The sequence below is a fragment of the Brachycentrus maculatus genome, unplaced genomic scaffold (genome assembly GCF_059751285.1).
Source record: "Brachycentrus maculatus isolate JH-2025_06_01 unplaced genomic scaffold, ASM5975128v1 h1tg000276l, whole genome shotgun sequence".
NCBI lineage: Eukaryota > Metazoa > Arthropoda > Insecta > Trichoptera > Brachycentridae > Brachycentrus > Brachycentrus maculatus.
Window position 1 is genome coordinate 19,219 of NW_028281027.1, and position 123,282 is coordinate 142,500.

The 123,282-nt window shown below is 29.3% G+C and overlaps 1 pseudogene across 1 annotated transcript; it reads right to left on the reverse strand.

Moving 5' to 3' along the window:
- Positions 1–39,904: 39,904 nt before the first annotated feature.
- On the reverse strand, positions 39,905–121,577 carry LOC148305213 (tetraspanin-2A pseudogene; annotated as a pseudogene). Its single transcript, XR_015838223.1, has 2 exons — positions 121,303–121,577; positions 39,905–40,102 (listed from the first exon to the last, which is right to left on the reverse strand). The product of XR_015838223.1 is annotated as a tetraspanin-2A pseudogene (transcript).
- Positions 121,578–123,282: the final 1,705 nt, after the last annotated feature.

A 123,282-nucleotide genomic window follows, 5' to 3' on the forward strand; every position in this document is an offset into this window, starting at 1 on the left:
TGCATTGTGGTTATGAATAGTTTCTCTGTTTTTCTGAGAAAGTAGAATGATATACTATAATATGTAAATATTATTGCCAAAACGGGGTGGAAACATAAGCACTTTTCAATACGGTGAAACATTGAATGGGAGGAAAGTACGACAAGTAAAACGATCGAGTCCAGAAATAAAACGAAAGAGTTTTCAAACTTTCACAAGCCGTGTGAAAGAAAAGCAAATGAAAATACATATAAAACCCGTCTCAAGATTAACACAAACACAGAAAAAGTTATTTCAAAAATTTACATTTACTCAAGGAGTTCAATATTTCAACAAGTTGCACAAACTGATTTGTAGAAGCGTATACAAGCCTGGAGTTTCAAGTTATTACTGTTCTAGAATAGTCTCGCTATGCTAATTTGCTAGCTTTTAGTCCGGAATCCAGGAACTTGAGATATTCTCACAGCTTTTATGGAAATGTATTTATTCTGCGGTCCAAATGGGCTACGTAGACGAAAATGTCAAATACGAAAACATCAACGTTCCAGAACATTTTCGGCTTAGGATAAAACGGACTCTGCTATCTCAAACTGTAAAGTTATATGATATGATATTACATGACTTTAATATGAGAATTTTGTACCGAGTCTTGTCAACAGTGATAGCGATCAAATAAAAAAAACGATTTAAATAACATCTCCTTCAAAAGAAGCGAGTCATGCCATTCAGTCCACAAATTTGGCCGCTCATACTTGTATTATATTACTAGCTCCTTTAAAATAATCTTATTCTTCAAACTCTTATCCGCACCCCAATGGTGCATAGGGCACTGAATTATGTGAATGCAGTGTTATCTCGATCGTTAACACATGAAGGAAAGGTGATCATCCCCCTCGCTTCAGGGTAATTGAATAAATCACTGATATTTATTTGACCCCCCCCCCTATTAGTACATTGGAAGGTATTATTTCTCAGTACTAAGCCCCTTAATGTATATTCAGTGTAATATGTTTCATAAATAAATAAATAAAAATTATCACTTTTAATATCGGATACTATTTAGAGATAAAATAAAATACTCATCCTATGTTTATTCAATAAACGTTTCTGTTTTGGTAACAATTATGATTTTGTTTTCATATAATATTTTAACGTACAGACCGCTACATAAAGTTTGTTTATCAGTCGTAACGGATGTTCAATAAAACGAGATATAAGGATCATAGTATGGCGGCCGCCATGTCTACTTGTTTACGACTTCCGATAGATTTGAGATCAGGTACTTCTTCCGGTTCCCGTTTATATATTATGTACCTTATATATTTACGATCATGTAAAAGTACGTATCAGTCAACAGAACCCCATAAAAATGAAACACCAATTTCATTTAATACGATAGCCAGGGATAACTAAAATACTCGGTAGAAAAAGTATAACCGAGATTCTTGCGCGGTAAATGATAAAATAAATAACGAAATTTTATGAAAGCATAAAATGTTTAGTAAAAAATCTTTGGCACAACATACAATAAACTAAAAACGTAATGTCCTTCTCATGACATATAAAGTTTTAAGAAATATCACGAAACATAAATTTGGAACACCGTTAAATGTATAGAGGAAAATATCAGTCGATCAAGCGGGCTAGTACGGAAAACATAAAAAACCAAAATTAGTATTTTATTTTGGACAAAGAAAAATATAAAAACCAAGTTTAAAATCCAATGAATCGTTATTTCGAACGATCCCTTCTTATTAATAATAAATTTTGTACTAAAATGCTCATATGTACTAAAGTACATATGAGCTTTTACTGCGTTGAAGCAATATCTTCCAAGTAGCCGAAAGTTCATCATTACATTTTATAAAATTTTGTATGAAAATGGAGTTTATTCGACCAAAATAAACAATGTCTTATTTATTTATTTATTTTACGGCCATAAAAAAAACGCTTGATTTTTCATAGAAATTTCCGGTATCGAAAATTTGTATTCTTTGAACAATTTTTTATTATTTTTAATGAATATTTACATTTTAAGAATTTCAATAAAAATGGTACCAAATACATATTTGAATTACAAATTTTATAACAATTTAGCAATTGAGCGAAAATTACAAAGGTACATATTTGCGAATATTTTATTCTCTCAAGAATATTCGATTACATAACCAGTTTTTAGATGAACAATTTAATTAGAAATATAAGTTGGAGCCCTCTAAGATTTGTAAATTTACTTTGATTTGAGTTTTATTAAAAGTTATTTCGCAAACAGAGTTCCTGAGTTCATCTTAACCCCTCGCACCCGATTTTAATAAGAGCGCTCAAAGGATTTGAGAAACATTTAAATACCTTTGAGTAGAGTCATTCTACTGATTGCGTAATAATAATATAGGTGCGTAACTTCAAACGCTACACACTTTGAATCGAAAGTATCAATGCTATACATTTCCTTTGTTCCCGTTACCAACACACGCAAAGCTCTCTTGGATGTTTCCGAGGGAATATTTGTTTGTCAAATACTTAGTAATAAGAAGACAGTTCATCGGGGAATATTGCTCAAAACCTTGAATGTGTTAACTTAGTAGGGTGACTTGAATCCCGGGAGGTGCCAAATGTAATTTGAATTTCATTACAATATTATGGTTCAAGTATCGAATAACGTCAGAATTGATGGATCATTTTTTTGCCCGCTTCACTTGAAAGTATAATTTTTAAATGCCTCCAGCGTTAAAGTACTTTTAAAACAAAGATTTTTCTTGTGTAAAAGGTTCCATACTTATTTTTAAACGTATGCTGATGCATTTTTATGAATAATTATATAAATATTTATCCTCGCAACTTATTCGTAATATAATCTTAGATGTATTTAATTGAAAGTGATTTTTTTCTTTATATTTTATATGTGTATGTATGAGGTTCTTTGGTTATTTACCAGCTGAATTATCAGCATGATGAATATTAATACAGAATTTTTAATAATTTTCCAAAGTAAAAAAATACGCTGCATTAACCTAAAAACAAGACTAAATTTAGTTAAAACAAATTGTGAATAATAATGATTATTAATTCATTTGCTGTTGTTAACACAAAACATGAACAAAAGGTAAATGTTTATGTTTTAAAAATGGTAAAAAAAAACTTTACTAAAAAGTTTTAATTTTAAGTAATTTTAATCCGTAATTACGATTTACCTTTTTGGTGTGTACAGATTAAAGTTGAAATGATAAAACGATTTTAAAATAAAAATGAGCTTTGCTCTATTAAAGTGACTGCTAGCAGTTCCAAATTGCTTAATTGAATTTAGTATGGAAAATGACGTCAGTTTTAAATAATGAAATTATTTTTAAACTTCTGAATTTGATAGATTTAAAGCGAGACTATTTTTTTATGATTTTAGAGTTGAGTTGCTCTACTAACGTGCTAAAAATATATTTAAGTTTTGTTATTTAATTTTCAAATTTTTAGACTGGTCTGTTATGTCGGTTGATGTCGGTTACCACCAGTCTGATGATGTCGGTTACGACAAAACCTGGCTGCTGGTCTAATAAAATTAATGTGGGAAAAATTACATAGTATTTATTCTATTATATAAGTGTTAAATATAAATTAATATGTTTAAATGATGAACTAGTATCTAATAAATAAATAATGATTTTATGGAATTTATTTCAGATACAAATACAATAAATGTATTAATTTTAAATCAAACACAGATTTTTGACTCTACTTTATTAAGTTGTATTTTATTAACAAAAACACATTAAAAAATTGATTATGTGACAATTGTTTCACCTTTCCCATTATCAACATTCAAACGAATGTTGATAATGCCCTAACAAGGCGAAACAATTGTCGCAATATGAATTTTTTATGCGTTTTTGTTAGTAAAATACAACTTAGTAGACTCAAAAAATCTGTGTTTGATTTAAAATTATTACATAAATTAAAATGGAGTTCTACAAATTACAAATACAATACATTTAAAAAAAAATCAATGAACTTCAATTAAAAGGTATTACTCGCTTATTTTTTGTATTTAATATGTAACTCAAGAGCAATCTTTGATCATTTTAAAAATTTCATAATGCGCCTTTTACATTTTTTAAAAACGAACTTTCCTTTCACTGTTTTCAATCACAGTTCGAAAAGAATTATTGAAGTTTTTGCATCGCCTTGGGAATAACTTTAAAAGACATTCAACAGCTTCATTTGAAGGAGTGCGGAATGGAAAATAAAGGAAATGTATATAAAAGAGGCAAGTGGAAAAGTTTTTAAATATAAAAAGGAGAATGAAATTGTTGTGTGCGCCACCATAAAGGGAGAAATATTGTAACGGAAACCCGCCAGCAAAACTCAGTGTCATTTTGGAAGAATTTTGAGAAACATAATATACAGGAGGTTGAAGAACTTCGTTCGAATCGAATAAGGACCACGGTACAGTTAACAAGAGAAAGCCAAATGAACACTGTACTCGTTATGGTTGAAATAAAGAGAAGAAAGGTTGTGGAACAAACTGAAGAAAAGAGTTCAGTCATATAATGTATCTCTACTCTATAATGGGGAAATAGAAAAGTTTTAAGAAACAAGAACATGTTTTTATTGAATAAAGATACAACGTTAAAAGTTACAATTTCATGACTCACTGCAAAAATACGTATTTAAATTTAAACATGAACTCGGTTTTATTTTTTATTTTCAACAGAACAAAGATTTTAACACGGTTTTAAAAATGTTTAAAAAATATACTCCAGTTTAAAAAAAAAAGTTTTAAAATACTTACCTATATATCTTAGGCTCATAATAAAATTGCATTAATATGAATATCACAAGCGTGGGTACCATTTTTCTGTGAGTATATTTCACTGTTTTTGAGTACTAAACGTAAACGAAAAAAGACATTTACATCTAAATCATTCAATATGAACAAATGACAATTCATACCTTGAGTTGATATGGTGCTCGCATTTACATATTATTTATTGAAAATGATTTATAATCAAAATTAAAGTAATTAATTTTAAATATTTCCCCTTTTAAATTGTACAAACATATTCATTCATATGTTTATAGTCTATTCCCATTAGAAATTCCCAAAGAAATTTTCTCTTGATGTTTGGCAAAATTGTGATATTAAAGTACGTTAGAAAATTAGATAAATCCACCTCCTTTGCGTTATTTTTCTTTCCCTCACTTGGGACGTGATATCAAAACGTAGGTTTGTTGATATTTTTGAAGAAGCTAGTCAGAAATCGTCATGGGAGCCGTTACGGTAAAAATGATACCGAGGAAAAGGTTTTATACATTTATTACGAATAAATCGTCAAATTGTGCAAATGATTTTAATAAACCATTATAAGTCCATTTTTTTATGTTTTTGTACTTTCATATGAACAGCAAGCAAATAAATTAAACTTGATTAATAAGATGAATTCTTAAAGAAGGATTTGAGTAGTTCTAATAATGGTTACATATCGCTTTTTTTGGTCGTTATAAGAAATTTAAAGAGTGACTGTAAAATACTTAGTTTAAATCTGAATAATTCGACCAACTAAATGAACTGGATAATTATTAACGTTGTCTTTTAAAGTGTATGTTTATTTTAAGAAAAACGATTGCTTACCGTTTAGGAAACATATTGAAAGAGCGCGTAATGTATTTTATACGAATAACCCATAAAATTTCTTTTAAATTTGTGGCTTAGCGAGCGTATAAAATTTTCCCCACATTTAAATGTCTTCAGATAGCTCGAGCTAAGCCCACAATTTAAAAGCTTTGCAGGAAAAAAGATAAAACGTATAAATTGGTAATTTTCAATATTTGGGGAGGCAGTTCGAGCGTTTCTTCTCCGCTTTTATACAAAAGTTTATTCACATTCACTTTGTACCAAGGCAATTTATTCAAAGTATACCCCAACCCCGAAGGGATGGAAGGCTTTTAACATGGTAAGTGCTTCAAAACTTGGGCCGCATGTGCGTCATATGTATTACTAGAAGATTGTCCCCATTTTACGGTCTCTCATATACATAGAGGAGATATTTTGCATGAGGATGATATAAGCTGGACCATGGTACATATTTATCTGTGTTGGTTTCCCACACTTTTTGAACTCCAACAAAAAGTTTGCTTGAAACATCATTGAGCCTTAAAATAATAATTGGTTTATCTCCGTTTTCCGCGCGTGTGGTTTTAACGTCAAAAATGCTAATATTTTGCTGTCTTTTGAGGTCGTTTTGAAGCTTGAACAATTTCTAGTATTTATTGGTAATGTTAAAAGTACCAGTGATGAAATATTTGAGTAATATTAAATGTCGAATAGAAGATATATTGCAGCTATAAAATTAATATTTATATCCCTTTATATTTTCCAAAATAAGTAATGAAATTAAGAAGAGTCGTAAAATATTGAAATATCTTGAATTATGGTAGGTATTGAATATTTTTAGAGCCATTAGATATTATTGAACCTCGTAATATAAAACTTGTACGTTTTTCGTCTTTTCGACTTTTTTCGATATACCATATAAGAAATGAAAAAGCAAAGCATAAGTATGGTATCACGATTGGTCTTATTTTTTTCGTGATTTATTTAATTAAAATTTATCTAATAAGAAGCAAATCTTCAATGTAAAAAGAAGAAAATAATGTTCACGTGTTTAAAATCTTAAGCCTTAAAGTTATTCGCTAATTTATTTGAAATTTTGACACTACATTTGAATACGTAAGTATTTTTTCTACTGTTTTTAACTGAAGCAGGTAAAAAGAGTTTTTGATAAAAAATAATTTTTACTGCGATGGCAGCACCATCTGTTGAAAGTAAAACACAAGCAATATAGTGGTGGTTAGCATGCTTCTTGACAGCTGTTTAAATATTATATACCCACAAGTACCGTGAAATTAAACACATTTGAAATGAGTCCTGACTTTGTGAATCGAATGGGTGAAGAAAGTACAGCAAACCAAATGTATGAGGTTAATGTAGTTGGAAATAGAAGCGGAGAAATACCAAAAAAAACTTGGCATGATCAAGTATTTCAAATACTTGAAAGTGGTCAGATCAGGAGTAGGAATAATCAGCGTGCATGTATGAGGAGCTGCATGATTGTGAGAGAGGCGAAGATTGTTAATTGAAGATTGCCAATACAGATTGGTGAGGCGTTCTATGCTTCAGCCTACTTTTGCGGGGAAGCAGCGTGATTTGTAAGTTAGTGCAGTCTTTTATTTTTATGTTCCAGTAATGCATGGTCAGATACAGCTAGTATTTTTTTTTGACATCCTTTGTACTGCATTTCTTCGTATTAAAAGATGTATATATATATGTAAGCAGAATAAAAATTATATTTTTATCTGAAATAAATGTTACTGAACCAAGAAATTGCATATCTTGGAGAAAATTCTGCTAAATCCATTGTGTTTCGTAAGAACAGCTCTTAATGCCATGGTTCTGTCTTCGAATATAGTACGAAGCACTACATATGTCGGGCAAGAGAACAAATTCAGACTAACGGCTACACCAATTTCTAAAGTAAATTGTACCACTAGCTTCAGGGTAAAACGAATATATAGCTGACCAGTTAAAAAAATATACAAATAGAAATTTAATTCAGCGATTGGTTAAAAATAAGCCACTTATTCTTAATGCAACAGGTTTACTATAATTTCTTTTTTTTCGACATCTCACCATTGATGAAGAAGAAAATGTAAGTCTGGGCATTTATGGGGCTTACGACCGTCATAGGCTGGTTTAATTGATCACTTTACACACGTGTAACATTTACTAATCGTACCCATGATTAATACACTACTCAACTTCTTGGAAGTTCTGTGTATATGATCCAATTTAAACATTGTAAAAGAATCAATAAAATTTTCAATACAGACATCTATTGGTGAGATAAAATATGCTTTTTATTGAGCTGAAACTGTGAAGTTCGAATCCTGGATTTTAATCACTTAAATGAGAAAGGCTAGAAAATATGATTTTTGTTTTATTATTTTAACTTTTAATTCGAGCAGTTAATTTATTTTTTGAGTTAAATTCCAAGAATTTGAGTAGTGTGTCAATCATGGGTAGAATTGGCGAATGTTACACGTGTGTAAAATGATCACTTAAACTAGCCTATGACAGTCGTAAACCCCGTAAATGCCCAGATTTCTAAATTCTACTTCAGCTTTGTTGAGATGTTAAAAAATAATAAATATAATGCTTGTTCAAAAATCTAGATTTCTCCATTTATGGAATATTCAAGAACATGGAAATCCAGAATCAATAACTATCATGAAATAAGCAGAAAAAATGTAATTGAATCTGTAAATTGTTTTGACTATCGAATAAATTATATTGACAAAGTTTACGTCGTAACAATCTTTAGATTGCCGGAGCAACAAAAGTGCATTTCTTCGAATCCCTGGAGATTTGTACTGTTGTATTCCAATGTGCACTCACTTGGAATTGTCCGACCAATCTACGAAAACATGGTTTTATTTTCTTGGTTTTATTTGGAGCGAACATGAAAGTTATGTTGCACAGCTTTTACGAAAATGAGCTTATCTCACTGTTATATAACGTAAGGATATCGATATAAACTTAATACTCGTACATTTGTTGTACGTAAATATTGGTTTGAATGAATCGGATATTTCGATAAATAAATTTGTCTTTAAATTTCATGGCGCATAAGTGTATAAACACATTGTTTTTTAATTTTATCTACATCCGTAGTTTAGTAATAGTGTTCGTTTACCGTGCTGGAGGACCCAGGTTAAATTTCCAAGGAGTTTGGAAAAAAAAAATTCTGTCATAATTATTTCAAGTCACCTTGAACTGGTACCTGAAGTGCAAGGTTGATCAACTTTATATCATGTATTTAAAAATCCCAATAAAACTGTTTTAACTCTGTGCAGTGCCTCATTTACTATTGAGGCGGATAAGGGTTAGAAAAATTGAAATTTTAATTTAATGCACGATCTGAAGTGCCTATAGATAAACAGTACATTTTATATTAGGACATCAACATAATTGTAACAGAAATAAATAAACTAAATTGTTTTGGAATTTTTCTTACTTTTATGATAATATTTAAGGAAACTTGAATAGCGATAGTTTGAATAATTAAACAAGAAGTTCTAAAACTTTGTAGGTGCAAAGTGAAAGTGTCCAGCCTTTGGTTAATCTCTCTACTAACATACCTTTCTTGATAACCTTAAATCAACGGAAAGCCACAAATCTCGTATTAACAGTCACTAAGATTGCCTTCAGGAAACACTGTTTGGTCTGCTTATCTGGCACCCTTCTGCTCCTCAACCCTTTCGGTACTTAATACATTTTATTGTGAGAAGGTTGGATTTGCTGGAATACCTAACGTTGGGTTGAGAAAAATGACTCAATTTAATTAAAAATCTTATAAAACGACCGGCAGGATAGAAAATATTTTATGAACGGGAAACATATGTTACACAATACTTTGAACGCCCTTGAGGTAGTATTTCATGAAAATGACGCTTTATAAGTTATGCAAATTAATTTTTATTAGTATTCCGACCATGTTTATTGAATTTGTTACTTATTGGTACTTTTTTTTAAAATGAAAAATGTGTTCGTTTTTTTATTGATATTCTACGAGTATGTCTTATACTTGAAAAAAGTTTAATTTTATAGAATATAATGCCCGATCAAAACATTATTTTGACTAAAGAATACATTTTGTTTTCAATATACTTGACAACAGATTTGTTTTGGCTGTCAGTAATTTCAAAATAGCTATTATAATTGCGATGAAAAGAAAAATATCAAATTGAAAATAAATAAAATACCATCAAATCTTGGATTCCAGTCTTCAAGGGTTAATCTTTCACGCTACCCCGCGACCCTCTGTTGCATCTGACCTTACAAGTGTCGACCCCCGGGGGTGAGGACTAGAGGGAAGGGTGGGGTGCGAAGTTCCGTGAGGGAGATTGAGAAGGGAGGAAAAGAGGGGTGAGTTGGGTAAGACGGGTAGGATGGCCCAGGGCTGAAATCGCAGATAAGAGTAAGGTCGGTATGAGTGACCTATTATTCTCTACAAATTATATTAACTCGTACTAATGCCTGAAATTTAATTATCAGCTTAAGTAGGATTAAAATAATAAATAATCATTTCAACAAACTAAAATGGAAACCTTCGAAGCTGTTTTTAACCCCGAAAAAAACCTAAGTAATATATAAATTCTATAACGTAAACGCCAATTCAATAAATTTGTATTATTTTTTATTCATGCACATAAATATGCAAGTTGAATATAAAAATATATTAAAATTAATATACGAGTTCCTTTTTGTGTCTAAATAAGCTAACCCGTTCTAAAATACAACTAAAATAGTTGAATGCATGAGTAAAAAAAAAACTTTTCAATTTATAGAAAGACACCTTTCTCGGATTCATGCCAAAACAGTCACTGAAAATCCCTTTAATGGTATAATTTTCATAATTATGCCGATCATGCGAGTGTTGAAATCGAATAGTTTTATTGATGAATGCATGGAAATATATTTAAAAAAGTGATAATATATGTATATTTTTCTGCGGAATATTTATCTACTATTTGTACACTTTACTTAAGTGGAATATAATGGATCTCTCAACGCTGTTATTTGTTGGGTAAACAATTTAAAATGTAACAATAATGTATTATTCATCCCACCCTTCCAACAGAATATCTTCCATTATTGCAAGAATAAGCTCGTGTCTAGTGGACATAACACTCAATCTTTTGAAATCAAGAAATTTAATAAAATAATACCATCAACGTGAAAAGGTTTTTATTCTTTCAGTACGTTGCATGTATCTCAAGTAGAAATGTGAGAGCTTTTTCGTCAAAGTGGTTCCTTGTTGAAAATTTCAGTCGGGTCTAATGCCATTTTGCTGCTCATTGTGTATCGGACTCGAAATAGATTTCAGAATAACTGCAGTATGGCTTTCACAGCGGATGGGTTGTCATAAACAATGGCCTTCTTAATGAAACTGTTTACGGTAATGGAAAAAGATAAGAGCTTTCTATTAAAGCAATGGTGAAATTGGATGTCAGGTTTATAATTATCGTGTAAAACTATGTACGAAGATATAACATGGTTAGATTTAAAGGTTTACAATTTTAATTAACGGTTTTTCAAAATCATAAAGGGAAAATTATTTTGTAGCTAAAACACTGTTTGTATAAAATAAAAATTACAATTTCACTAAATAACAGGTACACTCTTATTACAAAATGAGTTGTATTTATTATTGATTATGCTCCTTAGAAGCAAACTTAGAAGGAAGGATGATTTTTTTTATTAAAATCTGGATTGTTGTTTTAGTAACCAGTGGAACGATCCCAAAGAGATAAAAGTTTGCATAGAAGTAGCGAGAAACCATTATTTCAATGACCATGTGTTAAGAAATTTTCAAGTTTATAAAGAATCCTAGATACATTACCTCTTCTATTCTTTCCTTTTTTTAAATAATTTGAACTGTTAGAGTTTGAGTAAAAAAACACATAAATTTATCAAAAAAGTTAAAAATACTCGTACTTGATTGATTATTATTATTTTAGCGTTAGAGATTTAAGACAACAAGTGAATGACTTTGCAATCAAACGATTTTTTTAATTAGCTTAATGGCTTGGAATAATAAAACTTAAGACAAAATATACATTTTTAAAAATATAAAATCCCACGAGAACCTTATATTTTTATTATTTAACCTGAAGTTATACCGTAACAGATCAGAAAGTTCATATGAGACGAGTCATATGATATCACATGCCATCAACACGTGTTTTATTGTCAACAATACACTCTTACAGAGGCATTCACTTTCTCGAGGAGTGGCGTAATGAAATGTCCCATAAAACATAAAATATTTCCTGCTGGGCGGAATATTCCGCCCTCCGCAAGTAAAGTAATTTGGTTTTATGCTTGGCGGGCTAATAAACCAGAGGGTAGAAGCGACGGGCCTTTTTACGGGCACGTTGACAGAAAAATGCCCACGGACCGCGCTGGTAGCGCACACTTAAACGAATTAGAAAAACTACCGGAAAATATGAAGCACTGAATGCTTCGTAAAGTAACTTTGCCTAAGGACAGTATTTTATCAAACATCACGCTGTTTGCATACTCTATTTAAAAAAAAATACACTTAGTATTAAACGCCCTACACATACGAACGTACGTGATACCGGCGGTTTTCCTTCATCATTCCGCGCTAACCCGAATGACCTACGCGCATGTGAAAAGATATCTGTTCCAAAAATGTTTAATGCGTACCGGATACACTATTTTTTTAGTCAGGTTTCATCCCTGACAACATTTTGTGACACCAAACGTTGTGATTTTTTTGTTTTTTTTTTTTCATAAAAAAATATGCCTGAAAATAACCCGAAGGTAGGGTGGTTAAACTGTTTTACTGTATTCGTCAGTACTTACAATATAATGAAATTTGGCAATATACAGAATTTAAAAAAATTAATTTTCCTTTCTATTAATGTAATTAAGAGTAACACCGAATACATGATCGTGGATCTTGATCTCGGTTCTTTTAAATAGCAATGCGGGCCAGTTTATTTTCTTGCATTCTATTGACATGGTGATTACAGATTCGTCTCCGCTGTCTTCGCCATCTCACATATCCTCCGTACTACACATTTTCTGAATTTCTGTATTCCTTATTTGGTCAAATAATTGTGTTCCTGGTTATGCACCTTATTTTCCCTTACTAACTCATTTAAACTTAAGGATAAAATAAAGAATTGGGTGCAACAAAATAGTAATATTATATTTACAACATTTTGAATGTGTCCAAATAATTGTTCACAAAATCTGGATTATATTAATGGAAGTTCTATATATATGAACCAATTTCGAAACAGTGAGGTGCCGATGATTCAAGAACAACGTTTTGAAATTGGTTCATATATATTGAACTTCCGAGAATTTGAGTAGTGTGGTTGTCAATAATGGATAGAATTGGTGAATGTTACACGTGTGTAAAGTGATCTCTTAAACCAGCCTATGACGGTCGTCAGACCTCATGACCTTCAGACTTCCATGTTCTTCTTCATCTTTGATAATATGTTAAAAAATAATATTACTATTAAAAGTTTTACTTAAATATAATGTTATGAAAATGAAACATTAAAAAACAAAAAATAATTCTTGCAAAAAATACATCAACTGGGAGATCCTTAAAAATCCTTAGAGAGAACAGATTTTTCAGCATTTTAAGCAGTGAAACAGCTGAGTGCAGATTTATGCATTTCATGAAATGGTACGAACTGTTGTGCTTCAACTGTTCCCATTTATATTTTAGGAAAAAAATACAACTCTTATTTGGGCTAGAAGGAATGTTTCTTAAAATACAAAACACGATAAAATAATTCCATATGTTTAATTAAAAGACTTTAAGGGTATTTTTTAAAACTAAAATTCCATTTAAGCAAAATGACTAGTTAAACAATGCGTAGGTACTCAACAAAAATACAACGTTCACACTAAATACTTTTGGTGAGTACAATTTTAATACTAATGATTCACACACCCTGTCACTGTTTGTTTCATTGTTAATTACGTCATTTTACAAATAACAGGAGTGTTTACTTCCGTAACACAAACAAGGAAGTATAAGAAATTTATCTATAATTGCTCATAATGACGGTTGAATAGTCAAACGGAACTAAAATAGGACTCCTGACATTAATTTAAATATTATACTTAATACGTACTTCATATGATATATCTGTGATACGTACATACTTTAAATAATTCACATAAACGTAAAAAAATAAAATTTGAAAAAATGATAATTTGTTATGATTATTTTCGTTTCTTTTTTCAAATTGATCCATTATTTTTTAAAATTCGTTTATACATATAAATACATATAAACATTCATTTAAAAATTCATAAACAAAATTTACACATTTTTAAAAATCGATAATTGAGTAATCGATCTTTCGCGTGTAACAATATTTTTTTTTAAATTATGAACTCTCAGAACTGTCAAATGTGCGTTTATATGTTTGTTTACAGTTGATGTAAAGAATTTCCTGTTTTGTTGTGGAAGAACGAGTATAAAACTTATATTTATGGTTGTTGGAGGAGACGAAATGATTGGGTTTGTATGAGGAGATACATGAATGTGGAAGTGGCGAAGAATGTTAGAATGCTTGCAAATACAAAGTAGTGTGGCGTTTTATTCTTTCTGACTACCCCTGCGGGAGCAGCGTGATGGTTAGTTAGTAATATAAAACTAGTCAGAAGCTGTATTTTTTTTGTGAAATACCCAAAATAAAAATAGTTGAATATTAAAGGAAATAATAATGATAATTATTACTAATTTAAGGTGTGGAAGTCTAATTGTGACAAGGGAATTGGATTAAATATGATAAAACACACACGCGGTAATGTCCGTGTAGGTGGGGCTTTTTTATTTGCTTTTCATAATTAATGTTTTTCGAGTTATGGCGGTATTAAAAGGCGTTGTCATTAAAAACTTAACGAGCATGAAATAACTTAATTAGTGAATATTTGCTAATAAATGTGAACCATGGGTACCTGCCCAAATATTTATTATTTATTCTTTACGACTACCTACACACTTGTTAATGTTCCTACGAGTATTTTAAAATAACTTTTAAGGAAAATATTTTAACAATTTTGACATCTCAATATAGATAAATAAAATGGCCAGTTTCCATTCATTATTAAATAGACTAATTAATATCCCCCTCAGTAACTCAAATTATAATCGTGAATTAAACACAATTAAACTAATAGCAAAAAACAACGGGTATAATAGCGCGCTAATAGATAAAATGTTAAAAAATAAAATTAAAAATAAATTTACCAAAAAATACATATATTCAGCACCTAATAATGATTCAATAAAAAATAAATCTTGGCGAAAAATTTTATATACGGGTTCAATAACTAAAAATATTTCGAAAATCTTACCCTCCCATATCCAACCTGCATATTATACAAATAATAATTTACATAAAATCCTCGATAACTCAAAATCTAAAATTGATTTATTACAAAAAAGTGGTGTTTATGAAATTTCGTGTGGAGATTGTGATAGAAAATATATTGGCCAAACTGCGAGAAATTTAAAGATTAGAATTAAAGAACATCAAAGCGGTCTTGTTAGTAATTATTTTTCGGAATTTGCAAATCATATAATAGATACTAATCACTCATTTCACTCCCATAAATTAAAATTATTACACCTTGTTCCATATAAAGGCCAAATTATGAATTATCTTGAAAATTTAGAAATACAAAAAAACCTGAATTCTAATAATAATTTATTAAATAATATATTGTTTCAAAATTCTTCGCCATTGCTTTCAATTTTTCCTTTGTTTTCAAACTCCGTTCCTTGACTAACCCCTTCCCCTTACTTTCCCCCTATCCTTATTTATAGAACAATTTTATATTTTATATTTTAGTTATTATACAGACCTGAATGATGGAAGTTTAGCTTCTGAAACATGTAGTCTATAATTAAACTCAAGTGGTAAAAAACCGAAGTGTTTTCTTTAATTATTAGATAAATAAAAATACGAAAATCTGGATATTTACAGGTCTAATGACTTATCAAAAGCCAGTTAGTGATGATCTTTCACACGTGCAATATTCACCGTTTTAACTCCCACATAATTCATTATTCTCAGGACATCTTTTGCTCAGCAGAAATGATTTCATTTGGAAGTATTTAAGATCTAAACCCGGATTTTTTTTTACAAATTATGTTAGTTAATATAATAATTACTACTAAGTGGATAAAATCCAGATTTGTATTTGGGCACTCAAAATGTTGTGAATAAAAATAACTGGTCAAATTATGAAAATGAAGCGATGAGTATAAATAAGTTTTTTTCTTTGTAAAAAAACTAATTCACCAATTTCACATGGTAGAGAAGCTGATATAAATATTTTATTATTCTATAACGAAAAGATTGTAATCTCAGAATCGTCGACAGGATTTTAAATATGTGTTATAAGAATATGACAACAATGCATCAAGTATAAAACAACATAAAATAATTAAATTTACAATGCACACTTATGCATATTGGGGATCAGATAAGACAAAGAAGATATAAAATGTAACTTGATAAAAAGTATAAATCTAGTTAAACATTAGTGTATGTAATATAAATTATTTTACTACAAAAGTATTACGTGAACGTCAATAAATTAAACATTTATATTTTACAAATGAATGCACGTTCACGTACGAAGCTTGCAAATATTAAACCCCGCTCATTTAATTTATTATAAAATTCTCTTTATATATGGGATTTAAAATCCGTACCATGAAATGAATTACATTGATCAAAGTGAAGTGAGCCTAAAATGATTTTTTCGTGTCATAGATGGACATTATGTTGACGATGAAAATGGAGATAAATTCAAATTCTGGTAAATTTATTGAAAAAAAAAAGCAATTTATTGATAATGCTTTTGTTCGAATCACTACCCTTTTGTACCTTTGGGTTAGGTAAGGTTAAAATAAAATTAAAATTACTTCAAGAAACAACATTTTTTAAAATAATTAATATCAGGATATAATGATTGCTATTAATATTAAGGTTACATAAAAAAATATCCCTAAAAAAACAGTAACATTAATTGTTACTCCTTCTGTACTCAATTAAAGGTAATTTTTAGATAATGAAACCTTATCTTGACTTTAAATTACATAATGATTTTAAATGAAAAGTCTTATGCTACAGTTGTTAACCCTGGATTACATACAATGTTTTGGCATTTGCTTTATGGTAAGACGTGTTGAATTTACAAAGAAAACACTTGTTTTTTTACCACTTGAGTTTATTTGAGGACAAATTTCGGAAGCTAAGCTTCCATCTTCAGTTTACATTTAGACCTGAAGATGGAAGCCTAGCTTCCGAAACTAGTCGTCAAATAAACTCATGTGGTAAAAAAATAAGTGTTTTCTTGAAAAATTACATTCAAACTTAATCAAATAATACAATTGAAAAAAAAACTTTTAAAAATAGTTAAGTATACGAATTTTAAAAGTAAACAAAGCTCGACGTGTTGGAGGTAAATAATCATATAAAAACTTATATTATTTATTGGTTTGGCATTATCTTTGTTGAATGATATTTTACCACCTATTCAGTTTAACTTCATTACATACGACTAATTTCGAAAACAATGGTTGTTTTAATCGACAGGTGATTACAAAAACTTACTATTACTAACCAATATAATTAATGTTAGTGTCGAAGAAAACAACTTAACTAGTCATGTATAATAAAATAAAACTCTAAAAGCTGTGGTATTACTAAAGTGTTTATTTTTTTAAATAAAATAAAACTCCACAACACACCGTATATTATTTTACTTATTTGTATAGTGTATTTACATGCGACCGGCTGCAGCCAAGTCGGGAAGCGAATTCGTCAGATTTTTATTTTGCATGTAGAAAATCATCTAATTTCCCCTTGCTCCGGTTAATGGTTGCAGTGGGTGGATATGGTCATAACTCCATTATTGTATGGTGCTTGCGAACGCGCTCTGAATAAATTCTTTCCCCGACGGGCCACCTAGCGGATTATAACTAGATTGCATTTTACGTGGGCATTGTATTCATAAAAATCTACAGATGAAAAATATATTCATTTCCAGCTTAAAACGCAATTGATTGAGTTAATGCTGAAATAACTTGAAATGCTAAATGCTCAGTTTGTATGTACACATACTACATAATAATTGAACATAAAACTAATATGTACAAATGAGGAATGTCCGCAAAAATAAAGTTTTTATTAGAATGAACTTACATATAAAATTATCGGAAGTAAAGGTAGGATCCTTTAATGAAGACCTATTTGCAATCACTCTATTCAAAGCAATTTTTATTACATTTCCTGCATTTACCTTTCACTCAATACCTATATCCGCTCTTCCATCCCTATTATCCCATCATTATTTTTCTTCGATGTATATTACAATTCTTACATAAATATTTGAAAAAATATAAACACACTCTCATACATACGTCCATATTCATACAGCTACATAAAACTTTATATAAATACACATACAAGCATGTACGCAAGTACAAAAGACACAAAATATTATGTAGGAATAACCAAGTGTAATACGAAACGTAGTATTAACTTCATAAAGATCAATGCTGATATCTATTACAAAATATATATTTATGCTTTAATTTTATGATTGAACTCTGAAATTAAATTTTCTTTAAAAAATAATGAAAACTTATCGTTACCTTAAATTAAGTTGAATTTGAAATTGGAAGAAACTTTGAAAACATAACAAATAACGCGGGAAAATGGCAGTGTCGTCGTAAGGTTTTTACTTTACTCAGGTTGGCGTAATACGAGACGTTTCAGTTTAATGAAATCTCATTTTCCTTGCAAATTCCAAAACGGGGCTGGAGTGGAAATCAGACGTGATAAAACTATATATTGCTGGCTTTATGGAAGGGGATGGCGCTGCAATTGTAGAGAAAAGGGAAAAAAGGTTAGGACGATCATTTCATAAGCAAAACAAGGGAGGTAGAATGGCAATTTCAAAATGACATATATATCTCGTTTTGTTGCGGTAACTGAATTACATTCTGCGAAATGCAATTTACGTCACTCGTTTCACAAAAGAACAAAATTATCTTCCAGGTATATAAAATATATTTTTGTGCAAATAATAAATTTATTCAATTTTGTTTTACAAGAGGGTCGAGGGTTCAAATAGCAACAAGTATCTGATAAGGATCGCTCTGAAATATAGGGTTTTGTAGTAAAACACCCAGCGCATCACGTGAGGTCTCATATAATATATGCACCATAGGCATAGAAAGTAAAATAATGTTGATGTAAAGGGTGTATATTTTTTTTATATAAGTTTAGCTTTAGTTTATTATTTATCATCCAAAAAATATCGTGATTATAATACTCCTCCTTTCTTTGATTATACTTTATATTTTATTAAATTTGGCATTATTATTTATTTAAAAATAAACGTATTATAACTTTATCAACTCATAGTAAAGAATAAATATCGAACTAGCCTGATTTTTTTAATTTTAAATCTACGTGAAACATTAAACCACAGATTTGACACTGTATACATACTTTTATCGATTTGTAGCCAATAATAAACTAATAAATATTCTGTTTTAATTTTTTTGTTATACAGAGCAATATGGTATATATAGTTACTTGATATGAAAATATAAGGTTGACTTGTAAATATCATTTTCAGATATGTATCAATTTTATATAAATGAGTCATACGACGCGCTCTTTGTTGAAATAAACAGCAACTAAATATTACTCCATAGCAGACTGCTTTTTTCATGACAGATGCTGTCTGTAGCATTTTTATGTTATGATTTGTTGCATTGTTAATAGATTTTCAATATCCTTGTTACTTCTCCAGCATTGTGAAACTAGAAATATGCGATTTTTGTTTCATTAGTTCATAATATATATATTTTTTAAAGTTATGCGCTTTTGGACAAATAATATAAAAAAAGTATAAATGCATATTTTTACTTATAAAAAGTCTTTTTACACCTTTTTCAAAGATCTTGTTTAAAAGTATCTACCTGGTAATATTATGTCAGTTTACTTAACATGTTTTAATAAAATAAGCCTCCGCGACTCCACAAATATTTCGTGAGCTTTTTTTTCTCGTAATATAATTTTGTCTGATTTAAATTCCTGACAATTTGCCGCGTGATTGATGCGTCGCGCACCCTCATTTCATATTTTCTTACACCACAGACCAAAAAACAGCATGGCCTTTATTATTAGATTGTAAAAAAGGGTGCATGACATTTGTTAGAGAGAATTCTTGAGTGTTGATACTGTTCACTCGCAAAGACAACAATCTTTTGTGCATGAGTGTAATTTTATTAAGTTTTGAATATTGAAAACATTAACTTTGTGGATCATATTGATATTTTATTTCGAGAAATAAAAATACTTTGTGTTTTGATCCACTCACATTTTTACTAACCAAATTAACCAAGTCATAAATTAAACCCTGAAGAGGGCAAGAGGTTGTTGCCGAAACTAGTTTGTTTATAAGTATTATTCAGAAATATTGCAGAAAGGAGAAGTTTATTATTTTTACATATTAAAAAAGTAATATTATCTTTTTTATTGTACCTACAAAATTAATTTTTCATAAATTTTGTTTTGATGAAGGTATTTGTTTATGTTTTTTTTATGTTTTTATTTTCAAATTTAAACCCCATATAGTTTTAAATTATGTTTTATTCATTATTTTCAACACTTTCAAATTGGTACACGGCACAAAAAAAATAGCTGTGAGGAGATAATTATCAAAGTACGTACAAACAATTCTCAAAAAGCTCCAGATATTACCAAATGTTTCAAAACCTCTTAGAAAAGTGAATAATATTGGAGTCGGAAGATATTCCCCGGTAGCCGCCGAAGCCCGTAAGTAATTAAAATTGCTCTTTGATTACGTTTTAATACCTCATCAAAGCTACCAGGAGGCAATACGAAAGCTTTGAATTTTAATTAAATCGAGATTAAAACTATTTAAGAATCGAGGTTTCTTCTCCCGTAAGTCTTGGGGGAATTAAAGCTCGAACGTAGCTTTATTCTCGTCTAGCGAGTTCAAAATTTAAGCTCGCTCTAATGAGAGCTTCCGTTGAATTATGTGATCTATATGGGCTTAATACTTCATTATTTCATTTCAGTAGAAGCATTACTAAGCACCTTTAATTGGTTTTTAAGGAAACTGACTCGAAAGTTTATTGCGCATCAATTTTAATGCTGATAATTCAAATTGACATCAATAAATTTCATGTTTTCCGAGGGACTGATAATAATAACAATGTAAATGAAGAAAATCAAGTATTTATTTGTTCATAAAATAAAACAAGTACTTAATAGATTTATTTGCTTTTATTTTATTTTAACAGTCTGACGATGTCGACACCAATAAAACATGGTCACTGGTCAAATAAAATAAAAGTTGCAAAAACTATAAACTTGTTATTTTATTTTTTAAAATACAGTTCCACCAAGAAATGTCAGTGGAAATATTGATTCAATTTAAACAATGTTCTCTTTTGAACATTTATATTGTACAATAGAAAAAATAATATGTTTCTTCAACGGGTAGTGTTATTTGCTAGTAACCTTAAACATAATATTTTTTATAGTTGTTATCATTAGAAAGCAGTAAAGTTATGAAATTATATTATATAAGGCTAATCTAAATGTCAGTAATGTTTATAATTTAAAAAAATATTAATCTCTTTTGAAATTGTGTAAAAAAATGTGATCTTAAGTTAAGTTTGGACAGTAAAATCAAAGACTGAAGGGTGCAATACTAAATTAACGTTTGAAAATAATTATTTCTTCAGCACGCAATTTAGAATTTAATCCTTGTAAATAGTTGCTGGAAATAATTGAAAAAATTACGAGTACGCTCAAAATTGAAGGATTTGATTAAGTACTCAATTTGATCTATCTCGAGATCAGGAACGGTCCCTTTCTTTAATGGATGCCTTAAGGTAAGAGTTAAGTGAACGATCCGTGTGGCCACTTAGTAGCCGAGTGGTCATTAAGCATCTCACTCAGCCACTAATATAGGGCATTTGTATACTCCAAGATGGATACAAGAAACTCAGAGATTACAAACCATAGTGTCCCCTGTGAGTGACACTGGTGAAAGCTGCTTATTTAGTTCTTCTAGAAAATTAACCTAAAAATATTTTTTTACCATTTATTTCCTAATTCAACTCGTACAAAAATATAATACATATGCCTTAATCGCTGAGGATTTCCATTAAAATTATCACAAAAATAATTTGTACGAAATCGTATTATGTATTCCCGAAAATTGGTACTCATGTTGTGAAAAAGTTAAAGACAATTTAACATATATGCGGTAGATTAGAACAAAATTAAATTAAAATATAAAAAATTACTTTATTAATTACTAGCCTTACTTTTATTTTATTTATTGTTTCAGCATTTACTTTGTGGTGAGATACACTTGTTTTTATACCACTTGAAACAAGTGTTCAAGTGGTATTAAAACAAGTGTTTCCTTCATCAATTTAACTTAACGTTTACTAAATAACGATCAAAATAACACTGCGTCAATACGATGCATAGTTCTATGCACATTGAGGTGCGGATAAGGGTTATAAGAAGAAGAGGAAGAAGAAATTAATTAGTATTTTTTACATGGTGTGATAAATTTGAAATATTGACATATTAAAACATTTTAAAAATATGTTGGTATACTCTTTGCTTTTGTGAAAGCTTTACTTTATATTCTTAAATGTTTATTTTGTATTGTAATAAAACAATAGAAGACATTTGGCTTTGTGACTGTGTAAACACAATGAAAAGTTCCGGTTCAACGATTTTGAACAAGCGAACGTCTTTAAATATCAAAATTGCGTAAAAATTCTTAGCACACGATACGATATTAAAAGATTAAATTAACTTCAATTAAGTCTTTTTCCATATTAAGTAACTTTTGTTTTTTTGAGACTGACTTCAGAATGAAAGTCACTTGTAAGTAGTTATATAATTTATATCAATTTGTTATGCAATTGATAATCACTTGTAATATGGTAATTTAAATTTACCATATTATTTATACACATATTCAGCCAAATCCTTGTGAAATAACATGATGATTGACATATAAAAATTAAACACTCATGTAATACCATTTTTGAGTTGATTAATGTAAACTGACTTGTTTCAAAAACTTCATCGATGGTGAAAATATAGATTGTTTGTATTTTTATCGATGAGAACATTCATAGTTCTTGAAACTAGTCATATATACATTAAAAAATTTAAAATAGGTTTCATTATTACGTCATATTTTTATATTTAAAATATAAATCTATGTTTATTCAGTAAAGTGATTTGGAAGAGGTAAGCAGTTTGTAACAAAGGGTGAAAAAAAATATGCATCTTAACCATATATTAAAAGGGTTCACCACCTCCAGTTTTGAGAATATACATTAGAAGAAAAATGGTATCATTTTTGATATTTGTGTAGTTTTGAAAAAAATTGTGCTTAAAAAATAGTTACCATTTAACAATTTGCATTTTTGATAAGTAATTCTTTCTATTTTTTAAGCGTAAATCTTAATATATTACTCATCATATTATGAACTGTAAATTAACAACTTCACAGTCAGTTATAGGATATCTTCATGTTGAAATTAATTTTCATGATGATAATAGATTCTATCGAATGAACGCGATGAAAACCGAGAAACTAAAAACAATTTTACGTGACTACCTTTGGGGAATGGTAAAAAATATCGATTCACCATTAGCGAAATGGCAGGAGGTACGAGACACCAAGCGGTGCATTACTATTCGGCCATTTCACTCAAATTACCATTTCTCTTGAGAATAACTGTGTTATTTACATCTCACCAATAGATGTCTCTAGTGAAGTTCTAGTGATTCATGAACAAGGTTTCTAAATTGGTTCATATATATAGAGCTTCCAAGAATTTGAGTAGTGTGGTTGTCAATAATGGGTAGAATTGGTGAATGTTACACGTGTGTAAAGTGATCACTTAAACCAGCCTATGACGGTCGTAAGCCCCGTAAATGCCCAGACTTCCATATTCTTCTTCATCTTTGATGAGATGTCAAAAAATAATATGAAAATAACTCCTGTAATTGGAGATAATCCAGATTTTGTGAATAACTATGAATGTCTTATAACAGGGTAACTGTGAATTGTTCAAAAAATTATAATATTTTTATTTCATCATCTACCTATATTTTATTTTAATTATTCACACCTTGATTTAGATATCATGCATCTGAAAATTAGTTTCATTTTGTTTAAAAATTTTATATGGAAAAAGTTATGAGATAATAGCTGGTTAAATGATGAAAAAGTAATACAGCTAATATTACGTTATATTTTTACACATTATGTAAAACTACACCTGACCTTAAAATTTTCGTCTTTTTTTCATAGTTTTATTACTTATTTATTAAATCACTGAATATATGAAACAGTAGAAATATAAAAACACAGTCTTTAAAACACCGAAATCGCTAGTGATTTTAAAACAGCTTAAAAATATTAACTTCAGCATCTCTAATGATGACAAATATTATCATATCTTATAAAATTCTAAACCAATTGGATTTAAAAAGATCTTGACATCCCTAAAAATTTTGTGGATATATAAATGTTTTTAACAAATTTTCAAAAGTGTTTAGCCTATTGAAAAAAATTCAGGATTTGACTTTTTGAAAGTCAAATCTTTTGTCAAGTTTTGAAAGATTTTAAATGATTATAAAATAATTTTGTTTTAAACTGTTACATTAAAAAACCGATGTTAGCCTATCTTCTTTATTACAGAATTTTAGACCAAACCTCACCGCGAAAATGATTAAAGTATATATAATAATGTTCTTATTGCACGTGTGAATAGAATAGACCGCAAGATGCGTAGGAAGAAGCAGAAGACACTGATGATTAATGGTTTGTAAAATTAAATTGTAAGGCTTTCCTTTGCCTTCCTCCACATTCTACCGGTAAAGGGAAACATATTAATAAAATACAGGGTGGAGTTCATTGTATTTGAAATAATTAAGGGATGAAAGTCGATATTGTATAACTAAATAAAGTCGAGAGGACAATATAAATTTGTGTCGTATAACAATTATTAATATTTTTGTAAGTAATATTTTTGTCAAAATTGATTTTGATACCAACGAGTATATCTACACTCAGGTGGTAGGTGGTGGAACATCAGTCATACATATAATTTATTACAGATTTCTTTATCTCGATGATAACTAACTAAAAGTAATCAACCATCACGCATAACCTCTGTCTTTGCAAACATTATTTACCTCTTCCAACTTCATTCATCTCTTCATACATACCCGCCTATTATTTCGACTCCTAACCTGACCTCTTTCAAGTATTTGACATACCCGATCTTGCCAAGTTTTTCTAGGCCGTCCTCTGCTCCTGTTTCCAATTCATTTGCCAAGTAAATTTGTTTTACCGTTCTTTCTTCAATCAATCGGTCCACGTGTCCAAACCGCACATTCAGTCCACTTTCATCCATCTTCTGCCGATTTCATACTTCACTTCCATAAATTGGAGCCCATATTTTGATTTTCAATTGAAATTCTGAGTGATCGTTGGTATGGTTAAAAATTGAATCGTGGCCTTATTCATGGTAGGTGTTGGTCTGATTCTTGGTAAGTATTGGCCTGACTCTTGTTATGTATTGGCTTGGTCAATTATACAAACCACAACGCGGAGAAGGCGGATAACCATCCTATTCCACTACCCCTTTATTATATTAATTCAAGTAAATTACACCCTGTGTATTTACATATTATATGTAGGTTTGTATGTAAATTATTTAAACGTTGTAATTGTCTGCTTTCGATGCATTGTACTAGTGATAAATGTTAGGTGTTATTAGTTTCCGTAATTTGTAAGGGATTTAGCGTGACAAGTTGAGGGTAGTGTAGAGCATATGTCAGGAAAGTTTGTGGTGCGTATGGTTATTTAATGATTGAGGCAACCTTTTGTCTTAACGACAGAACAATGCAATATTACGTATACATTCATTTGACAGTGTATATCTTTTGCTGCCCTCAGTTTCATTGTGAAAGTTTCATCTATTGATAGCTTTCAAAATGTTTGTTTAATCATTAAGCACTAAAAATATTTAAAAAAATTATTAAATCTATGTAATTGAAATATTAAATGTTTGTTTGTTGAAAATCCTAAATCTCAATACATCGACTTTTCTAAAATTTTAACACAAAGTTGAATTCGAATATACGCTTGTTCTATATAATTTATAAAGGATTTAAAAAAAATGGCGATGAAATACTACACCCAACATTAGACATTGCTCATGGCGGACTGCGTGCTTCTTGACACTACTGGCATTTATAATATTCAATGTTTTTTTCTCTATGAAATATCAACGAATCATCTATTTCATAGATGATTCGTTGATATTTCAAAGATGTTAAAAAACATCATTTTTGCTTCCCAACCATTTTGAAATTAAACATATTAGAAATATGTGCTTTTTTCTTTTCTTTTTCATTAAACTAGAATAAGCTACAAAAACTGTCCACCGAGGTTGCATACTCGTACTAATTAAGTTGTGTTATTTATTTAAACAGATTTTATTTGCGTTAGGTTATTTATAAATATTAGCGCCAGTAATTACATAAGAGAACATACATAAAAGAAAATGTTCAAAGGAAAAATCTTTGCTTTGGCATAAAAGCTTTGCTCGCGTTTAATAATAAGGCATTAGTATTAGGTAATAGTACGAAACCATTCACCCTTGTGAGGCTTTAAGCACTCTCTGATGTTCCATTACACTTTCTTTGCCACGGTCTTGCACTAAGCTGCTTTGAGGCTGCAATCGTGGGAAGTGCAGCATTTTCCCACTAAGTGAACACATTGTCTCATGTGATAGATGATACGATAGGCCACATACGATCTTAAAACCAGTGAAATTATTCTCTCGCAAACATTGCACTGGTGATCAAAATTCAACTTGAAAAGACAATAAAATAAAATAAATTTTATACTTAAATATAATTTATATAATTTATATTTAAAGCACTAACTTTGTGATTTTCCATTTTATAATTGAAATATAACACAGTTTTTAAATCACTTTAATTATCTTATTACAACTTAATTATAACGTCTACTTTTTCAAGACTGTTTTAAGAAGCGGTTAGTTTCGAAACCGGTAGACAGTATAATTAAGTTATAATAAAATATTTATATTGATTTTCAAACAAAGTTATAATTTAATTATGAAAGATTTAATTTGATTTATTACATTATACGGCTTCGCTCTTTTTTAACCTTTAAAGGTTTTTCATGCGGCTGATGAAATTCACTTAAATTAAAAGTAACAAATATGAATTGTTAAGAAAAAAGTATTTTGAATAAAATAGAGACTTATTTTTCTGTAAAGCAGCGATGTCGTTCGTTCTGAACTCTTTCGCATGCGTCATCTGCATCCCATCAAACTATATTAATCATAATACAGACTGGGCGCTCTGCTTTCTATATATAATCACGATCGAATTAGAATCGCATCAATTGATATGATGTCTTATGCACCACTTGAGTTGATTTGAGTTCTGATAAAAAAATAAGGAAAAAAAAGTTAAAGGGACAACCAATGTAAATTTTTGTTTAGTTAAACAAGAAAAATACTAAAAACGTTCGAATATTTCAAATACTTGAATGTGGTCAAATCAGGAGTCAACATATTTCGCGTATATATGAATGAGAATATGTATGAATGTGGAAGAGGCAATGATTGTGTGCAAAGACAGATTAATGTGGCGTTATATTCTCTCTGCCTACCCCTGCGGTGATGCGGCGTGGTAATTAGTTAGTAATTGTGTTTTATATATACATATATAATATCTATATTGATATTTCCATATCTTTGGGCCACTTCTTATGTACTATAGAATTCAGTTTATTGCATACCTTTGATACAAAACGATATTGTAAAAGTTTTTGTTGCTTCGGTCGTTTGGAAACGGAGCCACGCCTCGCATCAACATTGTATAAAGTTGTCAACTCAACTTGCAGAAATAAAGTGAACGATACGCGCCATCAAGTTCACCTATCCGAGATTGAGAGCTGAAGTTGGAGCAGACAGACATTATACGATATTAAAGTACAAATGCCTTGCTCTTTAATGACGCTGTAAAGTCGGGGCTTAGTGTTAGTGCCTTGAACGTTATCTAGCGGAGCAAGGATTCCACTGCTCGATTATTGTACTTTCAATACAAAGTGTCACCGGCGTATGCACTTAAACAATTTCAACTGCATCACACTTGAACAATTTCAACTTTTATGATTGGGATTCGCAGAAAACAAGAAAATGAAAAAAATGTAAAATACCACTTAAATATAAAAAAGGTAAATGTTTAATTTTTTGACATCTCAACATAGATGAGGAGTCCCGGTATTTCCGGGGCTTTTGAGCGTCATAGGCTGGTTTAAGTGATCACTTGTAATCTACACACGTGAATTTTTTCCAATTCTACCCATGATTGACAAGCACACTACTCAAGTTCTTCAAACTTCTATATATTTGATTCAATATTCAAACAAAGTGCTTAAATAATTAGTCTTGGGTTTGATTCCCAGTAGGAGAAAAATAAACGTGAAAAAGTGATTTTTCTCTGTGATATAACCTTTGTAAAATTTTGAATTGGAGTTAAAGGGAGATATTTAAAAAAAAACTTCTTTATGCATATTGTTTAAATTCCAATCTTTGCGAAAGTGAAACAAATGAAAAATATAATTTTAATACTACATTAAACGTGTACTTAAATATTTGAAACAGAATATAAGTTTGTGTTTGGAAAATATACTTTTTCATTTGGTTTTTTTATAAAATTAAATTAAATTATATTCAAGGTCTTGAAAAGCAATGGGTATAATCATTTATCAATTATAATTTCCCGTTTAATGCTGGAGTAGCGTTTTTCATAAGAATTTTGAAGTTATCTGTTGACAAAGCTTTGATTTAATTGGAAAGATATTATTTCCGCGAGACAGTTGTACTCGGTTTGTTGTATTTAAATGACAAAGCAAAACTTTGAACGAAGAACAAGATATTCAAGTTGCTTTGGTTAATTGTTATTATTTACTTTAATCGGTAATAACAAGATTCTCAACGAATTTTGTTATTACCGATTTCATTAAGACCATTTAGTTTTACTCTATATAGCAAAATTTCAATATCATTCAAACATAAGTCGATCAATGAAAAAAATGTACTGATGAAATATTAATATATAAACAAATTTAAAAGTTTGTTATTTATTTATTTACTTTTTAAACAAATTACATACAAAAGTCATTTATAAAATATTCCCGATGAGTAATTTCTATTTCTCATTTTGGGACATGGGATTGAGGTTAATAAGACTGGAACACAAATAATAAAGTTCAAAAAAAGATTTTTTAAAATAACCAAATGTAATACATGGCAAAACATAAAAAATAATAAATAATAAATAGTCATAAGAAGCACATTGAAAAGAAATAAATTAAAAAAAAACATAAGGTAAGAAGCATATTTAAAAAAAATGAGAGAATATAACAAATGAGAAAATAGAAAAAAAATAAACAAAAGGTAAAAACAAAATAAGAAAATATGACTAAACACTACATATATATCTTTCCATTAAGAATTTTTTCAGATCATTTATTTTGGAACCTTGAACATAATTTCATTTATTAACTCAATTTACGAGTATTCGATTCAATGTAATTTTTTACATATTAAGTACGTTCTTACATTTGAAAAATAAAAAAAAAGTATTGAATTTCCAAAAAAAATCAATAATCTGCGTACGACTCCACAATTTTTTTTACCAATGATATTTATAGTTGAATGTAAGTTAGAATGAATTAATCGTTTTAAAAATTTTCAAATGTTATCCTGGACAATAAGTTCCAGAAAGACTGATCAGAAAATCAATAAAATTTATTGAATAAATCTTTCGTTATTAACGAATAAAATAAGAGTCCATTATTAAGGTACTATGTTTGGTTTGGAGTGTTGATTAAAGAAAAAAAAGGTTTACTCAAATTATTATTCACATCTTGCATTTTTTTTTTGAATTACCTAACGTCCAAGTGACTCTGAAATCTAGCTACGGCTTATGCAACACCGTTTATCATGTCCCTACTCAGGCTTCAACTTTAAAAGTTTCATAGCCTATGCCTACTTGTGAGTGGATTTACTCTTTTTGTTTAAAGTTACTATAATTTCATGTAATTCATGAGTGAAAATTCTAGGCAAAAACACTCGCATTCACATCTTGCAACATCTTTTGTTTATTTATATACGAAAAAAGATGGAAATTTTGGTTTTCTTATACCTTCCATACAGTTAATTATGCAGAAGAGTAAATAATGTTTTTTTTTAATAAAACTACTATGTTGTTTATAACTTTTTTAACAACATTCAAAACTTTAGAAACCAGTAGTTTTATTTTATAAAGCTTATAAAATATGCAATAAAGTATCTGCGAAAAACATCCAAGTAAATAATAATAAATTATTGCATTTAATAAAATTATATTAATGAATTGTAGAGCCTATTTTTTTTGCATTCAATTTATCTATAATCATATAAATTGTAACCATCAACCATCTGAAAGTAAGTTATAATATTTTTTCTCTCTCTTAAGAATTCCCGTTGCAATAAGGTGGTTTGAGCAAAAACAGATTTTTAGAAGAAAACCAAAGAAAATGAGCATACTTTTTCAATTCAATTTATACCCACAATGGAGACCGGAGTGCAATTTGACGTCTTCATATGTGACTTTTCGTAGTAAGATGTGAGAGGCACTTCCGTTATTGTCAAACCTTTTTCGTAATGCATCAAGACAGTATCTTCAAAATTGTGTAGATTCAATTTATAGATAGCATGAATCATTGAATGTTAACTATTTACGCATCTTTATAAAAAAAACACTAGGGATGTCTCTTTTAATGTTTTATTAGTAGTTATTGATATCTGTGTATTATATAAATATATACATACATATATATATATATATATATATATATATATATATATATATATATATATATATATATATATATATATATATATATATATATATATATATATATATATATATATATACATATTTATATATATATATATATATATATATATATATATATATATATATATATATATATATATATATATATATATATATATATATATATATATATATATAAAACAAAAGCGTTTGAATTAAAACACATACTTAAAAAAATAAAACACTCGATTCGGTAGAAAGTAACATTAACCGAAGTCAATAACAAATATCATCCCTATTGGGTAACTGTAAACAAACCAAAACGAAGATTTTTTATGACTTTATATGTTTTATCCATCTAATACTGTATCTCAGATCTAAAGATTCAGTGTTCAAGACTTTGCTTTCATGTAGATTAAAATTTGGTCACCACTTCTTTGATCTGGTTTGGATAGGAGTAAAATAGTATATAATGACCTTACGTGGAAAATTTTGGATTTTTTTTAACCAGGCAACGTGAAATTAAGCGTTAATTAGTATTACACAGTGTACGATGAATGAGAAGAATATTAGGTTTTCATACATTTGTAAAAAAGGTTTTTAAATACGAGAAAATTACCGAGATTAAAATATCTCAATATTCAAAGCTCATAAACACACGTCTGAATACAGTGCACCCTTTATCTTGTGCTGAAATATCTTCCAAAACACGTAAAAGCTCTTTTCAAAACCGACGACATGACACATGAGCATGCCAGATGCTTTCTTGTGAATCCCATTAATTTTCCATATTCCATCAGAATTCAATTTGATACAGACGTAGAAAGGAAGCATCCCCTCATCTTCTCCGCGCCAATGACACGAGACGTCTCAGTAGGATGTCAAAAGAACAGAAAAATGTACAAAAGTCACGCGTTTAGATTCTACAGACAACTGAATTTTAAAAGTAAAATAAAACATGAAATTTGTACATTTTTCAAATATTTTTTTAATTTGCATCAAAATGTGCGTAGAGTACTGGATTGAATTTGCACACAAACTTAAATATTATATCTATCGGAAATGTATATGTATATGTGTGTATACGTTTGTATATATATGTTTTTATTTGAAAATTAATATTTAAATAAATATATATACATATATATATATATATATATATATATATATATATATATATATATATATATATATATATATATATATATATATATATATATATATATATATATATATATATATATATATATATATATATATATATATATATATATATATATATATATATATATATATATATATATATATATATATACACAAACATATCCATTATTATTACCGTTTTTTCCTCACTTTTTCATTCCGCATCTCCAAATCATCTCAACATACCTTTTTGAATTTTATATATGTGGATTTACATATAAGGAATTGTCCTTGGATCAAAGATAAAACCGTGACATTTTAAAATGTTCTCAGCGTTTTAAAACAAATGGTTCATTTGATATGCATTTTTTTATTCTTTACGCTTTTCTCAGGTAAGATTACAGCGGTGTTCTACGTTATCTGCTAGAAATACACCACCCAGAGTTTACGTGAGGCGATTTAAAAGTCAGATTAAGCGTATCGTGGGTTCGCGATGGCTGCGTAGAGCTCCGAGACTGCCAGGAATCTCCGATGTTAATGTTTTGAATGTGAATCTGGATATTAACAAGAGGAATGGTTGTCTAACTTGAATAATAGACACTTGTGGTTATTTAAATGTTGTTGAGTTCGACTTGAATTGTAGTTTCGCATACGAATTAATTTTATTGGATAATTAAATGTTTTGGAGTGCCATTGCAATCGGCTTGTGGGTTTAACCCTTCGAGACTGGGTGTTAATTCAAATTTACAAGAACTTTGTGATTTATTTTAACTCTAGTACCTGGGGGGAATAATTAAAAGAGGTTTTTGTTTTATCGCAGTTAGAATTAACTTAAAGGGATTTTTTTGTTTTAAATTCATCTAGAATTAACAATACTGACAAAAATTTACAATATAAAAATACTATAAGTATAAAAAATGTAAAAACGACTCAGATTTATCCATTTATTTTAAAACAATATATATTTAACGTATTTTCAGGATAACCACATTTTTACATTTATCAAGTTATTTGGTAATTAATGAATCATTTAATGAATAATTTATAGTAAACAAAATATCTTAGTAATTAATATCCATTATTATTCTAAGCAAATAATAATTTTAGCGTAAAAGGTTAAAAAGGTGGTTTTCAATCAATTTCCATAAATAATAAATAAAGCATCTTTCTCCAAAAATGTATAATATCAAATATTATAGTACGGGTTATTATAATAAATTTTTGTGCTGATTATTATACTACGGCTTATAATTTTTTTAATTAATTTTCATATATTGTTCGACTTACTGCTTAAAAAATGAAATAACAATGAGATCTTTAATGAACAATAATTCAATTTATCTCTTCTAAAATACGTATGTTAAGAACACCCTCCCTCCATTATTTCCCACAAAATTTAAGCATTAAGTAGGACCTAAAAAGATTCATAAGCTAAGCGTTCTTTAAACATAATTGCATGGTGAATAAATTTGATTTAAAGTCAGGATATTATATTTTACGAGGGAAGCGATGAATAACGGCCGGAGCCGTTGGACAAGAGTACCACCTATTTAGTGAGGAATGCAGACATCAGAATAATGATTACGTTAGTCGGTGACGAACATTTCAAAGAGGATTTGCAACCCCAAGCTGGGGGAGGGCTGGCGGACGGCGACCCTTTTAGCGGATTACGGGCGCCAAACTCAACTGAAGCTTTATACCCCCATAGGCCACACCATACACCTACAGAGATAGGTAAATAGGACTATACTTTCAGTTATAGCAGGAAAATTGCGTCGTGATAATTTAAATCGATTAACGTTTTCCCTGATATAAATAATACCAATATAAAATATTTTTTTAGTATCATTGTTTAATTTTGATCAAGACAATTTTGTTTTGTTTTGTTTGTGGCGTAATTTTTACTAACAATAAGTTAACTGTGATATTACATCACACCGTTTTAAGGATTTCAATAATATTTTTTATACTTCTTTATAATAGATTTGATAGCATCACAGTACCTCCAGAAAGTAAAGGGATAAACTTCTTACATTTATTGGTCCATAAAACTCCTTTAAACAAATTATACTATTATAAATAATTACACAATATGATTTCACAAGAACTAAACGAAACCAAACTGTATGATCGACGAATTTCATATTTTAGGTTTATCATTATTTTCATATTATTTTTGACATCTCATCAAAGATGAAGAAGAATATGGAAGTCTGGGCATTTACGGGGCTGACGACACATGCCCAGACTTCCATATTCGTCTTCATCTTTGATGAGATGTCAAAAAGTAATATGAAAATAACTCCTGTAATTGGAGATGGAACAAGTATTTGAACACACTCAAAATGTTGTAAATATCATTATTTCATCACATTCCGTGACATACTAGTCTTAAGTGATATTGAGTTACCTTTTTTTTTACATCGTTACAAAGATGAAGAAGAATATAGAAGTTTGTATATTTACAGTGCCTACGATCTGTCGTAGGCTGATTAAGTGATCAATTTACACACGAGTAACATTCACCATTCTACCCATGATTGAAAACCATAGTTCATTTATTTCCAAGTCATATATATACGACCAATCTCATGACGTTCCATGATTGATTTCACAGCAGCCATCTATGATATTAAGAAAACGTTTTTTAGCAGATACACTTTAAATCGAAGACAATATTTTTTTAAAGTATATTTAAGTTCTTTCAGTTATCATATAAAAATTACATAATCATAGTTAAAATCAATTAACGTTTTTTCTCGATAAAATTCTTATCTATGGCTTCATTAGTTTTATATATGTTTAAAAAATAAATAAATATCTTTTGTATGTAATGAATATAATCTCATAATTAAAAAAATGTTACTCGTAGCTAATAAAGCACCAACCGGAGTCGCTTGAAAGTCCCGCTACTTAATTAAAGCTCAACTCAATTTATATGCAGTACACGTCTAAAAAGCCAATAAGTACCTAGAAATTGTTTATTTCAAAAAGGAAAGTTCGCAAATGAAATATAAATCTTCCACCACTTGTGCAGGTTTAATTATTCTCTGGACCGCGATGGCTGATAGAAATTTAATTGTTCCGTAGTCGAACTTACCGCTGGCGAATAATGACCATTTAATGGTAATGCCGTCCTGGGAAAAGGGAAGCGTTAATAAAATTCTGAAATAGCCGCGAGAGAAGACTATCGCCTCTGCGAAGGGACATAAATCAAAGTGCTACGAACCGAGTTACGGGAATATACAGGGTGGCTCATTACAAAGTAAAGTTGTATTTTGGTTTTAGCAGAAAGGTAGCTGTGAGCAATTTTGTTATAAAGTACCTATAATGGTTCGCACGCTCGGCTACCTTTCTGAAAATCCCGATATCGATTCCCAGGGGGAGAGGTCAAATAAATATAAGTGATTTTTTCACTCCAATATTTATTCAATATTACCCTGGACTGGTACCTGGAGCGGAGGGCTCATCACATTTCCTTCACGTGTTAACGATTAAGATAACACTGCGTTTATATGATACAGTGCCCTATGCACCATTTAGTTGCGGATAAGGGTATTATTATTATTATTTTTTTTTAAATAATAATTTGCCCACAAGTAATATTTACCTGGCATAGTCAAGTATGTCAAATACTTGTGAATCTATGAAAAAAAAAAATGAAAAATTTAAGTTACAGCAGATATCATGAAGTACGCTGATCGCCATGAGCAATGTGTATTGTGTTTGTTGCTGTTACGTTTAACAGATGGCACTGCCATTTTGTTAAACATTCTGTCAAAAAAACATATTCAACCTGTCATAGGTAAAAAAAACAGGTATGCAAAATACGCGCGTCTTTAAATGCGACAAACATAAAAAACATATTTTTTTTTGGTTTGTTCTTTGCTTTCAAATCAAGATTCTATTTGTCTTTTGACAAAAGTTTAATTTTTGTCAATATTATAATTACACTTTTCTGTATTTTCCACAATATAATACATTCGTGTTTGATAAAAAAAGTGTGATTAAGTAACTTATACAATTTATTAAGTATTTTATACAATTTAAATTGAGTCGAAATTAAACAACTGAGTCGAGTCTAGAATGAGTTAAGAAAAAATAAACTTTTTATATTTAAGTTTGAACTTCAAACTAATTTAAGGTAATTTAGCGATTTTATAAATATCGCTAATATGTATGTAGATATATAAAATACGTTTTATACTTGTTACGCTTAAAATTGTTTCGAAATGGTCTGTTCAATATGTTTTAATAATTATTTATATTTTTTACGGAGGTTCATGTTTTGTTTTAATATTTACCTTTCTAAACTAGACTTTATATAAAACCATCCTGTATACATGTACGTACGTATATATAAATATGTAGCTACATGTGCGCGATGCCAAGTGCTATCTTTGTAGCACTTGGTAGAACCTTGTTTGTAAGGCGAATAAAAGATCGAGATATTAATAATAAATCAACGAGGAATATTCATTCAGAAAAATATTCAAGAAGATACAAATTAATTTATACACATTAATATCAGAAACTGAATTATACCTTTCTTCTGTCAGAATTCGTAAATATTAATAACCCAACATTACTTTGGGTTATATTTACAACTGTTAATCGCTTTTCATGCAGAATCTCGTAGATATTAGCAGTGTCTAAGATTAAAATCCAGTACCAGTACTGGGATTCATCCGTCTAGACATTTCTATTATTCTTCTCTTCACACTTTATTTAATTTTTAGTTTTTTTCTAATACCCCTAATGTCACTCTTAACATATTTGCTTATTGGAAAACCCTTATCCGCATCCCAATGGTGCATAGGGCACTGTGTCATAGAAACGCAGTGTTATCTTGATCGTTTTACACATGAAGGAAAGGTGATCAGCCCTCCGCTTCAGGTACCAGTCCATGGTAATATTGTGATATTTGCTGATATAATTTTTAATGTTTTTGTATAATTATTGATATACATTTTAATTAAACACTGCTTTAATCCGATGGGATATTCGATGCGTAATTTGAGAAAAAAAATATGGCACACAGTCAGTCTCAGTAGTGTAGTGGTTAACACTAATATGCATGAAGTTCCGGGCTTAGTTCACAGCAATATTAATCAGAACCTTTAATCTCCTACAGATATTCACAGATTGTTTTAAAAAATAACACATGGTGGCATTTGTAAGCGCGTGTTTGTTTTTAAACGTGTATGTTTGTTGGTTCAAAATTGTAAATACACTCCGAAAGTTATTCACTAATTGCGTAATTTTTTTAACACTACGTTATATTTGTAACTGCGGGAATTTTATATATTCTCTGTAGAATCGTGTTGCCAGGTACATCTAGTTGAAATACAAATAATCGATATATTCACTCTATGATTTAATGATTTGAATAGATATGTGAAGCGGTGGATATATTATTTTGCTTATCAGGCGTCCGCCTCCGCAGTGTAATGGTCAGCACGCTCGGCTACCGTTCTGGAGGTCCCGGGTTCGATTCCCAGGGGGGGGGTCAAATAAATATAAGTGATTTTTTCACTGTGATATTTATTCAATATTACCCTGGACTGGTACCTGAAGCGGGGGGCTGATCACTTTTCCTTCATGTGTGTAAACACATGAAGGAAACGATTAAGATAACACTGCGTTTATATTAAGCAGTGCCCTATGCACCATTGGGGTGTGGATTTTATCATTATTATTATTATTATCAACGATTAAGTTTATAAGATATTAAAGATCGGAAAAAGAAAAATGATAATCGAAGACTCTTCATTTGATCACAAGTATTTATAATTACTTTGTATCCATGAATGGATTACAAGTTTTATATGAGTGAAGGTGCAATATTCGCGTTTCTACGATGTGGTTCATTGAGCAATCACATTCGGTGATGAGACCAATTTGGAGGGATAAGGCCGATCTCAATTCTCACGTGGCCCATTATAGCCAATACATCTACTTGATGTCGTTGTTTGGCCAGCTGAAAAGGTTTGGAATCCTTCACCATTACCCAAATAGTGGTTTTATACGAAGAATGACCATCGCTTTGACGATTTAAAAGGAAGAAAATGTTATCATTTTTATACGATAAAAGTGCGATTGTTACGGAATATTCGAAAAAATATATTCAGAAAATATTACAGTAAAAAATGTTTGACATTTTTTGGTATTGATCGTCGCATTTATTTATGAAGATTTTTTTAAATGAGACACAAAAGACAAATTTATGACGAGCACATTAAATTGTGATACAACTTTATTCAGAAAATTTTATTTGAAAATAAATATTTAATAAAATTATGTATCTTATTTCTCGAGATTATTTTATTTTTTGTTGTTATTTTATACCTTTTAGAGTTTTTTTACCCTTCTATACATTCTTTTCAGTTTCAAACATTTTAAAAATATTGAGTTTTAAGGTTAATTTTTTTTGTAATGTTTTAAAATATCTGTATATGAAGGTGTACGTGTTTGTAAGACTTTCATGTTCAAATTATTCTTGAGAAACTTTATGAGAAAACATGCCATATAAAAAATATGTTGCCTACCTTATAATGGGTATTTGCTAAATCTTGTTGGAAAGACAATGTGTCCGCTTAATTTTTTTCTTCTTATTTATATTGGTTTTCGTTTTTAACTTTTGCAAAAAGAAGTAACTCTTTTTTACTCTAGTAAATGAACTGAACTGAACTGATTTGAAATGTTTTTAAAATCGGAGGAACCAAAAAAAATTTTTATAAGGTTTTCATAACTTTTAATATTTTCATGTTTATTCCTGTTTTTTCAACATCTGTATTTTATGATCTGGACGGAATTATTGACTGTTTGAAACTTCAACAGATTCCCGATGTTTGCTGTCACTTGACGGGTAGAAGACGGATCCGGAAACTAAAACAATCACATGGCTCTGTCATGTGGGTCCAACTTCCGGCTGTCGGAAACGGAAGTGTGCCGGTCTAGGAACCTTCTCGGAATGTTTGGGCACAAACACACTTCACAGATGACAGCTATTTTGTCATTATGTGACATCGGAAATTATATTCTTGCCATTGATTTAGATGAAAAGTACATTTCTTTATACGTAAATAATTATAAACATACCTAGATTTTACATTTTAATATACTTTATTTAAAGTAGTACATATAAATGCAATTAAATGACTTTTTATTAGATAAATTTTTTTATTTAGTAAAAATACATTTAATTGTTTTTTATGATTAAGTTTAAGCATTAATTTGTTAAATGTTCCATTTTCGACAATATTCAGATCCAACCTCGAAATCGTATGAAATATTTTTTTTGGCATTAGACAGATATTTGAATTTCAAACAATTCTTTAAAGTGTCACTCGACTTTTCAAATTTTCACTGACTTTATCTCCTCTTAAATTCCTGAAAACACATTTGCACATACTCCGAAAATAGGACGCAGACAACACCTCCGTCCGCTATACCTCGCATAGCTAGCACGTTCCCAAAAGTGCCCATTGTTGCGAGGTAAATACTTAGCGGTTGCTGAAGTGTTTCGAGTGAAGATGACGTCGTAATGGCCCATTTTTGAATGCTGAACGCTCCGGTGCGGAGAACGTATTACGTCATTATCACATATTACAATTGAAATCTTCCCGCTTCTAAGAAATAGCTTGAGTTGTAATGGAGATTACATCTTTATCTAAATAGGAAGACTACGATTTATTTTGCTACCCTTTTACGAAAATGTGCACAATATCAATTTCCACTTCTTACACACACACACACACACACACACACACATATATATATATATATATATATATATATATATATATATATATATATATATATATATATTTATATTTATATATATATATATACATATATATATATGTATATATATATATATATATATATATATATATATATATATATATATATATATACATATTATATGTGTTCATAATAACCATAGATACATTAAATTTCTACTAGTGCAGACGTATATGCTTTTATATTATATTATAAAATAATATCTTATAAAAACAGGTATGTTTGCATAAAATACTGATTTTGGATACACAATACCATATGTTGCAATTTTTTTTAATAATTGTTGAAATACTAAATTATAATATTGAATAATGAGAAAAAAACCACTTACCACTGACAGAGCGAGTGTGTTCTCCATTAGTGCGGCACCGCACCCAATGATGGAGACTATCATGATGGCGACTGAAGCTATGATCAGGATATATATTCCAATGTAATATTCATCGATATCCAGAAGCTCAATCCACTCATTGAATCCAGGCTCTACTCGTATCCAAAGGGAGAGGCCGAAGATAGATGCTCCCAGTAACTGAAAATAATAAGTTTTAATTAGAACTATTTTATGTTATGTAAAATATTTCTTGTATTACTAGCATTTGACTTATAAAAAATGTCTCTTCTTCAGGATTAGTGTACTTAGAAAGGATTTTGTATGAAGTGTATACGTTCATTGGAGGTCTAATTACTATTAACAATCTTTTACAACTAAATTCTCAAGGAATTTAAAATGATATTTGTATATCAAGCACTCCTTTCAACACCATCATATATAAAAATAATCAGGAGATTATTTTTAAAGTTTAAAAATATAACAAAATGTATTAAAAATAAATAACAAGCCATAAATTGAATTTTTTACTGTGCAACATATCTTTTGAAGTAAAACCTGAATGTTTTTTCTCCATTTGAAAAATATTTAGTGTATTTAAAAAAATAATTTAACCAAACCTTGTCTTCAAAATGCAAAAACAACACTTTTTGCCCTGTAGCGGGTAAATATTCACTTAAAAATATGCCACTTTTGCTGGGACATAGTAAATTTTCTGGGCATTTCGAAAACATGCACAACTTGAAATTGACGATTTTTGATATATGACGTTGTTGAAAGGAGTTAGCGATATGTGAAATGAAGGTACAATAATTAGGATTTTCTAATCGTACTTATTTCATCAGTTACATTTGATTCAGATTGTATCTTAGTATTAGTTCACAAATTTAAGATTTTTAATATTTATGAGCTTTTATGTCAAGATTTTGACAAAAGAATATAAAAATATATAATTAGGCCAACTTTTAATAATTTTTAAAACATGACTAGTGTTACTGTCTGTGTGGTAGAAGATATTTCTTCATTATAATAAGCCCACCAGTGTACATAATGATTCAAATATATAAAAATTAACCAAAAAAGAAGTTTGGTAATATCACTTTAAAATCATTTGAATGAACAATATACAAATAATAAGAGCTGATATGGCCTAATAAAAAGAGTTTTTCGGTTATAAACATTTTATTTATTAAAAAAAATCGACACCAATTCATCATAATATATTTCATTGATGGATAATGGAATCAGATTCTAGCCTTTTCTTGTTAAATAATCAATGTTGTATTCATAATATTAAAGGAAAGGATATTTTTAACTTGTTTTTTGTTCTCGAAATAGTTCGCTTCAAAGTCATATTAATTTTAGCGTAAATACACGAAAACCATTTATCATGAAATTGTGGCTAACTCAGTGTTCAAATTATACTCCCCAGCGATAGAAAGTAAACTCCGCCGTACACAAATTACGTTTGCTAGCATAATAACTCCCTTACCATTCAGAAAGTGGAATAAAATGAGATTATTTCTGGCCACTGTAATGCGAGCATGCATTGCGATATTAGTTTTTTTCAGTTTGTTGTATTTGTCAACGTCTGCGTTGCGATTACTTTAAGAATTTGCCACAAGAACCGACCCGTTTTACTGCAGCTCTAATAACGATGTTATACCGTTATTACAGGGGTGGATTCAAAACTTGTACAACATAATACTCATATAAATAAACATATGTTCATATTTTTTATCAATAACCAATGCTGAGATTACTAATAAACAAGACATTTTTTGACAATCCAACTAGGATAAAGAAGCAAATGGACTTGACTTGTCATAGGCTGGGTAAGTAATTATTTTATACACGTGCAATATTTAACATTCTCCTCGTGATTGACAACCGTATTACTCGTGATAGAATACTTGATTTTTTAACTCCTACATATATCATTAATCTCATAACGCTAATTATGAACAATTATTTAGAAACACTCAAAATGTTCGTGCATCTATATGTTATTGTTCACTTTTGTTATGTTATATATTCACCAATTATTTCAACCCGTGTCTAAACTAGACAGGGGTAAAAATAAATGGTGTAAATCTTTAAGTATTTGAAGATTTTTGAAGATTTGTATTTTTGAAGAGCTGTAAATCTTTAAGTAGGTATTTGAAGATTTCTCTAAAATGCACATAAAATGCATACCAAAATTCAGTTTTTAATAGAGCCTGCGATATGTGCAATGTAATGCTTAATGAATTAGACGTCAATAATGTTTCTTTTAATACGATTAAGATAAATATTGTTGATGTCTATTTGACTAGTTGATAAAGAAAATTTCCATTATTTGAAAAAAAAAACATGTAATTTAAGTTCATTATATAGTTATACTTTTTTAAATATAACAGTTTATTTTTATTTTTAATTTTAGATCACTTAAGTTAAATCCTCTAATCGGAAAGTTATTTTTTTGATTTTATTACATTATGTTATTTTTGTTAAATATTCTATTGTTTTCCAATAAAAAAAATAAAAAAAGTTAACAGGTTCTTCTTCAAAATCCTCTGCTTCTATTTTCAACTAAATTTCAATCATAAATTTTCTTTACTGTTCATTTCTTATTCATTTGTTTGACGTGTCCAAACCATCTCAGTACACATTTTAATTTTATCGATGATGTTTATCTGCCTTAGATATTTTTTCTTACGAAAAGAGATGTTCGCAATATTTTTATTGTTTGATGTTTGATATTAAGATTTAACCATTAAGATTTCCAGGAGTGATCAGGTCTTTAAGAACAGTGTCCGTCGATGGTTGCTTAGCATTGGAAGGGACAAGGTAGAAAGTGAATTAATTAAAATCCAGGTGTAATTATCTTATTGAAAAACCTTTATACTGTTAATTATTATTGTATCTCCTGTATGTTATATATATAATCTAAAAATAAAAAAAATAAAAACAAATATTATTAAAAAATAAAGAATAAATATAAATATTGTATTAACTTGTTAATTAATTAATTAAATTAACTTGTTAATTAACTTGTTAATTAGGCTTAACACAGGCCATACCTAAAGAGCCGTAATACATATAGTAAATGTATATATGAAATAAATATGTATATTGGAATACGTATTATGAAATAAATAAATAAAAAAATAATAAATAAAAATGTTTTCTTCTTCTTACATGTACATTCCACCCCTGAACACAGATTCGGTTATCGCAAATGAGAAAAATGCACGTGGGACGCTATAGTTGCGACACATTCGGGTCTTGGTAGTTTAAACAATGCGTATTTCGTTAGATATTCACCTCCGTGTACCATGCTATGAAAAAAGTAGTTAATTCTCTTTGAAATTATAAAAAGTGTTTTTGTTGTTGTTGAGAAATCGCCTTGAATTAACGTGTTTACACATTACTTTATTTCATTATTTTCATTTATAAACGCTTAAAAGACTTGTATAAGCGTTGAAAAGTAAACAAATAAAGGTCAAGGAGATGTGGCAGAAGACAGATCTCCTGGCTCAGGAATAAACGATATAAGATGGGGATCAGGACTGTCGAGACGATGTTAAGAGCTATTCAAGACAGGAACAATTTCTCATAAGTGATAGTCGAAGTCGGGAGGACCTGACATAACATCAAAAGAAGAAGAGGAATAATAAAAACAGTAAAAAAAAATAAATAAAAATAGCATGTTGAAAATATCATACATTCAAATGGATACATTTTGAACTACAATATAATTTTTATAATTTTTCAAGTGTACACAACAAATGAAATTTATTAATCAAGATATACATTTTGTGTATGCGCGCGCGTGTATGTGTATGTTGTGTGTCATAATATTAATTAAATATCCCCCTGGACTGGCACTTGAAGCGCTTGATTAATTAATCGCTTTGCTTTTAAGTAATTTACGATTAAGGTAATGATTCATCGATGCGATGCAGTGCTCTAAGCACCACTGAGTGAAGATGAGCGTTAGAAGAGTAAAAAGTAACAATGTTTAAAGATAAAGAAAAACTTTAAATAAATTAATTGTAATTAAATATATACTAACACAAAATATTCCAACAACGGGCATATTAACAAATAAATTAAAGTACGCCTTTATTATAACGAATGTATATTATTTTAATATATCTCTATTCAGCCCTCTCATTTCCCCACTGAAAATATATATGTATAAAACGTTTTCATGGAACTCAAAACACTAAAGGAAATAATGTGACGAACTTTAAGAATAAAACATTTTACAAAAGTTGACTTCTCTTAAAGTGACCCTTGGGAACTCCAAAAGGTTTATCACTTTTCCGCTAACTTTTTACTCCCTCAGCGGCATTAAAACCTGCAACTGCAAAAAATAAAAATGTTCTTCTTAACGAAAATAATAAATTTACTCAAACGCGGCTAATTTGGTTTAAATGTGCCTATTTGGCAAAATTAACCAATAAATGAAGGCCATGAATATTATCTTTCACCTTTATTAAAAATGTATCTTATTAAGACATTTTCTTCAAAAAATCAAACTCAAGCTTTATAGCTACTAATAAAATGTTATACAAACGAATAGTCTTTTAATAACTCAAAATTTTAAATGGTACTTTTTGGGTTTTATATATGTAGGTATATTTTCCGAGCATGCATAATTTGAAATAATTAAAAATAGAAGGAAGAAAAGGTTATCATTATCAACAATGAAAAATGCTTTTTATTGCACGAGATTAACTTTGCAAATGTGTTAGTTTTATTCTACCAAAGATTACGACTGAGCTGATATTACAAAAGTAATTTTGTCTTAAATACGATATTAAAATAATAAAGCTAGGAACAGCACATGTCATGCTGATGTATTTTGAATGGCTGCAATAACAACAACACACCGAATTCTTAGTAAATAATGTTCCTTTGAGTTATGACCGCCATTTTTCATTCTTATTTACTTTCTGCGTACATTAAACCATCTTGGAGTTTTCTGAAGCGTACCGAAAAGCTATTTCTGGCGATTGTATCAAAAGAAAACGCGGTGTTTCCGTGAAAATTGAACATTAAAAGTGCCCGTTTAGAAGTGTATAACAAATGGATATTTAATGTCGAAGAAGCTAATGAGGAATCACTTAATGACAGTCGATTTAAGTTTAAATGATTCTATAAAAAGAAAATCAGTTTTATGTGCGCGTTACAAATATCTTCGTCACATTTTCGTTTCACTAAATCTTTCTCAAATTCAAAACACATTTACTCCGAAAATTCCTCGATTCGAACTATTCGGGAAGTTGTAAATGTTGTGAAAATAAATTTATTCATTAGGTCTTAAAAGCAAAGTTGCGAAATAAATAAGACACTTCGAGTTTGGGAAAGTTCTTAGAATTAGAAATATATTTAAGCATTTATGTAATGTGAAACCACGAGTGATTCAAGTATTATCAAATTTGTGCTGAAAACAAAACCATAAATAAAATTAATTTAATTTGGATTGGGTACAATTTGGCTAAGGGTAAAGAGTATGCATTGTGTTTTTTTTTCTGAAAGCAAAATTCGAATGATTCTTGTTCAAACTTTTATTTGAATTCACACAGAGAGATTGTTTTTTCATAGATGAACTTTAAATGTCAGGGGGTAAAAATGCTTTATTATGAAAAGCATAAATGACCTTTAATTTTATAGGGGTGTTAAAATGAAAAATGTTAGTGAAAAATATCCTATTTTAGTTTTTATGATGTCTTACGTGTTGATAAATTTCTGAACATTTTCAAACACTTTTTACTCTCCATAATACCCATTTGTATTTTAAAACCAATATTCAGTTTTATTGCTGAATGTTTCATGAATGTTATAAATATTTAATGTCAGAATACGTAAGATGAAAGAAAGTTGTTGTTTTAAATGAACTTTTAATAGCTTTACCCGTGTAATAAAAGACCTTTGCTTAAACGTAGAAGACAAAATTTCTATTCGAAGTGTTTAAATATGCATTTGAGAAATATGCTTTTAAAGGCAGGTGTTCCAGAAGAAAAACATGATGAACGTTATACAGAGAAAGTTATTATTTAAAATTATTATTTTACCTAGATTTATTTACTTAAAACGTGCAGTAAATAACAACGTTATTATTTAAAAATGAAACTAAAAAGGGTTAAGTAAGGAAATAATAATCCCTCAATTTATTCCGGGGCTTAATCACAAACAAAATTGAAATGCCAAGTCGTTGAAAATATAATAAGATGTCGTTTAGATAATTTGTGATACTATTTTGTGATTTATGTTTTTAGTATTAGTATTTCAAATATATAGAACTTTACTTACGAGGCAAAAAAGTAATAAAACGACTAATTGTCCCTCTCCGTTCTACTATAACTTATGAGAATTTTTCTTACTCTGAGCATTTTTAACATAGCTTATCTATGTTTTATGAAATATATAATTTCATTACTTCACTCATGATTCTGAAGTAAAGAACTGAACACCAAAACGTTTTCACAAAATTTGGAATCGAACGAATAAAACGTAAATAAAAAATTATTTACGGATTTAGAGGAGAGAAAAATATTACAAAACATTTAAAAATTAAAATAATTTTTAAAAAAATATTCATTTTCAAAGATTTGTAACTACAATGATCTCACACAGAAGGTGTCGAAAAAATTTTGTTCTCTTTTGCAAACAAAGAAATTTCGTATTGCCACCTCTCGAAAAAAAGTTTTTTTGTGTTTTTTCTCAAGGTCTTCAGTTTATAATGATAAAGCTCCTTTCTTACAAAACCATTTTATTTATGAAATCTATTTAAGTCACTTTGCTAGATGTTAATTTTCTGAAAATGACATTCGCGAAAAACGCTCTTATTTCCGTTTCTAAATGAGGTTTCCGATGAAAAATTCTATGGCAGGGTGGTTTTTTCATTTGATTTTAAGATAAAATGAATTTAACGAGAACTGTACGTCAACATGACTACAAGGGGCGACTAGAAATATCAAAGGCATGTTATTGCTTTGTATGAAGTACGAAAATAATATTTTTGAACTTTTTTTTGCCGACAATTAAGTATTTTGCAACACCGCGTCGGTAAAAAATATTACACAAAAACACTTCTTAAATATTAATTAATAATTATAAAGATGTTTGCAGAGAGAAATGTTTTAATTACAATTTGAATCAATTTGTTTAAAAGCTATAAAGAAAAAGCCTTTTTAAAATTAATGTGTTCGAAGATTGGATGTTGTTTTAGACAAAACATTTAAATAATTAAAGGATTAAAAAAATTATTGGTAAAGAAAACTTTCACAGCAATATTGATGGAAGAATTTGGTTATACAACGATTATTTTTACTCCTATTCTCGTCCAGTGCATAAGACACCGTATCGGATATCTTGATTGGTTTTATATGAAGGCAAGGTGATCGGTTTTGCGCTCCTGATTAGTGAATAAATTAATATAACATATTTGTTGAACAGTAAATGACGAATGATGGATTTTAGAGCGAAGGACAAAAATTCTTATAATATAATGAACAAAAAAAAATTGAGAATTAATAGGAGAAAAAATGTGATAAAAATGATTTCGATTATTAATATTTTTTTCTGAATATACGTATAAAAATTTATAAATTATTATTAAAAAAAGTTTATTTAATGATGATAAATATATCATTTTGGGATATTCATTTTGAAAATAAAAATTATTATTTCTGTGATAATATTATTGTATTTATATTTTTATTGCAACGTATTAAAGAAAAAAGTATTAGTCTGAAAACAAGAAATTTTTTATTTGATATTTTACACTTTCAGTTATTTAAATGAGATTCAAAATCGGACGTGGTAAAAATAGTCGGGCGTTGTAAGTCTTTTATCGATTCTTGGCTTAAGGTCTTTTGAGAAGTCGACATCGACAGAGATTCCCTTGGGGCATCTCTCGTGGTAAGTCGTGTTGCAATAAATGCGATCAAATTTATTTTCGTTCCCAATTCCCCAGGGTCTCTATTCTACGTTCATATTCTAAAAATTCTTATTGCGCACTGAAATCTGATGGTCTCCAATTTTGTTTAGACTCTTAAATTATATGCGTGTAAATTTGAATCAATTGACATGTCATCATTTAAGTTCAAGTACAAATCATGGGTTAAGTACATAGAACAGGAAAATGAGAATTATCAGAAAGGTAAACATTTCCTTCTCCTGACGTTTCAGTCAATTATCACAATCGCATTTTCTCAAAATATTTTGTTTTTAATTAACAGAAGCCGTGACAATTTGATCATTATGTATAGTCTCGAAATTTAAGGTTTTTTTTACCATTTTTTGTATTAAAAAATATAAATGATACAACTTTAATGTTAAAATATTAAAAAGTATTATGAAATACTTTAAATTGAGAGGGTGCGTTGATAAAAACTAAAAATTATTACTTTTTAATATTAGAATTCCGGTATCATATGAATGAATAATTTCATTAAAAAATATTTACAGTATAAGATGAGATAAAATCAATTTTCTATTTAAGAAAAATCATATTTGGTTGCTTTTTAATTTGATAACCGATCAATATATTATTTTTACATATAGTTTACATTACATTGAGTACACAATATATTGTATTAACAAAATCGTACAATCTGATGCATTTAAATATCAAGATCAAATGAAGGGGACACACGGATATGTTATTTTAATATAACACCTTCTTTTAACGTTTGTAACTAACTAACTAACCATCACGCTGCTTCCATGCAAGGGTAGGCAGAACAAAATATAACGCCATACCACCCTGTCTTTGCAAACATTCTTCGCTTATTCCACGTATTTGGCATACCTGATCGTGCCAATTTTTTCTCAGTCTGTAACGTTTATACAACAAATTAATGTATTTTATGCCACGTGTTTATATTTTGTTTGTATTTGTCACAGTATTTTAATTTAAAATTCCTTTAGTAACATTGTTTTATAAAGTGTTTTCATAAAAATATGATTTATCTTGAAATCAAAAGGGACATGTAATTTCAAAACATATATCCCGGAGCAAAATTTAAGCTGTATTTAATAAAAGGTTCCGGTTTTACACAAATAAAATGTCATTTTTTATTTACAAAGTAATTGAATGTATAAATATGAATGACACAAATGAATATTTTATATCCTCCCTAATTCAGTGTGTACAATATGTAATTACTACAACTTTTAATGTATTTGTAAAAAAAATATGTATTAAAAAAATCGATTCTTACGTAAACATAAGGTGTATTTTATTTTTAAATACTAAATTTAAATGAGTATTTTATTTCGATACGTGTGATACATTCTTTCTTAAATTTATTCTATATGGCCGTTAGTTTAGGAAGTAAAAACTGAAGGAATGTTATCGCTTTATTTTATATCTTAGTCCCCGTCCAGGTCGTTAAACTAAAAATAAACATTTTATTTCCGCATTTAGCGAATAAAACTCACAATACTTGTGATCAGAGACCTACTTAGGATTAAAATCAATCCACTTTTATGTGTTTTTGAAATTGAATTTTCAAATTAGTTCTTAATTAAATTTTTAAATGATTATGTATTCATCCAAAAGACGTAATAAATTACTAAGTCTGAAAAAGCGAAACCAAAGTAGATATTTGGATAACCCACAAATTGTAGCCGTACAGGAGAAAGTGACCAACTACCAAAACGTAAAATGTTCAGGAGGGCCATTTAAGTCACTATTGCTTAGCAAGAAAATAAACACCAATGCTACCAGCATTGGTGTTTATTCATTAGTCATTTTAGTCATTTTTAACTAGTCAATAAATTATACTTCCAAGTTTAAAATCTTTTGGGATTTTTCCAGGGCAATATTAAGCTAGTAAGATATCAAATAGTCAATGATCACGTTTTTAAAAACAATGCACTTTGTCACTGTCTCCTGTATAATATCTCTGCAAACATCTATCTCCTGTTCATCTGACTAGTAGAGAAAAGTAGGATTGACTGAATCTAGGATTCTTAATGGATGTTTTAAAACCACATATTGATTAAAATTACTATTTTTTTTAAATAAATCTTTTTTGAATTCATTTTGCAATTGGCAGGAATTGAACCCGTGCCCCAGTTTTGCAGTCGAGCGTCTACCCAACTACGCCGCGGCACCTGCTTTGAAAGTCACATGCATATAAAATTCAAAATGAATTTTCTTATAAATCACTTTTACTTAACTGATTTTTTTTCAATTTAAGTTCAGGGATGCTTTTTTTCCGGGGAGGTTCTAATTCAACCCTGTTGAATTCCAAAACCATTAGACAGCGCGACGGTCGCCTGCACAGCGCCATTTAATGTTCCTTTTTAATTCATTCTCCGATAGGTGCACCCCCCTACCTTGGGGCATGAACGATTAACTGAAAATTATTTTTCTTTGTTTAAAGAACTTACTCGTAAGTCTCCGACTCACATTGTGCTATTTTTTTTAAATCTACGAATTCAAGTTGTTATTGACATTTGCGATTTTAAATATATTCGTCGTGTGTATTTTTTTGTATGGAAAATATTCTAACGCTGAGAATATAATTATTTACATATTTATAAAATATTTTTTATGTATTTAAAATAATAACAACAAAGATTAAAAATTAATTGATTTAAAAGACTTTTCTACCTTTAACATATCTTAATATCTTTTCCTTTCTAAAAAAGAGATAAAACTGTTGTGCTTGGAGAGGGACTTACGCACATTGCTTTTTGTTTAAATGAATGATAAAATAGTTTTTATTGTAATATTATGTTATTATTTAATAAGATAACTAAATAATTATTAAATTATTTAATAATATTTAAAGTTATATTGAGGAGATTCTAGCATAATGATAATTGAAAATTTTGAAATTTGTAAATAAAATATTTTATTAAAATTGAAAATACACCGGCCTCAATTTCCAATACTTATAAGAGTTTTTTGTTTAAGGGAATTATTATATTTACAACAAGCAATATTTTCGTCAGATGTATTGTTGTTCAGAGATGCAATTTTATTTTACTTTTCGAAACTTCGAAGTGGATAAGATTCATATAAATGTCGATCGTCCATGTAGATATGCCTTTGAGCTAAGGTAAGACGACTATCTTCTCTGCATTATAACTTTGCTATGATATTTGTGTGAAAGCACGAAAATATTTTTTTTTATTTGAATTCAAGGTCCCGTAAAAAAAAATATATGTTTAAATCTTTTTTAGTTAATACTTTTTTTAATAAAAACGCTTTTTCGGATATATTTCAAATAATATTCTTTCGTCTGATTTTTTTGTACGTCCTTTGTTATTTTTCAATTAGGGTCTTAAGTAAATTTAACATACCTCCAGTACCATGCATGCAATATCACCCATCAAGCTCAATAACGGTATAATTATTATTCATCGCACGTGACGCGGTCTAAGGAGTCTGGAGTTTCAAATAATTTAATTAAACAAGTTTTATGAAGAACTGAAAGTGGAGGAAGGAAGATTGTTTCAGTAATTTACTTAGATTTTTAATTAACAGCAGGTGAGTTCATATATTGATCTAACGCTCATTCCATACTCATATTTCGTTTTTAAAATCACGTTAAGTAATTTTAATCGTAACTTATTTTATTCCGATTTAAAGAGACTTATATGCTGTCTTATTTGTTTTATTCTAAGAACGCAATATTTTTAATAAAAACATGAACAGTTGCTATTTTTTAAATATTATAAAAACATATATTTCCGACTTCTAAAAAATAATGCAGCAGTATAAAAATGGGTAGTCAAAAATAAATGTGAAACGATTATTTTAATAAATGCTAATTTTGAATTTTCGAGATTAGTATAGTTGTATACCATAACTAAGGTTGCATTATAAAAAACTTATTTTTCTTTTCCTAACCCTTATCCACACCAAATGGTGCATAGGAAATTGCACCTTATTGACATGAAGGCAAAGTGATCAACCCTGCGCTTCGAAATCCTGTTTAGGGTACCATTGAATAAATATTAAAGGAAAAATTACTATTATTTTTTGACATCTCATCAAAGATGAAGAAGAATATGGAAGTCTGGGCATTTACGGGGCTGACGACCGTCATAGGCTGGTTTACCGTGGACCGTCATAATTGGTGAATGTTACACGTGTGTAAAGTGATCACTTAAACCAGCCAATGACGGTCGTCAGCCCCGTAAATGCCCAGACTTATTCTTCTTCATCTTTGATGAGATGTCAAAAAATAATATGAAAATAACTCCTGTAATAGGAGATAATCCAGATTTTGTGAACAAGTATTTGGACACACTCAAAATGTTGTAGAAAAATTACTCATACAATTTGTACACCTACGACTGATTTTTAAATTTTTCACCCATTTTTAGTGCACATGTGTTATAAAATACATATAATTTCATTTATTGATACGGTTGTCGCTTTGTGGTAATATCTATCCATTTTTATTTTAAATTAAAATTATTTCGGAAATCTATTGTGACACGTATGTAGATACATTCTGCATAACTTTAAATATTTTCAATACATTTTCTGTAAAAATATATTTAAAAAAACTGTAAAATGCGAGTAATCCGATCAATTTAAAAAGAAAGCCCTATTCCAAGGATAACCGCCACGGATAAAGAAGCAATTGCTTGGAAACGTGACGTCACTAATCTTCATTTGACCTGTCTCACGTACTATCTTACTTTTTTACATTTTGTTGATTAGCCCCTCCCCTCGGGCTTACGAATTGAATCAGTGTCTGAGTGATAAGGGAAAAACAAATTGGACATGACTCTGGGGCACGTGATTTGAATATTCTTTAATAAATTTTTCCACATAATTTACGTTCTGGCAGATTCTTGGGAATTTTAATCTTAGGGTGATTTTTTTTTGGGTAGTGGTTATATATTTCAAGCAAGATTCTATCATGTAAAATTAGAAAACTTTACATGATAAAATCATACAGATCTAATTTATTTTATTTTAAAATAGTTTTCATCAACTATTCAATTAAAAAGGTTATGTAATATATATTCACATATTTATATAAAACTTTTCCAATTAATCCAATGTTAATATACTTTAAAGAACAAAATCGTATTTGAATGACAAAATTAGGAATTAATTGAAAGTCCTGATAAATAAAATTTGTTATGAAATATCGTAAAATACAGGACAATTTAACATAACAACGAAATAGAAATTATTTATTTTGATGTACAAAATATGAAGTCTCAAAGTTGTAAGGCTATAAAGATATATATAGTTTATTATTGTTATTTGGAATAAAGTGTTGAATGAAAATTGAGCTTATATGTATTATACATCGATATTAGTATAAGATCACTAATATAGTAAAATTCTATTTCACACGACTAGTTAAGCAATAAAAATAGAAATGAAGCTAATCATAGGTTTAATGATGAACTTATCATTCCAGAAAGTTATTGGCAAATCAATAAATATTTTTTTTTTTTTACTCTATTGTTAAAAATATTTAAAACAATTGTGTTCCTTTGCTAAGGATTACTAGGCACGATGCGCTTTCTATTTTGTGCATAGACAATATTGAAACGATTCAGATTTTCGATTGACTGAGCGCATTTTGAAAACAAACAAAAATTGAAGGAAGCTCGCTCCTGAGCTGTGCAATTTTACGCTGTGCTGACTTACTTTTCGCTTCATAAACTAGCGAATCTCCTAAGATTATGCTGTTTTCAAACATTTTTTCTTGCTGATTCGTGTTAGCACACCGGTATCCTTTCAATGCGGCTTACGTTAATTTGAATAACGATTATAAGTTACATAAAAAAAACATGTTTAATTTTATTTTTCATATTTTGTGTAGGTAAAAAACATCAACGTTAATGCGCGCTGCGTTTTAACATTTATGGATACATAAAAATCACAGTAGTTAGTTCAACGGAAACTACTAATAGTGATAAATTTTGTGTTTATATTTTAATAAAAAAAACGCATTCAAAAAGTTCATGGTAGGTTTATAAAATATAAAACAGAAAAAAAGTTATCATAATAATGAATGATTACGATATTTTATAAGCTGGTTTAAGTTCATTATTATATACAAGGCATTATACGAGTAGTTCACTATTCCATCCATGATTGAGAACCACACAAAAATTTTGGCGTATGACAGATTGTAAGCCTTATGAATATCCAGATATCCAAATTCTTATTCATTTATACTGGGATACTTATTCATAAAAAAATAGACAAAACTCATTTGTGAATTAATTCTTCACAAATGAGTTTTCACATACTCAAAACAGTGTGAAAAAAAGTATTCATATTGTCTGTAATATTCATAATTACTTACTTTAAATACAATAGAGCCCCTGAGAGCTATTATATATTAGTTTTTATTATTATGTATCTGTTATAAAATATTTCAAGGATGGTGCATTATATTTTGAACGTGTATTACAAAAATATGCATAAACGATGTTTGAGACTATTTATGACAATATAATTATACATTTTGTTTTTTCACTTTATACAAAACCAAATAAGGGGTAAATTCTTCGAACTGATAAATACCGAGTAAAAAGTAAATGAACCTTAGAATGTTGTGCAATATTTTAACGATAGTGCTTTCGTTTTTTTAAAGTATTACGAGAATATGCATTAACGATGTTCAAGATAATTTATAACATCATAATTATACGTTTTGTTTTTCCACTTTATACAAAACCAAATAAAGGGTAAATTCTTCGAACAGATAAGTACCGAGTAAAAAGTAAGTAAAGCTTTGAATGTTGTGCACTGTTTTAACGATAGTGCTTTCGTTTTTATAACGTATTACGAGAATATGTTATTTATTGATTCGGCATTAACTTTGTGGAATGACATGATTATTTTATTAAAATTAAACACTTGAATATACCACTTTATCGAGTTTTATTTTTATTTACGACTAGCTTCGAAAACGACGGTTGTTTTCATCTTCTGGTACAAATTAAAACATTAATTTGTACCAGTAGATGAAAACAACTGTCGTTTTCGAAACTAGTCGTAAATAAAAATTAAACTCGATAAAGTGATATATTCAAGTGTTTACGAGAATATGCATTAACGATGTTTAAGACAATTTAAAACATCATAATTATTCGCTTTGTTTTTTCATTTTGTGCAAAATCAAACAAGGGGTTAATTCTCTGAAAAGATAGTCGCTAAGCACCGAGGGTACGTGCGCCATGAGCGGGTTCGCCTCTCGACCGTCAATTAGAAATAAAACACGTCACCAGCGCTGGAAACAAGTGCAATTACCGTGCAAGCCGGAGAAATGGTTTGGATAATATTAACTTAATCCTCGGCAACAAATTATGTGGAGAGCCCAGGGCAATCCACTGTTCCCAAATGGAAAACAATTACACTGCGGACCGGGGCGTGTGAACTCACCCGTCCGCCATCTTGCGCTAGCAAATATTCACTAACTTACTAACTAACCATCACGCCACTTCCCCGAAGGGGTAGGCAGAGAGAATTGAACGCCACACCACTCTGTCTTTGCAAACATTCTTCGCCTCTTCTACATTCATGCATCTCCTCACACATACCCGACGATTATTACGACTCCTGACCCGGCCGCTTTCAAGTATTTGACATACCTGATTATGCCAGGTTATGCCTTTGGGATTTTTTTCAGGGCAATAATAAGCTAGTATCAAACAGTCAATGATCACTTTTTGTAAAAAATGCACTTGGTCACTTTCTCCTGTATGACTACGATATATCAATACTGTTAATACTGTGTTTACTTAAGAAAGACACTGTATTTGTATTAAACAATTGAGATCCCATGTTTTTGATTCGATTCAAGGGTAAAAATACGCATAAAAATAATTGCTTTGAATATTATTATTAGTAGAGAATATAAATATTTCAACATTTTGAGTAAGAACAAGCATCTTTATCTCACCAATAGATGTCACTAGTGGAAATTCTAGTGATTCTAGTTCAATGTTTCAAAATTGGATGATTTATAAAGAACTTCCAAGAATTTGAGTAGTGTTGCTGTCAATTATGAGCAGAATTGGTGAATAATACACTTTTGTAAAGTGATTATTTAAACCAGCTTAGGCCCAGACTTTCATATTCTTCCTTATCTATGTTGAGATGTCAAAAAATAATTTTATAAATATTTCATTCATTTCTTGTGTAAAGTAAATGTTTGTACGCGTTGTTTGGTTCATATGTTTTTATTTTTCTGAAAAGGTTTGTATGATTAATTATGTTTAGATTTCTCGTGTAATATATCATACTCAATACAAAGTAGATGGAATTAAATGTAGCGAGAATTAAGTAAAGTGCATTTATTATGAGACACGAGTTGGTGCATTTGCATATTTCCCTTTCAGCGCACATTACACTACCTACAGAATAAATCTCCGCATGGACTGTTTATGTGATACAATAATCCGCAATACACCTGAAACATGCCATAGTCTGACTTAAGCTGGATTATATCGAAATATTCATAAAGCGACACAAACTATCCCAAAAGTAGGAGCATTAAATCAACGAAGTGCAGAAACTAACCCCGGGAGAAAAGCTGCGGTGTTATTTTACCCCAGATACATTCTGATAAACCGTTAACAACAAGGAGTGTAAACAAATATTTTGATGGGTATTTGACTGCAAAACTGGGTACATTAACTCAAATTATGTCAGGTACGAAACAGCTCTATCTTGATACAATTTGACACGTTTTTTTGATAATCAGTGGCTTAAACCAACGAAAATACATTGAAATATTTATGATTATTCGAAGAACACTATTTATATATATATATATATATATATATATATATATATATATATATATATATATATATATATATATATGTATATATATATACATATATATATATATATATATATATATATATATATATATATATATATATATATATATATATATATATATATATATATATATATATATATATATATATATATATATATATATAAATATATATATAAATATATATATATATATATATATATATATATATATATATATATATATATATATATATATATATATATATATATATATATATATATATATATATATATATATATATATATATATATATATATATATATATATATATATATATATATATATATATATATATATATATATATATATAAAATAAGTTAAAAAAAAGTTTTTTGCAATAATATTTCAAAAAGGTAGAGAGGAATTAAAGAAACGATTACGACCATTTTCATGGAGTGATTAAAAGGTGAACGAATTGGTGAAGCTAATTAACGATTTTTTCATGAATTTAAAATGCTTTCATTTTATTACATGATTGTCTATGACTTGACATCGCATTTAATCTTTAGATTTAAAGTTTTATCAGGATTTTTAAATTCATTCAAGCGGAGTTTTTCATAGTAACGTATATACTCGTGTGTTGATATTCACATAACATACATGAACACAATAGAATCTGCATGACACTCGCACCCATATAAATAATTGTATGCACCTCTTTTGTGAGATTCCGGATGCACATACGCTACACATCTATAAAGGTACCTAGCGTGTATTCCTATTGGTATTATGAAAGTATAGTCCGGCAGGGAATGTTTGTGGAAACGAGTCTGTTCATTTTATTTATCGATTAGTTGGTTCGAATTCTGCGCTGGACCATTGGGAATGCGAACATATTGAACATGGAAGTTGGGAGCTTACGGCATACGGGCAGTATGATTGAGTATAAAATGATGGGATTAAACCTGCAGCGAGCAAGCAGTCAAAACAAAAGCACAGTTTTATTGTTTATTTCATTTTTTAAATTTGTGATAAAATAGCCGTAGATTTGTCAAATAATGTAATCAATATCTTCTCTAAGACATAATCTAAGCACCTTTATACTACAATATTAAAACCCAAATTTTCATTAAATACTACCCCAAGAGCGCTTTGCTGAGATATTTATTCTTGATACATTGTTTATTCTTGACAGAACAAAAAAAAATTAAGTGAAAGGTTTACTTTCTATTGATTACAGCGTCAAATTGACTGGTCAATTCATCTCATCGGATGAAAAAATTAACACATATTAAATAAAGTTACGTAGAAACTACATATTTTTAACATTTTTTTAATTTTATTATTATTTTTTCAATAAATCTGAGATTAAAATTATTGAGAATAATATTTAAAATGTAAAATAAAATTTTAAAACCCTAGTGAGACATTGAATTTTTTGCCGAACGGCTAAAAACTTAACCATGTTAACTAATTTATCTTATTTACCGTACAATATTTTTATGTATTGCAAGTTATTTTGATCATTAAATGTAACACTAATAATCATTTTCGCAAGTAAAAATATATTATTTTTAAGATATTCTTATCAAATATAACTTTACCCCACCCAAAGCTGCATAAGGTACTGAATAGTTATATAAAAACAAGTTTATCAATCCTGGCCTTCAGATGCCAGTATTATATTTTTAAACTTTAAAAATGTTCTCCTGAAAATCAAGTTTTTTGATTTTTGACGTTCTTGAAAGGAGTGAGCGATATGCGCTAATGATTCCACTATTCAATTATATTCCTTAAATATTAATAAAGAATAATTGTTAAATTAAACACTGGGACAAATCTTTCTGGAAAAATTTAACATAATGTACAAGGAAATAAAAGCAGCAAAATAAAAATGATAATTTCAATGATTTTCAAAAAATTATATTCTTGTTAATGCACCTGTTAAAAGCTTTCAAGGGGGGGATGTAGCGTACGTAGAGGGCAAACAACGTAAAATATATTCTAAAATTTAATGGTCTGATTAAATTACGCCCGGAATAATTTTACGGGTAAACAGCGCATAAATCTTATTAACACCGCTTTCCGGGGCATATTTTCAAAACGACTAAAAGTTTCGTGCTTGAATTTGCTTTCCTTGACCGTTGCGAGCGGCCACATAGAGTCGTAGCTTTTGTGGCCACTTTGGTCCCTTTGCAGGATGTTCTAGGTCAGGAGTGGCCGCAGACAAGTGTAATTACAAACTGTAATTGGATGATTTGGGCTTCCGGAGTTGCACTGTTTGCGCCTGGCCGATAGTCAATCTGCCCAGCACTGAAACCAGTTTCGTCTGATTACCCGATGTTCTTTATTTCTTTTCCCGACTGTAACGTTCGGAAATTGTTTACTCGACACTTTTAGTATTTGTTCAGAAAGAAAATGGTGTTTGAAATTGGATGTTGTGGTACAATCTTCGATAGAAAATACTTGTATTTGTACTGTAACATGTTTTTTTTTTACAAAAGAACAACAATGAGAAATATTATGTTCCAAAAAATGTTTTTTTTTTAAACTTTTTATTGGCATAACTAAAAATCTTTGAACCTTACCCAACATCATTGACCATTGTATATGAACGTATTTGCACATATTCTGGAGAAAAAAGTAAGCTGATATATCTTAATATCAACGTGTATTGATAATAATAACGTCAGTCATTAAAAAGAAATATTCAAAACAAATACAAAGGTGAAATCTGTTTGAGTGCTAATACTTGCTCTCATACTGTTATCTTTGTATGAAAAATAAAAAATTTAACCAAATGTTGTGAAGTAAAAATCAAAATACGTCCGTGACATTGCAAAATTTATATGATTATATTCAATTTCAATATACCAACGATTAAAAACTTTATGACGTGAAACGGGTTTTATAAATTATAATTATTATGGGCAATAACGCCTACTATTCAAAGTTTTAATAAGTATCTGACTTCAAAAATGTCTTTATTTGTCAACGGTCAGGGTTAAATAAAAAAGTGCATTAAATAAATAAAGCATTCAATGTCGGAGGTTGACCGTAAAATTAAACACATACGTTAAAACGTATTTATGAATGCTCAGAAACATAAATCCTAATCCGAATTGTCGCTTATTGCACCGCCATCTCTCAATGCACTGAAATCAGATCTAGTGGAAAACATCTATTGGATATCGAGGAACAACGGGTCTGGCTGCACATTGTCTCCTTTCACCAGTTAATTGGATTTAGGGTCGCAAGGGTGGTGCAAGGTGGCTGGCTGGGATGAGATTGCTTCACGTATCAGCTTATTACAAAACCAACTTACCAAAGGCACCTATCTAAAAACAAACGGTACCTACCTTCGATGGAGAAATCGCTAAACCCCTTAATTTATTGATCCTTGATAATAAATGAATAAAGGATTTTCTCTTGGCTGGCTGTATTAAATTCTGTTTAACAAGGCGTAGCGTTTCTTTGTCAATAAACCTAATTGACAGTAATGGGGGCATTAATAATCCCTAATTAACCATTTAGAAAATAATAATTATCCTTGATTTTTTTTCTTCAGTACTGTATTTTTGTATTTGTGAAACGATTTTTATAAAGTATTTTTTTTATTATTTCAAATGAAAGTGTTATGATAAAAATAAAATTGTTGTGTGTAAAATGTATTTTATGTATTAGCCAATATTTCAAAACTTTTTTTCAATTACTAGGAAATTTAAAAATAAAGTCAGAGTCACTTGGATGTTAGACATTTAAGTGACTCTGAAATTTAGCTACGGCTCATGCAACACAGCTTATCATGGCCCAATAAGCCTAAGAGCTTCAAATTTATAAGTTTAATAACCTTTACTTACTTTTAAATAATTTACTTTTAATGTTTTAAGTTACTTTAATTTCATGTGATTCATGAGTAGAAATGCTAGGCCAAAATACTCGAGACATTTGTACGCTTTTGACGGATTTCTTTTAATTGTTGTCTGCTGTGTACAAAAAACTGCATTTAATTGACATGATTATTATTTGAGTTATATTCAGGCACGATGATCAGTTCTGCGTTCAGGGTTGTAGTATAAAAAATTACAGTTAAAAATACCAATTTTTTTTGTTCTCCCCTCGAGAATTAAACGTAAGCCGGAATGGTAGCGAATTGGCTTAATTCAGACAGATAATTGAACAATTCACGGATACAGAGCGATAAATGGATGGAAAACTGATCGTAAAACTTATGTGACAGGATTGATTGTCCTCCTGTATAAGGAACATATTTTTTTTATTTGTTTATTTTTATGTCATTTCAAACATTTTAAATTTGCATGCTTTTGTTATTTCATTACTCCACATTTTTCACAATTAAATACAAAAGTATAATTTTCACTAGAAGATACAAAATTTTAAAATTATTGAAAAATAAATTTATATGGAAGCAGTTTTTATATATTCAAATAAAGCAATACTCTTAACTAATAATCTTTTCACAGCGTTTCAACGAAACCGGAAAGTATGCAGATGAAAAGATTTACTTTACCGTGGCTATTAAATTATTCCAGGTTACCACACAAAGCATTTGACGGAGCCTTTTGCCTCATTCCTTTCAGAATATTTGAGAGATAAGAATTTCTCTAAGTAATTGAAAGAGAAAAAAGCGGCCGAATTTTTATCTTAGAGAAAAGGCTTTCATTAAAAAAATGCATTTTTTTTCTAAATTGGATGGATCCTTCCTTGCCTTAATTTTATTGATAAATATAAAATTAAATTACAATATATAAAAACAAAAAGGTTGTAACAATTCATCCACTATTATGTTCTGCTAATTTATATTTATTTAAAGCTTTATTTTTAAAAACGTTATTTGTCATAAATATAACAAATAAAAGCAGAGTTTTACTTTACTTTTTTTTTAATTCGTTAAAGTTTACTTCACCGTAAAAATATTTTTTACTAATTCTAAGTGTAATCGTCTTAAATATAAAATGTATTTTTCATTTAAGGTAAATTATATTTTTTTAATTAACGGAGGAGCAATTCAATATGTGTGTCCTTGCAATAATTCGTATCTATTGAAAATTAACTGGGAGTTCATAATAGTGCCTGGAGGCAGTTAACAGATTGTTAAAGCTCCAAATATGGAATAGACATGGATAGAGCAGTTATTTAAAAAAAAATAGATTGAAAATACAAATCAAAAAAGTAAAACTAACATTCATTCATTCAATTTAGAAATATTGCGAAAATATTTACCTATTTAAGTATTTGAACATAATAAATGTGTCAAAAGTATACCGAATGAAAAATTATAATGCCCTTCGTTTTTGTTCTCTTAAGAAAATCAGTCTCCAGATACAGCAAAGATTTGTCAAACGTTTTTTCTTTACTTACGTCGCAAGAAGCATGTTAACATTCCAAGTAAAAACATGATAAATGATTGGAGGGGTAATACCAAAGGAAGATGGTAGTACAAATAAAAGGGGACCAAAAATTCCTAAAGATTAAAAGTAATGAAAATTTTTACTGGATGCAAAATGTCATTCGTAAAATCGCTAAATTATAAAATCATATGATTTTCGATATTGTTTTATTTTATTTGATAATTATTTTGATAATGAATACTTACTTCTTTGGGAAAATAATATCAGCAAAAATATTTAAAAAACACAAAATAAAGATAATTTGTTGATTTTTTACATTCATAAAATTAACTTTCACAATGAAATTTTACAACAAATGTAAAAAAAATCATTGTTCTTATCAATCAATATATAATATCTTTAAGTTGTACCGTTGATTTCAACCATTACAGCAATTTATAATTTGTTATAGGAGTCTGGAATTTATCCAAGGGATTGGATTGTTTTTGTTCCACTGGAAAGAAAGGAACAACCGCTAAATACGATAATTCCAGAATGACAGCGTTAACCTATCATGCAAGTAAAGCTCAAATACCTTTTTTTTTACTGTGAACGGATCATACAACACAGATTATTAACTATCTGCCAAATATGCTTCGGATTTTTTGTGTAAATCTCCACAAAAATCTTGACAGATACCCATGGGATGAATTGAAGTGATGAGGACGCGATTGTTTAATTTACTTTTGGTGTGTACTTTTGCAAACGTAAATCCGTCTAAAGTGATATATAGTAGAATTATATAATCTATAAATATAAATATCTATAGTCTATAAACTTGTGTTGTAAAGTCGACCTCGATTTATGACTACAATCCCAAGAGAAGATGTACCAAATACTAGAGAATTTTCTCTTTTCAAAACCATTAATCAAACCATCCAAAATTTGACAGGATCGTTTATATATATTTATTTATAAATGTGATTAAAGATATTTCATTTACATTAAAACTAATACGTTTATTTTTAAATGTTTATTATTTTGTTAATTATTCGTAAGCTACATAGAATACATACACGTTGAATATATTTATTATAGGGCACTGTATCATATGAATCCAGTATTATCTTGATTGAAAACATATGAAGGAAAGGTGATCAACCCTCCGCTTCAGATACCATTCCACGGTTATATTGAGTAAATATAAGGTTGACTAAGCTTTATTTGTAACAAATTAGTAATTTTTAAATATACGTTACTTCAATTTTGTACAATTTCAAAAACCTTTTAAAACGAAAAATTACAAAGTTTTAGCAGAGGTTGAATTTTTTAGGATAATTTACAAACGTTAAAAATAAAAACGTTAAATAATTACATTCCTTTGATACCAAATATTGTTAATTCAAAATAAACACATACGTATTTACCAAAGTAATTATTATTTATCTCTTGGTAGAAATCACCATTTGAGTCAAACAAAAAAATAACGTTCATTATTTTTTTGGTGATGTAACATTTCTTTTTGATTGTAAGCAATAAATTAAACACAAAGTATTTACATTTTAATATATTTCGGTATGTTTTGATCTTTAAATTCACCATGAATTAATTTTTCATGTTTATCGAATGCAAATCTCAATATATTTTTTATAACCACGTGTGGAAAATTTTTACTTTTACGTGAAATGTTTTTTAAAAATTGAATTATGTCAGAGTCTTTGATGTGCATTCATTTGGCTGCATTCCCTTGATAAATTTCAAAATCAAATTAAAGCATCCCTCTGCGCGCAAAACACAAAATCTATTTATATTTTCATCAGGGATTTCATAAACCAATTTAGTCGATGTCTGCAAATTGCATCCCCCTTTTCACAATATTCCACCCTAAGTAGAGGAATACAAAATCATCGAAGAGAAGTTTCCTAACAGCCCTTATTCAGTGAAGTATAAAAAAACCCTTAAGTGAAAGCTGCAAACGACGTCTATCGACACGCAATTACACAGTCATCCCTAAAAAAATGCAGCTAGTGCGCTCTAAGAAACTTCAAAGCTTTCTTATTCACCATGCACTCAATTTAGTAAATTTGTATCATTTTTTTTTAATTTACCATTTACACATATCTGAATAAGTGTGCTTAAATGATAAAAAAATGCATTATAATTTTATTAAAATATAACTAAGAACTTGGAACACCGAGTTCCTTTACCATTGCTTCTGTTATATTTTTTCTGCCTTCTATTCCTTTTCTATTTTATCGTCATCTCGCTTACTCTGAGACCTTTCACTTACGTCATTTGTAATCCATTAAATATATTCTTGAACCTAGAGAACATGACCGATTACCTTTCTTTCATTTAATGAGGTGGCCAAAGTGTGGATAAGGATCAGGCATTTTTATTTATTTATTATTCCAATCATGAACATATTCCTTGTTATCAAAAAAATATATATCAAATAAAATATGATTTTTGATATTTTTGTACAAAAAAAGATAATACAACCTCGCAATGGATAAAAACATGCTTTTTAATCACGTTGAATAATTTTGAAAAATCTCACAAATAATTTAGAAATTAATATTTCAAATCTATTTATTTAATATAAATTTCAACAGATGGTCAAAGAGTTGCAAAATATGATACGCCTTATATAAAAATATGTGAAATGTGTGCAAGCAACACAAGTATAAAAAAAGATATATATTGCACACTCTAATTAGTAATTAGTTACACTATTCAGCGACAGGTCGTAGACATTGTAAATACCTATACTTGTTTTTTATTTTTTTTATCTTGGTTGAGAAATCTAGTGATTTTTTTAAAATTATACTTTCTGTTGGTAAATACCAACATTTATTAAAACTTATTTGTGATACGTGTTTAGATACATTTCAAATCATTTTCAAACACCATATTGATGAAGTTTAGTCTAAATAAAAGGGGTATATCTTTGAGACGTTGAAGCAAAAGGTTTTGAAGCTTTTTTATTTGTATGTTTTTTAAAAATATTTTAAGACAATTTGAAAATACCAAGTAAAATTGAAATTAAAAATTTCAAGTGACAGTCGAATCAATTTATTAAAAATCTATACTAATTTGCTAAAATTATAGAGAAATATTATCTAACATCATATATATCTGAATATAACTTATTACTAAATCAACCGTAAAGACATGGAGTATATACACTGGTCCCTTGTTATGATAAATATATATATAGATGTTTGTCTTTCATAATCCCTAGTTAGGGAACTGCTCTTTATGTGGAATATCCTATTATCGATAACATATAATACGTAATCCGGGAGAACAGAAAAATAGGGAGAGATCGCATGAATAAATGCATTGCAACGAATTATCACAAAATAACCTACGTACGTGTTATACATTCTCGTATAGGAGTATTAGTTGCAAACATTTATTAAGGAAGTTTCTACAATATTCACGCAAAACTATCAACTATTTTGAAAATAAAAATCATCTTTTGTTTTAAATTTATGAAATTCACAACATTTTGTGTTGTTTACACACCATTTTAATCAGTTATTGTAATGATACAATTCTGCTTTATACAGAAGTATTTTTTATGCTTTTGCATTTAATTTGAGAATGTGTAGTTTTTATGACCCTTTTTTTTGCACAGACTTAAAATAAATAATAATTTACTTTGAACGAATTGTGTACCTGTAACGTATTGATATGTGAAATAAATATGTAACAAGACTTAAATCAAGTTTAAATTGTATCGAATTTTAGTCCTAAAAAAAAAATAATAAGCAAGTCTAAATATAATTTTTTTAGTTTTATATTTTTTACGGAGTGTGGAGTTTTTTGGTGAGAGTATTATAATGTTTTTTTTTATGTTTTTGAATTAAAATAAACCCTGATGATGACAAAGTTCTTGTTGAAACGGGTAGGTTTAATTGTATTAATGATAAAGTGGTTATAACAAAGTTATTTCATTTTATAAAGTTTATGTCTAAAATTGTGTAAAGTATGTATTTTTTTATGCATTTACTCAATCGGCGAAGAAAATAGTATTACCTTCTTCGAAATGTAGCAGATGGTATGCATCGGAATATTTTAATATCTCCTTGTTACTTGTCATAGGGATTTACTCCAATCTAATAGGATATAGCTTATCATTTTGAGACGTAGTCGTTTTTGACGGCGATAAACGCCTTCGTTTTCTTATAGAGCGGGTATTAAAACCCACCCTCGCCGATATTGTTCCCTCCTCCTGCCACTCTGTCAATATGGCCGCCATCTGGTGAGGGAGGCCGGGCTTTTAACGAAAACTACCCCACTCCTTAAGGATCGCAATTGCCGAAACTGTTGCTCGTCGGCCCTTGAGCCAAATAGTTACCCGGTCCCTGCGGTCGGAGAAATGTTCCCCATAAATTCCCATCAGTAAATGAATTGGGATGTTTGTATGCAGGGCTTATGCTGCACAAAGATTAACGCGGTTAGTTTAGCTATTTTACTTTGATGGGATAACGCAATAAAGTGCTACTTTATATAAGGATCCTACTAAAATCTATATTACCTAAAGGGATAAATAAGTCAATTAAAATCAATGATTCATAAAAGCATAATTAAGGATTTCACTATCATTATGTTGTTACGATACCAATTAACTTCGTATATAACAATAAATATCCATTTTCGATTGAAATTTTACTCGGTTAATTTCACTTTTTCTGAAAAACACGTGTTTCAATGCATTTGCATTCCGTATAATTTTCAATTCATTAATGCTATTTAAAAATGATGCCAATGAAATATAAGTAAATCAAAAATGAAATATAAGTGTTTTCTCTGAAAACACCTGCACATATCGTAGTCATACAGGAGAAAGTGACCAAGTGCATTTTTTACGAAAACGTGATCATTGACTATTTGATATCTTACTAGCTTAATAATACCCTGAAAAAAATCCCAAAGGATTTTTAACTTAGAAGAATAATATAAAGACTTGTTAAAAATGACTAACTGCATTGATGTTTATTTTCTTACTAAGCAAAAGTGACTTAAATGGCCCTCCTGCACATTTTCCGTTTTGTTAGTTGGTCACTTTCTCCTGTACGACTACGATATATGTATATAAAAACTGTTTTTTTTATAGTCCACAAGAAAAAATAAAGAATAATCATGTTTATTTAAAATATTATATACTATCTACAAAAAATAATATTTAGTATGGGAATTTCGTTATTTAGTTAGCGTCAGGAATTACGAGTATTATTTTATCCTCCGCCCACGAATAAAATGCGAAGTCAACAGTAGTAGACTAGCAGTATATTTACAGTCGGTAGTATGCACATTGAAAGCTTTAAAGAGGGTTTCGATACGGGGTTGGTTGGGGTAAAATCCTTGCGTGCTTTAAATTGCAATGCATTCAGGCAAGTGCATACCATGTTCCAGCTTGTAAATAGACTGTCAAGCCTTGCGAGTTCATTTCTGATTGATATCAATGTTATGTTCATACACATGGAATATAACAATACGTATGAAAGTTTGAGTGTTTGCAAAAAATATATTAGGTATAAAATAAACATAATTTAACGGTATGAAAATAACTTATACTGGGTACGATTAAGTTAGGATGCAATGGTAATAATTTTTAACTTTTACACTAAACCATATGTGAAAAATGTATTTCATTAAATTCCAGTCATTTCTTAACTAAATACCTCCGGATTAATTCAGGATTAAAAAAAGTATTTTAATAATTTTTTAATAAAATTTTTACTAAATAAATTCTACTTTTTATTAAAATCTTGTGACATGTGTTTTGATGTTTTCAGCATCATTTTTAAACACAGTGTTGAATGCATCAAAATACAATTTAATATGAGATTTATAATAATGCATCGAAATATGTGTAAAATAGAATTTAGGAAAAAGTGGTATTTACCAAGTAAATTTCAAATTCAAATTAAATTAATAAATTCATTGAATAATGACATAAATACTTATTCTCATTGTTTAAATTTAAATGAAATTTTCTGTAGCTTGTTCATTTTTACTCCCACCCAAAAAGGTACACGTAATTTACTTATAAAATTCTAAAGACATGACTTACATTAAGTCTTGTTGAGTCACTATGATAACAGAAGGGAATGGGATTACTTGATTGTGTTATATTTATTGTATTTGTATGAAAAACCCTGTGATTTAACCCCCAAAACGACTGGTTCTAAATCTAGAAAAAAATATATTTTGATAGCATTGTTATCAAAAATGTTTAAATGTAGTAAGTCTAAAAATAGGGGTTTTTTTAACGCTGAATTGCAAAAAAATACGAAAAAAATGTGTTTATATAAATGATGTCTGTTGATATCTAAGGATAATGTTTAATTAAAAGCACTGGATGAGGGAAGTGAATATGTTTTAATTAGCTTATAAAATCTGTCGAATAAATAATTTAAACCACTTCATTGCTTAGTTTAAATCAAATAAAATAATGAAACGTGTCGTTAAAAAGAACAAAAAAATAAATTATGGATGAAAATAATTATTGCGTACATTTAATAATAAAAAATAAAATCTTGTTTTACGTGTTATTCTTGTTTAATAAAATTAATTAAATTTTCCAAATGATTATGAAAATGAAATTAGAGCGAAAAGAGTTGAGAAAAACTGATTTAAAACAATGTTTGTTTTTTTCAAATAAGCGTTTAAAAAAAAACTTATTTTGAGACTCACCTTCGTAAACAATGGTGTTATAAAACCATAAACTGTATACGAAATAGTTTCTCTCAGCTCGCTTTACTCCCCAACAAGGTTATCTCAATAATGAAAGAAATATTGAGATTTCGCTAGCCGATAAAATTCACAAAATAAATTGAGTTTAGTCGAATGGTTTTATTGGGGGACATTTATACTCGTGATGCCAAATTCTTTGTTCGGTCCCACTGCTAGAGGGGTGGATTTGGAGAAATCGTTTGCCAGTCTGTGAAATTGTGCCGAAGGGTAGGAGGGTGTTGTTAGTGGAATGGAAGTAAATTCCATCCCTTAAATTTTTATATTACTAAGATATGACTAATCTCAGAAGAACTGATGATAAAAAATATTGTATTTCTATGAGTAAATGTCAATTTTATAATAAGTTACTATCCCTGTTTATTTTTTAGTCAAATTCTCCAGTATTATGTACTTGTATACGGAAAAAGTGTGTTATTTAATTTTTCAGCCTTTGTTTTAAACATGAAAAACAATACTTTGTGCGTCAAATTGTTGGGTATGACGTGATTTTATCGCTTTATCTTCAAAAAAAAATATTACTCAATGACGTAAGCAAGTTATTCAAGTAAGATATTATATATCACTGCAGCAAAGAATAGTTTACTGAATTATTTTAAACACCCTTTTATCAAATTTATTTTAAATGAGTAGGGAAGTACATAAACAAAATACTTTTTTTAAAATTTCAAATAACATTCTCAGTTGTGTTCATTGCTTTTTCAAAATAATAAAATAACATTTAAATTATCTTTTTAATAAATTTCATGATTAAAAATAAAATAAATATTACAAAATGGTTCTGATTTCTAGTGAATTTACTTTAAATTTTCTTAATAATAATATTCAGGGAATTATTTCTAAAAGGATACTGATGAAAAAAGACAGCTAAGAAATATTTAAATACTTTTGGGACCTATATATGTATGAGGGCTTAAGTATATTTATTCTTATAGAGCAAGCAAATGTTACAGAGAATGTGACTGCCGAAAAGAACACGTAGTTTTTGCTTTATCGTTCCTTCGGAATAGACCCCCAGAAATTCCATATTGATGGCGGATACGTAAACAATCCGTCAATGCTATCTATTCAAGCGAGAAAAGGGATATCGCAAAACATTATTATTTGAGATTCGGATCTATTAGTCAGGGTATTTTCTATTGAATGAACTTGAAAACAAATCACTTTAAGTGTCTTGTTTTATAACCATACAAGGCAATAAAAAAATCTATGAACTTAATCTGATAAAAAAGCCAAATAAGCACCGATATTGATATGTTGATAATATATATGGTGGTATGGACATGTGGAGCGAATGCATAAAGAGAAAATGACTTAGAAAATATTAATCAGAACCTAAAATCTGGCGGTGTCAAAAGTCTGCGTAATCGGAGGGCATGTATGACAAGAAATATGGATGTGAAGGAGGCGAAGAGTGTATGTCAGGACAGAAGAGTGTGGCGTTCCATTCTTTCTGCCTACCCCTGCGGGAAAATGGCGTAATGGTAGTAGTAGTAGTTATAGTATAAATGTATATATGTATATCTTTGTAATTAGTTTTTTTTAAATCTTATTTTGTATCTTTTCAAATCCTTAATATCTTATTATTTTTTATATAACTACTCGTAGGCAAATATGAATAAATTCTTATTTGTTAAACTGGTAATTACTGTAGTAAGTTCCTTGAATATATTTTTTCACTTATATATGATTTGTTTTGATCAATAAAAGATAAAAATATTACCACGAAAGCGCTTTGCTGTTTATTGCCCACAAGGAGGTGTAATATTAATCTGGTCTTACCTGAAAAATAAAATACAACATTAATCATTTCAAATTGTTGCTAAAAACTCATCAGTTTATAGGAATTAAATTGATTTTTCAGCATATATAAAAAAGTGAAAGCCTAGTGAAAATTTAAATTTATTTTTAGCTAATGACCTGTCTTTAGGTAGGATAAAATTTGGTTTTCCCATACATACTGTGTAACATTCTACTGAGTCTTGACAAACCCATAACTTAATATATGCATGCATATGAACATAAGTGTAAAAGCATATTTATGTTTGATTCATGATTGTTTATTACTTATATGGCTATTTTATATATTAATCAAAATAAAAAAATTGGGTGCGAACTCAATTATATATATTTTCAAATCCTGCACTTAGGTTGTGGTCACGATTTGAGAAGTTATTGTCAAAACGGCTGAGCGGTTGATCAGCAGATCAATGCCACCTACTTTTTTGAAAACATGGAATATTGGTTGAATGAGGTTTTAATAAAAAATGGCTGTAAATCAATTCGTTTTTGGTGGTGCCGCTCTACAGCAATGCAACTCTCCCGCTTACCTTTTGACTCTCGTATTGTAAGCGAGGCCTAATAGAAGCTTGCTAAAATGCTTGACTGGATTTAATAGTGCAAAGGTACTTATGGTAACCAATTTATAAAATTAAGTTTTATGTACAGGTTTTTTAAACGCATGAAATGCCATAATAAAAATTGAAATCAAGCTTTGAGATTTTAAAAACAAATGCTTGATTTGTGAGTATAATAATACACTCAACGGGAAAAGCAATGGAGGAGACAATGGTGTGCGCATGTGAAGAGAATGGAACCATTCAGACTCGCCCACATTGCACTGTTCTGCCAACCTCAAGTTAGACGACAGGGCAGACCACCAAAAAGATGAATCGACAGCTGGGAATCGACATCGCAGGAAACTAATCCCTCTTGAAAACAGGCCACAAGGCCTACACCAAGCAGAACAAGAAAAAGAAGAAAATACCCTGTCACAAATGATGGTCTACGTTGGTGATACCCAACACGACACGCAAAGAAGAAGATCAGTATTATATAATAACATGAAAAGCATTTAATTTTTATAAAAAGTTGACGTGGTGAAACCACGTTTATCCTTTCAGGCTGGCTAAAAAAATCAATCGTCAATCCATTTAATTAATTAGTCTTAGGTAAAAAAAATTTCTGTGCGCGCAAATATTTTTTATGACTCCGACCTTTTATAATTTACCCGTCGTAAAACTTAAATGTATTTAAAAGGTTTGAATCATAAAAAAACTGTCGCCAACCCGCTGGCCTTTGTAAAGGGATTAAAGATTTGCCGATGGTTCTTTATTATTATATAGCGCAAATAAAATTAAAAGTTTGCTAATTGAAATGTCTAGACGTTGAAAATTTTGGGGGTGGATACAAGCGCACCGTCAGCCAATGAAAAATGGTTTCGAGGGCGTGATCTTCAAGAAGAGAAACCGAATATAACGGGAAGAAATCAGTGGGATCGGGGACTTGGAAGCCAGCACTTGGAAGCCGATCAGTTGGAAGGGATCCATCGGATCAGAGAAGACCGACCAGTCGGACTGGTCGGAATAGTCAGTTGGAAGAATCAGTCGGGAGAAATCAGTTGGAAGGGCATTCGGGAAATCAGTGGGATCAAGGAGTTGGAAGGAGCAGTCGGGAGAGATCAGGGGGATCGAGCAGTCGGGAGAAATCAGTTAGAAGGAGCATACCTACACCAGGTTTTAAGACTTAAGTGAGGAGAAGAGCGGGAGCTCAACGCAGGGAGAGAGAAGATAGAAAAAAAGGAGTTACTCATCCGGAGTATCAAAAGCAAACCCACGCCGGGTCATAAGCCTCAAATTAAGAGCTGAAGCTCTTCTAGGAGAAGAAGAAGATAAGAAGCAAGAATCATCGCACGGCGGCCCGTCATAAGAAGAACCTCATCCCAGCATCCACGGCGCAGCTTTTCCACAAAGGATCACGGCCATCCCAGCATCCCACGGCGCAGCTTTTTCACAAAGGATCACGGCCAAAGGTTAGAATAAGTTTAATTTAAGATAGGATTAATTAATTTTAAGCTAATTTAAGATAGCAATTTAAGATTAGTTTAAGTTAAAGTCGCTTTCGTATAATTTTGATATTTTTAATTAAATTAATTTTAGTATATTTTTTGTGCTGAATTTTCTTTCATCTCCCTACCCCTCCTCCTAATATTCCCAAGGTATATCAGCTTGATAAGGTGGGCGACGTCAAAGTAATATTAACAAACTTAATCTGACACTTATTTATTTTTTTACAAAAATGTTAATAAAATTAGTATATAACCACTCACCGAGATTTTTACGTCTACCGGTTTCGAGACGTACCCGTCTCTTCGTCAGGACAATCACTAACACAGCATGCAAACAATACTACCCTTCACCACCATAGCACCATTTACACACTCAAAACTACACAAATTGTCTAACACATGCGATTTTTGGTCGACCCGAAGACCAACATGCACTATAGTTTTCAATACAGACATGCGTTACGAGCCGAGGTTAAACGTATATTAGAATTAGACTAGGAATCGAATCTATTTATATACTTGTAGGATGAGAGGAGTGGGGGGGGTTCGAATTGGATATTGACGAATCGTGTTTAATCGATGTCGAATCAAACAATGGACTATATGTAAAATTTATTTGGTTGTTAATTAGAGGAATATTATTTTTAAGTGCTTTCCTAATATAAAAAATCTCCATATTATTTAGATTTTTTATATTAGGAAAGCACTTAAAAATAATATTCCTCTAATTAACAACCAAATAAATTTTACATATAGTCCATTGTTTGATTCGACATCGATTAAACACGATTCGTCAATATCCAATTCGAACCCCCCCCACTCCTCTCATCCTACAAGTATATAAATAGATTCGATTCCTAGTCTAATTCTAATATACGTTTAACCTCGGCTCGTAACGCATGTCTGTATTGAAAACTATAGTGCATGTTGGTCTTCGGGTCGACCAAAAATCGCATGTGTTAGACAATTTGTGTAGTTTTGAGTGTGTAAATGGTGCTATGGTGGTGAAGGGTAGTATTGTTTGCATGCTGTGTTAGTGATTGTCCTGACGAAGAGACGGGTACGTCTCGAAACCGGTAGACGTAAAAATCTCGGTGAGTGGTTATATACTAATTTTATTAACATTTTTGTAAAAAAATAAATAAGTAAAAATGACTAACCACAAAGTAAATGCTTTAAATATTAATAATATTGAGAATATTAATCTGACACGTTTGTTTTTGCTATCCAGAAACGCAGGTTCAGAAAAATTAAAAATATACGGAAACATAAGAAAGGTTTATATAAAAAAATACTAAATTTAATTGTTATATTCATAGTTAAACAAACCAGAGCTTTCAAACCACGTATGTTAATAGTAATACAATGAGAGTTAGTATTGAGTATTAAATATTTTGTACATGTAGCGTAGGACGCAAGTTTGCGTTTGAACAGTTAGTACCGTGGCACTGGTAATAATTAACTGAACACAAACGTGCAACCATTGTGATGATAAACCAAACGTTTGCCAAACACGTATGTTATTGGAAGTTTGATGCGATGTAATTAACTAGAGACCAAAATATAACGTACTGACTTGTGCAGCAAGAACTAAACAATTCATACCACACAAAACATGACATTATACAAATATGTATTCATTTGATATTCAACATATTTGAACACTTGAAAATAATTTTCATAATGCATAATACAAGAAATCTTTATAATATGTGTTAATATTAAAAACGTAAGCTTTTTGTATGACTCTGAAGTATTTGAACAATATAAGTGGGTTTGGCTGCCGTACTGGAGGTCTCGGGTTCAATTTCTAGGGAGGTCTAAATAAATATAAATGATTTCTAATTTAATATTAAATTGATTTTTTTCACCTTTTCTTCATGTATTTAACGATTAAGGTAACACTACTTCTGAGTTCCTTCATTTACATAATTTGTTTCCACTTTTAGATCTGAGCATGAATATTCAATTTGACATCGCATTGGCATGATGCAGTGCCTTATGCACCATTAGGTTCAGATTGTGATTAGAAAACAGTATATGGAATTAAGGGTTATCCATCGTTTTATACCTTTATTATACAACAATTTTTATTTATGTACAAAAATTCTGTATCTAATAATATTCATACACAGAAACATGGCAAAATATTTTGAGTTTTATTTGGTAGGTTAAAGTTTATTGAAAAAAGTAATTTTGTTTTTTTTTCGATAGTAATAATTGTGTTTTCGAATCATTTAAAATTGTATTTTATTCAAAAATGTATATCTTTAATTTAAAGAAAATCAGAGCGTGCAGATGTAAACGGATTTCTATCTGCCATAAAAACAGTGTTAAAGAATTTTTTCAATGTTTTCCGCAGATAATTTGTGGCACATTTAATAAACTTTATAAAAAACAAATTTGTTTTAACCATTTTTTTATTTATTATTAGTACACTTTAACCAACCGGTTTCGATAAGAACCTCGTCATCATCAGGGTTTATTAAATTCTCAAACGTTAAAATACAAAAAAATATTAAAATACTCATAGTTAATTACAATCCTTTCTAAAAACTTCCACATACTCCGGACACCATATGAAAATATGACTTAAAAAATATAATTTAAAAATATGATTTTAAAATTCCTAAATGTTATTTTTATTGTGCATTGCGTAGCAACTCCAAATAGTATGAAGCCGCAATACTATTACAAAATAATAAAAAATAAAATTAATAAATGTGTACTAATAATAAAAAAAATGTGGTTAAAACGTTGTTTAATTTTATAAAGTGTTAAAGCAATTTAATACTTTAAAATTACTTTACAGGTTTTTTTCTTTATGTTGTAGATTCTCCTGTATGACGATGTTTGTTATATTACGTTAGTTACTAAAGTTTGTAAAAAGTCGCCATGGTATAAGTACACCATACGATGATACAGAGAGTTCGCATTACTGCCTGCAGCTCGGACTGTAGTTTTTCCTTCGGTCTTGCGACGCGAGGCTTCTTAAAGAACCCATTAAAATGTAGCTCACGAGTCAAACGAATGACCATTATGCCCTAGCAATGTTTGCGAACTAAATTCCACTATTTGTGCTGAACGTTTTTATATTACACGACCGCTGGTGTTTCCATTTCGAACGTGAAGCGTTATTTTATTTGAACAGTTAAGTCGCCTATTCTCTTTCATATTGCATTCGAGGAGGATGATTTAATTAAAATAAAGGTATTTTATTTCAATCCCTAAAATTTCCTAAATTATTTATGTTGTTACATTGATACTCATATGCAATCTTTGGGGTTTGAATATCATTGCACTTCGTATCAAGATATAAATAATTATATTTTAACCTACGCAGACTTTTACTCGAAAACTTGATAATCATTAAAATTATTTTAATATTTTTTGTAATCTTGATAATAAAAATAGGCGTTTTTGTTTTAAATATTCAAAAGTGTAATTATTAAATTATTGCTTTTATATATTTAATTTTCGCACGAACAAAGGTCAAATCCATTTATAAGTGATAAATCGTTTAACGTCCATATACGGGTAGAATAAGTGAATGTTACACGTGTGTAAAGTGATCGCAATAACCAGCCTATGACGCTTGTTAGCCCCGTAAATGCCCAGACTTCCATATTCTTCTTCATCTATGTTGATATGTTAGAAAATAATGTGAAAAATAACTACCATAATTGGAGATAATCCACATTGTGAACTAGTATTTGGACACCCTCAAAATGTTAGTATATATTATTTATATTTACAGAAGACATTTTTTTGACTTCATTATTTGATTCGGCAGTCAATTTGTGGTAAAAATCTATCCATTTTTTATTAATACTTAATAAATAACACTATTCACTTAGTAAATACCAATATTGGTATTTACTACGTAAAACATTAATCAAAAATGGTCATTTTTTAGTCCAGGAAAATATAAATATAATAAGTGATAGAGTATAAGTCGCAAATATTTATTATGACCTCCCCCTCTAGGAACTGAACCTGGGACCTCCAGCGTGGTAGTTTAATAGGCTTATCATTTTACCACGGAGGTGGACAAAATTGAGAAACCGACAACTACCATAATTATCATTATTAAATAATGAAATCCTTGAAACCATTACTATAAATGTTTCTAATAAAAGAGTAGACAATAATTATATGGTTCCGATACATTATAAAACTAAAATGTCTATAAAATGCTTTTAATGAAATGATTCACACGATGGTGACACTTATTTTTTATTACTAATATTAAAAAGACCACAATATGAGAAACCATATGACGCGGACACTATAAACATTTTACGCTTTTGTAATAAACGTACGATATCCTTCAACTATATAATCGCATCAGTACAAGTTTATTAATAAAATTAAGTGATCATCAGGGGTCAGCAGAGATAATAGAACGCAACACAAATCTGTCTTCGTAAATAATCTTCTCCTCTTCCACATTCATACAATCTCCTCATACATACCCACCGATTATTCCGACTTGTGAACTTAACACTTCAAAGTGTGTGAAATACTTGATCATATCATGTTTTGGTTGGTCTTCTTCTGCTTATATTATCAACCTTATTTACTCCGTAAATTTGTTTTACTATACTTTCTCCACTCATTCGACTCATATGCCCGAACCACCTCAACACACCATTTTTAATTTTATTGATAATGCCTAGCAATATTTCCTTATATCACCATTCAAAAATCTATCATATAACGGTTTTAATACAATTATGTCGATAATTTGAAAATATACAAAATGGTAAACATACAAGCGCGGCGCCGTGGCGTAGTTGGGTCTGCTACGAAACTAGCATCGTGGGTTCGATTCCCGCCAATTTCAATATAAATTCAAGAAATATTTATTTTCATAGATCTGGATGTTCATAATGTCTTTTTCATATCTATCTTTCCCGTACTTAAGATACTTTCAGCAGAAAATGCTTTAAAATAAAAGACATGCGTGTTATTGAAAAAAAAAACTGTCTTTTTGTAATTATTTGATAAATACGAGAAGGTTGTATTCAAATATCATTTTGATTTTTCACGGCTTTCAAAATGTACTAATAAAAAAACACTCATAAAATAAAATAAAAATACCCGATTTATCTTAGTAAACAACATTATCCCCTCTTTAATATAGTTAGAAAATACCGTAATCTATAAAGACATCGAAGGTTAGATTAATTCAGGCTTAAGGAGGAAAGGCTGTAATTGCTTGGACATATTAGATAAATTACGTAAATAAAAGCTTAGGAAAAGGGGATGGGAAAGTATCGTGATACTAAATACCTCTCAGAAGAAGGATGAGAATAACGATCGAAGATGTAATGTGATTTGAGTATTATATCAGCATTACATGATATAATACTCAAATAATAGAATTTATTTAATCAATTTCATTAAATGATTCGGCAATCCCTTTTTGGTAAAATATTTTAAATTTTTTCAAAAAAAAATTAATTCGTAAATACTGCTATTTCCTTAAATGTAAAATTGCGCGTGTTTCGATCCATGTGTTATTAACCAAGCAAAATTTAAATTTATTAATTTAATTATTTTCATATTCAAGACAGACATAAAAAATAATTTTTGAGAATGACTTAAAAGGATTTTATTTTATTTTATTTCATTTTATTAATTCGGGAATTGTACAGCTTACATTAAAAAAAAGATAAAATAAACAATAGTTACATTCACAATAATAAGCATTGATAAAAACTAGTTACGTTAAAAAAAAAACAATTCCAGATTTATGTTATAAAACTATTAAAAAACATTCAGAGATTTAAAAAAAGGGTATTATATAAAATAATGGATTTAGCAGGAAGGAGAAAAAGAAGAAGAAGAAGGCTTGACATATCAACATTATTCAGCAGAGCCCTCAATGAAATGTTTATTAGATTTTCCTCGAATTATTTTACATACTAGGACAAGCCTGATTTTTTTTATTAATCTAAGAATTTAACAGATTGTTAACAATTTTGAGTAAGTCCAAATCTTTGGTCACAAGTCTGGGTTTATCCAGTTGGGAGTTATTTATACTGACAACTCAACATATATGAAACACTTTCGGAATTAATATGACTAACAACCTTACATACATTTCGGAAAGATGTCTGCTAATTAAAATAAAAATAAAAGCTAAACCAATATGTTTTTCAAGACTTAAATATTGGTGATCTATTTAATAACTCGTATGTGAACAAACACAAACACGTGAACAAAGATTTTGGACACACTCATTATACTGTGAATAAAAAGGATATTTTGTTCTCAAATTTTAAGCTCTAAACATGCTTCTGGAATATTCGACTCCGTCACTTACTTTATTTCAGTATATCCTAATAAAGATTTCTCTAGATGAAGCGACGTTATGTTTTATGTCTTCCTTAATACGTGATGTGCAGTTGTGAGGTTCAAAGCTTTCCTTAAATCATAATTTCTCCCCCCGAGTTCTACCAAAATAATATTTTCTTAAGATGAAACACCCTAAAGGTGAGAAACATTATCTTTTATGTGAGGAAATAATAGGTATATTTGAGTTATATTTTTCCCAAGAGGCATTTAACGGGGATTAATTCGTAAAAAATAATTGTTTTTATAACAACCGACGAAATTAAATGAAATTTTTGATAAATACAATGTTTTAAAAAAATCTCATGAAATTGATCAAATATTAAAAATTGAATTCACGCAAACTCCAAATACATATTTAAAACGCAGATGTCGAAATAAATTTCTAAATATATAAATATATATATATATATATATATATAAATATATATATATATATATATATATATATATGTACATATATATATATATATATATATATATATATATATATATATATATATATATATATATATATATATAAATATATATATATATATATATATATATATATATATATATATATATATATATATATATATATATATATATATATAAATATATATATATATATATATATATATATATATATATATATATATATATATATATATATATATATATATATATATATATATATATATATATATATATATATATATATATATATATATATATATATATATATATATATATATTTATATACATATAAATATATATATATATATATATATATATATGTATATATATATATATATATATATATATATATATATATATATATATATATTTATATACATATAAATATATATATATATATATATATATATATATATATATATATATATATATATATATATATATATATATATATATATATATATATATATATATATATATATATATATATATATATATATATATATATATATATATATATATATATATATATATATATATATATATATATATATATATATATATATATATATATATATATATATATATATATATATATATATATATAAATATATATATATACATACATTTATATATATATATGTATATATATATAAATATATATATATATATATATATATATATATATATATATATATATATATATATATATATATATATATATATATATATATATATACATATATATATATATATACAATATATATAATATATATATATATATAATATATTTATATTAAAAAAAAGAGTTCTGTCTACAATTAAATTTGTAGGAGCCTTTTTTCCCTTTTCTGTCACTTTGTTATCGTTTGACAATATATGTATATATATATGTATATATATATATATATATATATATATATATATATATATATATATATATATATATATATATATATATATATATATATATATATATATATATATATATATATATATTTATATACATATAAATATATATATATATATATATATATATATATATATATATATATATATATATATATATATATATATATATATATATATATATATATATATATATATATATATATATATATATATATATATATATATATATATATATATATATATATATATATATATATATATATATATATATATATATATATATATATATATATAAATATATAAATATATATGTATATATACATACATATATATATATGTATATATATATATATAATATATATATATATATATATATATATATATATATATATATATATATATACATATATATATACAATATATATAATATATATATATATATATATAATATATTTATATTAAAAAAAGAGTTCTGCCTACAATTAAATTTGTAGGAGCCTTTTTTCCCTTTTCTGTCACTTTGTTATCGTTTGACAATATATGTTAAAGACGGAGGAACTCAATTTCCTTTGTAAAATGATATTGTTGAAAAATATGACACCTATTGGTCTTCAAAAGTAATATCATTTTTATATCAGAAAATCAAATCTTCTGAGACAATTGGTAGGTTACGTAGTACATTTGCAAACAAATAAAAATCACTTAAACCATCCCATGATGGTCGTAAGCCCCATAAAAGCCCATACTACCATATTCTTCTTCATCTACATATGTTGAGATGTCAAAAAATAATACAAACAAAAAATCTTCATTTTGATTGAAAATAATTAACTAAAGCAATTTCCATACAAAATTACCAATTTGTTTTTTTTGCAGCTGTTCCTATGTGTTTTTATTCCATTTAGTACTAACATTCTAGTATTAAAGCGAACGGATAAAAAAAATTAAACCAGTCCAACCATTTAATTTTTTTTGCAATAAATGCGACACGGCAATAGATTTTTAAAAATATATGGATTTTTCGGATCATACGAAATTCTTTTGAACGAAGGTTTTGTATGTATATATATATATATAATATATTTATATTAAAAAAAAGAGTTCTGTCTACAATTAAATTTGTAGGAGCCTTTTTTCCCTTTTCTGTCACTTTGTTATCGTTTGACAATATATGTTAAAGACGGAGGAACTCAATTTCCTTTGTAAAATGATATTGTTGAAAAATATGACACCTATTGGTCTTCAAAAGTAATATCATTTTTATATCAGAAAATCAAATCTTCTGAGACAATTGGTAGGTTACGTAGTACATTTGCAAACAAATAAAAATCACTTAAACCATCCCATGATGGTCGTAAGCCCCATAAAAGCCCATACTACCATATTCTTCTTCATCTACATATGTTGAGATGTCAAAAAATAATACAAACAAAAAATCTTCATTTTGATTGAAAATAATTAACTAAAGCAATTTCCATACAAAATTACCAATTTGTTTTTTTTGCAGCTGTTCCTATGTGTTTTTATTCCATTTAGTACTAACATTCTAGTATTAAAGCGAACGGATAAAAAAAATTAAACCAGTCCAACCATTTAATTTTTTTTGCAATAAATGCGACACGGCAATAGATTTTTAAAAATATATGGATTTTTCGGATCATACGAAATTCTTTTGAACGAAGGTTTTGTATGTATTGAACTCTATAGGTTTTCATATACGTATATCTGTGAAATAAACATGAAAGCTTTTTTCGAATATAACGATCCTTCTGGAACCTTCGCTCGGCTCATGGAAACCGCTAAATGTTCACATTAGAGCCGATCATTAATTACGTTACGTAATTGATGGATACTCTGATGGAAACTGTTTGTGTTACCGCGGGGAAACAACAATAAACTGAGAGAAATAAAAGCTTGCTCACATAAACACACGTATTGGGGGACTCGAATCGAGGTCTAAAAACAAAACGTGATACTTAGATAATTCCGAATTATTAATTTGTTTCATTGCGAAATATTGATATTTGTTCTAATATCAAGAACTATTGAAAGCTGTCCCACCGCATGCCCAGATCTGACACAAAAGCATCTAGGCTTCCTGACAGATCTGCTCTTGCAAAGCAATTTTTTTTGGATGATCTAAGTTGTGAAATTTATTGAAAATGTGAAACAACATAAAATTGTTTCCCGATTTTACTGTGAATTTACATTTAAGAACTTTCAATCTACCTGTCACTGCCAATCTAAATAAATACAAGTTTGTAAATCTGTCACCACATTTTCTAGAAGTACCCCGGTTTATACTACAACTACTCAAATGAGTGAACGATGAAAAAACTAACCAACTAACAACCATCACGCCGCTTCCCCACAAATCTGTCTTTGCAAAAAGTCTTCGCCTCTTACACATTTATTAATCTCCTCACACATACTGACCGACTCCTTACCTGACAATCATAAAGTTTATTAAATACTTGATGATGCCATGTCTTTTTTTGGTGTCCCTCTACCTATATTACTAACAATTTTCACCCCTTAAATTTGTTTTACTCTTCTTTTTTCAATCATTTTAATAAGTAACAAACATTAATCTTTTTTAAAGTTATGCACAAATTTCCACCTGTATAGTGTTGTGGTTAACATGTTTGGCTATTGGCTAGAAGTTGCGGTTTTATTTTTCTTGAGGGGTAAAAATAAGTGTACGTAATTTTTCACTCTAATATGTATTTAATATTACCCCCAGCTGGTACGTGAAACACAGGACTGATAATATTTCCATCGCTTATTTCATAATCAAGATTACACTATTTATAGTACATAAAGGATCCTATGCACCATTTTGTGTGAAAAAGGTCGGAAAAATAAAAGAAATGCCAGGATAAAAAAGAGTGACCACCCAGTTTTAAATTAAATATGTAGCAAACGATCTTACATGAAATATTGTTGCCGATTCCACAGAGAAGTTTAAGTTAAATTGGAAAACTTTTCTCAAAAAATACATTACTTCTGGAATATCGCAGTAAGTTTGCATTTTCCGCCCTTTATTGTAATGCAGTATCCGATGTATGCTGCTTTAATAGCTTCATTTGGATTATATTATTCTTTATTTTTTTACGTTGCAGTCAGTCGCTTCTCTTTAATTTTGATGAAAATGTTTATTTAAAATAAGTTTACTGAGTAAAGTATTGAAAGTAATTAATACTGACCGCCTCCATAGTGCAAAGCATAGCATGTTCAGCTACCGTACTGGAAGTCTCGGGTTCGATTCCCATGGGAAATCAAACGAATATAAGTATTTTTAATCTTATATTTGTTCAATATTACCCTGGACTGGTACCACAGGCGGAGAGATGATAACCTTTCCTTCATGTGTTAACGATCAAGATAACACTGCGTTTATATGATACCATGCCCTTTGAACCATCGGGGGCATACGAGTTTAAAAAAATACTACATGTAAATATTACGAAACCAATATGCAATAATTTAAAAGTAAATCATATATCGCTCATTCCTTTCAACAACGTCAAAAATCGTCAATTCAGTTGTGCATGTTTTTGGAATGTCCAAAAAATGTACTTTATCCCAGCAAAACGGCATATTTTTAACTTAATATTTACCCGCTACAGGGCAGAAAGTGTTGTTTTTTGCATTTTGAAGAAAAAGTGTTGCTTAATTATGTTTTTGAAAATACTAAATATTTTTCAAATGGAGAAAAAAAACAGGTTTAACCTTAAAAGATCTGTTGCACAGTAAAAAGTTCAACTAGTGGCTTGATATTTATTTTTAATACATTGTATTATATTTTTAAACATTAAAAACGAACACCTGAAAAATTAAGTTTTTTCATATATGACGTTGTTGAAAGGAGTGAGCGATGTATGTTCGTTATAATTTAATTATTTTATCATTCATAGTTCTTTGAATCGATTGACAAATTAAAAGTTTTAATAATATAAAATATTTTCATGAGTATGACTAGATGTTTTATAATGTCGTATTCAAAACATGTTGAATATACGCAGGTGAAACAATGTATGTATGAAAATGGATATATCTCTCAAAGTTAAACAAGAAGCCCAGGAAACTTAATACGCACTTCGTTAGATAAGAGTTATTACTTGCAGATATGCACTCTGTACACCTTTGCAACTTTACGCTCCACAAAGAAATTCCTTTCCCGATAGCTGTAAAGTAGATTACATCTAGTACAATAGAGTGATATACATAAATTTCTCATACCGGACTAGTAAAATTAATAGTTCGTAGTAAAGACGAGGGTAACAGAGCCAAAGGCAATAAACATGGACGATTCTCAGTTGGGGGCACTTTGTTCCACTTTGCAATATTTGCCTAGATAAGAAAACGATAATAATCGATTCCGGAGGCGGATTTGTACGAACTTTCTCCATATATTCAATTCCATTTTGCCGGCGTTTTTCGATCTACATAGATCTCTGACTCTATTGGCTGACTCTAAGGGTCTTAGTATAAATACGAATCTAAGATTTACGAGAAAACTTTTGGGAGAATACGGTGTTCACTTTTGTCCAGAAACTAGACGCTCTTCTATTATGTTTGAGATAGAATAGATATTCTCTGCTTGTAAAACTAATAGGCACATTTGTTCAATCTTTAGTGATCTGAAGATACTTATTTTATGTGATTTATACCTAAACTTTTTTTGTGTCTAGAATAGGCCCGATGTACATAAAAAACGCAAGGTTTGCGTGGTAGAAAAGTCTTTCTACTCCCCACATTCGGTGTTCAATGATATAACGCGATAGTAAATGTTTTTTTTATCGATTTTTCCTATTTGATTGTTGATGTTATAATAGTTTTAATTTAAAATTTATAAATACTTCTTATAATTATAAAAAATATTTTAAAATACCTTTTGTACGTTTATCACTTTCGTATAGTAATGATGCGATAAAGATAATTATAATTTTTAAAACAAAAATTTGACAACACATCGATAAAAATTAGGAAAAAATCTCCAAGTAATTATGGTTGTACACAAATTTATTATTTCCAACTGTGAATTGTAAAACGAAAGTTTATTTGTGTTATTGCAAAAAAAAAGAAAATCATTAAAATTGAAAAAAAAAATACAAACAGTAATTTAGGTATTCAGTCCAACTTAAAAAAAAGTTAAGCCAAGTGATTTTTTATGTATAATAACTTATTCAAAGGGTATTACAGGAAAACTTTATAATTTGTCAGCGGTCTGCTTCTGAGCTATAATTTCTAATAAATGTAATTTTATGAAAACCCTACAATTTAGGAGCACAAATTTAATATTTCATCCAGAAATTAGTACAGATGTCTTTGAGGGACAATAATTAGTTCGACTAACTTGTTCAATTCGTGGTGGAACGGGTCACAATAAAGCAACATGGCTTATTAGAATAAAGTTCCCCGACTCACACCTCGCTTGGTCGTGAAAACAATAAACAAAACAGATGGAACATTCAAACTTATAATCGGACATTTATACAATATTATACTATTATATTTTGTTGGATAAATAAAATTTATGACAGATTCACAACTCTGTCACATTATACCCTAACATTACAAATAATGTGCATGTATCTTTATGATTTACTGAATACAAAAATTAATTTAATATCTTGGTGTTGATAACTTAGTATTGCTTCTATCATGTTAAAAAATATTCATGTATAAAAATTATTCGATAATGGTTCTACCTGCGTAAACCTTTAATTCAAAATAGATAGATATTACCACAAAGTGACTGTCAATTCAATTAATGAAAAAAAAACATCAAAACAACCTCAGATCGACGAGCATTTTAAAATATCTAAGTAATTCAAAATAAAAGTCAAATAGTAAAGTTAGAATCAAATAGTTAAATGAACAATTTTAGAATCGATCCCTTTTCAGATAAAGTATTCAAAAAGGTGAGAAAACGATATGAGTTCAAGTAAAATCCATCAAAAATATATAAAGAAAGTACAGCAGTTTTTTTTAACATTAAGTATTTCCTGTAAAATGTCGAAAATGACAGTAAAGTAAATATTATTATTTACGACATTTTGACAGAGTCCAAAAACTTTTTCGCTGATTGGATTATCTCCGCTGAGAAGTTATTTTTTTACATTTTTGATATCTCAGCACAGATGAAGAAGGATATGGAGGTCTGGGCATTTACAAGGCTCACGACCAAGCCTTTGACGGTTGTAAGCCCTATAAATGCCCACACTTCAATTTTCTTCTTCATCTATGTTGAGATGTCAAAAATATTAATATTGTTTTGTTGGAAAGAAACCTATTTTACACAATTCGTCGACACTAATTCATTTAATAGTCAAATATTTTCCTCTTAACGAGTTTTAAGATAATAAACTTATAGAAATTTACAAGAAATATCAAGTTTGGATATTAAATTATAATCCAGCCTTAAATCTCGAAAATGAACAAACTGAGTCGGAAGGGAAAACCACCCTATATCTTTCCTAAAATACCCTCTCTATTTTCATTTGCTACTCTGTATCTAATTCTACTCTACTAGGATAATTAACAAACAAGCGATCTCCCCTACCCTCTTTATGAGGACATTAGTTTGGACCTCCGGGGACCCCATCGAGGACACCTTGTGCACGACTGGTCATATGAATTTATAGACAATACAAGTACGCGGGTCAGGTTTCTCTTTGAATCACCGAGTCTGGAAGCCACGTGGATTCATAAAATCGTTCTCATTGTTCGAACAACATCAACATTGAGAAAAATAAATTTTAATACAAAATTAATAAATATGAATGTGTTTAATTGCATAACATGTTTAATATACAAACCCCACAATTTTTTGTTTTTTGATAATACTAACATTGAACTCTTTTCGTATGATTATTTGTATAAAACATTAAGGTAGCTTTATGTATGAAGTAATCATAAAATGTTCATATAATTTTTTTGATATGGCATTAAATTTTTATATATTTTATAAGTAATAAGTAATAAGTTATAAGTAATATCCAAGTGTTAAATTTATAAAATTATCATATATTTATTTATTTGATCATTGTTTCAGTATGCTTGTCTGAATCCCCATTCAAATTTAATGGTGCATAGAGCATCGTATAAAATTGAATGAATGGGGTTAGTGCGGCTTTAGTCAACAAAAGATCATTGATTATATGATAATAAGGCTGTCAGCCCTTCGCTTCATATTTTTGGGATTAGCAGTGTAATAAATAGGATACATATGACGTAACAAAGGAGTTAATGATGAAAAACAGTACTGCTATATGGTTAAGGTAATGGAGGAGGAACAGCAGACACAAAAAGGAAAGGTAGTCTCTCTTTATGCAACTCGTATACATTACATAAGCTTGCAACCTCATAGAGCCCTGGCTAATGCTGCTGAAGTATTGTTAGTGAGAGATATTTAAGAATCGCAATAAGCCATGTGGAATCATTTAAGTTGAAAAGTAACAATATTTTCTTTTCAAACACTTTTGTTTATATTAGTATTTATGTATTATTTATTGAGGTATATTTCATTCCAATAAGAAAAAAACATAATCGACTAATAATCTGGTGCATATGGGTATAATACCCATATGCGTCCAAAATGAGGGAAACTAAAAAACCTCTCTTGATTATAAAATCTAGTTTAATAAATAGCCAATGCGTCTGCATGAGTACTTAATTTATGCATACTCTGATGGATCAAGAATAAACTTGATGATAATTTAAAATTATTGTACGATTGAACTTTTTAAATTGTTAATATTTCGTATTTTAGGCATAAAAAGCTCAATGTTTATGCATAAGAACTTACATAAGGAAAGCGAATGGATAGCTTAAAATAAAATATAAGCTTTTAAATTGAATATTGGAAATAAAAAAGCTGAAATTCTAATTTTATTCAACAAAAATCCTTTTGCATCGTAATAAAGAACCTTGATAAACTTAAAGATATATCTCGGGTTTTGATCCCTGTTCTATTAATTTTATGTTAACAATATGAGGGTAATAATTTCACCTTCATCAAAAAGATTATAATAATAATAATAGTTAAGGGAGTGACTATCCACTACACAAAGAAGGCGGAGGTGGGTTTTAATAAATATAAATTATTTTTAAATCAGCGGATCGCATGCCTACGCGCTACTAGCTCCTCGTTGTCTACACCCAATAAACCTTAGGATATAACGTTCTCAGTTCGTTGTGTGTGGACGAGTACATCTATTTACTGAACACGACAAAAGGTCCACAGTCCGATATTAGAACTGATGTTGTTTAGTTGTTTTGGTTTCTCTGCCGGACTGTTTACTTCATACCTTTATTCTGATTTATGCCAGTACTAAAAATGTACATTAGGATGATTGCATTATTTAGGTGAAGGTAGATTTGTCATTCTGAGGTTTCTAAACACAGATTTATACTTTAAATCTAATAAAACAAAGATAAGTAAACAAAGAAAAGTTTTAATATGTCATTACAACTTTTCAGGACCCATTTTGAAGAGTAAAAGTAATTTGATGGTCAAGTCACTTTAATGGATAGAATGCCAAAAAACAAAAATAGAATTTAAGACATTTGAGTTGTGTGGTTTATACAACTTGGAATGATTAGGTACATCAAATACTTGAAAGCGGTCAGGTTAGGAGTCGAAATAATCGGCGGGTAAGTATGAGGAGATGCATGATCATGGAAGAGGCGAAGAATATTTGTAAAGACAGAGTGGTGTGGCATTCTATTCTCTCTGCCTTACCCTGTGGAGAAGCGAGGTGATGGTTAGTTAGTTAGTTAGAGTAGTGTGGTTGACAAGCATGGGTAAAATGGAGAATTTTAAGAGCATAGGTCGTAAGGCCTGTAAATATCCAATCTTCCATATTTTTACATTTTTACATCTAAACATAGATGAAGAAGAATATGGAAGTCTGGATATTCACAGGGCTTATGACCTGTCAAAGGCTGGTTAAAAGATAACTTAACACACGTACGATTGATTTAGAGGGCGATAAAAAAAAAATAATTAAAAAAATAATTAGGATTTCCCGAATGTTTTCCTCAGATACTTTGTGGCACATTTTAAAAAATTTATTAACATTGTTTTCACCACTTTTTTTATTTATACAATTTGACCTACCGGTTTCGACAATACGTTGTCATCATCAGGGTTAATTTTAAATCAAAAACATTAAAAACATTAAAATACTCTCATCAAAAACTTCCACACACTCCATAAAAATCCTAAATGTTATTTAAATAACATTTATGATTTTTATGGAGTATTTTATATATATAAATATTTTTACGGAGTGTGTGGAAGTTTTTGGTGAGAGTATTTTAATGTTTTCAATATTTTTTATTTAAAATAAACTCTGATGATGACAAGGTATTGTCGAAACCAGTAGGTTAAATTGTATTAAAAAAAAAAGTGGTGAAAACAAAGTTAATTAATTTTATAAAGGAAATAATTAGGACGTTAAATTAAAAAAACAACTAAAATATTATTTGTAAAACAAAAATATGTAGTATTGTTATTCATTTTGAGGGTTTGTATAATTGAATACTTAAATAAATAAATTGTCCAATTTTATCTAAAAATTATCATTGATGCTGGTTAGGTAGGTATTATTTTGTTGTAGTTTGCAGCCTGAAAAAAAACGCTTATTTTGTATTGATCTACGAATATTCCAAGGATTATTTTTTGATTATATCATATGTTGAGTCTTGTGAAAAAAATCTGTTTTATCCGCATAAGGATCAAAGTATATACATTTATAGACACGAACACTTATTTTTAAAATGACATTGAAATAAAGCTTACGCGAGGTAAATAAATCCTACACAATAAAAGTTTTTAATGTCTTCAAATAATATATCGACATTCTTTAATCAAAACTGAAAGTATATTTAGATATCAACCCCTCTTCTATAAGTTTTCAGATTATTCATCCTTCTACCAATATAGCGTTTTCGCTGGTTGGGGTCATGGGATAGAAAGGAAACAATTTATCGACGGCACCCTTCTTTCGAAGTTGAATTATATTTGGTCAAAATGGTCAGTAAGGGTAGTTAGCCTGTGAGGGAGGATTATATTATTTTTTCTAAAAGTGTACCCTGATCTATATGCGTCGTAAATTTAGAAAAAGATTCCGTTTTTTGCAGGACCTTGGCTTTTACGGTTTATACACTTTCCATATAGTAATTGGCAATTCGTTTTTTTTTTACAATAACAAGAAGTGATATAACGTAGGCCATAAAGTAAGATTTTCATAATGCTACGACCGTTTTATCGAATAAAATAACTCATTGATTCTTATGAAGAATAAAATTTGCTCATGTTTTGTAATTTTTGATCCTATTAAATTTATGATTTGCTTAAACATGTTTCGAAATGATCGAAACAATTAGATTTTTTTTGACATCTCATCAAAGATGAAGAAGTATATGGAAGTCTGTCATAGGCTGGTTTAAGTGATCACTTTACACACGTGTAACATTCACCAATTCTACTCATTATTGACAACCACACCACTCAAATTCTTGGAAGTTCTATATATATCAACCAATTTTGAAACATTATTCTTAAATCACTAGATCTTCACTAGAGATAATATGAAAAGTACTCCTGCAATTGGAGATAATCCAGATTTTGTGAACAAGTATTTGGACACACTCAAAATGTTGAAAACATAAGATTTTATTAACAAAATATTGTTAGCTTATATAATTTTTTAGATGGAAGCGTAAACATTATTTATCCGCGTAAAATTTTCGTTTTATAATAAAACCTGATTTATTTAAGTCTTACGCCCTTAAGGAACCAGCAAAACCTTAATCAACAGTTACTCTGTAGAATTTTTAATGAAGAAATTTATCTTTTCACCCCATAAAAAAATTGAGTGCTGAAAATGGAATCAGTTAGCAAATCAAGTGGTTAAATGAATATTTTTCCTTTGATATTGTAAATTACGTTTTTTAAGGTATGGAAATTTACTTTAAATTGATTAGATACTGAGTCATTTTTACCATGAGGTGTTTTTTAAAAACGAGATACCTTTGAACAATGAATATATTTTTTAAATACTTAACTTCTTTAATTTTCATGTTTTTTTTAGTAAAATGTTTCTATTGTGAATCGAAATATTTTGTTTTAGGAAACTAAAGAGATAATTATATGTGTATTTATAAACATATAAAAAGTGTATTTTTTGGGAGGAATATTATTGAGTTTTTTTTTTTTTTTTAATATACGCACTTCATACAACCATCTAAAATTCTCTCATTAAATATTCTCATTCTTGCAGTCCACAAACAAATGTATATATTTTTATAACAGAATAATTTCAAGATTATAATTTTTTGAATTTAATTATAAAACGGGCTCAACAAATATGTTTTGCAAGAAAAGAATGGGCATGTGAATGAAAATACATTACAGCAGGTGGCAGAAACGTAGTGTCGCACCAAAAAAGGATTTAGAGTAAGGGTGGTTGTCACATAAATTATTTGGACCCGAACATGGTGACAATACCGAAAGGTTCTGCAATGGGGAAGGCTGTAGAAAGTTAAAGTTTCCTTGTATTTATTTACAGCTTTTGTAATGGTCAACAGTCCAATTTCAAAACAATGCTTGAAAATATATATTAAATAGAGGTTGAATGCAGAAAATGTTTTTTTTTTTAAGATAATATGTCGGGTACAGGTATTTTCCAATATAAATAAACACAATTATATGTCATGCATCTTTAGGATTCAACTTTATTTGTAAATGCAAACGCCTACTGGTCAACAATCCAATCTTTTAAGATAATGCATGTTATTTTTAATGCAAATGAATCTCAAAATAGTGTTAATGCAGAAAATGTTTTTTGAAGATAATATGTCAGATACAGTAAGTTTTCCAATATAAATAAACGTCGAAGTATAGGTTATGTTATTTAGGGCATTTTTATGGAATACGCATGTATCGATTTGTTAATGTGTAAATATGTAGGTACGTACAATTCAAATATAAATATTCTTTATTCAATATTATAACAATTGTTTGGTAAGTAATTAAATAATTGGGTGTTAAAAATCAAATTTATACCAAGGATTCATTATTTGAGCGTCAATATAATAATCTAAATATAACCTTTTAAACTCAGAAAATGCAAGACCTGAATAGGTTGATACCCGAAATTAAAAGAAATTATGTTAAAATCTATGACATAATTAAATAAATTTTTAGAATTTTCACTATTTTGATAAGAAAAATATACTAAAAATTAATTGTTGTCTGTGAAATTGTGAATAAATATACAAAAGAAATTTTCAAATAATATAAAGAAAACAGGTTGTCTAAAAAACATGTTTATTTCGTAAATATCCCTACCGCTTATTTAATCAGCGCGTAAGCTTTTAAGAAAATTTGCGTCAGGATTTTTCTTATTAAAAGGATTTTAATTTTTGTAGCTGAGCAGAGGAAATTAGATTTTTGAATGGTCCATGTAGACCTAATGGAATATAGGATGGATAAAATGAAAATTGTCTTTTGAACTGTTTAATATATATGAAAATTAGATTTTATATCACACAAAAAATGATGTATTATTTTTTTAAAACTGTGTTTATTTTAACTTTGTTTTTAACTAATTTGGTATAAAATACATATTTATTTATGTTTAAAATAATTTTAATATTTTAAGTTCATTTTATTGTTATATTGAAACAGCTTGTATTTTCTACAAAACACCCTCTTCTCAAGCACAGCTGTCAGCGGCAAGTGACAACATTCAGGCCGTTGATGTTCCGAAACAACTTTATAAAATGAAGTCTCAAAGCTTCCCTCAAATTGACTACGTAAAGGAGAGCTTTCACTGAAAGCCGATTGGGCTTTTAGTAAAAGCTTGCAGTACTGAAGCTAATGCAAACCAGATAATGTTATGTTTTAACACTTTCAATCAGCTAATGAAAGTCCGCTGGGGATTTTTAACTCCTGGTTTTAATCGGATTTCCTTAAGTAGCAAAAAACCGTTGGAAGCTTTATTAACCTGGTAAAAGGTGATATTATATATTATATAATATGATTGTGAAAGTGTTAAGTTTTTCAATATTTTTTTAATACTGTATTATATTCTATTATTCGCCAAAATAGCGTATATGGGAATCGGATCAACGCAGTGCTTACTTGGTCGTTAAAAATCATGTGAAGACAATGTGATCACTTCTACTCATTAGTTCCTTGAATATTGAATGATGACGTAAGTAATGGAGCTTAATATGAAGGATATTTTTGGTACAAAGAAAGCAACGGAAAAAGAATAATAAGTTTTATACTTTTAGAAAATTACTAAATAATAATAACGACTGTTAGGGCATGCAGGATTGCAAACCCATTCTCTAACATGTTCGTGTGACAGACAAATGTACACGAGCACTATTGTCTCATAACAGGTGAACATAATTCAAAGGAGTAATTTTTTATAGAAAAATAGTGAAAGCTTCACAAAATAATAATAATAATAGTGAAAGTAACAATAATTGTGAAAGCTTCACAATAAATACTGAAAGTTCATAAAGTTCTCAATATATAGGAGCTGTTAATGATAAAATGAGCAGTTGTTGAAAAAAAATAGATTATGCTTCTAAAAATCAAGGCAGTATGTTTGGCAGTTATGTTCACTTGTCTAAAGATGGCAGAATAGTTAATAGCAACAATTTTACTACCGTATGTATATATGTATGTATATATATATATATATATATATATATAGGTATATATATATATATATATATATATATATATATATATATATATATATATATAATATATATATATATATATATATATATATATATATATATATATATATATATATATATATATATATATATATATATATATATATATATGCAATATATACATATATACATACGGTTGTAAAATTGTTGCTATGAATCCACAAGCCATGTGTATCTATACGTTTATGTTCTCATACTATAACAATTCCACGTTATATTTTTTACAACATGCAATAAGAGGGTTTGACAACGGTGATAAAATCCGCAATCCCTCATTTCTTTCCTCGGCTCTTCCACATGCATCCGCTCCCGGTTCGCGGTGCCTGGGCCCAGACTGGCGGGCTAGTGTACTCACAGTACTTGCCGGTGAATGATATATTCAGGCTGCGTGTATTTGATCGTTTGCATTCACAATGGCTACACGTCCCCGGAGAGCTATATGGCTGGGATCAACGTGATTCAAGTTCCCAACATCACTATTGAATTGATAGGAATGTATTTCGCGAATGTTCAGCGTGTTAAGAGTGCATGAAACATTCAGAACTTCTTATTCAATGGAAATGAATAAAACGCTTTTGAGAAACGATTTAACGAAAAATGGGACAAAACGGTTTAATTTTGTATACCTACGTACTTTTCATTAGAAAATATCACTTTATAATAAATAAAAAAAACTTTTTTTTAAAAACGATCAAAATATATTCGGAATAATAACCTACTACTGAAATATTTAATGTTATTTAACTGCTTAAATGCTGTGAAATTCTTTTTCATGAGTTCTTTATATTTATATCTCAACAAAGAAAAAAATCTTTGTTGAGGTGCTTATATAAATAAGTCCTTAGTAGAGACAAATTCGAATTCGCGATTAAAGCTTTGGACACACTCAAAATATTGTAAATAAATTAGTGTTCAAGACATAAGTTCAATAAACTTAAAAAAAAATATTTACAATATTTTGAGTGTGTCCAAATACTTGTTCACAAAATCTGTGATGTGTGCTTAATAAAAAGCTTCTTTTCATCTCACCAATACACGTCTCTAAAGAAGTTCTACTGATTCAAGAATAATGTTTCAAAATTGGTTCATAAATGTAGATCTACCAAGAATTTGAGTAGTGTGGTTGTCAATAATGGGTAGAATTGGTGAATGTTACACGTGTGTAAAGTGATCACTTAAATCAGCCTATGACAGTCGTCAGCCCCATAAGTGCCCAGAATTCCATATTCTTCTTCATCTTTGATGAGATGTCAAAATAAATAAATAAATAAATAATTAAAAAAATGTCGTCTGAAGCCTCTCCTATTACGAAAAATAATTCGGAGAGAACCTGGCAATTTTTTTTTAAAGCTTATTTACTAACTTACTGGACTCAACCATGGATGTTGTCGAAAACCAGCATGCGAAAAAAGGTAGAATCACAAATAACACTTCTTGATTTTCAGTAGTGCAGTTATCAATGATGCGTAGGATGGTGAATATTACACGTATAGAAATTAATGACTTAAACCAACTTATGGCAGGTCCTCTCATACTTCTGTATTTATATTTGTCTATATCGAGATATTACTATTGTTTATTAGTTGTAACAACTTGATAACGGAAAAAATAATAAGAAATAGCGCCAATAAATTTCGAATTCAGTTTTAAGAAAATACTATTATTATTATTATTACTATTTTACTTTTTTTTGACATCTCATCAAAGATGAAGAAAAATATGGAAGTCTGGACATTTACTGGGCTGACGACCGTCATAGGCTGGTTAAAGTGATCACTTTACACACGTATAACATTCACCAATTCTACCTATTATTGACAACCACACTACTCAAATTCTTGGAAGTTCTTTATATATGAAACAATTTAGAAACCTTGTTCTTGAATCACTAGAACTTCACTAGAGACATCTATCTATTGGTGAGATGTAAAGAAGCATTTTTACTAAGCCGAAACTCTTATATTAGTATGTGAGGTCTGAATCCTGGATTATAATCACACACATGAGAAACGCCAGAAAATACCATTTTCATTTTTATTATTTAAGCTTATAATTTGACCAGATAATTTATTTACAACATTTTAAGTGTGTCCAAATACTTGGTAACAAAATCTGGATCATTTCCAAGTACAGGAGTTATTTTCATACTATTTTAATTGGAGATAATCCAGATTTTGTGAACAAGTATTTGGACACACTCAAAATGTTGTAAAAAAAATATGTTTGAGAATTAGTTAGGAATGTTTTGGACGTGATATCTTTAATAAAAGGAACTAGATATCCTTTAATCCTTTACTTGTGATCAACAACAGCAAGCGGCTAATAACAGTTTGGGATTGGTTACATTTTGGCGTCATGTAGTCTGAGCCTTATCCCAAAACTAAAACTTACATCCGAGTTGAACGCATTGAGTAAACGGTACTGTATTAGAACAACTGCGAAAATGCTTGATATTACAGTTGACTCGACTCTTTCGACGAAGAAGTACAAATTTGATTGGTGGTTCACGATTTTCTCACTATGCGAATAAAGGGGATTTACATCATAAATTGTTACTGATTCAACTGATCTTATTTGCTCAGTGTAACACTGAGATTTTGAGATATTTCAAGTATCATTATTATTCCTTCAATGCGAATATTTTTGTGTCAATCATTTTGTTAAAATATTAATGAATTATTGCACTTTATTCAACCATTAAATTTATTTTAAACACAAAAAATTAAACTATAAAAATAAATATCTAAATATCATTAATTTAATATAACCAAATCTCTGCTATACCTATTACGATAAAAATAATTTTTTTAAATATTTTTTTTGTATTTTTATTTAATCGAAATTATTGAATAATCGCATCACGTTAATGTATTGGATCAACTTTTTTTGACATCTCAACATAGATGTAAAAGATTATGTTAGTCCGGGCATTTACACCGCTTAAGACTGTCAAGACTGGCTTAAGTGATCACTTTATGCTCGTGTAATTTATCACCTATTCTACCCATGATAGACAATTAATTAATGATAGACTACTCAATTTTCGGAACCTCTAGATATATTGATCAAACTCGTGACACAGTTCATGTGAATTCACTACCATAATCTATGTTGGAATAGGAAAAGCTTTGGATTAGATTTCAAAACAAAAATAATATTATGACATAATTTTTTTTATAATCTTCATTTCATTATTTGTGGGTATAAAAAATTAGTTTAATAAAAAGTAAATAATACTTAATTTTAAAATCAATGTTCATTTATGAATGGTAAGTAATTCTACTTTTTAAATAAAAAGTGTAAAACGTACTTACATCTTGCTTCAATAAAGACCGAATTTTTATAGGAATAAAATGGCAGCAGTTATAAGAATCGTACATACTACGTATTACTGGGTTGTAATTTTGTGCGTTGTTTTATATTATTTGGACCGTTTGTAATAATACCGCGAACGAATTTCACGATTTACCACCAAAAGCGACCAGAGTCGACCGAAATTAATTTAGTTCCCAACTGTTAGCAAATAAAAACAACGAAGGTTGTTAATTGGTCGGTACGCGGTATGCCGCCCCACAAAATCTAGCTAGGATTAAAAATAAGATACACTGTTGTTGGTGCGAGGCACAGTCTGCAGTAAAGTGGAATTCATAGTGGAATTAAGATAAATAACTTTTTAAACAAAGAAATTGAAAGAAAATTAATAAAGTAAATTATGAAAAGACAGGTTACTAAGAAATATTTAACAGTTTTAATAATTTAGTAAAGCCTCCGTAGTGTAATGGTCAGCACGCTCGGCTACCGTTCTGGAGGTCCAGGGTTCGATTCCCAAGGGGGGTCAAATAAATAAAAGTGATTTTTTCACTGTAATATTGATTTAATATTACCCTAGACTGGTACCTGAAGCGGAGGGCTGATCACCTTTCCTTCATGTGTAAAACGATCAAGATAACACTGCATTTATATGACGCAGTGCCCTTTGCACCGTTGGGGGGCGGATAAGGGTTTTATTATTATTATTAATACTTAACTAACAAAAATTTCAGAGTTAGAGAATATTAAAACATTTATAACCAAAATACTGATTATTTTTATATTTCTTTCCTAAAGAAATTTTAAGTAACCTCCTACACTTTTTTTATAATCAAACAATTGTATAATAACACTTAATTAGTTTTTTTTCATAAAATTGTACATGACAAGTTTCGAAAACAAGCTTATTCGACGTTTTCATCTACAGGTGAAAAGTAAAACTAACGGGCAAACATATTTAGGTAAATATATAAAGAAACCAATGTATGTGAATACATTGGTTATGCTAACATTTCTTTCCCAAAGGACTTAAACACAAACTCCTATACATACGTGTAGTGTTAAGGGCGTTTGGCTACCGTACTGGAAATCCCGAAATTCAATTCTCAATGAACACTTTTTAACACTTATATTTTGTATATTAAAAGTATTGTTAACTTTGTGGTATGATAAAAAATTCCTTTTCATTCATCGTTCAGTTTGTACAATACCAGTTCAATTAATGCCACACAAAGTGAACGATGAATGAAAATGAGAGTGTTATTTAACATTTTTATATTTTTTATATCACCCTGGACTGGTATTGCAGGGATGCAGAGTTCTTTACACCATTGGGTACGAATAAGGGTCATAAGAAGAAGAACAAATGTATTCCACTCTTATAAGCAAGGGCCCAAAGTGAAAACCTAATAACCTCACCTTCAAAGCGATTTGTATGCCACCGTGTTGATGACATCAAGTGCCATATACACCATTGAAACCAGATAAGAATCATGTTGTTTATGGCAACCTTACAGCTGAAAACTAAAATACTCACGTGACACTTTGTATGTTTAATTTATTTTTAATATTTAAATTCTGTTTTTTTTTTAAATATTTAAATTGTACTTGAAAAAAAAATTGTACTTTTACAAAAAAATTATCATCGAGATTCTCTAACGATTTTTCTACTCCAAAATGCAACACCAAGCAATTCCAGCAAAACTTCAAATATTTGGCAATCAAACATTTCAATAGACTCCCAAAAGAAATAAAAAAATAGATGATATGAAAATACTTAAGAAAAAAATTAAAGCTCTACATTTAAATCTTGAAAAAATATACAAAAAAATACTATTATATCTTGTATTATATAACATTAAACCACGAGTGTAAGTCCCTCTCCAAGCACAAGAGCACAGTCTCTTTTATGGAGAGGCACAGCGAATCGAAATATAAAAGATCTCCATATGCATAAATGATTCAAATGTATTATGTTATAAATAAATATGTAAATATATTAAATGAATAAAAAAAATTGTTTTGAAAATGATGCTGAATGCATCAAAACACGTATTTTAAAAGATTTTCAGAAATACTGGTATTTACACATTACGACAAAGTGATTACCGAACGAATTATGAGTAAAATATTTTATAAATATTTTTTGTCCATATAATCTTGTGAAATAGGCATATTTAAGAACAAAGATGTTTTTAATTTATTTGAGTACCAGAGTGAAAGAAAGTTGTGTTCTGTTAACAAAATAAGAAAGAAAATTGTTTATTGAGTTTGTTTATTACGCAATACGTTTTGAAAATAACAAAAAAGAATTCTGAGACTCGTTTACAGAGCTTCATATTAATATTTTATTATTTTCTATGTTCTTGTAATATTTGTTTACCAATATTAAACGAAACCTTAGTTAATAAGAATATAAATTGAAAACTTTTTTTTTGGTTTTGAAAAAAGTAAAAATCTAAGCGAATCCTTATATTTCAATCTGTGCCCATGTTACTACAACATTAAAGAAACCGTTTATTTTTATGTCTGTCTTGAAATTTGAATACCGTTTTTATTTCCCGAATCATTGGGTCTTTTTGCAGTCGTTACTCTGTCATTTGATTATATTTCAGATTCCATTTTCTTTTCTAAAGAATACCTTTATTACAATGGTACAAACATTGTACCGATTTCATTTCCTTTAGTTGCCTATTCGCGAAGTTAAAGGCATAAAAACTTTTTCTTGCATTATCATTTCCGACTCGTTGCCAAAACAAAAATCATCAAGGAAAATTTCCTTTCAAAAATATAGCACGGTTCGTTGGAATAATTATGCAACAAACACGGATCAAATATATATTTAACTTGGCTAAATGACGCCTTTAGATATTTTTTAATTTAAATTTTATGTTTCTTATTTTTACCGAAAATATTTTTTATTGTTACGTTTTTTTTTCTTACCCTTACTTAAATCCAATGATGCATACAGGACTGCATAACACAAAAGCAATCTTGATCGTTAAATACATAAAGGAAATTTAATCAGCCCTAAAGGGTACAAGTTCAAGGTTATATATTTTGAATAAATATTCGTTTGAAAAATCACAAACATTTGGTTGTACCCCTTCTGAGAAATGAACTAAAAACGTCTAGAAGGATAGTCTAACGTGCTTACAACTTAATTATGGGGATGGACAAGATTAGACGACTTGTACATTATATGTCATTTTTAAAGTTTAAGATCTATGAATCTTTTTCTATTATTCCTTGTTTATACTTAATGGTGCATAAATAACTGTATCGTATTGAAGCAGTATTACCTTGAGCGTTTTTTACATGAAGGCAAAATGACTCTCACCGGGAATCAAACCCTGAGCGTTAAGCACGTGTGTAAAACGCACTTATAGTTTTTTTTACAACGTTGAACATGTTTATTATATTTCGTAGTTTAATGGCAAGTATGATATTCAATTCGTAGTTTATCCTGTTTGGGGCAATGATTTTTTTCAAACCTTTTTAAGACCTATGGTGTAACCAAATAAATGTGATAATGTTATAAGTTTCTAGAAAGGCTGTGAAAGTAAAGGGTTATATCTCAGCTACGAAATCAATCTCTTCAGTCCCCCATTATTTTTCCAAGATTTACAGAACCTTCTTGATATGACAAACATTTTTCCCACAGGAGGTGTGGAAAATATGATATCCACATTTGTTTGTTTGCCATCCATATTCTATCTTCTTTAGGGTTATTCTGGTTAAAACATGGAGTGCCTAGTGCCTATGGACCGGCGGTAAATAAACAAGCGCCGGCAGACGATTTTCTTTCCGCAAACATATTTATCCTGCATAGAATATAGTTTTACCATGAATGAAAAACACTGAGCATGTTTACGAAGAAAATACAAGCCTTCGCTAACGGTTTGTATTTCATAAGGTTTCGTAAGTATTGTATATGACGACCTGATGTCAGTTTATATAGCATACTTTATAACGTTTCAGCTACATATTTTCAATTATTTCACTTATTATGTAAAACTCGTTGATATTTTTACTTTTTGAACATATTTATATATAAAGCACTGTATGAAATCAATATTTGTAATTGATTTTTAACAACACTTAAGTAATGTAAATAAAGACAAAATTATTTATGAAGTCAATATATTTAAAACTTACTTTTGTATTTATAATTATTTTACAACATTTTGAGGATGTCCAAATATATGTTCACAAATCTGAATTATCTCCAATTATAGGAATTATTCTTCATATTATTTTTTGACATCTCATCAAAGAAGAAGAAGATTAGGAAGTCTGGGCATATTCATAGACTTCCATATTCTTCTTCATCTTTGATGAGATGTCAAAAAATAATATGAAAAATAACTTCTGTGATTGGAGAATTTTTTTTTTTAATTTGTGAATTAGTATTTGGATACTAAAAATTGTTAAATAAAAAAAAATGTGAACAAGTATTTGGACACACTTATTCAAACAACTTATTCAAACACACTTATTTAAACATTCTGGGCGTTTACAGTGCTTATGACCTGTTACGATTGACAATCACTGTACTCAGACCTTAATTTCCTAAATGTATGGATCAATCTCGTAATAGTACGTGTAGTAGTTCACAACAGCCATCTTTGTTAGAATGAGGCAAGCTTTTATTAAGCAGAAACTTTTTTTTGTTTGTACGCAAGGTATCCTGGATTATATTCACGTACGTGTGACCAGATTTATTGCACAATTTTTAAAGTTCCTTTTACCTAACGCAGTATGTGTTTGATTTTATTCGATGTGTTTCTGTGTTTTTGATTTTATTTTTGTATGTGTTTTATAGCTATTTTATCTTTTTTGTATGCCAATGTTATAAAACTGATGTCATTACTTAAAAAAAAGTATTTTGACCGGTTTTTCCCCTTACCAAGTTATTTGTAAAGATACATTTATTTTTTATTCTTATTCGGACCCATTTGTGCTTACATAGAGCGCTGCATCAAATTGTAATAATGCCAAGTTGGTTTTATATAATATGAAATAAATGTGGTACGCTTCAGGTACCACTGTATTGGTAGTAATAAAATAATTATTAAATTGATTGTAAAAAAAATCAAATCCCAAATCCTTTGCAAATCGAATCTGGGACCTCCAGCATGGTAGCCAAATGCGGTAACCAATCAATATGGAAGTAGATGTTTATTATAAGGCATTATATATTTTTTTAAATGCACATAAGTTTTTTGCAAACCTTCAGGGGTGGAACATTCGCGACCACGTAAGTAAAAATGTTCGTAACATATTCACTTTCTTTGAAAATATCACACGTAACAGGATATAGCTGTGCGATAATAGTAAATCCTTGGGGCCAAACGCAAACACATTACTCATCTGCCAGAACAAGGAAGAATCCAACAGAGTAGTTGTTTATACCCACGTACCATACAATGACGACAGTTGGGCGGCAAAAAGGACATAAACTTTTAATATTTCGACAAAAAGATAAGGTAAAGCATTAAAGTCCATCTTCGTAGTGGAATGACCAGCAAGCTCGGCTACCGTTTTAGAGGTCCCGGTTCGATTTCTAGGGGGGAGGTCAAGTAAATAAAAGTGTTTTTTTTTTCACTCTAATGTTTATTTAATATTATCTTGGACTTTGATCAACTGAAAAATTAATGAAAAAAAAAACATATTTCTTATAGTTCATTATGCTTGTGAAGCAATTTAAATATTTTTCAAATCTATGAAACAATGCAATCAAAAACGTTGAAAATGCTAAGTGACAGTGACTGTCAAGAAGCACGTTGTCCGCATGACCAATGCTTAGTATCGAGTATGTTGCTGCTTTGTTTAATGGCACTGCCATTTCGGTTCAATATGGTATTTTTCCAAAAAAACCTTTTTTATCTGTATTACGAAAATCGCGTACATATAAATGCAATGTGACGAAATTTTAAAGCTGTCGGTGAATAATGATTTCAGATTTTGAATTATAGAATATTTACATTGTAATTTACATATTAAGATATGAAAGTGTGATCGAATAGTCACAGTCATATTTTTTAAATCCTTCGGGTGTTATCCACTTTCAATATAAAACTTTTCATAATCGATCATACTCGTAACGTGTTATCTACTTTACAATAGGGATTTCATCGAAATATTTCCACTTTTTCAATTTGTGTATCACCATGAATTTAAATCTAAAATTTATCACTAATATATCATTTTCACAGCAGTACAATTTAGTTTCGAATCCTTGGTAACATTTGGTTTTTTTATTTTCCATTTTCCATTTCCATTTATTTTCCTCCCTTCTGACACCCTTATTCCGACATCTCTCCCCACCCCCCAAAGTGGCAACATTTGCCTCAAACGACAAACATAATTTCATTTGGCCACTTTATTTATTTATGCGTTACCACTCTTAGGGGACCTATTAAATGAAAGGTGGTCGTTATTTATAAAAAAAAATATCCGCGCATAAATGGAAATGGAATTAAATCACTTTTGAAAGTGTTTGTTATTTAATAATTGCAGAGTTTTTTCATCAATTCTCTTTATTGTACTCGAATTTTCATTGTGTTAGGTCATCGTATTTTACTTATTTGTAAATATAAATACGCATTAAAAAAATACACTTTCCAAGAAAAAATTTTTTTTCGCCTTGTACATATTTTGAAACCAACCAGATAGCTTCACTTAAAGTATAATGATAATAAATTCTATTAAGTGTGTTTCGAACCATTATGTTTAGGTAAACGGAATTATCAAACATTAATTTAACAATACGAATTATGGTTTTTGTATGTATTTGAAATGGATGTTTATCCATTTTTTCATCCACATTTTTTATTAAAAAAAATACCTGACAATACTCTTACATACGTTTAAGGAAATAAAAAATATTTAAGCGCTTTAAAGTTTAAAACACTTTATCAAATATATAATTCAAATCTAAATTTAATATTTATATTTTTTATCTCAACAAATATGATGAAGAATATGGATGTTTGGGTAATAACAGGGCTTATAACATAACCAAAGGCTTGTTAAAGTGATAATTTTATCCACCATTCTTCTACAATTTCGAAAGTTATTTTTTTCCTTAGGATGGCTGTTGTGAACTCATATTTGCTTTGTCATGAAAATGATCACATATATTAATAACTTATTTATTACCCTTATCCGCACCAAATGATGCAAAGGGCACTGCATCGAATTGACGCAGTGTTATCTTGATAGTTACTTACATGAAGGCAAGGCGATCACTCTTGCGCCTCGGGAACCAGTCCAGGGTAATATAAAATAAATATTACACTGTAAAATCACTAATATTTATTTTCAACCTCCTTGGGAATCAAACCCGGGACCACAGCACAGTAGCTACTAAACACGCTGACCATTACACCACGGAGGCGGACATATCTAGGAGTTTAATTTGGAAAAAAAAATGCGTTGTATGGTTGGCAATCATGGGTATGAATGGTGAATGTTATGCGTGTGTGAAGTGATCACTTGACCAGCGTATTACAAATCATTATCCCTGTAAATACCTAGACATTTATATTCTTTTTCATCTATATTGAAAAAGCAGAAAATAATGCAATAATATATTCTCGAGTTATACTCGTAAACGACTCTTTCATAAATAATTTTATTACTTCGAAGGGCTCAATATATCTCAAAAATTAGGCTTTTCACTTGTTGAAAATAATTTTGAATTATATCGATGTTCATAAACTTTTCAGAATATTTAGTATGTGAAAGTATGACTAACGGGTAATAAAAAACAAATTAAATTACTTCTTAATATCTAGTATGTTAATCTTGTGATAAATTTCCCATATTCTACATTATGAACTCGATTTTATGTAGGTTGTATTGCAAACTATTTCCGAGTTTTCTAATATGTAACGTATAAATGGTAAGAAAACGTAATAAGCTGGGTACATTATTCAAGATAATATCCAAAAATTAATAGCTTATTGCAAAGAACTACAATAAAATAACTTTAAAAAAAATTATGAGCGGAATAACAAGAACCAGAATTTGTAGAGAAATATAAATTAATCGTTCAGTACTTTATAAAAAATATTTATTATTTCTTTTTTCATATTATTATTGTGGGTGTATTAAATTGACAAAATAATATTAGTATTTCATTTTTAAATGATAAAATCTGCAACTTTTGTGAATACAAAGTACGAAAATTTTCTTCTTAGTCACCATTATTTTATAATATTGTTGATTGAGTATTTAAGTACATAAGAATCCATAATACTCGTTTAGTCGACAAAGTTGCTATTGAAAAACAATCTTTAAGTTGTATGATAATCCGTCAGTATTAAGGTTATTAAAATATCGAGCTTTGTGCTTTAAAATCTTTCCAAACTTTCGCATGTTTCTTAGAGAACCCGTTAACAAAAAGAGAAGTATTAAATTTCCAGTTCACGAAAGCTCGTGTAACCAAATATAACGTCGGTGAGGAAACTTTAGAATCTTTCCACAAACTTCCATACGAATTGTGGTAAGAGGATCCGTACAAATTCCCCCACAGCCAGCGGTTGTGTTTAAATTGATAGATTTTAGAAGAATTTGTGACGTAATAAACAAATGCAGCGGGTTTCCATATCATTTTAAATTTCAATTCATAAAAATGCACGGATAAAAATACACTTTAATAATATAAGGGACCATATATTACAATTATGGATAATGTATAACTTATACAAGCTTTTTGTCCACCTCCGTAGTGTAATGGTCAGCACGCTCGGCTACCGTTCTGGAGGACCCGGGTTCGATTCCCAGGGGGGGTAAGAATAAATGCCAGTGATTTTTTCAATGTAATATTTATTCAATATTACCCTGGACTGGTACTTGAAGCGGAGGGCTGATCACCTTCATGTGTAAACGATCAAGATAACACTGCGTTTATATGACGCAGTGCCCTATGCACCATTGGGGTGCGGATAAGGGTTTTATTTATTATATATATATACAAGCTTAGTTAAGTACGGGTATGCAATCCCAAATATCTTAGCTGTTGGTGCTATTTATTCCTACCATCTTATTCGCCTTCATTTCCTCTACAAATAGCAGTTAAATATTGCGCTTACATGATTATTACCAAAAAATATATATATGCAATAATTTTTTTATTACAAAATTCATAAAAAAATCCCACATAAAGCTTTTCTTGATAAAAATCTCAATAAGAATTTTCTGTTGAATTTAATATACTTTTCTTTTTCCTCTTAAATTGCATTTCTCAGGGATAAGGATGGTAATGTTAATCATCTGTTTACACTGCGGACAGAGAAGAATACTTGTCTGTGGCCTAGTTATGAACTTCACATTTACGAATACCTTTGTGTTGAGAAACCACAGAAAATTCATCAGTAAAAGATGGTCTGTTCATTGTTTTGGTTAGGCTGGGTATGGTTTAGTTGGATAAGGTAAAATAAAGTCTTTGGCTTGACCTTTAAGGGTTTAGTAGTAAAAATAGTAAAACAATAATAATTTTAATGAATTGGGTATGTGGGATTTGTGGTTAAAACTCTACAAATTCATACGGATTGGGAACATCAGCATCGCTCAAAACTTACTCATAATAAAAGCCACCCTCACTTGTGTAAGCTCCACACGAGATTTGTGGGGTTTTGGTTATCTTAATATTTCTTGGAACGTTGTTTTGGAAGTTTATCGCGCAGTATTAAAAAGTCTCGCGGGACTGCGACTCTTGGTTTGTTTCGCCGCGGGCGATTTATGCAAATTCCGAATAAAGCGGTATTATATCGTCACTTATTCCCGAACTTGGCATTACCATTGTGTTGTATGCGAATATTTCTGGATTTTTGTATTCGCTTTTATATTTTTTATTCTTACTAAAACTACATTGTATAAGGCCATTTTTTTCAATTCATTTTTGTGTGTATTGAGATGGTTTTAATATTTCTTTAAAAATTTTTTAAACTTTGTAACTTTTGAATCTTTGCCAATATATTGATTTAAATAACTCATAAAACATAACCAGAATCGAGTCATCCAGGAAATAATGATGAGCAAAAATATATGTCAAAGAGGTATTTCTAGGTCAGCAACATAAAGTTGTGGGGCAATGTGACGATCGAATTTCAATTATTGGAAAAACATTACACGAAAAGAAAGATTACATTAATAATTTGCTTGAAAAACATGAACACATTAAAAACAAATAACTGAAAAAAGCTAAGAGTGTAGATAAAATGTGTTGAAAAGGGACTTAAAATCTATCTTATCTTACTAGATATTATATGGACTAGTTTACCAAAAAGGTTGATAAATAAACACATAATAAATGTACAATTATTATATCGAGTCAAGTGGGTTCGACAATAAAAATTAATCAATATGGTAGATTCAATTCCAATCTAACCCGACATGTCCGTTTAATTGCTATTACGTAGTACTAAGGTCCATTCTCATTTTGGGCCTAAGGGAGAAATGACAACAGAATACTGATAGGGCCTATCCTAGAGAGAAACTATGTTTGAAGAGACAGTCGAGCAAAACACTCGAACATCGTCATATTGAAGTTATGATGTCCCAAATCCGCATTGTTTCGAGATTTGATTTTATATGTTTTTTTTTTTCACATAAATGACAATGTTCACGTTTTGAGACGTTCACGTTCACAAGAAGACACATTTTGTGTACATTTTTGTATACATTTCGTATATTTTTAAATATAATATTATTATTTATATTATATTTAATAATAAATGTATTTTGAGTAGATATTTATTAAACATTGGGTATTACGAGTATTTTCAGAGCAATATAATTTACATATTTCAGTATAGTAGGTTGTTACTGTTTTCTCAAAAGGTTTTTATAAAAATCTATATAAAGCAAAATGTCAACTAAATTATATCGGAATGTTTTTAAATCATAAAATACATTAAATAATTATAGTGAGGTGCCTAGTTTTGGTGTATTTTGAGCATTATATAGAACCGAAAAACGATAATCTTATCAACGATGCCCAAACAAATCAATTTCCTGTAATGAAACCGTTACAATATTACTTTTTTTGAAATTTTATATTTCAGTTATTAAAACAAATTTGTATTTATAATATGACTTAAAAACACAATTCTACGAGTAAAATTATGTAGAGTTATCGGGAATATGTTGAAGATGGACATATGGCATAACAGCCACGATATGACGATATATAGGGGAATATGTCTCAAGTCTCCACGGAGTACATTATCTCTGCGTGCTGTGGCTAAGATTTATACGATCCTTAACTGATTGAAAGGACCATTTGTTGCGAAGGATACATCCAAATAGCACGCATGTTTGCGGCTTTCTTCTCTCAGTAACTCCCAAAGTTTTAGTCCGAGATCCATGTCTAATGAAAGATAAATGCAGAACTCAGTAAAATATGTTCAGCTATTAACAACTATTCGCACAATTTAAGCTGGAGTTATTTACGCTATAATTCAAAGAAGTTTAAGACTATTTTAGTTGTATCCAACTAAGTACGAGATGTTTCGAACATCCTTAATTCGGTCTTCAACAACTTTGAACAAAGTATGGTATAACACTTTGAGTGTGTCCAAATATTTGTTCACAAATCTGGATTATCTACAATTATAGGAGTTATTTTTCATATTATTTCTAAATTTGTTCATAATGTAGAACTTCCAATAATTTGTGTAGCATGGTTGCCAATAATAGATAGAGTTGGAAGAAGAATTGGAATAATGGGGAGAATGTAACACGTGTGTAAAGTGATCACTGAAACCAGCCTACGACAGTTGTCAGCCCCGTAAATGCCCAGAATTTCATATTCTTCTTCATCTTTGATGCGATGTCAAAAAAAATAAAATATTTAGTATCCAACTTTTTACCTTGTATTGTTTAATATTTGAGTTTTATGTACCCAATTCGTTTTCATTAAAACCATTTTTGGTGGCTTGTTGAGTAGAAAATAACAAATTATTATTTTAAAGCAAATTTGAACAACTTTGAATTATTTTTACATTTAATTTTGTTTTCACTGTAAGACATGATAATTTGAACTTTTGTTTTAAATATTTAAAACAAAAGGGGTTTTAATTTTACAAATAAATATTTGTAGTAAAGTTTATGATGAATTTTGTTCACATTGAACTCACAAACGTAGAAATTTACCATCAAGTTGTTTTGATTGTGATTTGTTTGATTTTATGCCAAAATTCTTTAAATTTCTACAAATGACAAACAGATAATAGAAATACACATAAATTCTAGGTTTATAATGGAATGACGAATCAACTAGAAATTTATTTGTGTAGAATAGAGCAGTATTATAACAAAGGGGAAATGAACGTCAGTCGGATGTGAAAATCTCAACAAAAGACGTCATTAGTTTTTGCCCAGAAAGCCAAAGGAAAGTGAATGCAACGGAAGCGAGGGTAACGATTTCCGGTTCTTTGATCCGATTTCTATTGAGATGACGCTCCTTGCAATAGACGTGAAGTTAATGTCTTAATTGCATTTTTTAACGTCTTTCTCCGACTATTATTCCAGTGCGATGTACTGGAAACCTTGCAGTTCCTTTGAGATAACGAAACATTCGCAAAAAAAAAACTAAAATCCTGCCATCACTACCTTACTAAACATTCCATTCTGACTTGAAGGAGGTAAATTATAATAATATTTAGATTACTTAAGTTATTTAAAAGTATGGTAGTATAATAATTATATCTAATGTGTGTGTAAATAAATGATATTTTGAGTGTGTCCAAATACTTGTTCACAAATCTGGATTACCTCCAATTATAGGAGTCATTTATCATATTTTTTTAATGTTTCAAAATTGGATCATATATAATACAAAGAAGTTCCAAGAATTTGAGTAATGTGGTTGTCAAACATTGGAACAATTGGTGAATGTTATACTGTGTAAAATGATAAACTTAAACCTGCCTATTACGGTCGTAAGCCCCGTAAATGCCCAGGCTTCCATATTTTTCTTCATCCATGTTGAGATGTCAAAAAACAATATTTTAATAAATTTACTTTTATATGGTTAAGGCTTCTTTTATATTGAATAACATTAAAAACTTCAATTGTACTGATCAAATATTATTTTTACATTATTTATTTTGTGAGTAAGAAGTGTAATTTAATTTTTCAGCAATAAATTAAGAATATTCCACACACGAAGCTTAAACTTTTTTCATAGGCAGGTACTGTTTTAAATTTACAATTTACATTTAAATTTTTAGCTTTTTTTCTTGCATTACCAATTGTATATTGGTCGGTAGCTATCTTACAATAAATACACGAAATTACTCAGCTTTCCATTTGTACTTGAAGGAGGTTAATTAAAATAAAATTTAGATTTTATAAGTTTATTTACGGTGTAGTAGCATAATAAATACATCGTTGTGTGTATAAATAGTCGTAATTTTATAAGGTTAAGACGCAACGAATATATTTAATTATTTTAAAAACATCAATTGCAATGATCAAATATTATTTTGTTAGTAAGAAGCATTTTAAAATTTTTCCAGCAATAAATTAAGAAAATTCCACATACGAAGCTCAAACTTTTTTCATGCTTCCTTAAATTTACTCGTAGATTCTGTTTTTTTCTTGCAGGAAGAGAACATTACCCATAGCATCTTGGTCTGTAGCTATCTTAGGATAAATACACGGCAATTACCAACATCGGGCTCCCGTGTTTAAGGGGCCGCGCAACCAAACATTAAGCACACGTGCCCCTTACTAAATCCTCGCTAACAGTTTAACTTTTCCGCGGCCCTCAGCACTTTAAGGCGCCGGACGCTAGGAATAAATTATGGCTCCTTGTTCACATGACTTTTAGCCTTATAATCGTCTCTATCCAATGGACTCGAAGTCATAATAAATATTATTTATTATATTATATATGAAACGGAAAGGTTGTTACCGTTGTAATATTGCTATGCTACGTCAGCAAAAAAATAACGCAAAGGTTTTATGATATGCTCATACATACGAGTATGTATATTTACACTGTGTTTTTAGTATTAGATGATACCAAAACTCAACTAAGTATATAAAAAAATTAATACCTTTACAGAAATGTAAAACAAAACTTGATAAAAGTGTATTGTGAAGATTAATCCAATATTTTAACTCACTCAAATAATTTTTTTCATTTTCAAAAATGTTTTTTAAAATTAGTTAATTACTATCTTAATACTATTACTCCCAAAGTTTAATGTTCATTGTTTGCTTTCGTTGGGCAATGGTGAGGGGATTTACCTACCAAACTAGGGGTCCCAAGATCAATTTCCAAGGGCGTTAAAATAAATAAATGTTTTTTCTTCTTGTATATAATAAATATTACTCTGGGCTGGTATCTGTAGTGCAGAACTGATAATATTGTCTTTGTTTACTAAACTATTAATTTAAGATTGCAGTACCCTATGCACCAAAGTGTGGTTAGGCATCAGTTATTACAATGAAACGAGCTTAACAATTTTTATTTAATGTTTACAAAAATATATGAATATATATATAAGTTGCTTAAGAAAATTAACTAAAAAAATTATTATGGTACTTTTACATACAAATACGATACAAAGAAAGAACAGCATTGATATTGGTTTTTAACAACTCCATTTCAAAGATTTTTAAGCAAAGGTATTTACAAATATTATAAGTTACTTCAAAAATATGTTTTTTCTTATCAAAATCTTAAAACAAAATAAAACGAAAGCGAGAGAAAGAAGTGAGAAAATATCATGAATTGTACTGCACATCCAACTCAGGATTAATCTCATTTATTAAAAATATATTTTTAATCATTTGTAAGTAAAGAAGGGTTGGGGTAGGCATCCCCCGGCTTCCCTATAGTTTACAATGTTTTGAGTCAGGTTAAGGGTTAAGGTTAGGATTTAGGTGTTTGACCCTTCTCTTCAAACATGTCAAAAGGAAGAAGTAGGTTCCTATCGTTTCGATCCTAAAATAAACTTCACCCTTCAATTTTGAGGTTTTATCGGAACATTCGTGCGTTATTCACCAACGAAAAGTCGATCTTTTGTTGAAAATTCCAAAATGTGTTATTATATTATTCGATTAAATTATATCTTTAAACACATTTCTTAAAAAAAAAATTCAAATGTTTTAAAGATAAAAAAGTGTTTGACAAAAATTTTCATGAACGTTTTACTAGAAATAAGGATAAAATAAGACTACTATTGTTGTAAAAAACCGAGTCGCAAAATTGTTTAATGTAAAAAGATTTGAAAATGTATGATGAGATGCCTGAATGTATGAAGGATGAAAAGAGTCTGAAAGAATTTTAAAATAAATGTTTTGTTATATAAGTGTAATATTAGCTAATTAAAGAAATAAAATAAAAAACAAAAAACTAAATATTAAATAAATTAAAAAAATAATAGAGCATTATTTTTATCAATTTTCTTTCGATGAAAATTATTTTCAATTGAATTTCACCATACATGATGTGGGTACTTTTATTAAATTTATCTTCACTAAAGAGATTCCTTTTTAATATTCTGATTCAAATTGTTTTTGTTAAAATGATTCTTTGTACTGTCAAAACTCAAAGGATGAAAAAAGGTCAAAATTTTCCTTTGTTTCTTCGAATCGAAGAAAGACTTGAAGCATTTGGAATACCGTTAATTTTTTAACAGTTTTTTAATGAATTATTCAAAATTTATACATATTAATGATTCACTATAAAATTTTCGAATTGAAAACATTCTAAAAAGCTGAAAAACATTTTTATTTTTACAATAATTTGTCATCTAAAAAAAACAAATATTTCAATTTTACTTCGCTTTATATCAATATTATCTTCATTTAGGTATAATAGGTTGGGTAGTAAAAAAAATGCTTCATAAAATAGTGTTATTGTTGCCCAAAAATAAATAATGAAAATAATACATAACGTTCAGAGACAAATTCCGACAGAGAAAATATATGACAAATTACAATTCAGGAAAGTCAAACAATTATATGCTTCAATAATCCTTATATATACTCGTTCAAACACATACTTACCTCATTAAGCTAAAAGAACTTTGAATACTGTGCAATAAAGCAGTGTAACCTATGAACCTTCAATAACTTGCTTTTATAATACCATTTAATAAGGAAATTATGCATATTTTTTTGAACAAATATTAATGCATTTAAACGTATAGGTATGAATGTATTTTTTCCGCCTTCGTAGTATAATGGTGAGCATGTTTGAATACTGTGCCAGAGATACAAGGTTAGATTCCAAGGGGGATCAAAAAAAATTCTCTCTCATATTTATTTGATTTTAACTTGTTCTGGTACATGAAGCACAGTATTGATGACCTTTGCCATCAAGAAATTAATGATCAAGATAACACTACGTCGGTATGATACAGTGCCCTTTGCATCAATGGGTGCAGACAAGGGTGAGAAGTATAATGTAAAAAAAGGTTTTTGCATAATTGGATAATGGAGGTGATAATACGGGCATGTCATACATGATTGCATGAAATGTCAATCAAATTATTTATCATGTAATTTTACTAAAAATATGTTTAAAAATAAGTTCTTCTTAGTACGCAAAAATCAATTGAAGATGATTTTTTGGAAATCGTTATTATGTGTTTTATTAAAAATAAAAATGAAAAAATAACATAACTTTTTTATATTCAGTAAATTATACATGCATATACGGGTCTTTGAGAGGTAATGTTGAAAAGTTAAAAATAAAGCTTTAAATAATTTATTCATCGTAAACAAAAGCTCGGTGCTAGTGTGTTTCTAGTCGTTTTTCTTACGGTAGACACATGTTTACACAAGTTAAAGGGATAAATTATGTTAATATCGCGAGAGCAAGCGAGATCGCTGTTTGCCTCAGTTCCCTGTAATTTATTATACATTTTGCATTTTTAATCTGACCGTTATGGTTCATAATGCATATTTCTGGGAAACGCGGAAATAATAACAAATTGTTTCGTTTTAGTTTTTACGACTTTACATCTCATATTGCCAACCCCGGTGAGATTTAACGGTAGTAGCCTCTGGGTGCGAGAGAAACCTTGAAAATTATTAGGGTTTCATTTTTAATAAATTATGAAGGTTGCTTAAAATATTTTTATGGCAATGTGTTCCCATTAACATGCTTTTAAATAAACCATATATTTAGAAAATATTCTTATTAGAACTTGAAAAAATATGTTTTTTGAAAGAGTCTGATATATGTTTCAAGGGGTGAATTAAAGATAGTGAACATAATTTATTTTTCCCAGAAGCGCACATTATTTCTTAAATAAAATGAGTTTAAGTGCAAATTTTAAATTGGATGTATTTCAGAACTTATGTAGGTAAAATCAGTCTCTCCACATTTATCGATTGACAAACTATGGTAAACAGAAAAAATCTTTCTTTTCTCTCGATTTCTTCTATACGATTCCAATATCTTTTTGGATTTTTTGGTTTTTATTTTAAATATTTAAAAACAAACCAATGTGAGTTTTGAAGATCCAATTTTTATGCGTTGTCCAGTTAAATGGAAAAGAAAGATTTCAGTCTGGTTTAGTGAAAAAAAAGAAAATAAATAGTAAATATAGTAATATGTTTTATTATATAATTTTTGCGAATACACAATTATTTTGCAGCTGCCAAGAAACACACTGTCTTCATATACAATGTCTTTTTTCACGTGTATTTCTGTTACGTTCAACATATGGTGCTGTCGTGTACGGAATAAAATATTTTGTAAAATTTTCAAAGCTCTCGGTGAATAACTTTGAAGATTATAGATTTTCAACAAATTAACATTTACATATTTCTTTATAAAGATAAAATTTCTTGATATATGATAAAAAAGACACGTACCATTTGAATTTTGATAATACTCTTAATGAATTCTTACTGAACTATTTTAACGATGCAGTTATTATTTGGGCTTCCTAATTGATTACAGGTGCCAAGAAATGAGAGGATTCCTCATTACTGTGTGAATTAACTCACAACTCTAGAGGATGGGTACAAGAGCTATTACGAAACGTTAACTCAACGACGTATTTGGCCAGCGTTCAAGCTATTACTGCCAAGTATAAACATAATTATTGTTCAACTGACAAATCATTCTACTACTGCGAAATTAATTGCTGAAAGTTACAGGTTAAAAAATAAATCATTAATCGGTTGTAACAGTGTCCGTCTATAGTTGCTTCTCGTTGAAATTTTGACACAAAGAGTCATGTTTTCGGCTCTTATCACTAGCAACGAGTTAAGAGGCCCTTATCTTCCTATACTAAACGATAAGTAATGATGGTAGCATAAGTTCCACGAAAATATTCTTATTCAATTTTTTTTTTGTTTAGTTTTACATCTTAAAAACAATTAATATCCAAACGAAAGCTGAAATAAATCTAAAATAATTGTAATTTGGTCAAATTTTTTTTTATTAGATGTTTATTGAAAAATTGAGTTTCATGTATTTTTTTACATTATAATTTACATAGTAGAAAAGACATCAAAAAGTGATTTTTACTAGGTTTGATCTTATATCAATCAAATTCTGGATTAAACTCCCAAAGAACTTTTATCGATAAATATAATAAAAATATGTAACAAATATAGGTAAAACCATATATAAATAAACATAACATCCACCTCTGTGGTGTAATGGCTAGCGTGTTTAGCTAGGTTCCAGGTTCGATTCCTAGGGGGAGGTGAAAATAATAATTGTTGATTTTACACAGTAATGTTTATTAAATATTACCCTAGACTGGCTCTTGAAGTTCAGGAGAGATTATATTGCCTTCATGTCAATAACGATCAAGATAACACTTTGGCAATACGGTGCAATGCTCAATGCAGTATTGGGTGCGGATAAGGATTAAGAGAAGAATAATATTTAATAAATTTTGTGAGTTTTTTGATGAAGCAAATGAAAATAGAGAGGGTATTATAGGAAAGATAAAGGGTAGTTTTCTCTTCCGACTCAGTTTGTTAATTTTTGAGATTTGTGGCTGGATTTTATTGAAATATCTAAACTTAATCTTTTCTATTATTTTTTGACATCTCAACATAATTGAAGAAGAATGTGGAAATCTGGGCATTTACGGGGCTTACGACTAAAATGTTAATTTTAATTTTGTGAGCGTTTTGATCGATATTAAAACATTTCATACATATAAGTAAAAACCGTTTAATGCTCCAAGAAATGCAATTCGTTAAAAATTCATGACGAAATGAATTTGTCGAGTTTTCAACTCGAGTAGAATGTTTAAGGGAACGTTTGCAAGTAGTAGTTTGTTTTGTATATAAAGATGTCGCAAAATTGCTTCAGACACTTCTAAGTACTTCATTTATTATTAAGAAAGGCAAAGCGTCTCTCACTACTTCGTAAACACTTAACCCTCGCAATCTACCCGAGTCCTGAGTCCTGAGTCCTGAGTCCTGTATGATCCTTATATCCTGTGCAGAAACACTTCACCGCCAAGTCCCTACTTATACAACTTAATTCGTATATAAAAGTTTATTGAGCTTTTGTCTAACGTCTAACTGTTCATTGGACTATAAAACCAACCCTTTGTGAACTTTGTAATTAATGATAGTTTTGAAGAAAATGGAAGACAATTCGATCATTTCCCCGTTAAAGAATAAATTATCACCATCTTTAGTAGATATTTAGATTAATTGGTTTTATTTCGATCAATTAAAAAAGACAATGGTTACGTATCTACTCCCATATATTATTTTTAGTTAGGCAAAAGGGTTTAAGTAATTCTACGTGCAAATACATATATACACAAGAAATAAACGCATGTCTTTTTATTAAAACATATGTAGATGATAATGTAACTAAAAATATAAGAAAAATACTATTCAAATATTTAATTGAGTGTTTACATATAAATAACGTTTTAACAAATTTTATTTTGAATTTTTTTGTAGAAACATTATTTTACATGATAAAAAATGATAATTTCATTGTAATGTATTTTTTAATTAATGAAAGTACAGTTTCATATACAACTGGGATAACATAAAGTAAAGATTTACAACATTTTATGTGTGTCCAAATATTTGTCCATATATCTGGATTATCTCCAATTATATGAGATATTTTTCATATTATATTACACGTGTGTAATGTTATCACTTAAACCAGTCTATGACAGTCGTAAGCCCCGTAAATGCCTGGATTCCCATATTCTTTTTCATCTTTGTTGAGATGTAAAAAGTAATATAAATTAAGGATGGAGCTTTTTTGATGAAATACCATTATACCTTATATATCAAGTGCGAGATAAAATTGTCTGAAATGCGGAGTCTACATAATACGTATGTTCATATGTATGTATGTATATTTCAGTACGTACATTGCACATGTTTACATAATTTACGGAACGGACTTCTTGCGAGCCAATACTAATGTATACAAAGTTTTAATCTCAAATCATTTCATTCATTAAATCCGGCGGATCTGTCCGCCTCCGTAGTGTAATGGTCAGCATGCTCGGCTACCGTTCTGGAGGTCCCAGGTTCGATTCCCAGGGGGGTTTAATAAATATAAGTGATTTTTTCATTCTAATATTTATTCAATATTACACTGGACTGGTACCTGAAGTGGAGGGCTGATCACCTTTCCTTCACGTGTAAACGATCGAGATAACACTGCGTTTGTATGATGCAGTGCCCTATGCACCATTGGGGTGCGGTAAGGGTTTTGGGTAAGGGCCAGCTCCCTTGCATCCTCCCAAGTCAGATCCGCGTCCCGAAGTTCTGAAGAGAACTGCCGACGAATTGTCAGCAGTGGTCGTCCTGGGCGGCGCGAACCTGATGCCTTGTAAAAGAGGCAAGCTTGATTAAGGCTCTCAGGAGGCATGCGGAGTACATGGCCAAGCCAACTGAATCGCCTTTTCTTGACGACAGTTGTGACCAAGATTTGCTGCGTCCTACGCCTCATCTCTTCATTCCTCACAAAGTCAAACCACCGCACGCCTAAGATTCTCCGCAAACACCTATTCTCAAAGCTTAGTACACGGCTGCTCTATGAGGTTATGTTTATTAAATTTTAACTTATAGGAAAGGTTGTAATAAGTATTTCATAAAATGAAAAAATGGTAATTTGTGTTCATAAGTACACAGAACATCAACGGAAGTAGTAAACGAATATCTCTATTGCTACGACAGTCAAAAAGATATTTATCTTTATCAAATAAAAGAAAACTGGAACACAATTCTTTATCGCTGTTCAAATATCTGTCATGCTGGATTTACCGCCTCGTACTAAGTAAAAATCAGTTGTAACATACACAAGTTAATTAAAATGATGTAGATTTTATTAAATAGTTCATAGATGTAAAAAATAAAAATGCTATCTTATTTTGGCACCCTATGAATGTTTAAATATAAAATGTATTTTTTTGCTTGTTCAAAATCTTAAATCTCCTAAAGTTATTGATTGATTATTTTGAAATTTAAACACAATACGCGGGTATTATTCATTTATGATAGGTGTTTTTACAATAAACATGTTTTTTGTACAGTTTTTGCTACAATGGCTGCGCCGTCTGTTAAACGCAACAGCAAAACAAGCATTGCTAAATATTACTCATTGTGGATAGTATGTATATTAAAAGCTGTTATCTGTTAGCATTTCAATGTTTTCGAACGCATTGTCGTTTCTTAGATTTTTAATGAATCAAAAAATATTGTGAAATTAAATATACATATGTCGCTCACTCCTTTCAAGAACGTCATAAATCAAAATTCGTAAATTTTCAGTTGTGCATGTTTTCGGAATGCCCAGAAAATGAACTATATCCCAGCAAAAGAGACATATTTTTAACTTAACATTTACCCGCTACAGGGTAGAAAATGTTGCTTTTGCATTTTTAAGAAAAGGTGTTGTTTAATTATTTTTTAAATAAACTAAATATTTTTCAAATGGAGAAAAAATCTTCAGGTTTTACTTAAAAAGATCTGTTGCACAGTAAAAAATTCAATAAGTGGCTTGATATTTATTTTTAGTACATTGTGTTATATTTTTAAAATTTAAAAACGTTCTCCTGAAAAATAAAGTTTTTTGATTTATGACGTTCTTGAAAGGAGTGAGCGATGTGTGCTTTCGATTTTATTTTTTTTCTATTTAATCTGACTTAGGCACAGTAACGCGTGTTCAAGTACAGCTAGTAATAATGGGAATTTGTATTATTAATTTATTATTTCTTTACTTTTTTGCTCTTCCTTTAGGCGAGTAAAGCGTATTAGATAATTTGTTTGCTAAATAACATTATAAGTAATATAAATAACACGTATCTTTTATTAAAATCGTTTTTCTTGGATATAGAGAAATCGCCATCTCGAGCTGTATAGTATAGTATCGAGCTTTGGATAGTTTTCCGAGTTGGTCTTGGTCGTAAAACCATTTAAGCATTATGCTTGCATTTTGCTGTATATTGCTATATAAAAAAATGTCCCAAACTTGACCTGAATTTCTAACAAATTCAAGCAATACAGCTAACAGTCTAGAAATAAAGCAATCCCTTTCAATAATTATTATTTGATCCTTAACTATGACTCACTCGCTATTTTATAAATATGGTATGTATAAATTCATATGACGCATAGACAAATGTAGTATATAAGCTATCCAGAATTATCAGAAAATGGCATTACCAGTAAATCGGTCAATTATGATGTTGAAACCGGTAATATTTTTTTATTATTTACTAATTAAATTATGGTGTCAAAAAATAAATTCGATTGTACAAAACAAAAAAAAATAAAACAACATTTTAGGGTGTGACTGTTATTTGACTACAAAAACAATGTAGTCGTCAATGTCACAATACTCAGGACGTAGATAAGTCTTTGTTTTAATTCTTAATACAGGTAATACACGTAGTCAAACTGACTCATGACGATACTATTTGGTATTAAATGATATGGTTGGAGATTGAAAACAAATATGAAATCTTAATCATTGAGAATAAAGTAAAGGTGTTATATGTAATACTAAAGTTTACCTTAACTCGTTATTTTGCCATGGAAAGCGCTTTATAAGCGGAAAAACTTTATTTTTTTAACGTATAAAATTCCCCGGAATTGTAGACAAAAAAAACTATGCAATAAAATACTTCATGATCCCATTTTTTAACGTTACATAATTTCATATTCAAAAATTGAATTAAACGAGTACTAATAATTTAACCAAATAAACCGTAAAAAATAGTAAAATCAGTGAAGCTTTAAAACACAAAAAGGTAACTCGGCAAAACGTTTAACCGTTTTCATGAATCACCGATCTGCCAAAGTACTAAGTAAATAACATATTAGTTGGTTTATTTAAAAATGAAAAAAATAAATAAATATGAAGGTATGGATAAAATACCTGTATTATATTTTAATGACGCATGCGTATAAATAACTAGAAAATAATTTTTTGATAAGATAAGAATCACATAATCCTTATCACCTAACATACTCGTATAATTTTTTTTCGATCAATACTACAACAGATAAATGACAAGATATTTGAATTTTTTGAGTACCAATCGGTCCAGTTTTTATGAATTTCTTTTAACGATATACTTGAAAAATACTTAAAAATGTAACATTAAGGTTTATTACCGTAAATGAATGAAAATAATTTATCTAAATAAACTAACTATTAAGCATTTAAATAATAAAGTAAATATACTTGAATATGAACAAATTACGAGGTATATGTTATTTAAAATTTTAGTAAAGGTGACAAAATAAATCTAAACCAATTAAAAAATTTCAGTAGATCTCATAGCACGTGTATTTTTGAATAAGCCTTCATTGAATTTATAAATCATGTGTGTGTAATCAAAATCATTTTGTTGTTTCAAAACTTACCCAAAGGATGACGTTGAAACAAAATAGGGTGTACTTAATGCAGTAAATATTTGACTCAAGCTTTCCCATGCCGGATCCTTTTCCTTCGCCTTCGCCTTTTGCACCCATTATTGGTTACACTTATAAAAATACCACAAAAACACCGACTTTAGATATATCACAAAGAAAGGCGAACTTTGATACTATTTTAAAGTGAAATTAAAACAATGGTCGGAGGATCAAAAACTACCAGAACTTCGCATACGAAACAACACGACGAACTAACAACGGTTATGATTTCAACAAAAAAATTCTAGATTACTAATCGATTGCTCAACCTGCCCTTATCTTTCGCGCTAACGTTATTAGTCAAATTAACAAGCCAAATAAATGCACTGGGTCAAAAGAACCAGTTTTATATTTTTAAATGTTTTACCGGCTAGAGGTGTGTTCATCAATTTCGATTATGTGCCAATGCTGAACAAATATTTTGTTAGGTAAAAATAGTAGTTTTATCATTTGTGAATGCGTTATCTGTGTTATCAACCTGTTGACTATGAGATAAATTTACACGGAATGGTGAGTGTAATATTCCGAATAACTATCTGAGTCACACTGGGTGTGTACATTAGCAATGTGGAAATATTTTTTTCCTACACATAATCTAAAATTTACCACATAGTAAATGTTTACGCATAAAGTAATTACCATAACACTGTTTGAATATATGCATAAATTGGATAATCTTCTTTTTCTAACCTGTATCCACACTCAATGGTGCTTAGGCACTGCATCGTATTGACGCAGTGTTATCTTGATCGGAACTTACATGAAGGCAAGGTGGTTACTCCTGCGCTACACGGACCAGTCCAGGGTAACATAGAGTGTAAAATTACTATAATTTATGTTCACCTCTCCCCCTACCTGGGAATCGAACCTGTGACAGTTTGTAAGCCCTGTAAATTCCTAGACTTATATTATTTACACAATCTTCTTCGTCTTTGTTAAGATGTCAAAACAATATGAAAAAAGGCATTTATGATGATATAATAACAGTGTTACTATTTAATACTCTTTTTATCATTCATCGCTCACTTTGCGTAATACCCCTTTTATTATAGTGGTATTTCACAAAGTGATTGACGAATGATAAGAAAATGAAAAGAGTTATATTACCATACCACAATGCTAAAAATGTTTTTAATATACATCATATGTAACAATTTTGTTGAGGCTGGTTAATTGAATCACTAGGATAATATATGCAAAGCAATTGTGCAGCATCCGAGCCGAACGTATTCGATGCCTAAGAGCTTTATCTCATCACGAGGCAAGTCGAAGCCATTTCGATTAGCGATATATTTTAATGAGGCAATCTAGCGTATCAGATATTAGGCTGAATGGGAAACTGAATGCTCGCCTAGCGGCCGTTTAATACCCCACTTCCCTTATAGCTTATGCACAGGCAGATATCAACCATTCTACACAATAGGGGTAACTTTGAAATCTTGATACCAATTACTTCGTACCTATTGAATATTGATCTTGCGATCGGTTTTAATAATTTTTAAAAATATTTTAGATTTATATCATACACTTGCATTATTTTATAGATCCTTTCAGTTATTAAAAATAAAATATCATAGATGTCTCAACTTGAGATATAATGCATGTGAAAGGGATCCAGAACCATTGCAAATATGTAAGTAATGTTATGTTACATATATGTTCAATAATATACTGACCACGTCCAGAATTACTAAAAAATAAATTAATGTGCCTATATATGTATATATATCTTCCTTGAAACCCTCATCTACACCCTAATGGTGCATAGGGCAATGCGTCATGTATACTCACAAATATCTTGATCGTTAACACATGAAGAAAAGGTTATCAGCCCTCCGCTTCAGGCACCAATCCAATGTAACATTGAAGTATTAGAGAAAAAAACTCACTCACATATTTATTTGACCCACCCCCTGAAAATTGAACCCCGGG